At 42.4% G+C, this 109,358-nt stretch overlaps 1 protein-coding gene across 3 annotated transcripts; it reads right to left on the reverse strand.

Moving 5' to 3' along the window:
• Window positions 1-8,135: 8,135 nt before the first annotated feature.
• LOC105480211 (sodium voltage-gated channel alpha subunit 10) lies at window positions 8,136-108,340 on the reverse strand. 3 transcript variants are annotated; one of them, XM_011738778.2, is made up of 27 exons: window positions 108,071-108,340; window positions 106,479-106,606; window positions 103,424-103,504; window positions 81,780-81,908; window positions 74,139-74,230; window positions 71,796-71,987; window positions 71,287-71,353; window positions 67,615-67,756; window positions 67,271-67,468; window positions 66,375-66,545; window positions 62,808-63,101; window positions 60,665-60,776; window positions 52,794-53,032; window positions 50,025-50,198; window positions 39,452-39,811; window positions 37,519-37,965; window positions 36,057-36,194; window positions 34,308-34,431; window positions 33,107-33,261; window positions 29,841-30,014; window positions 24,838-24,960; window positions 22,953-23,237; window positions 21,637-21,690; window positions 20,292-20,429; window positions 18,074-18,178; window positions 12,659-12,929; window positions 8,136-9,393 (listed from the first exon to the last, which is right to left on the reverse strand). In XM_011738778.2, the coding sequence occupies exons 1-27, from the start codon at window positions 108,338-108,340 to the stop codon at window positions 8,180-8,182; spliced, it is 5,877 nt and encodes a 1,958-aa protein (XP_011737080.2). In that variant the 3' UTR covers window positions 8,136-8,179. The 3 variants fall into 3 exon arrangements, with proteins under 3 accessions (XP_011737080.2, XP_011737079.2, XP_011737082.2); XM_011738777.2 differs by having other exon boundaries at window positions 36,057-36,197; XM_011738780.2 differs by lacking the exon at window positions 62,808-63,101 and having other exon boundaries at window positions 36,057-36,197.
• Window positions 108,341-109,358: the final 1,018 nt, after the last annotated feature.

A 109,358-nucleotide genomic window follows, 5' to 3' on the forward strand; every position in this document is an offset into this window, starting at 1 on the left:
AACTGAATAATTCTGATGCAGAAATTGATACCTGGAAATGACTGTTACTGTTAACAGATTCTAAAATGTGTCATTGGCCAAACTGAGGTTTGAACGTAGAGCACTGAGACTTTCCTGTCCCCAGATCCAAATCTGGAAATCTCTATTATACCATTAGCTGTAGCCTGTTGTATCTGGAGACTCAGGCCACCTGCCTCTTGCAGTAGGAGTTTTAGGGCCTTGATGGAAAAATTCTAGGATCTGGAAGGGTGTGGGCTACTTTCTGTAGCCTTAGCAAAGTCATACAAATAAAGACAAACTTACTTTGCCTAAGTTGGCCCATATTAAAGCAGAAGGGGAAGCCTTTTCTCTTTATGGCAAGAACCCTAGATCTTATAGGCTTATGCATTGAAAAGTAGAGAAAACAAATTTCTGTTCCAGGCTAATAATGGTGGAGAGAAGGCAGTGGGGTTGGAAATGGTAGTGTGCCAGAGCCGGCTCATATTGGCTCAAGTTGACTCTGGACATCTCTTCCCAATTCTATCTTCAGGGTGGTCACATTAGTAGTTTCACATGGGCCATGGTGGAAGTGTTTACGCTAGACAAGGCAGAAAATGCTATGTATCAGTTTTTTTCTTCTCCTAAAGAGCTAATTTTTTAAACACTAGCACACCACTGGTTGGATACATTGAGATGGGGTAAGAATAGGAGCTGGGAGAAGCCTGACACCTCCTCCCCTCTCCTGCACTCTCTGTAAGGCAAGGGAGACTTTACCCCAATTTAAAGAGCTGTCCAGTGGGATACAGACTGGGGTAATGGGGAAGTAAACTGTGCCCCCAAACCCAAGCCTATGTTTTTTCAGCAGTATCTTTATATAGTGGCTGGCTAAAACCATGATGAAGGCTACTCAGCTGAGAGCTGGAGGGAGAGAGGGCAAGAGGTCTATTGTTAAAAGACAGTAACACACAGGTCTAAGTCTAGATTGAAGGGGCATAACCCACTAGATCTCACAAGTTGGTAAAATATAACAGAAAAAATCTCTTATATTTTGAGACTAGGGTTTTGAGTGAGTTGCATTGCCAGAGAAACTTCAGTCCAGATAAGAAATGGCCTGTGATTGCTCAAACCTGAAGGCAATTTCTAGGGCCCATTGGTGCCAACATAAAGTGCAATAAGCTGCCTATTCCCAAGAGAGAATCTCTTCCCAGTGCTCTTGTCTCATGAGGAAGTAGGACAGTGGATGAGGAATTCTTCCAGTGATCAAGACCAAGAAAACTCTCCACTCTCAGGTCAAGGAGTACATGCTTCAGGGTACACTGTGGATTGGTACTTTGGGATGTGGTTTCTCTTTTTCTAAATAGTGCTTTCTAAATGGAAGCTAACATGTTTATCCTATACTATCGATCACATGGTTAGCATTTGGGTACTGGGCCATGAGGAGCTACCTCTAAACTGATCAGGAAGAAAGCATTTCACTCATTTGACAAATATCTTTGAATTTACTTTGATACTGTTCTGGTGGCTAGGAATACATCAATGAGTAAAGTAGAGTCTTTGCCGCCACAGAGCTTACATTCTAGTGGAGAAGACAGGCCATAGCCAAGTTCATGTATGAGACAGAGGGTGTTAAGTGCTATGGATGTGGCTCGTGATTAGATAGGCTGGTGGGAGAAGAACTGAAGAAAGCGCAGGGCTGAGTGTTATGGTTATACTGACTGAGGGAAAGCAAGTTCCATGGACTTGACATTGAGGCAAGAGCATGCCTGGTGTGTTTAAGGAACAGCAAGGAGGACAGCAGGGCCGAAGCACAGGGAGTGAGTGGAGGGGAGATGAGGTCAGGGAGGAGTGAGGGCCCGATGATGTGAAACGGTTGTAATGACATCTACTCAGAGCACCCTGGAGCATGGGTGGATTTGAGCTCTGGTTGTGGTTTGAGAATTGACTGTTGAGGGTAAGAGTAGAAATTGAAATAAAACTTGTGAAAAATGATGGCTACTTGGATAAAGTTGTAAGTTAAGGTGGTAAGAAATGGTCAAATCGGCCAGGCGCGATGGCTCACGCCTGTAATCCCAGCACTTTGGGAGGCCGAGGCGCGTGGATCATGAGGTCAGGAGATCAAGACCATCCTGGCTAACATGGTGAAACCCCATCTGTACTAAAAATACAAAAAAAAAAAAAAAAAAAAATTAGCCAGGCATGGTGGCAGGCGCCTGTAGTCCCAGCTACTTGGGAAGCTGAGGCAGGAGAATGGCGTGAACCTGGGAGGTGGAGCTTACAGTGAGCTGAGATTGCGCCACTGCACTCCAGCCTGGGTGACAGAGCAAGACTCCGTCTCAAAAAAAAAGAAAGAAAAAAAGAAATGGTCAAATCCTGGACACAGAACCTGCTGGAATTTTGAAAGCAGAGTTGACAGTAGTTGCTGATATCTATTATTGAAACATGCTTGACTTGAAGCTGAATGCAATAATTGGACAAGGCTTGGGAGTGTATGGTTTTATGTGAGAAAGTTACATCATGTTAGGAAGTTATTCTTGTTATTGCATGTCTGGAAAGAAGGAAGTTTGCCGACACTGGGCAGCCATGAGGTGGAACGTCGTGAGCAGCTGTTGTTCATCATCTATTCCTTCTTATTATGGCCACAGAGCTCCTCTATATGGGAACTACTCTCCACCCAGCTTCTGATTCTGACTGAGCACATGATCCAGGAATGGCCCGCAGGCTGCATGTTCTGGACACAATGTTTGCTTAGGAAAAGGGCTGTAATACAATCAGGGCCAATGCCATGCCTTCCTGGATTTTTGCTGGAATCACTGGGTAGGAGTTGAGCTTCCCCTCTGCGATCACAGATATGCAATTTGCAGGTGATCTTGGCTACCCCATGGAAAGAGTCTGCCTGATAATGGAGCCAACACAGAAGAAACCAGAGTCAAGAGGGAGAGATGATATCCTGATGGCATTGTGTGAGCTCCTGAATCCAGCTAAGCCCAGATTCAGCTGCATCTCAGCGTTTTCTGTTTAGATGAAAATGTCTTCTTTTCTTTCTCCTTTTTCCCGGGAACTAATCTAGGTGGGATTTCTATCACTTGCAACATGGGATAATATCTGGTCAGTATACAGAGGTATAATGAGATATTTCTATATTGACTCGGAAATAGCGGCTGCCTCAAGTCTTCCAAGGGCTCCCTACCCCGCCAGCTATCCTGATCCCTTCTTTGGGACCTCTCTCTCTGGACCTCCCCACAATCCAACAATGAAAGGGTTAATAACTGACACAGCAGGGGGCCTGCTTCAACAATATGGTCAGTTCCTGCTAATTGGTTAGTGCCAGGCAGATTGTGAAAAGTTTTAATGTCATCCATAGTACCATCCGAAATAATTCAGGGGATACAAAACTTTGTGCCCGTTGTGAGCATATTCTCCTCACTCTCACACTCCTTGATATGCTTGTATTACAATAGCTTGGTTACCTTTCCTCAAACTCTTCATCCACATGCACATCTTCAGTGTCTTTTGCAGTTTTTATTCCTTTTTCCAAGAATTTTATTTTTTATTACCCACTATTGGACTCCTACGCCACCTTTTACAACTCAGCTTTGATAATTCAAGTCCAAGACTTAAAATGTCACCACTGAGAGTAGCAAATAGTAACTACTTCTGTGAAAAGGTAGGAGTATCAAAGCTGAACCATTTAAAATTTCTCTTTTCTTCTTAAAATCATGGGATAGAGCATACACAGAAAATGCATGAGACAAATACATTTAGCTTAATGCATAGACATAAAGATAATACTCGTTAAGAGATTCATGTAGGTGAGTAATTTTTTTTTTTTTTTTTTTTTGAGACAGAGTCTCTGTCACCAGGCGGGAGTGCAGTGGCGCAATCTCGGCTCACTGCAACCTCTGCCTCCTGAGGTTAAGTGATTCTCCTGCCTCAGCCTTCTGAGTAGCTGGGACTACAAGCACGTGCCACCATGCCCAGCCAATTTTTGTATTTTTTAGTAAAGACAGGATTTCACCATGTTGGTCAGGATGGTCTCAATCTTCTGACCTCATGATCCACCCGCCTCGGCCTCCCAAAGTGTTGGGATTACAGGCGTGAGCCACTGTGCCCGGCCTACATGAGTAATTAGAACATTGCCAATCTGTCACAAGCACTATCGTCCATCTACCAGTAACCTTGACTTTTGTGGTCACCAGCCCTTGCTTTTCTTTATACGTTCCTAAACGATATAGTTTAATGTTGCCTGTTTTTGGCACTCATACAATCATAGAGTAGATATAGTTTTGTGTCTGGCTTCTTTCATTTAATAAGGTTCCTTTTCAGACTTGTTTGAGGCTGTATATCATCCATTTTCATTACTACATAAAATTACATTTAAAAATACCACAATTTATTAAATTATCCTACTATTGAAGGACATTGGGTTGTTTCTAATTTGGGTCCATCACGAACAATATTGATAAGAAATCGTCTTGTAAATATCTCCTGGAATATGCATGCATGGATTTCTCTAGATTTCATACCCAAGAATGAAAAACCTGAGTCATGGGTAAATTTAAGCGGTTTTCTGACCTAGAACTAGAAATACCATTTGGCCCAGTGATCCCATTGCTGGGTATATACCCAAAGGATTATAAACCATGCTACTATAAAGACACATGCACACATATGTCTGTTACAGCACTATTCACAATAGCAAAGATTTGGAACCAACCCAAATGTCCATCAATGATAGACTAGATTAAGAAAATGGACCATGGAATGCTACGCAGCCATAAAAAAAGATGAGTTCATGTCCTTTGCAGGGACATGGATGAAGCTGGAAGCCATCATTCTAAGCAAACTATAACAAGGACAGAAAACCAAACACCGCATGTTCTCACTCACAGGTGGGAGTTGAACAACGAGAACACATGGACACACTGCAGGGAACATCACACACTGGGGCCTGCCGGGGGTGGGGAGATGGGGGAGGGATAGCATTAGGAGAAATACCTAATGTAGATGACGGGTTGATGGGTGCAGCAAACCAATATGGCACATGTGTACCTATGTAACAAACCTGCACATTGTGACATGTACCCTAGAACTTAAAGTGTAATTTTAAAAAAAGAAAAAAACAAAAGAATTGTCTTCTTAATGTATTTGTAAGCCTTCAGCCTGTCTTCAACTCCAGACTGAAGCTCTATCTTATTTTGCATCCCTAGCACTTAGAGAAGTGACTTCACTTTTGTCTTAGGCAAATGCTCCAGCACACCAGGGCTCTGCCTATACCTACTATTCTGTGTTAACTGGATGTTCTGAATTTGCCATCTGTGTCTACGTGTTATGCAGTTTAATGGTATAAAAACTTAGGGTGGTGTTTATGGTGGAGGCATATTTTTGAGAACTTGCAGGTTTCAGATATTTGTATAGCTAGCATCATTGTCCTGTCTCTTATCTCCCTTCAGCGCTAAGGTATCCTCACATATTCTGGTCCAGAGAGATTCTAGTATTATCTCTTGTGGGTGGGGTTCAGAAGGTAGCTCTGGCTCTCAGGTTGGCTCGCATAGAAATCTAGTTCCTACCTTGCAGTTGTACCACCAGGTGAACTTGGAAACTGGATCTAGCGAAATTTTCAAAAGATAATCTTGCATTTGGATACATTTCCAAAAACTCCGTGTCATGCAAGATGTATATATTGCATCCCTTTTCCAATGGTTCCCATTACAATTTGGGAAATGCATTTGTGTAGAAAAAATGAGAAATGTATTAGTTTCCCTGGGATGCTGTAACAAATTACCAGAAACTAGGTAGATCACAATAATAGAAATTTATTCTCTTACATTTCTGAGGCTAGATGTCTAAAATCAAGGAATTGGCAGGGCCGTGTTCCCTCTGAAGCCTGCAAGGGAGAACCCTTGCCTTCCGTGCCTCCTTCTAGCTTCAGCAATCCTTGCCACTCCTTGGCCTGCAGATGTATCTCTCAGATTTCTTCCTGTGTCTTCATACAGCTGTCTTTTCTCTGTGTGTGTTTTTTCTGCATCTTCCCATGGTATTCTCCTCTCTGTGTGTCTCCGTTCAAATTTCCCTCATATTTTAATGACACCAGTCATTGGATTGGGGCTCACCTTCATCTGAATTTGTTTATGTCTGCAAAGACCTTAATGTCAAATAAGGTCACAATCACAGGTACTATGGATTAGGATTTCAACATACCCTTTTAGGGAACATTATTCAACCCGAAGCATAATTCAACATAAAGTTGAATTATGTTCCTATGTTTAGGGAACATAATTCAACTCAAAGTAAGAATACTTCTGAGAATAGTATCGTCTACTTTAACAGAATCAGTCTGATGGTTGGGCACACTTAATTCTTTCACATATCATTGTAAAAATAAACCTGTGCCCAAACTCTCTGTCCACTTAGCTGTCTTATAAACACTTGGGCTAGTAAATCCACATGGGATTTAGATGTTGAAGAAGCTGCACAGTCAGTCTCTGTGCTCCCTGGTTCAGTGTTACAAGAAAAGAAGAGCTATTTGGTTGAACTCATCTTTTAGAATAAATTAGGCATTCAGAGAATAGCTGATTTGTGATGAGATGCCTTGGGCCCTCTGCTATCCCATCATCATCTTATTAACCTGCATCTGTGGATGCTGCCAACTCCCAATAAGCACCTTGAAAGCCTCTTTGACTTCTGATGGGCTAATAATGACAGAGAAGGCACAGCAAGGCCTCAGCAAATCTGTATCCTTGAGGCATGTGATATGTATCAGCCACTGTGCTTTGTAATTATGCAAATGGAAAATCTTACGAAATGATCAAATATATATCCAATGAATTGGCCTGAACTTTGTGATTGTGGCTGGGAATGGCCCAAGAGTTAATGAAGATCATGATTGTCATTACAATCCCTATGTCTTCTGTTGTCATAGGGAGTCTGCTTTGCTTCATCTCAAAATCTGCAACGCGCCTTTGGCCTAAATAAACTCCTCTGACAATTCTCACTCCATTCAGTTCATACAATTAATCTTTTGGGGGCTTAACTCCTATTTTATCTCTTGTTCTTGGAGCAGTGCCCATCATATACTAGGTAATTAATAATATTTGCAGGATGAATGAAAGAAACTACTGGCCATACCTTTTATATACTGGATCATCATTCTCATGATTATACTTTTTCTTCTGATTATACTAACTATGGAGTCCTGGCCGCCGGGTAATGTAAAAACTCTCCTCCTTAATGTCTGATTATGAGATGTGAACAGACTCTGGAATGTATTCAGAAGCTGCAGCCATTTCAGCCTCAGAGAAGAGTGTTTTTCCCATATAAATGGGGCAGGCACCATTGAGTTCTACAACATGAGACGTGAAGGCTATAGACAGCATTCATTTTCTTCCCTTCCCACCAATTTTACAAGTGAGGAAATTGAAGTTAAGAGGGGAAAGTCTTTAGCCCTGGTCAGCCAGGCAATCAGTGGAAAAGTTAGGATTCCAACTGGCATTTCCAGATCCCAGGACAGCGCTCTTTCCTGCTCCACCCAGCCTCAATCTCAAACTGAAAAATATCAAGATCCCAGAAAGTGAGGGGTAAGTGACTCATGATACATGTCAGTATCACAGAAATAAAAGAAAAATAAAATGATGCTTTAAGATATAACACTGGTGTGGACATACCTTTAAAAATAATAATTTTAATGGAGATCGCAAAGGTTTTTCAAGACATGGGCCACAGGTGTTACCCTGGGTCAGAGCAGTTGTCCAACAGCTCTCACATGCAGTCATGCAAAATCCTAAATAACATTGCCAATCTCTATGTGGTGCTTCACAGAGGACTACCTTGCACCTTAAGTAACGTTCTTGTTCTATATCTTTGGAAGTTCTGGTCCTGAGAAGTTTGTCTCAGTAAGTATAATCTGATTACAATCAAAATAAAAGGACCAGGGATATTTTCCGGAGAGTAAGAGAACCCATGATCTGATATTGAAATTCAGAAGGGAAATCACAGTGGAAGTACTCTTGGCTTCTGACTCCTTTTTGTGTATGAGGGCTTTTTCAAAGGTGGTTACCAGCTGCATTCCCTGCCCAGTTCTGACATTGTGACCAGTGGCATGCATTGCCGAGGCTGTAGCTGGGTGTGATCTGTAGCGGGAAAGAGTTGACACAGAGCAGAAGGACACATCATAACTGAACATATTCAGGCTGGAGTGTCCTCACTAGGGCCCAGGGGCAGTCACCTCTGTACTGGTGGCTTCATCTTCATTTTGTATTGAGCTAGATGTCCTCATGTTGACTCTATCACTAAGGCCTCTAGTGACACTCTCATAGGATGGTGGGAAAGATGTGGCAGATGCAGTTTCAGATTTGTCTGGCAGTACACAATTTTCATTTGCTGTGAATGCAACAAAGGCTTCATCTGGGAGTGATGCAGCCTCCTCCTCAGCTCTGGGCACATGTAGGGTGTTGGAGAGTGCCATGGAGCGGTGCAGCACATAGCTCCGATAGGCCTTTTGAATGACAGTGGCTGAAATGTCTTCTTGCTTCCATCGGAGAGTGGTTGCTATTGGTTCATAGGATGACTTTGAAAGATTAGTTGCCATAAATTTCTCCTCCATATTTGCCTTCAGAGAATCCAACTCCCCGGACTCTCCTAGGACATTCTTGGTGAAAGCAAAAAGGATGTCCAAGCAGTGGATCTTGTCTCCAGGGACCAAAGGCAGGTCCATCTGGATCAGTATATTTCGATTGGGTTTTGGGATTCTCAGGGGACCAGAGAGAGTGTCTGCAAAGTCTGAGAGAGCAGAAAAGGTAATAAACTGAGTAGCCTCTGGGTCAAACTTCTCCCAAGTCTCATAGAACATGTCAAAGTCGTCCTCACTCAGGGGCTCGGTGCTCTCCTCCGTGGCCACGTTGAAGTTCTCCAGAATCACTGCAATGTACATGTTGACCACGATGAGGAAGGAGATAATGATGTAAGTGGTGAAGAAGATGATGCCCACAGCTGGGCTCCCACAGTCCCCTCTGGTGCCATTGCTGTTGGGCAGATTGGGGTCACAGTAGGGGGGCCCCGTGTTGAGGATGGGGCTGAGGAGGCCATCCCAGCCGGCTGACGTGGTGATCTGGAAGAGGCACAGCATGCTGTTGGCGAAGGTCTGGAAGTTGAACATGTCGTCGATGCCAGCCTCCCACCTCACATGGGGAAAGCTGGACATGCCAAAGATGGAGTAGATGAACATGACAAGGAAGAGCAGTAGCCCGATGTTGAAGAGGGCAGGCAGGGACATCATGAGGGCAAAGAGTAGTGTGCGGATCCCCTTGGCCGCTCGGATCAGTCTGAGGATGCGGCCGATTCGGGCCAGGCGGATGACTCGGAAGAGCGTCGGGGAGAAGTAATTTTGAAGCGACTTAAGAATTGCAGAAAAAATCAGGCCTTTAAAAGAAGGGGGAAATTATCTAATTAGTATCTCCAGCTGTGAGACCTGACAAAGTTGGCTGTGATGGCACTCTGCTTTGCTTGGCATGGACCGCCACTTGGGCATCCATATTTGAGGACTCTGGGCCCTCGGAGCCTGGCACGGTAGGTAGCACAAAGTAGGGGCTCAGTAAACGCCCATTGCATAAGTCCTCTCTTCCTCATCAGTCTTACCCTTCATACCATGTTATCTTGCCTCCACCCAGAACATCCTCCACAGTCAAAAACTTATCTTCTGCAGCCAAGTTCAGCCGGAAGTGATTGCAGTTTATTCCACAGGCCCACAGTCTTTGGCCTGTTTTTGCCTATGACACAGACTCTGCTCCTCCCTGATACTGCAGCCTTTGGGTCATGCCCTTTCCTCCTCTCTGGTCCTGTGCTCTGTGAAGGCCATGACCCCCTGTGATTCCTCTCCCTACCTCCTACTGTGAAGATTGACTCTGTTTCTGGCACCTGGTCCCATGGCTAATTGTATGGAGTCTGGTGTTAATTACAAGGGGGCCTGAGGAGTCGGACAACTGGCTGACAGCTAAAGTAGAATGGCTTTGAATGGCCAGCTGTCTGCACAATGGCTTAATTTGTTTTTGTTTTTGTTTTTGTTTTTGGTTCCAGCTGTGTTTGAACTTTATGTTAGGGCCTGGAGATAGGTTTTTTTGGGGGGTCAGTTACTGCCCCCAACTCCAACTAAGAACAAAGTTGGAAATATAAAGAATGTATATGTGCCTCTATGTGATGTCTAATTTGAAGATGTTTGAAGCTTAGTCTTGGGGACCTGGGGAACCCTATTTGTACCAAAGGCCTCCACCAAAGATGAGGCAAGGCCTTTAGGTAAGAGAAGTTCAACATCTCACAGGAAAAATGGTGAGGGATGTAGCAGCAAGCTCTCACTCCTTGCCGGGTTCCTTGGGCCCTCTCCCCTAACCTGCCCTTTGTGGTTGTGCACATGGGTCACAATATTGTGTTGGAAAGAGGAAGAAAGTATAATGGGACTTGGGAAATAATTATAATTTTGGATTATAAAATCTTTGTGGAAGACCTTTTGTGAAATTCCAGTTTAATTAGGACATGTTCCCATAGTGTAGGGTACATTATTTGTCTATATACTCTGGTAAAATTTTCTGCCAGACAACTGGTCTACAGCATATTTTAATTTGCTCCAGAATCTTATTTTAAGGGAGAATGAGTGCTCGTACTTGTAACAGTTAGATATCCAATTGCCTCTTGCTGGTGAGAAGGAAGAAAGGGAGGTAAGGAGAGAAGGCAGAAAGATTGATATAGTGGGTTTTTCTGCTTATTTTCCAGCTCTATAAGGGATTCCTGCCCCAGCGGATGGTGCTACCCTGTAAGTCACAGGAACTGGTAGTTCAGATATCCCCATCACAGAACTAAGTACTTGGCTATGTTTTATTTCTATATTTCTGATACATAAACAAGCTCCCTTCTTTAATATAAAATCAAAATAGCCTTTGGAATCTTTCACTTTGGAAGACAAACAAAACAAAACAAAAATGAAAACAACTAACCAACCAACCAACAAAAACTCCTATTATGCTAAGTGAGATAAGCCAGACACAGAAGGACAAAAACGACATGATTGCATTTATATAAGGAATCTAAAATAGTCAAACTCATGGGAGCAGAGAATAGAATGGTGGTTTCCAGGAGCTGGGAGGAGGGGAAATTGGGGAGGTGCTTGTCAAAGTGTACAAACTTTCAGTTATGTGACATGAATAAATCCTAGAGCTCTACTTATAGCATAGTGCCTGTAGTTAGCAATACCGTGTTGTCTACTTAAAAATTTGCTGAGAGAATAAATCTTAAGTGTTCCTAGCACTCAATAAATAAATAAATAGGCAGGAGGTCATATTTGGAGGTTATGGACATGTTTCTGGCATTGATGGTGGTGATGGTTTCATGGGTGTATACTTATATCCAAACTCATAAAGTTGTGTACATTAAACATGTACAGCTTTTTACATGTGGATCATACCTCAATAAAGTATTAGAAAACAGAGCAGCAATATCAGAATAAAACAGGAACAAAAACAAACTGAAATCCCCAGAAATACATGCAACCAAAGGCTGTGTTTCAGCACCAAGGTGGGGAGGTTGATGAATGCTGCCAAGTTGTATTTAGATACTCTCAGCTCTTGGTAGTAAATCAGTGGGAAATTAAATCTACAGCTATGCCCCAACATGAAAAGTAAGCAGGTCAGGATATAACCAATCAATATACATTGATAATGCCAGGTGAAGCTGGTGAGCTGTGATTTGGCCTTTATAGGGTCAAACTTCACCTAAACCATAAGTCCAGGGACAGTCTCTTGGCTGTTGGTGACAGGCAGCAAGTTCATTAGAAGATCAGAGCCTAGTCTAAATTCAGCTTCACCCCTTGGAAACTCTGTGACCCTGCATAATATTCTTGATCTCTGAATCTCAATTTTAAATGTATAAAATGAGGATAATAACACCTGCTTAACAGGGAGGCTGCGAACATTCATGGAGCCCAGCTCAGCGTTCAGAACTTAGTAAGTATTCAATCATGGCAGTTCCATTCCCCATGTTAGCCTCTAACTCTAGTAATATTCTCTGAACACCATTGGGCCCAAAATACTGGACCTGTCATTCAACAACACCCAGACTGGGCCTTAAGGGTTTTAATTTCTTGGCATTGATATCTTGACTTTTCTATCACTGATGTTCCCTAATAGAACAGTTGTGTAGAGACTTAATTCCAGACCCTAGACTTGAGAATCTGCTTTGAACAATCTCCTCCCAGTCTTTCCTCACTTTGATGGCAACCCACCTCCTTTTCCAGAACGTATTTTAAGACTCACCTCACATTACACCACCCGCCCCCTGCTTTCAAGACCATAAAAGCAAGGTCTGCTGGAGGCTCCATCATCTTACAGTCTGAGGTTCTCAGGAGGAATGATTATTCTCTGTCAGCCCCTGAGGTTCTGGCCATGGGCTGTGCACACAGTAGGCAATTGAAAACACTTCATGTGAGCATGGAGAAGACCAATAGAACCTCTTCATTTCACTGAGACAGTAGCCCAAGGCATTTAAAACTTTCGGCTCTTGGAAAGCCACAAATACAGGGTTGTTCTAACATAAACATGTATTTCAAAAAGTTCATTGGTTATTTCCTTGGTTTTAGAAGAGTATCCCAAAGACCCCTAAGCAGAGGTGGGGCTTCCCCACCACCTGACTGCCCACTTACTCGCAATGGAGAGAACCACGACAATGAAGTCAAACACATTCCAGCCATTGGTGAAGTAGTACTGCCTCAAAGCGAACATCTTCATGACACATTCGCCCATGAAGACGGCCACAAAGAACTGGTTGATTTTGCCCAGAATTTTCGTCTTTTCTTCACTCTGGTCATCAGTCTCCACCATCATGGTGATCATGTTGAGGCAGATGAGGACCATGATGGTGATGTCAAAAGCTTGTCTGGTCACGATGTCAAAGACAAAACCCTGGAACTTGTTCTGAGAAAACAGGAGATAGTGGCATCAGAGCCTTTGGGCCAACACAAGGCATCTGTATTACCCATAGATGAGTTTTGTCTCCATCACACTCCACATCTGAACAGAAGCCAAATACTATCCTTACCTCTTCCAAAATTTCACTTTTAGTTGACTCTACCTCATTGCCCCAGTTCAAGTCCTTAATACCTCTCCTGGCCCTTTGATGTCACAGGCCCTTCCTTTGTCCTGGTCTGTGCCCTTGCCTCTATTTGCAATGCCCTCCCAGTCCCCTCTCTTGGCTGTCTAAATTCCAACAGTCTTGAGTAATTCATCTGTTTTAAGCTCTATTTACTGCATGGAGCTTCCCTTAGTCACGTGACACCACACTGCCCTGTCCCTTTGGGGCTCCCACTTTTCAGTCAGCCTTGAGTTCTAGTATTTCATATCTGCGTCTCTTCTTCTTTACTAGACAATGAGCTCTTTGAGGACAAGGGCTATACCTTCCTTAACTTTGTTTCCCTGTAGTGCCCTGTACATTGCAAGAGTTCAAGAGCTGCTTGAAATATTAGTTTGAGCTACTTTGCTGAGAGTAAAGTCAAGTGCCAAGGGGAAACTTATTCTTGGAAATGTTCCCTCTACTTCTGGTGCTATGCAAATGCCTAAGCAAATACAGGTATAGGGCATGGGGTCAAGTGTTGGTTGTTTGCATCTTGGAAGGAATATCCAGAGTGGCCTGGAAAACCAAGAGATCATTTACATCTGGTTATTTTTATGGTGTCTTTAAAAAGTTCTTAGTGTGATCCTCTCTTTTTTTAGTGCTGTGAACATCTTACTGCTCTGTGAGTCCTTGATCTCAACCCCATTCCCCACTCTTTTTGACCTCCCAAACCTTCCCCTGACCTCTATGGAGCTCACCTGCCTTGATCTGCACGTATCTCCCCCTATTCAAAGGCTGCCATTCTCCCCTACCCCATGTACCTCAGGGGTTGGGTCTGGGGTTCTCCTTGTTCACCACTGACCCTTCCATACCATTGTTCTTCCTGTGTCTTGTAAAACCCCTTCTTGCTTTGTAGCTTTGCCACCTAGCTTTGTCACCTCCTCATTATTGCCACTTACCAACCTCTTGGTCTCTCTGCCTCATTACTGATGGGTGAGGAGGCTCTTGGCCATATTTGCCCGCTCTTGGCCACATTTGCCCACTCTTGGCTATTATCCTAGGCAACATTAATATCCATGTGCATTACTGTTTGTCTCTTAGTTTATTGCACAAATATCTAATTACCTAGTTTCTCCTAACTTAAAGCAGAATCTTCCAGAAACTTACATCTCCCTCCAGCTACCATCTTAGATCTCTGCCCACCTTCAAAGCAAAATTTCTTGAAAGAGTTGTGACAATCACTGTCCCTCATTTACTCCTCAGCCCACGTCAACAGAACTTTTGCCTCTATCCTGACATTGAGATGGTTCTCACTAAGATCATGAATGACTTCCCATAATATTAGATCCAAGGACACTTGTCTGACATTGCCTAGTACACTCTCTACCTTGAAATGTTGCTTTCTTGGTTTCCACCATGGCTTACATTTCTGCTTCTTTTCTTGCCATTTGTGATGCTCTTTTATAGTCTACTTGACCCAACTTTTAGACATCAGAGCTCTTCAAGGCTCAGTCTTGAGCATCCTTTGCTCTTCACCCCATTTTTTCTCCCTTGACAATTTCTCCAGCCAGGAGTTAATATATATGTGCAAATTTGGCCAATTGTTTGCTTCTGTCACCGGACTGTAATCTCCATAAGAGTAGGAACTTTGTCTGTCTTGCTCACTGCTCTAACCCTGGTGTCTCCATAGTGCCTGGCTGCAATAGATGCTCTACAAATTGGTAAATGAGTGGAAGACAGAATGGGCAGCTCTGAGTTAACCATAGCTCAAATAAAAATTTAAAGTCACCCTTTATTTGACTAAATTCAATTCTGTACCAAGGGTACATACTGAATGTATGGGATATGTGGCCTCTGCATGAGTGGCTATGAGGGAGGAAAAGAAGAACCTGTCTGATCCCTGCCAGGGAGCCCACGGGAGCTGCACAGCAGGCAGAGGGGGAAGTGCTGTGATGAGGCTGATCCTTGCCTTCTGCTTCACGGTGGGGATGGGTTCCTTTCCTGTTGGGTTAGAGCAAAGTACCAGACCCAAGTGGCCTTGGCTCAGGGCAGAACTGCTGGCTCACATCTTTCCCGGGGTGGGAGGGGGATTGCTGAGCCACTAATCCCTTCCATTTCATCACTGAAAATGGTGAAAGAATACAGGCCCATTCATGGTCACATGACTTCTAATTAAACACAGCAGGCAACAGCATCGCTAAGTGGCTGGGTGTGAAGTTTGCCCTGGATATTGTGACTTGCTAGCTGCTCTTGGCTTAGCCCATAGTCAGGGATCATACCTTTGCAACCCTTGGTGCTCTCAGAGATGATGAAGTGGGTGATTGATGATGTGATAATCTCTAGAACCTATTATATTTCTATAAAGCGGAGTATGTGAGACTTGCTTTTATTGATTTCTGTAGCAGGGAATGTTAAAGAATAAAATTTTCCAGTCTTGTTGAATCCTTAGCTTTTGCCATGGAAGAAACAAGATTTAGAGCCTGAGCATCATCAGAGGTGAGAGGAGGTGTGTGGGGCTCCTGTGTGGTCCCAGGTAAGCTCTGTCATGAAATGGCACCGATGTACTGATGGGGAAAAAGTCCTGTGTCAGTGCTTTGCTGGTATGACCAGCTTGAGCTTTGGAGCTCCTAAGGGGAGAAGGTGGACATTCCAGGGCCAATAATCTGGCCAAAAGCAAGCTGGGCCTGGGAAGAAGGGTCTTAGTTGGGAGTGGGAATTTCCTTTTTCCTTGGATTTCTTTCTTGGTTCTAGACTTTGAAGAGGGAAGATGATCAGGCTTGTGCCACTGGGCATGTGGGTGTCAAAGATGTTGCCTGTCATATGGATGCTGATCAGGAGCTAGGATTGTCCAAGACATATGGGTCCTGGAGAGCAGCCATCTGCAGTTGGTGCTTGGACTCTGCTTCATGCTGGTTTCTCTGTTGGCATACCTGTGACTTCAAAGTTTTGTTTAAATGTTCTAACCTTGCCTCAGCTATGCTAAATTAGGGAACAAAGGAAAGAGTGTTTACCTTGCTTGGGCCAGAATATTAAGGGGAGAGCCACGTTCCTCCACTAAGGCTAGCATAAGGTTGAGAGTGAATTAGTAATCTACTCCCCTTCCATTCAAAGGATGGAGAATCTCAGGAACAGAGTTGGTTATGAGGTTTCACTTTCCCTCCACATGTGGAGAACTCCCCCATTGCCATCCTGGGAGGATCCTAGTTGCAGTTTAATTAGCAGAAATGGTGATTTTGTTGCAGGTATTCCTGGCTGACCATCAACTCCATCTCCCACTCTTATTTACTGCCTGGAATTTCAACATTAGAGTCCTGCCTTTGTAGGTAGATGCCTCTCCAGGGTCCCTTTTAAAAATATGATTTATCTTGTCCTAAGAATGTTGTCTTCCTTGAGGGGAGGAAGCTTTCTTTGGCAGCCTATGGGGTTGGGTGATGACAGGGAAGAAGCAGGGATGTCAGAGAGATTGAGTAGTATGTGGGGGAAGGTGCCAAAAACCTTTATGATTTTGCCAAGGGTTGCCCCTAGCATACACTTCCTTGGCATCTGGTTCAAATGTGGATTCAACCTTACTCCAGCCACCAGTAAAGGCCAGTGTGGACTCAGCTGCTTGCTTCTCAGCAAGTCTTAGGGTCCTCCTCCCATTACCCATGACTTGAATGTAGTTGGGACTCAGCCTTTCACCTAATTTTAATTTTGAGCCTGCTCCTCCCCATTGAACTTGTTGATGGAGGGATACTCAATGAACCTAAGGACTTTTGCTTAGGCTCACTCAGATCCAGTTGTCTTGATCATATGGGGGGTTTAGGAAGAAAGCTCTGTCCCTACAGAGGTCTGAACCTCCTATCACTCCCCATTCCCCACTGGAACACTTCTTATCAGAATCTAGACTAGTAATAAATTCATGACCACTATTTCAAAATAAAGTGTCAAAAGTCATCATTTTTTTTCTCTTGTAAATGTTTTTGACTTTGTTCTGACAAAATTTGAAGTAAATTATGCAAATCCTATACCTTGATTTTAAAAAATCTAATACCTTGGCTAACAGAATGCAAGTCTCTATAATTCATTTAGGGAAAGGCTTGTTCCTTTGTTAAAGGTCCTTTGGACTTTGCCGTTGTGTGGGGAAGGGCTAATGAAATTGTGCCATGAGCAGTACCTGTGATTTTCTTCACAAATGCTGCATCTTAGCCACAGAAAGTTTACGTAAAGGGACACGGGGCCAATTCCATTCACTGGAGTGGATGGCTTGGAAATTCTTTGAAGAGGATCAGCAAAAATTTCTGACACATCAACATCTTCACCCACAAACCTGATCATCCATTCCCAAAAAAGTGCTATCTTGGGGCCTCTCAGAAGCTTGATGTTTTCTATCTTCTGGTAGAGGGCTGAGAAGAACTTAGGTGATATCATGTGTGGTATGGGTAGTGTGTTTAATGGAGATCTTGAGATCTTTATGAAAAAAGGAGTGAAACTAGAGTCTGGCCCTTAACTCAAGTCGGATAACTTTTGGTTCCTATTGGGCCACTCGACCATGACCATGTCTGCATCTTGGATCCTGGCGGGGGAGTTGAGTTGTGGTCATTTCCTCTCTATACCTGTAGGCACGGGGTAGAATATAGGGTGATACTGGAGATCCACTGTGACCTAGACCATGATACATAACCACACAAGTTTAAATCCCTGGGTTCTAACTACCCTTACTGTCACTTAGCTTAATCTGCCTCCAATCCTATGCTTGAACTCTAAAACTGTTGGAGAAACTCAGTGCTCCCCCAAACAGATTCATTTCAAATAGCTATAAAAGGTACGTTTACTTCAGAAGACCAGAGTTGCTTCTTTTGGACTTCTCATTCCTTGGGCCTAGGAACCCTCATCACCCTCATCCCAACGTCAACCCAGATCTTCTCCTCCATAAACAGCACTCCCTCAAGCCCCTGCCTGACACAGGCATAGACTGTCATGTTGGATTCACAGACAGGCTGTGCTACAGGAAAACTCTGGGGCTTACCAGGGGCCGTGGGATGGGCTTCTGGGGCTTCTTGGAGCCCAGCTTCTTCATGGCATTGTAGTACTTCTTCTGCTCCTCTGTCATGAAGATGTCCTGGCCCCCTAAGTGCAGAGAGGGCCACACTGTTACTAAAGCAAGAGGAACTCCCGACGGATACCAAAATCAGAACAGGCAGGCGAGAAAGGATCATATCAACCTTCTTCCCTCCTCTACAAATAGACACACCAAGCTCAGCATCAAGGAGTGTCTTGCCACAACCAGTGTCAGAACAGTGGGAGTCAGTTCCATTGCCGACTCCCTGCCTGGGTCTCTAAAGCAAAGCCAGTTTCTGTTCTCGAGGGATCCAGAGATACTGCCTGGATAGAGGGTGGGGAGGGTTGGGAAACAGGACTCAATGAGACAGTACATGTTGGTTCAAATCTGAGTCTTGGATCTAGCCTGTTCATTCCAGTAAAATTCTTTGGTCTTCTAGAGTCACAGTCTCTCCCAGCGGGCAAGAGATTTCCTGAGGACCTTGAAGCAAAGACTCTGGGACAGAAGCCCTCAAATCTTTTCTGAAGAGGAGGAGATGAGGACAATTACTGCCTTATCCTTGGGTCCTTGGTCTCAGAGGGACCTGTGGTTCTCTTGAGGCCCTGCCAGTCACACTGCCCTCTGCTGTTATAGTGCCAGAAACTGTACCACCAAAGATGTCTTCCACGCTTAGAATTGGGTATTAGTTTTTCTTTAGTGGCCCTTGGATTTCCTTCATTCAAGTTCTCACCTTTAACTTCCTGACATAATTTGAAAGCCACCCATTTTAATAACATGTTTATGGAAGTCAGTCCCTGCAAATGCTGGGAAAGTGGGCTGAGATCCGTGGAATTTGAGAGGAGATCTGAGAAGATCTGTGGACACAAAGGGCTTCCTGGGAGGACCATCTTTATGGGGTAAGAGAAGGAAAGGGCAAGAGCAGTGGGTAGGTGAGCTCTGGGTGAAGTCATGCTGAGAACTCTGACCACGGATTCAGTAGATGCAGTTTCTCAGTGACCCCAGCCTGATCACTGGCTCATCTCCCTCCATTACCCAATGTCTCCCTCTGTAATCTGTCTCTTGGCCTCAGTTTTCTCATCTGTAAAATGGGAGAAACGACTGCTGAATAATCTCAAACCTCCCCAGGGTGCTGATCACACTGATCAACACTGTCTTGTCCCAGACCTATCCTACCCTCTTCTTATGCCCAGAACCCTGAGCAAGGATTTCCTGTAAGTGGGGTGCCTGCCCCACTATGTATATATTTTAAATTGTTAATAGTAAGAGCATCTGGTGCTCTTGAGGGCCTGCCAGTCACAGTGCCCTCTGCTGTTACAGTGCTGGAAACTGCACCACTAAAGATGTCTTATGCTCAGTCCTAACCTCAGTGCTCTTTGTTCAGGGTTTTGTTTACCCCTCACCACAATCCAGAGAGTAGGTATTATCAGCCCCATTGAATGAATGAAAAAAACTGAGACTCAGAGAGGTTTAAAATATTGCCAGCATGAGCCATCCACAAGTAGTTGAGTCAGGAATGCAAACCCAGGTTTGTATGTGCTCTGTGACCTATCTATGTAGCCCCTTTTCTCTCTGGATCTCAGTCATGCAAATCTAGGACAGTGCCTATCTACCTCAGGGGTATGGAGGGCATTAAATGAAAGGATAATAGGAAAGTACTTTATACCTTTATTGCCCTGATATTTTCTTATAAACATCAGAGGTTATCTGAGATTTGATTCTTATTAATCAGAGTCGGTACCCTTGGAGGCACAAGCCTTCCTCCCCATCCCAAGGAGGGTTGGGATTCTGCCAGTGCTTGGCCATGGCCTTTCCTGAGATGCCCTGACTCAGTCCTTTGTGGGGATCAGATCCCCCAACAGGTCAGCAAGTTCTGAATCCCTTTCTTTCCCTGCTTGTATTCTCCCAGGGCTCACCTGGAAGACATCTAATACATCCGGTTCCAGTTGGGAAGACCAAGGTCCCTTTGGGATGTGAACCCTGAATGAGGATGTCAGGGGGGCATTGCTGACAGAGAGAAATGCAGCTCTTCCAGCAACAGCAATCACAGGGCAAGGGTTAGCACTGATATTAAAGTGATGGGCTGTGAGTAGTGTGGCTTTTGTCAGGAGGCCAGAGCTGGCCAGGGAACAGGAAATATAAAGCTTACCACTACAGCAGAAACCAGAAACCCCTGAGCCCCACTTATCTTTTTTTTCTGTTGATTGAAGTTGTCAATTATGACCCCAACAAAGAGATTCAGTGTGAAGAAGCCTCCGAAAATGATGAAGATGACGAAGTACAAATACATGTACACGTTGTCCTCCCACTTGGGTTGCATGTTGACCTGTGACCAGACAAGGGAGAGTGGGAAGGAGGGTGGGTGTCTTAGTTCAGGTTCAGTCTGAAAGCCAAGCCTGAGACAGGGACCTGGGTACAGGTGATTTATCTGGGAGGTGATCCAAGGAAGCAGGAATGAGGGAGTGGGGGAGAATAAGTGGGAACAGGAGAAGAGCCTGTGAAGAGGATATTGTTAAGCAGGGCATCATTGTGGGCAACTGGAGCACAATCCTACTGGGGTCCTCTGAGTAACTGTGTAGAGCACATGCAGGATTGTATCACCAAGTGACAGGGAAGCTGGAGTATTTATCCTGAGACTCCCAAAACTTATTGGTAAGTGTTGCCCCTGGGAACATTAAATCCCTGGTCCTTGGGGGAGGAGTTGCTGAACAAGCTCCTAAGCCCTGAAGTCTTCAAACAGAGAATCAGAAGTGCAGCCTGCAGGTGAAATCAGAAGTGGGCCAAAGGAAAAGGTGGCAGGGAATTGACAGTACCTGCCATAGCAGGACGGGGTCATTCCCCAACAGTGTCTCCCCAGCCTGGTTTTATTTATTTATTTTTTTGAGATGGAGTCTCGCTCTCTCACCCAGGCTGGAGTGCAGTGAAGCGATCTTGGTTCACTGCAACCTCTGCCTCCTGGGTTCAAGAGATTCTCCTGCCTCAGCCTCCCAAGCAGTTGGGTGCCCAGTTAATTTCTTTCATATTTTAGTAGAGACGGGGTTTCACCGTGTTGCCCAGGCTGGTCCCCTGAGCTCAGCCAATCTGCCCACCTCGGCCTCCCAAAGTGCTAGGATTACAGGCATGCGCCATTGCGCCCAACCCAGCCTGGATTTTATGATAGTTTCTGAGATTCTACCTCATTCCTCCCAATGTCGCTTGATTATAGCCACTACCCTTGCTTTGCTCCCACCCCTGTCCAGGGAGTGGCTCACATGAACTCTCTCTTAGAGGTTATCTGATGCTTTCCTCAAAGGTGAGCAGAGGAAGACCTTGAGAAACCTCAGGAGTGTAGATGTAAAGGGGATAGGCTCAGTGGCTGAAACACCCAACAGAGAGCCAGCTGGACACTGCTCAAGGAGGGACAGTGTGAGGTTGCTTGGTGATCACCTCTTCCAGTACCAGGGTCATCTTCATTTCATTTCAAAAGCAGACTGAACTGATATGGGTAGGACTCACAGAGGGGAAGGCTGTAGGGACAGTGGGCTGAGACTCACCTCCCGGGAATCGACAGCTGCATACATAATGTCCATCCAGCCTTTAAAGGTTGCCTGGAGACAAGGAGCAGAGGCCACTCAGTGTCTGCCCATCCATTTACACTGGACCTTTCCCAAGCCATGGTGGCCCAGTGAGAGAGGGGCAGATTCCTGAGTTGGAAAGGGCTTGGGCAGAAAGAATGAAAGGAAAGGTTCCTTTGGGTTACTTGACTAATCTCATACGATGATTTAAAGTAATTCCACATGTGGCTGTTTAAGAATAGAGTAGCATTAAAGACACAGAGCCTTTCAGAATGTAGTATGGACTGAGGACTGAGTGTCTAGGTGTCTGGTTCTAGTGCCAACTGCTACAATGCTGCTCTGTGCACTTGCCTAAGGTTTCCCCTCTCAGGGCTGCCATTTTCTCAACCACTTTCCCACCATATGCACATGATGTAAGAATGGTGTATCTTTCAGATGGAGAAGTTGAGAATAGAAGACCTCCACATTCCTGCCTTCAGCTTTAGCATTCTTGAGGTTGAGAAACTGGGTGTGCCTTCCAGCATGTTCAGGGCATGCAAGACATCTTAGGTCTTACACTCCTAGGCCTGTTACAGCACTTGATGAGCTGTTTTGTTTCACTTATTAGTCTGTTTCTCTCATACAGCATCAGTGTCCAAGGCCAGTTCTGACTGTATCTCCCAGGGCTGAGTAGTACCATGCCTGGCATACCAGAGATACTCAGAGATTATTTTTTGAATAAATGCAAGAACCAATGGTGGAATGTAGACACTCAAGAGTAACTGCATGACAAATGTATGAGTAACTGTATTAACACTTGAATGAACAGAGGACTGAATAAACAGGTGGATGAAGGCAAGAAATGAACGATTGAATGGATGATGAAAGAAAGAAAGACACGGTGAATGTGTTTGATTGTCATTATCACCGACATTATCTATCATTACGATAGACCTAATTAGACATAATTTATTACCATTTAGGAAATGATGTGAAGACCAAACATATGGCTATGCCCTGTCTATTTTTTACAGGTACTGTGTTTTAAGTCACCACCTGATACAATCCCATAGCAGGCCCATCCCTTTATACTATTCTACCAGCCCACACTTGTGTAATTGCACCACTGTGAGATCACATTCACTAGGAAGGCCCTCTAGTCTCATGGTGTAGTCTGTAGGAATAGAGAATGACCTCAGTTCACCCTGAGTTCTACTCCTTGCAAAGTCCCCACATAGCATCTTCTGGGAACTCAGACTCTCCATTTTATTGAGCAGCCAAAGCAAGAGATATGGTTGATCTCATGGTTGACTCACCACCTGCAGAAGTGCAAGGTAACCCATTGCAACATTATCAAAGTTGACTTTCACATTGACCCAGAAGAAGCTGCCGGTGGAGTTTTGAATCTTGCAGTCAGACTTGTTATTCACAATCGACAAAGGTACAAGAGAAAACTCTCCATCGGTGTAGTTGATGCACCTCCAAAACTTCCCTGCGAAGAGGTTCACACCCATGATGCTGAAGATTAGCCAGAAGATGAGGCAGACGAGGAGGACGTTCATGATGGACGGGATGGCGCCCACCAGGGCATCCACCACCACCTGGTGGGAGATAGAGACGGATCTGGAACCCCCAATGCCCCACCCCCTCTGCTGGATTCTATCTCTTTCTATTCTCATTCAGGCTGCTTCATGAGCCAGTGGCCTGTGGAAGCAGCAAGAGAAGTGGGTTAATTAGTGCAATAATCCAGACTCAGAAGACTGAGAGACACTGGGCAGCTGAAGATGGATTTAGACCTTCTTCCCTTAACCTCATTCAGGGTGGGTTGCAGTGAGAAGATGGATGAGTTTACAAGCATACTCCACTCGTTTAGAAGTGTGAGAATGTGTGTATTGTACCTGCACATACAGACTTCTAGAACCTTGACTTATTCTCTTTAAATACCACACATAAAACAGAAACACAATTTAAATACAATTTAAAGTATGCTTTGGTCAAGAACTAATGAAAACCTAAATCCATAGTCACAAAATAGCTCATTTGTAAATAAGCAAACGAGGATCTATTAGATACAAAATAAAATAAATTTCAAACTATTTCAATCTTCAGGTCCTACTGTTTGTAAAGGCACAAGTTAATTTCAAAAGCCCACTTTTGTTTTTGAAGCTATGATGACTACTTCCAGCCAATGATAGTGGAGCAAAGCAAAACCTTACTTTCTGCTGGGGAGCCTTTTGTAATTATGAGGAAGAGGTGGCTGTCAATCAGCAGTCTCTAAAACAAGGCTTGGGCTGTGAGCATTCCGTCCTGATGGAGGCAATTAGGGCAAAGTGGAGGCTGACACAGGTGGATAAAGAAAGGGGTGGATGGAAGGGGAAAATCCACAGGACCTGATGATTGCATCAAGTTGGAGAGAAGAAGCATTCCAGTGGGTGGCAGCTGAGGTACTGAGCTGATGATGTCACTACGTTTAAATGGAGTATTAGAGGAAAGACTCATTTATCATGGAAAGACGGATAACTTGGGATGTTCTGGAGATGTTGGCAATAAGAGGCAGAGTTGAGTGACTGAGAGAATAGATGCTTGTGGAGCAATGATTCAGGATCATTTCACTAAGAGGAAAGGGGGTGAGGTCTGGGTCCTGGTGGCTGTGATATTTATGGGTGACAAGGGAAGAGGGGCCCACAAAAGGACTTGAAAGAGAACTAAGAGAGTTAGGACATGCAGCACCACCAAAGTCAGAGCAGGAAGTGAAGACTCAGAGCCTACCTTTGGACGTGGGGCCCCGGAGCTCAGGGTTGGTGGGATGGAGGGCATAAAGGGTTAAGGGTTACCAAAAGCTGCAGATCAGAGAAGTTTTTTGTTTGTTTGTTTGTTTGTTTGTTTTTTGAGATGGCGTCTCACTCTGTCACCTAGGCTGGAGTGCAATGGCACAATCTCAGCTCACTGCAACCTCTGCCTCCTGGGTTCAAGCGATTCTCCCGCCTCAGCCTCCTGAGTAGCTGGGATTACAGGCACACACTACCATGCCCGGCTAATTTTTGTACTTTTAGTAGAGACGGGGTTTCACCATGTTGGCCAGGGTGGTTTTGAACTCCTAACCTCAGGTGATCCGTCCGCCTCAGCCTCCCAAAGTGCTGGGATTACAGGCATGAGCCACCGCGCCTGGCCAGATGAGAGCAGTTTTGAGATCAGACTTACCCGCATGCCTTCAAATCGAGACAGAGCCCGCAGTGGCCGCAGAGCACGAAGGGTTCGTAGGGCTTTGATGGGAGCCACTTCAGAATATTCCAGAATCTTTGCTGTGAGACTTGTCAGTGAGATCTAAGTGCAGCAGAGGGCAGAAACATCACTCTAGGTTTGCAGAAGGGCAGTCCTGGTGGAAGAAGACAGGAACTCCCTGCCCAGCCTCCCATCCCTACACATCTAAGCCATCATCCTAGCTCCCACCTTATTTGGAACTCCAATGAGAGGTCTGGAAAGAGTTCTGTCTCTTCCCTTTTATTAAAAATTTTATTCACCACTCTCTTAAACAATCTGGGCAGGAAAAACTCAGTCTCTAACATCACCAACCTCTGGTATATAGGTGGCCAAGCTTCCAGTGTATTAAATCAACTCTTCCTTTTCCCTCTAGAGGCAGCAGTCAGGCCTCAACAACCTTGAAATTGATTTTCAGAGACTTGGAGACATGATGTTCCCTCCTAGGGGCTATGCTGAGAGTCTACTCTAAGGAATATAGTAGTCTCAATTATATTTGCTCAGAGAAGTGGGGTGGAAAGAATAGTGGCTTGGGTGGGGTCTAATTCCCTCTTGACCCCTGATTTTTGTGACCTTGGGTTAGTGCCCGGCTAGTCCAGGATACTTTCATCCTTTGTAAAATGAAAAAGTCAGACTAAGAGAATTCCAAAGTTCTGATAGCTCTGTAGTTCTTCAAAAAGTTTCTGGTATGGGTCCATGAGATCTAGCTTCAATAGATATCTGAGAAATAATGACTGACTTGTGAACCCCTTTTGGTCTGTCAGTTTTCTTTAAGTGGTGGTCCAAAGACTGCAAAGGACAGAAAATTACATGTAAAAAGTTCCCCTGCTAGGAACTTTGAAGGTTCCAGGGAGATGTCATAGATACGGGCTATGACCCTGTGCTGTGAGATCTTAGCTACGCCACGGATGGTGGGCTGAATTCAGACTCAGCTTATCCTGGCAGTTAGGCGGGATGCACACAGGGGCTTCAGAAAAGAAGGGCTTTATACTTGAGTGACAGGGCCCCAAGCAATGCCCATTCTTTGGATGAATGGCTTATTCTACCAGGACAAACAACTGGAATGGAAGGGACCTCCTTCCTTCATTCATGTAAGGCTCCAGACACCAGCAGGTGAAACCCAGCTGCCTGGGTGCCTGAGGGCAGGGAGGTTTGGGGCCAGTTCCATGCTGAACCCTATTCAGTCTTTTGCTCAGCCCCTTGGGAAGTCTGCCTCACATGGATAATTTGCAGCTGGGGCAGACAGGTGCTGGTGCCTCTCCAGCAAAGTCTGTCCACCCAAGCCCACCTCCATTCTCACTGCTCAACCCACTATCCTCCCAAGTGGTCTCCAGGCCCTAGTACTGCATCCATGCATCTATTCTCCATTGCAAATCTGATTATGATCATGTCTTTCTCTAACTCTCAAACTTCACTGGTACTTTATCACCCTCAGGATAAGCTCCATACTCTGTAGCCTGTGTTATATGGTCACAACCTACTTTTCCAGTCATATTTCACCCACACATTCTACTCAAATCAAATTGTTCCCTGAGCATACTTGTGTCTGTGCCTTTGTTCAGGGTCAGATTTTAGCTAAGACAGGCCTTCCCCAGTCCTCTCGCAGCTTCTTGCTCCTGCTTGTTTCTATGCCCCACATCTAATGCCACCTCCCATAGGAAGCCTTCACAACCACCCCACCCCAAGAGTGGAAGAAGGCTCATGTCTCTTTGTCTCCAAGATACCAATTGCCCCCAGCAGTGCTCAACACATTCACCCTTACAATACATTTATTTCCGTGTGTGTGTCTTGTCTGCTGAAAGACTAAAGTGTAAGATCCTGGAGATAGTGAGTACTTATTCTGTGCTTCGGTTTCTTCCAGAGCACTTCATAAGGCAATCCTGTATTCAATAGTTATAAATAGACGTTTGACAAATGGAAGAAAAATAGGAGCATTGGGATGGCTAGAAGGAAGGAAAGAAGGAAGTACCGCTGGATGAAAAGTTGAAGGGTAATTTCACAGAGGGATGAATTAAAGGATACAATGATAAATAGGATAAATTTAATGTATAACATGAATACTATAGTTAATAATAGCATATTGTTTTAAGTATTTTTCTTACTGAGTAATTATAGCTGCTCTTGTCACAGGGGGAGAAATGGGTAACTATGTGAGATGATGGATATGTTAATATGTTCCACTAGAGTAACCATTTTACTATATATATATCTTATAACATCATTTTGTATCCCTTAAATATTGATATGGTTTGGCTGTGTCCCGACCCAAATCTTATCTTGAATTCCCACGTGTTGTGGGAGGGGAGGGACTCAGTGGGAGGTAAGTGAATCATGGGAGCAGGTCTTTCCCATGCTGTTCTCATGATAGCGAGTAAGTTTCATGAGATGTGACGGTATTGTAAGGGGGAGTTTCCCTGCCCAACCTCTCTCTTTGCCTGCTGCCATCCATGTAAGACGTGACTTGCACCTCCTTGCCTTCCACCATGATTGTGAGGCTTCTCCAGCCACATGAAGCTGTAAGTCCAATTAAACCTCTTTCTTTTATAAATTGCCCAGTCTTAGATATGTCTTTATCAGCAGCATGAAAATAGACTAATACAAATACATACGGTAAAATGTATTTAAAATTTTTTAAAAGATAACAGATACAAAAAGATGGATAGGATAGTTGAATGGAAGGATGGAAGAAACAAAGAAGAAAGGAAAAATTATGAAAGCAGGGAATAGTAATGGATAGATGAGATAGGTGGATAAGAGAAGGATGGATGGTTGGGTAAAATGACTGATGCATAAATGGAAAGATGGGGATTTGGACAGAATAGATGAATGAAATAAATTAGTGAATGACTGGAAGGTTGATAGGATGGACGAATGGATGATGAATGAAAGTGAAAGGGATGAATGAACAGATAAGTGGAAGAAAGGAAGAATAGATGGATAGGTTGAAGCAAGAATGGAAAGATGGAAGAATGAGTGGATAGAAGGATGAGTGAGTAGAAGGAAGCTTGGATGGAAGATGCGTGAATGAGTGAACAGAATGTTAGATGATTGGACAGTTGTATAGAAGAATTAATCAAAAGATAGAAAGATATAAGGGTTAAGGATGATGAATAGATGGAAGGAAGTTTAGAATAAATGATTGGGCAGAAGAGAAGAGGGAAAGAAGAATGGGAATGGATGGATGGAAGGGGAGGACTGATGGAGATGTACAGCTGGAAGGAATAAAGATGGATGGATGGCTGGGCGCGGTGGCTCAAGCCTGTAATCCTAGCACTTTGGGAAGCCAAGACGGGTGGATCACGAGGTCAGGAGATCGAGACCATCCTGGCTAACACGGTGAAACCCCATCTCTACTAAAAAATACAAAAAACTAGCCGGGCGAGGTGGCGGGCACCTGTAGTCCCAGATACTCAGGAGGCTGAGGCAGGAGAATGGCGTAAACCCGGGAGGTGGAGCTTGCAGTGAGCTGAGATCCGGCCACTGCACTCCAGCCCAGGCGATAGAGCGAGACTCCATCTCAAAAAAAAAAAAAAAAAGATGGATGGATGTTTGGGAGGAAGGAAAAAGGAAGACTGAATGGTTGGATACGAAAGGAGAAATGTATGGAAGGAAGGATGGATGGTTGGAAGGAAGAATCAGTAGGAAGATGGATAAAATGAGTGCATGACCATTTAAGGTGATTAGGACTGAGACTGGTGACATCAACATAAGCAGGAGTGACTGTGCTCCTAAAGGGGTGGGACACAGGATAAATAATTTTCCTTTCATTTATGAATAATTATTTTATATGCACAGAATTATCATCCATGACTGCGATTTCAGGTCTCACAACTAATCCTTGTAGTACAGTGGCCTGAAGCTGCTAGTGCATCAGGGAAGAAGAGAACTGAATGCACAGGCCTGCTGTGGAGGACCTGCCAGCACAGGAGGCTGGACAGAATGTTCCGTGCTGGACCTCATCCAGCTTCAGGAGGCAAGCACCAAATACAGACACATTTCCTGACACCTCTGCTGGGCAGACCTTGCTGCTGGCAGCTGCTGGAGTGGGGCAGGCAGAGACCAACACAGCACATGCCTCACCCTGCTTGCAGAAACCCTCAGCTATGCGGCAGTGAACACATAACTTAGGTAACCATGCAGCAAAGCAAAGAAGGTAGGGGCCTAGACAGTGATACAGCAGTGAAGTGGTTAAGATGAGGAAGAGATGATGTTGAGGAATCACATGTGTGATGTGTGAGAAGCACACAGTCAATTCCCTAATGCACGGGCTACTGGCCACAGGTTACTATGAGTGTGAACACATGAACTCTAGCTCATTACCTCTCCAAAAGGGCCCTCTGTTCTTTTCAGTGCCACTGGGGAGGAGGCAGCAGTATAAGCTCAGTGGTTCTTAGCCATGGCTACACCTTGGAAATGCCTGGGAGCATTTATAAAATACAGATGCCTGGGCCCCACCCAAGACCAATAAGATCAGAATCTCTGGGGTAGTGGTGTTTGGTCACTGCATATTTCAGACCTCCTCAGGGATTCTAAAGAGCAGCCAGGTGTGAGGACCACAGAGCAGCAGGTGGGAAGATCCTCTGTGCTCACAGTTCATGGCTCCCCGAGGTCCAGAAGCCCCATCTGTGGATGCAGGGCCATAAGACCTCTGAAAGCTGCATATGTCATCTCACTTTGGATGTAAAAATGCAGAGGATTGCAGGGATCTTTCTGAATGGAGACCTAATAACTCACCTAACAGTCACTATTGTGTCACAGTCATGTATTGCCTGGACTTTACCACTCATGGGTGTCGGGGCTATTCTCAGACTCCTCACTAGATTGCTCAAAGCTTTTCTTTGGAGTAGCCCTTGAGGGCCAAGTCTCTGAGCTTCCTTTGCACTAGCTATAGCCAGGAGTCAGAGGGCAGGACCCCAAACCCCACGTGTTCCCACTGAACCACTCACATTCACAATGAGGAAGTCCAGCCAGCACCAGGCATTGGTGAAGTACTTTTTGAAGCCATAGGCCACCCACTTAAGCAGCATCTCGAACACAAAGATAAAGGTGAAGACCCTGTCAGTGTATTCCAGCAAAGCTTTCACCGTGGGCTTCTGGTCCAGGTAATAGTCTTCAAAGGCCTGGAAGGAAGAAAGGATGCAGAATGGCAGTCTGCCTGAACCCACAGAACTGGCACCCAGACTGATAGGGAAGGACCCAGCCAGCCCTGACCACAGTCCCTGGAAGGGGCTTTGGTAGTCAGCTTGCTGGTAGCATTTTATTTGCTGTGGGGAGGTAAAGTGGGATAGTGGAGGAGGTACTGTGAGATACAAAGCATGACTTCTTCAGGGCCAACGGGGACACACAGCCCTGCTGATACTTGCAGGGATGCTGAATGCAAGGGAGAAAGAAAACCTTCTCAAATTGGATTTTGGAAGTGAACCAAAGGGATGCTAACAGTGACTTTGTTTAAAAATAAAAGCATCAACGGATGTTCACAGGCAGTTTACAAAATGAAAGTAAGAATCGCCAACACACCTCTGAAAAAGAATGTTCTATCTCACTGGTAATCAAGGAAATTCAAATTAAAAGAAGATGCTGTTTTTCTTTTATCAGACTGGTGGAGATGGAAAAGAATGGGGGAAAGCCTAGGATGCTGTGGCTGTGGGGAGCTGCCACTCTCACAAGTGACTGGCGGGAGTGAAAACCTGACCAGCTCTGTGTGAAGCCAAATAGGCAATGTGACTCAAAGGTTTCAGGAACCCAGCAATTCCTCCTTCAAGCACTAATCCTAAGGACACTGGAGGCTGTTGGCGCCCACCCAGGTCCTCTTTAAGGGGCCAGTGCCCCATCCTTCATCTGCTGGGAATGTCGGCTGCTAATAGTTCATGGATGCAGACACCCCCTTTTCCTGATGGCTTCGCTGAGCTGGAGGGAACTGTCCACCTTGGGAAATGCTTATCCTCCCTGCTGGGGCAGCCCTCAGCCAGGGACACTGACAGGGGGGTTTACAAGGCTGTCTCCTTTGCCTCAAGGTGGGACAGCTCTGTGGTGCCCTTTGTGCTTCAGCGCTTTCCGTGGGATCAGCTGAAGCTGGATTTCAACTGAACCCGTATCTTTTCTTAGCTTCTGATTCTGTGTCTAGGACCAGGACTAAGACAGGAGATTATCCAATGTCTCTGAGGGAGTACACATAGGGAATATTCAATGTGTATTAGAAGGAAACATAGGGATTGATTGAATAAATTATAAAGGAATATGTTGTAGCCAATTAAATGAGATAATATGAGAATATTTACTGAGAAAATTTACTGAGGTTTTAGCATGCATACATGTGGTTTTATTTTTGTGATATGTGTATATTTTATGCATAAGCAAGATGAGAAGGAGGTATACCAGCATGTCTTCAAAGTGAGCTTCTCTTTGAGTGATGGGGAAATGGATGATTTTTTTTTCTTTACCTTTTTCTATAATTTCCAAGTATTTTTTTGGTACTTTACTTTGTCAGATGAAAATGCATGTTATTTTTAAAAGGTACTCAAAGTGAAAGCCTAAAGAGGGCTAAATTTGGTGCCAGCCTGTTCAGTCCTATGGGGAAGAAGATGGGAGGGAAGGGAGAGCTGCAGGGGGGCGGGCTGGGCTGGAGCAATGTTGCAGGTCTGAGCTTCCTCCTGGGAATGTGGGGGGTGGACCGAGGTGTGAGGAGAAGGGGGTTAGAGAGAGAAGGGAGGGAGCAAGGGAGAGCAGAGAAGTGAAATGAGGAGAGAAGGCCCACAAGCCAATGAGGTAGTGAGGAGAGCACCTGGCCAACAGCACATGTGGTTATTATTTTAATCCAGGAGGACTGGAAGGAAAGGAGCGTAGGTGTGGAGAAAGCACTGCCCAGCCCCCTCTTGCCCCTACAATTTGGCCTCTACACTGTGCTGAGGTCCGTGTGGACAATCACCACCCTGTGCCAGGGCACTGGGCACCTGCAGCTGCTGTCACACCCTCCCCCCTGCACCCAAGATGGCAGACCAGTCCCTGCCCCAAAACTCTCTTCTCCCTTGGCTTTGCGTCATTGCCACCCTAGTTTTCCTCCCACCTCTCAGATCCTGCCTTGTCCCACACCTGTGCTCCTCCCTAAGGCTGAGGCCATGCACCGAGCAGTTTTGTCACCCTTCCTGGGCAATCTGACATTTAGATTGAGGCCCAGATATTTAGTAGGTTGTTTTTAGAGAGTAAATGACACGAGGCGCAAGATGAGTGAAAACACACAGCCGTGAATCAGAAGAGTGGGGCTGTAGTCCTAGCCCTTCAACGAATTAGCTGCGACCCTGGACTCTATTCCCAGCCCTTCAACTCATTACCTGAAGCCCCTCATGCCTTTGGGCTTCAACTTCCTCATCTAGAAAATGCAAACAACTGAGGATGTTGTCTCTTCCTGTGTCTATGTCTACCTTGGTCTATTGGCCGAGTAGTTGAGATTGTATAAGGAGCCTAAGCCACAGTACAGAGAGAACCTTCCTTCTTTGCTCTACAAAGCCCAGTATTCAGCCAGGGCCTTAGAGATGTGTCCCAACTCTGAATCTCTATTCCCATAAGGTCTCGTTATTCAAAGCGTGGGTCACTGAGGGCAGTACAAGCATCACTTGGCAGCTTGTTGGAAATGCAAATTCTTAGGCCCTGCCACAGATCTATGGAATGAGAATCTGCATTTGAACAAGCTCCTGGGAGATTAAATTTTGAGAATTGCTATTGTAATGATTTTCTGTGAGCTTTAAAGGAGTAATTAGTAGCATTTGAAAGTGGTTTGATAAGGAAATATAGTCCTTTTTGTACTGTAGGCCTTCAGAGAAGGCCGTGGGTTGGGGAGGTCAGAGGGTGAGAAGCCAGGGGCTTTGGGATTAAGTAAGGGAAAAGCTGGGGTTTGCTGCTGACGAGTTGGGTGACCTTGGACAAGTCTTAAACCTTTTGAGTGTCAGTTTCCCCACTATGCAGTGGGATGCATACACTCACTCACTCAAATGCTTGCAGCCAGGTGTGACAGGCCATGGCATGGGCACCTTGAACACCTCCCATGCCCTGCTGCTAAGAGGGACCCTCGCTCTGGGCTGCAGCTCTCCTTCTAGTGACAGGCTGGGGACTTTCAGCTCAGTAGTCAGGAGAACCCACCGATGCAGCTCCAGGGCCTTTGGATTGTACGAGATTCCTATCTGGAGGATTTGGAGGCAGGGAGTGTGCCTCCCCTTACCAGAGATCCACTGCTGAGCAGGATCATGAAGATGATGAAGCTCTCAAACCAGCTGTGCTCCACAATACGGTAGCAAGTCTTGCGCACCTGCCAGCCCATGTCCCATGGACTCTTGGTGGTATCCACTTTGCAGCAGGGACAGTGGCGAATGCATCCTGTGGGGAGAGGTGACTGATGGTGGGTGATGGCCACTGGGCAAAGGGGATAATTTCTGCTCCTGCTGCAGAGAAAGCTTTCTGCTAGGAAACCCACTTGTCATCCCCTTGGAAAAGAATTATTTCCTGGAATATGGGAGAAGAGGGGTCCCTTCCAGGCAGTCCCACAATCCAGTCCTGCAGGTGTTCCTCTCCATCATCAGTCTTGCCCACTCTGGTATTTTTCCTAGCCATATCCTTCTTACAGATGGCACCAGTGGTCTCTGTTCTTCTGCCCACCTATACCTGGAAAACAGACAAGCTACAGGATATGAGCCTGGGGGTGCCTGAGGGGGATATGCTCCGAGCCCAAGCTGAACTGAGGGCCACAACATGGCTGGGAGGGAATTAGGTCCAGTCCAGCCCAGCCCAGCCCAGGGTCAAATAAAACTAGTAATAGAAACTCAAGTGTTTAAGACATTTTTTCTATGTATTTTTAGAAAGCATTGAGGCCACAATTCCCTTCATAGAATGGACTCTTGATTCATTCATTGCACAAATGTTTATTGAGAATGTAACGTGTCTCACTGTTCTAAACACTGAGAAGAAAGATGACTAAGACACTGGTTCTGCTTTTGAGAGCTAAACAAAAGATTGAGGGAAGCAGATACATCACGGCCCTCTTCTGGGTCCTTCATCATCCAAATCAAGAGTTTTCGGTGGTGTTTATGGTGGTGACTACCTTTCCCCCTTTCAACTCAAGAGGGCTGGTTTAGAACTGAGGGGGCGGTTTTTGAGGGTAACGAGGAAGGCCCACATCTCAACGTGGTGTCTGATAGTGCATGAGATGCAGATACCATGGCCAGGCTGCTGCCAGCTGGGGCATGTGTGTCTGATGCTGGTGCCCTCAGGCCTGGGAGTGAGGCAGCAAGTGGGCACAGCGTGTTTGTCTTCTGTGGACACCAGGCCAGGGCCCTGGACCCAGAGCTGCCCAGGTGAGTGTTTGCTCAACTGGATTGTGGCCCTAATTAACATCAGTGTGAGGGGGCCTGTGGCTGTCCCTTTACCTTCTGTGAAGCAGTCATCTGGCTCTTCTAGGTCATCCGCCAGCTCAGGGATCTTCCTCAGGATCTCCTCAGGATCTGGGCAGTCCACCGTGCTGCCCTCGGAGGAGCTTGTGTCATCCACTCCCTGCAGGGGAGAAGCCCAGGGCAGTGAACTCGTCTCTCCGCGGGGCCCGGGGAATTGAACACGGTCACTGCAGTTTCAACTGCACCCGTGTTTGGTGCCTCGCCAGCTGAGGCCTGGAACACTGCTGTTCTCCCTGGAGCCCCAGAGGCTTAGCTGTGTGAGACTGTAAACCTTTGGGCCCCTGATGGAGTGCTGGCAATGGCCCGAGACACCATAATTACACCCATAACGACTCTCAGCGTTCACTGGGCTTGAATATTTAATCATGGAGTGATGCTGCAGGGGCCTGCTGCCCTCCTGGCAGCTCCAGCCCTATAATGTCTCCAGATGAATTCAATTAGGAGTTGAAGCTGCTGTCATATTAGTAAACCTGATAGCTTGGCTAATGGACCCAAATGGTGGGGCGGGTCCCCATCTGTCCCTGTCAGGCCCCTCCTGCCTAGCCAGGGTCATGGACAAGAAAACAAAAACAAAAAACCAACACCCAGAAGTTGTGTACTGAAGACACTGAGCAGGGACAACTAGCCAGGGGTGTCCTTGGAACATTTGGGAAGAAGCATGACATCCACGTGCACAATGTGACAGCCCTCACCCAGTGGGAACCAAGCGGCTTCTGTTCACCCACAGCCCCCAAATGCCGTCTCAGCCCTCCCTCTTATCTTACCCTGCTGTGGTCAGCCTTGCCTAGGGCACACAGCCAGTAGCTGACATTCTTCAAGCTGAAGGGCTTGATAACTTTGGGGATGAATTATGTCTTCCTTATCTCTATTGAGCCCAGTGCCTGTCACATAGTCAGCACTCAGCGGCTAGGTGTCAAATTAAATTCTTGAATTGAAGGCAGTGTTATTAAAGATGCTAAACTTTCATAGACGCCTCTTTCCCTATAGCTTGTTTTCTTCAAGATTTGTGAGTGAAACCACAACATTTATTTTTACCTTGTATAAGGCAATCCTAAACCTCAGACCTTCCAGCTCAGTCTCTGCGAGGCTTTCACTTCACTACTCACCTATAGAGAGCCCCTCCCCAGCCCCAGGCTGTTTTTGTCTAAAGAAAATGACGTGGACAAAAGCAAGCGGGGGAGAATCAAGGGAAAACTTCCTCATTTGTGAGCACCTCCGACTCTTACTTGCTGGCTCTGAAAGACATTTGACTTTCTTTGTGCATTGTCTTTTGTTTCCTTTTTTCTTGGCTGCCGTTTTCTGGGTGCTTATTTTGTCTCGGGCAGGAGCTACACATTTGACAAGAGCATATCATTTAAGCCTCAAAATCATCCTACCAAGTAGGCATTACCATGCAGTTTCATAGGTGAAGAAATGGAGGCTCAGAGAGGTTTAGGAACCGATCTTAGGTCCCACAGCTTGCAGAGTCTCACTCTTTCTTTGTTTCCCTACAGCCACCCTGGAGTGAGATACCAATTGCAGCAATGGTATATGATGAAAGTTGAAATTGTGCAGATTAGCCGGAGGTTGGGAGGGACTTCAAAAATTCCCAGGATGAGAAATGAGGTTATGTGGTTGAACGCAGTCTGGAATACCTCACCCTCACCCCCACCCTCCAGCCTCTACCAGCCCACTGGTCAGTGTCTGGCTGGCTGTCCAACCTCTCCAGGAAGCTCACATACCTACCTCTGCAGGGGCCTGAGGAACAGACTCATCTTTCCACGTCTCACCCAGGTATGGAGCCAGGTCCTCAGAAGATGTTCCAGTGCCTGGGCTCCTGAGTGTCAGGTGGTCCTCACACCTCTCAACTTGCTGCAGCTGCTCCTGCTAGTGAGAGAGGGTCCCAGCTGGGTGCCTGGCCCCACCTTTAGATGACCAGTTCTAAATGTGAAGGGATCTTGCACATCACAGGCTGCCAGAGCCAAGGGTTTCATATATGCAACTCACGTACATACATATACATACATACACAGTGTGAAGTGAGCATGAAGACTATAGCTAGCTAGACCTGTGTTTTATCCTTGGGTTCCACTAATTATAAGATGTGTGACCTTAGGCAAATTGTTTAACCTCTCTAATCTTTGTTTTTCCCATCTTCAAAATTCAAAAGGCTAGATCTGCATCATTCAGCTGTTTTGGTGACTAAATATGTTAGTGCTTGTAGAACACTTTGCACGAAGTGCTTGGCTCAGTAGATGTCAGCCATGACAATTGTTATTTGTGCAGAGGTCAAAATTGTAGGGAACTTGGCCATCTGGAGCTCCCTAAGAGCCCCAAAGTAACTGAAAATGCTTCTGAGTGGCAGACAGCTGTTACGGAGTTCATGTCCTTTACTCTGGGGATGGTGATGCCCTGCCCTCTGCTGTCACCCAGACAAAGGCATGTAAAATATGGCAGCTGATAACAGCAGCTGCTGGAACACAAGTGACGACTGCAGGGAAGAAGGCTATGGGAAAGCTACAGACTCAAAGCACAATTTTTCTGGACCACTTAGTGACCTGACCAGCAGCCCTGCATGTTCCTGAGGCCCCACGGGGATCCCTGCCTTCCCACGTTGGGCAGAGGTGAATGCCCTGAGTTACTGAGAAGAGGTTAGCGAGGGTTGATATACCAGCTTAAGGTAGTAAGGAATAGTGCCAAGTATTTAAAAATACATATTATCAAATGGCTTAAATGTGCTTTAAATTTGTTGGTGCCAAAAGGAGTGTGTCATTTCCCTATTATATCACTCGTGGGGAAAAGCTGGCTAAATGAGTCACATAAGAATCAGGACTTCTGAGGATGCTGGTGAAGATTAGATGAGCCTTGCTCTTGGACAACATCCTGTTCTTAGAGAAATCTCATTAGCATCTCATGCACAGAGCCTGGGTTGGGCAGAGCGCATGGGACAACTGTGTGAAAGACAATCCCTAAGCACCTCAAGGTGGCCTGTTGCTCACCTGCTGCCCCCCACTCCCTGTTTGCCTGCCTGGGGAATTCTGACTTTTTCTTCCAGGCCCTGCTCAAACGCCACCTCCCCTGGAAAGCTTGGCATGGTTTACATTTCTTTATGTCAAGGTCTCCTCTGCATTTCCCTTTTGCCCTTTGTCACTCAAGCCCTGAGGCCCCTCCCCACTGCCTGTGGCTGTCCTATGGGGATAACTCTTACCTGTCCTTTGGGGATCACTTCTTGTTGGGCGCTCTGAGCATCTTCCTCACCATCATCCTCCAAGTCATCAAGATCGGATTCGCCCTCAGCAATGGGCACAGAGACCCACACAGTAGGATTAGCGATGAAGTCACTGTGCTCATCCCTGGGGCCTCTGGGAGCTTGGAGCCCTCCAGAGCTTCCCTCGGCAGTGTTGGCAGCAATGTGGTTCTCAGCTTTGGAGCTGGAGAGTGGGAGTTTCACCACCAGCTCCGGCTCTGCCTTGGGCCGGGGGAATGGGCAGGGCCTGCTGAAGAAGCTGCAAAGAACCTGCTTGATACGATGGCCAAAGACCTGGATCCGTGCCAGGGCCACCTGCAGGTTGTTCACCTCCCCATCATCCTCCGGAGCTGTGAGGTTGTCAGCACTGAAAGAGTTCAATAGCAGGGCGATGAACAGGTTAAGCACCTGAAGAGAGGGAGTGGAAGGGAAGACTGATCAATCTCTAAGCTGAGCCCCACATTGGCCTACTGGGTTAGCAGCTGGCTGGCAGGACAGCCATGGCCTGGGCCTCTTCCTGTCCACCTGGGATTCTGTCTCTTTTAGGGGAATAGACATTCTGAGAGCAGTTGAGGGAAGGTTTGGGGATGTCCTGGAGTGACCTGCCTTAGTGGATGAGGCGTGGAAGCATATTTTCTGCCATAAAGGAGGAGCCCCCTGCTGAGCAAAGGGACGTTTAGGGACAACAGAGAGAAGGCACTGGCCCTTCCTGCGACCACCCTCATGTGCCAAAGCCCTGGGTTCTATTCCCAACTCTGGAATCCAGGGCACATCTTGCTGCTTCCTGTTCTTCACTTGAGAGCAGGTGAAGAGTGGATGTGAAGACAAAATGATACGAGAAATGTAAAAGTGCTCAGAGGGGTAAACTTCCTGTCTGAGGGTGAGGGGCGTCTGTGGCTCTGCAGAGATGGTGGGCTCAGCCCGGAAGAACAGAGCTTCTGGGATGCAGGCAGAGGCATCTCTGGCTCAGAAGCCAGGGTGGAAAAGACTAAAGAGTCTGGATTTGTTGTTGCTTCCCTTCTCTTGGTTTAGCTTTCTTCTGCCTATAAAACTCTCATGAGGAAAGAACCCAAGTTGGTTGATGTCCAGGGCAATAAGAAAGGGGCTTCTGGAAGACTGCATCGTCCCACACAACCAGCCAGTCCCAGGAGGGCAACGAGCCCCCATGACCAGACTGGAGACAAGCTGAGGGCAGGGGGCCAGGCTGGGGCAGAGAAGGGGTACTGGTGCTCATTGGCAATTAAGTCTCCAGAGGGGCTTCCTCCAAACATGGAGTCGATTTTGTTATTATCTCCATGGCCTTGGATGTTGTCTGTGACCTGTTGTGCCTTCTCCCTGCGGCCTCTCCCCCTGCTCCTAGCTAGGACCTGTGCAGCTTGGAGAAATCAGTCAGCTCTTACTTCCCTGAATAAAAATGGTTTCTGAGCCCCCTTAGAGTGGGGAAACACATTTTTCCTTTAACAGCTAATAGCCACCATTTATTGAGTTCCTGCCTCGGCCCAGACATTGCATTAGGCAATTTGCATATGTCATCTCCTGTCATTTAATTCTCCCAGTAAACCCATGAGTAAGCACTATTTTCTTGATTTTAAGGAAATTAGAGCTTGAGAAGATTAAGTCTCTTGCCTGGGGTCACCCACCTAGTAAATGGTGGAGCTGGGATTCTACACCAGGTCTCTCTTTTTCAATCATATGTTCTCATTCCTGCAAGTCAGGCTGCCTCCCAAGGCACACTTTTTGTAATGAATCCCAGATGAATTTGAAAAGTTTGAAGACTTTTCAACCAGAGAAGTACAATCTGGGCATAAAAATGCAGATCAAAGCTTTTTCAGATAACCCAGAAGCCTCCTCCTTTCCCCAGAAGACAGTGCCCCCAGCAGGGCTCACCACTCACCACCAGGTTCCCCAGCACCATCACCGTCAAGAAAAGGATGAGGCATATGGATTTCTGGCCGACTTCCATGCAGGCCCACATGTTCTCAATCCACTCTCCACAGAGAATACGGAAGACAATGAGGAAAGAGTGGAAGAAGTCGTGCATGTGCCAGCGGGGCCAGTCTTCATGGGGCGCGGAGATATTTTTTCGGTTATTACGGTAGTTTTCCCCTAGGAGCTGCTTGCCAACCAGAGCAAAGACAAAGACAATGATGGCCAGGATGATGGTGAGGTTCCCCAGTGCCCCCACTGAGTTTCCGATGATCTTGATGAGCGTGTTTAAGGTGGGCCAGGACTTGGCCAGCTTGAAGACGCGCAGCTGCAGAGAAACAGAGACTGTCAGGTGTTGGTAGCTGTGCTCGTTACCTTTCATCTAAAGTTTTGGCTAGAAACCAAAGATCTGGGAAAAACACAAAGCCTCTCATCCCATTAAACCAGGGCATTTTCTGGAAGCTGCTTTCAGAGACCTTTCTTCCTATGCTATAAATTACTCAAAAATATGACCAGCCTTCTATGGTTCCTAAGTATCAATGTGTTTCATTGACTGTGGCTGAGTCAGGGTCTTGTACTGGGGTGGTGGCCTTGTGATCTGTACTCTGTTCTATAGCCACAGGCCTGATCCCTCCTGAATATGGGCCTCTTCTGTGGAGGTGGGGTGGGTGTGATGGGGCTCACAAATAAGTGAGAACAAGCTTATTTTGACCTGAAGAGAGACCAGCCTCCTTCGGGTAGGGGATGACCCACTGCATTCGATAGGTATTGGCAAAACATCTCTTAGGGCATTTCTCATCTTGGGGAAGTGGATAACATCTGTTGCTCCCACCAGCTTTGAAACTACAAATGTCTATGATTTCACGGACTCAGCATTCATATGTTCATTTAATTGACCAACCAACCTGCCCCCCGGAGCACCAGCCATGCAGGTGCATGGCACTGTGCTAGCCTATGAGGTATATGAAGAGAGGTGTGTGGGCCCTTGCTCTCATGGAACTAATTGTTTAGTTGCTGAGAAAAGATGAAGTCTCAAAAAGTCTTCATTGTAAACTCAAATATGCTAAGTCCCACAGACAAGACAGCAAAAGCAACAAGCATAAAAATGTGTAAATGTTTTAAAATATATTTGTGTGGTTCTCTAATTTGTTCAGAAAAAAACAACCGCGATCAACTGTCAGTCTGTCAGTCTGTCAGTCAAGGTGTGTTTATGGAGCACCTACTAGGAGCCAGCCTGTGGCTTAGGTGCTAGGATGCAATGCTGAACAGAACAGTGCAGCAACAATTTTATCACTCATATCAGTGAGTAAATCTCATAGGAGGAGGTTTCATCCTCTTACACAGTAAGTACTGTATACACCTCTTTATGTGATAGGGGAGAGGGGGTCCACATTCACCTTAGACCTAATCTGGAAATTACTCTCCTCATATGGGAAGCGGAGCTTAAAACAACAATTCTGTGGACTGGTCACAGAGGCAGCTGATGAACACAAATAAAAATTGAGCATTAGTACCTAGTATGGGCAGCAGGAAACATAGTCCATGGCCTGCCAAAGGTTGTGAGCCTAGCAGGAATTTCTCCCCGCTTTAAGACAAGATCCCAAAGAGCTTTACCCTTCATGGAAGGTTGAACCATAAACAAGCCCAGGAGAATGCAAGAAAAATTGAATGGCTGGTGCTAGGTACCAGCTACAGGAGGAAAATTGACTCTGAGCATTTGGAATAACAAAGTGGTGGTGCTCATATAGGATTTTAGCTAGAATTCACACTACCTAGGTATTTTAAGTTGAGAATTTAATTTAGAGCAATTCTACAAAGTGCTCTGCAGAATTAAATGCAAATACTCTCTGGAAGAACCTGCCTTCATCCCAGGTTTCATAGTATTCCCTCAAAAACTGTTTAAGAGTTGCAGTAAAAAAACAAACAAAAACAGAAGGAATGAGTCACCAGGAGTGAATGAGATCCAGGAGAAACCACAGATGTGGAAACAGTCATTCCATTTCTTCAGATGATATAATTATTAGTCAGAGATAATGGTATAATTAGGAATAATATGTTAAAGAAATAAAATAATAACTTGAAACAATGTGTAGAGAATAAAAAAACTATAGATAACAACTTGTGAAAAACAAATACACTCTTAGACATGAGAAGTATAATACTTAAAATTAAAAATACTATGAAGAAGGTTTGCATCAGATTTGACACAATTTGGGAGAGAATTAGTGAACTGAGGATATGTCAGAATAAATTATTCAGAATGTAACCCAGAGAGACATAAGATGAAAAATATCAAAATAGTGTAAGAGACACAGAGGATAGAACGAGATAGTTTAATATCTATCTAACCAAAGTCCAGAAGGAGAAAAAATAGAATGGAGTGGAGGCTATAATTGCCCACATAATGTCTGGGAACTTTCCAGAATTGAAGAAAATTACAAATCTAAAGATTCAAGAAGTCAATGAATCTTAAGCATTATAAATGAAAAGAAATCCACACCTAGACATATTACAGTGAAATTGCAGAACAGCGAAGACAGAGAGAAGATTTAAAAAGCATCCAGAAAGAAAGGAATAACAGTTAAATTGAAAGCTGACTGCTCATTAGCAACAATGGAGGCCAATTGTTGGAATAATATCTTCACTGAAGGAAGATAAAATAAGTATCAACTAGAATTTTACATTCATAAGAAATGTCTCTCAAAGACAGGGGCAAACTGAAGAGCAAATTTCAGATAAACAGAGAGGTTATTGCCAGAAGGCACTTACTAAAAGAAATCCGAAAGGAGGTACTTCAGGTAGATAGAAAGTGATCCCAGAAGTAACATGTAATGTGTAATACACAAGAATGCGAAACTGTACCCCAAAGGGTTAAATAAATCAATAACTAAATTTTTAGGCTTACAGGATACCAAATAAGAAACTACTCACTGAAAATCCGAAACTCAAACTGTGTTCCAAAGAGTAAGAAATCAGTAACTTACAAAAATTCTTGCGTTTTTAGGACAGCAGATAGGTAAAGAAACAACTTGCTGTGACACTGAAACTCCCTCCTCTTGTCAGATGAAGAAAAAAGTAGCTGAAATCAGTTGGAACCAGGATGGCCGACTGGAGTTTGTGCAGAATGAACTTACTGACGTCATGGACTGAATTTCCACTTCATATTGGATACTAACTCCCCCAAGATTTGCATATGCAACCCACAAGTTAGCATGAAGAGATAACTGTGCAGGCCCAGGGACTCTCCAAACCTCCCCTTTCCTTCCACCAATCACCTGCAAATCTCGGTATCCACTCACTAAATATTTTCTAATAAAAATACTGCCTTGAAGACAGCGCAGTGGGGAGACAGATCTGAGGCTTGACTTCCTGTCTTCTTGCCAGCCAGCTTGCAATATTAAGCTTTTCTTTTCTCAAAAACCTGGTGTCATAGTCTTGGCTTCCAACGTCATAGTATTGGTTTCTAGTGCATTGGGCAGCGAGCCCCCACTGGCTCTATAACAAAGGCATAAAGAGTAGGAAAGTGCTAAGTATGAGAGTGAATCTAAATAAACATTGAGTGGACACAACAGCAATGTCTTGTGAGATGTGGAAGAGACTGGTCATATGGTCTCCATTCACTTTTCTGCTCCCAGACACAACGGAAGACTGTTTTCCAGTTTTGCTTGCAAATAGTTGGGGTCACATTAGTGGGTTCTGTCTGGTGGAATGGAGATGGAGACAGAAGTAATATACATGGCTTTTAGGCATAGCCTTAAACCCCCTGCACTTTTTCTTTCCCTTTCATGTTCACCATAAAGGTCACTAATTGAAGATGGTGACATCATAATATGGGATCATCCTAGATCCTCGAGTCGCTACTTGAAGTAGAAACTCCCAGGAGAGCTTCCCAACAAGCACTGAACGTGCTGTGAGAGATACATCTCTATTATGTTAACTTACAGATTTAGAGGGTATCTCTGCAATTAGTTGTACTTATCTTGAGTAATGGAGAAATTGGTTCATTGAAAAAAGGTATTGCCTTTTCAAAAGCATCAATCTGTGGCACTGGCTTAATGATCATGTGGTGAGCAACAAGGAAGCTGATAGGAGAAGGCTTGGAAAGTCAATCCATGCTATTCAGTGACAAAATATTGCCTGCAAAAACTTTGAGGCAGATCATAAGCCTCATGAACCAGCAACCCTAGGGGAAGGGTTTATTAAACCTTAGTATTGTGGGTCAGTTGTAACTGGCTACGTTGGTCAAGACAGTACAAGAAAGAGATTAGCTCAGGAAAGATTTAGCTGGTTTATAAGAAATAAAAGGAAATATAATCCAGAAATTTAGAGCCTTGACAATTTAGGGAACTGTACTGCTTCTAGATTCCAGGCAGTGAGCAATGGGATTAAGTCTTCCAATGTTGAAGACTAGTTAAATTTTCCAATTAAATGAAACAAGTCTTAACAAAACATGGAGTAATGGTGTAGCCACCGTTTCTCATGCAAGAGAAAGGCATGGGGAAAGGAGAGCAAAGAAATGAAGAACAATTGAGAACTTTGTCAAAGAAAGCATTTTGTGTGGCAAATGAGAGGTCTGAAGCCATCTAAGTTTTTGAAGTAATGGTATTGTGAAATAAACCATAATCCCTGACTGAAAAAGCCTTTCACTATTTAAACCTTAAAACAAACCTTGGTTTTCCATTTTTCCACAAGCAGGAGGCAAACTTTGAAGGTTATACTGGCCTCCTACAGGTATGGCAATGTCACTTCTTGGAGTTCCACCTAGAGCTGTCTGGCTTGATTTAGGCTATGATATGAGTGAGAAATAAACCTTTATTGGGGTAAGTTACTCAATTTTAGGGATTGTCTGTATAATAGCTTTTTTTTCATTGATTAATAAAACTTTTTATAAACAAGATAAAATTAAAATACTTATCATTACAATAAATTGGGGAAGGGTATCTGGAATGAAAAATTGGGAGGAAGGTTACAGATTTTAGCTAACTTTTGGCTTTGATTAAATTAACTAATGGAGAGTTAATTTATGGTGTAATGTCTGCAGCCTCAACCTCCTGGGCTCAAGTCATCCTCCCACCTTATCCTACCAAATAGCTGAGACTACAGACGTGCGCTATCATGTCCAGCTACTTTTTTTACATTTCTTTTTTTTAATTTTAATTTAATTAATTAATTAATTTACTTTTGAGACCGAGTTTTGCTCTTGTCGCCCAGGCTGGAGTGCAATGGTGTGATCTCGGCTCACCGCAACCTCCACCTCCCAGGTTCAAGCAATTCTCACGCCTCAGCCTCCCAAGTAGCTGGGATCACAGGCATGCACCACCACACCCGGCTAATTTTGTATTTTTGCTAGAGATGGGACTTCTCCATGTTGGTCAGGCTGGTCTCAAACTCCCGACCTCAGGTGATCCACCTGTCTGCGCCTCCCAAACTGCTGGGATTACAGACATTAGCCAATGCACCTGGCCTTCTTTTTATTTTTTTTAATGAGACGGAGTCTCACTCTGTTGCCCAAGCTGGAGTGCAGTGGCATGATCTTGGCTAACTGCAACCTCTGCCTCTGGGATTCAAGTAATTCTCGTGCCTCACCCTCCTGAATAACTGGGATTACAGGCATGCGCCACCACACCCAGCTAATTTTTGTATTTTTAGTAGAGATGGGGTTTCCTCCTGTTGGCCAGGCTGGTCTCCAACTCCTGTCCTCAAGCAGTCCTCCCACCTCGGCCTCCCAAAATTCTGGGATTACAGGTGTGAGCCACCCCACCAACTCCCTTGGCTTTAAAAAAAAAATTGGCATAACTTTGGAACCCTGATACCAAAACCTGGCAAGGACAATGAAAGTCAGGAAAATTATAGATCAAATATTACTCATTGATATGGATAAAAAAATCTTAAGCAAATTTTTAGCAAACTAAATCTTCCAATGTATTAAAAAATGCATCATGATCAAGCTAGGTTTAAGCTGGGAATGTAAAGTTGATTTAACATTAGAAAGTCAATTAATATAATTCACCACTTTAACAGATTGAAGGAGAAAATACATGATTATCTCAATACATGTAGAATAATTGTCCGATAAAATTAAACATCCATTCATGATAAATATCCTTGATAAAAGAGAACTTTCTGAACTGATAAAGGTTTCTTATCTTTAAAAAAGCCTGCCACAACTGTTACGGGTGGTGAAATGTTGAAAGGATTCTCTTTGGGATCAGGAAGTTGACAAAGATGCCTGTTATTAACACTTGTTTTCAACAGTGTACTGGATGTCCTAACTAGCACAGTGATCTAGTAAAAAGAACCTAACGGCATAATGATTAGAAAAGAAAAAATTAAACTCATTATTTTCACATGATGTGATTGTGTTAGAAAATTTAAAACATTGTATAGATAAATCATTAGAATTAATAAGAGACGTTTCTGGATACAAAAATGTTAAATGTCAAAATGCTAGCCAAAAATGCTAGAAAAGAACATTTAAAAAGATATGCAAGATCCTATGGAGAAAATTGCAAAAACATCATGGAAACATTTTTAAACTATATTGAAAGACTGGTGTAGAGAGTATACTATCTTCATAGATCAGAAGACTGCATTTTGTAAAGATTATATGTCTTCCCATATTGACCTATCAATTATAGCAGTCCCTAATGGGAAAAACAATCACAGCTTTGTGTGTGGAGGGGTGTGCAACTTGGCAAGCTAATTCTAAAATGAATATGAAAGTGTGCAGGCCAAGATATTCTTGCAGTAAATTAGGTGGATTACTTGATTTACAGACACAGATATATTTAAAGCTGCCATAATTAAGACTGATATTGGTACCAGGATAGACCAATGGACTAATGGAGCAAATGGAGCAAGGCTTTAAATGATGGGAGGAGAAGCAATACTATTTTGGGAGAGACGGAAGACAGAATTTTTATTTCTTCCTTTCCCCCTCCTCCCTTCTCTTTTCTTTCCTTCCTTCAATCAATCAACAGATGTTTATTGAGTTCCTATGTATGTGCTGTGCCTTGTGCTAGGCCCTTGGGGTAAAATGGTAGACAAGAAACTCTGGTTTTTGCCTCATGGGATACCAGGACAATTGTAAATGCCGGGTTAATTTGATGAGGGAATCCAATTTTAGATAGTGTGGTTGGGGAGGTCCCTTCTAAGGAGGTGACAAGTGCATGGAACTCAGAGGTTGAGAATAAGTGAGCTAAGTGAAGACTAAAGGAAAGCATTCCAGGCACAGTGAAAACAACTTCGAAGGCCCAAAGCCAAGAAGATCTCTGTTATGTGTGAAGAAGAGAGAAGAGGCCTTTCTGCCTGAAGTAAAGTGGGCAAGACAGAGACTGGTGAACTGGCAGGTCCTGATTATGTAGAACTTTGTACACCATCATGAGGAGTCTGGATTTTATTCTCAGAGCAATGGGAAACCAGTGAAGTTACTTGTAACAAATGTATTACCAACATAAAATGTTGGTAATAGGGAAACTCTGTGTGTGTGTGTGTGTGTGTGTGTGTGTGTGTGTGTGTGTGTGTGGTGGGATTGATGGTATATGAAAGCTCTCTGTTCAATATGCTCCAGTTTTCTGAAAACTGAAAACTGTCCTGAAAATAAAGTCTATTAATTAAAACCATGAAGCTGACCAGCTGGCAGTGATTTTTCTCCAGCATTTCTCACAGCTCAGGTGCAGGCAAGGTGGAGAGAAATATTTGACTTAGACTCTCCAGTGAGGTTTTGCCAAACACAAAAATGCAAAGAGGCAGAGGGGAAAGGTGATTGAGTTTATTTTCAAGGGCATAATAATATTGGTGGGCCGTGAAATCTAAGGCAGGTCATGAGGGAGGTGGAATAGACCCCAAGAAAGTGTGTAGTTGGTGGGTGTGGTTAGGGAATTGTGCCTTGATCAGCATGTTAAAATCAGCGAGGTGGGGACAGGGCGGCATTCCCCTGGAGAATCCTATAGGGGCAGATTGTGAAGTAAACTTGCCTATTTTGGGTTGTTTGAGAATTTAGACTGTGGGATCACAACAAAAGTAGCACATAGACCTTAAAACACTAAGCTTCTGCTTCCCCAAATGTATAGAAACGTTCGTATTTTATTAGAAAACTCACTGTGGGCCTGCCAGGGCATGGGGGTATGATATCTTGCTCTCTTAATGATTGTGCATAGGTGCCTTATATTGACCATCAGCTTAGGGGCCTGCCTCTTGTCATCAATTTCTAGATACCGAGAGAAATCTGTCCTTCTACAAATGTGATTTAATTCTGACCTTCTAAGATTTCTGGATTGTGGATAAAGAGTCCTACAGGCCTACTCTACCCTTTTCCTCCCTGGGATGGTGACAGCACCATCAGCTTAGGCAGATGCCATCAACCAGCGTTTCATGGCACAGCTGTGTCTCAGGACATGCTTTATTTGGTCTTTAGAGTGTTTTTAAAAATTGGTTTAGTGGCCAGTATTAAAGACATTTGCACAAAAATCTGAATTTCTGACTTTTTATGGAAAATTAGTAACTCTGACAATAATGGACAGGCCATAGTCCCTCCCTCCCTCCCTCCCTCCCTTCCTTCCTTCCATCCTTCCTTCCTTCCTTCCTTCCTTCCTTCCTTCCTTCCTTCCTTCCTTCCTTCCTTCCTTCCTTCCTTCCTTCCTTCCTTCCTCTTTCCTTCCAGGCCATAGTCCCTCCCTCCCTTCCTTCCTTCCTCTCTCGATTTCTTCTTTCTTTTCTTTCTTTCCTTCTTTCTTTCTTTCTTTCTTTCTTTCTTTCTTTCTTTCTTTCTTTCTTTCTTTCTTTCTTTCTTTCTTTCTTTCTTCCTTTCTTTCTTTCTTCTTTCTTTCTCTTTTTCTTTTTCTTTCTTTTTTTCTCTCTTTTCTTTCTTTTTTTCTCTCTTTTCTTTCTTTTTTTCTCTCTTTCTTTCATCTGTCTTTCTGTCTCTTTTTCTATCTTTATTTCTCTCTCTCTCTCTGTCTCCTTTCTTTTTTGAGACAGGGTCTCCTTCTGTCACCCAGGCTGGAGTGCGGTGGCATGATCATGGCGCACGGCAGCCTCCACCTCCCTGGTCTCAGGCGATCCTCCCACCTCAGCCTTCTGAGTAGCTGGGACAACAGATGCGCACCACCATGCCTGGCTAATTTTTTCATTTTTTTGTAGAGACAGGGTTTCACCACGTTGCTCTTGAACTCCTGGGCTCAAGCGATCTGTCTGCCTTGGCCTCCCAAAGTGCTAGGATTACAGGTGTGAGCCACTGCACCCGGCCTGAGATGGTCACGTTGATTTCTATGTAAACCTCCCTCCCTGGAGTTGTGCACTGCTTTGGGTCTGCCTAGGTGAAATGAAGTCATCTTTGCCTGTCTACCTGAGGCAAATATCCAGTGCCCAAATCTCTTCCATGGCTGGCTCTATGTCACTACACATGGGCATTTGAGTTTGCCACCCCTAATCCAGGTACACCAAGTTCAGGGGCTCAACACTGTCTCACTGGCCTCCATGATAGGGTCCCAGGCAGATCTGTCCTAGTGTCTCGCTGCCTCCTGAACCATGCACCCCTTCAATCTCTGGATGCCCAACACTTGTCAGGACCTTGGGGAGATTGCTGGACACTCCCCTTTGTTTCGTCACCTCTCTCCAAGGCTAGATGCAGGGCTCTCAGTTAACACTGAGAGATTCCTGAGAGCAAGTGGCCTGCGCTAACAAGCCATGACATTTCTTCAGGCCTCTTTCCTATTCCCAAGAGTCAACGAGATGCCAAGCTTCCTCCAGATGGCCTGGAGACTTGGAAGAACCTAGTGACCTGACTCTCCTGGGAATCTGACAAGTTTGGCTGACAAACGTGGCTCTGATAAAAGTGGGTGACTTGTGGCACTTCTCCTGTAGAGGGCGTCCTGGAGCTGAGTTTGGAGAAGAGTCGTCACCGCATGTGAGTGAGGCTAATAGGAGGCAGTTTGAGGGTGCTTGACACATTGGGGCTGTGACTTCGGGCACCAGGGAATTGGAGAATGACCTCCTTGAGGCTGGAAGGAGCTGGGGCTCTGGAGTCAGACAACCTGGATTTGAGATCCAGGTCTGTGGCATATTCCCTTGCTTGGCAGATGGGAGACTTTGGGGTCATCATGGAACCATTCTTTTTCCTCCTCCACTCATGAGGATCTTAAAAACAACTATCTTTCAGGGTTGTCCTGAGCATAAAATGAGGTACGTTTTATCAAGTGTCCAGTGCTATGCCTGACACATTGGAAGTGCTCAGTAAGTATTAGCTGCTATGATTATCGCTGTTATTGTTATTTGATAAGAGACGAGGACAGTGCTTGGAAGTCCCCTCTTGGTGCAGATGAGGGAGCCAAGGCCCAGAGAGGAGAAGGTACGTCCCCACTCTGAGTCACCGAAAAGCTGGGACCACAGACCTAAGTCTCCAGTCGCCCAGGAGTCATACCCTGCTCCCTCCCACAAGGACAGGAGAGGAAGGGGGAGCTGGCTGGTGCAGTCCCCAGAGCACAGTGTCTTCCCTGAGTCTGGGTGGGGGTTCCCCCAAGCCATCAAGAGAAAAACATTACCAAGCGGAAGCTCCGCAGCACAGACAGGCTTCCCTTCTTGGCCACGCCCAGCTCTAGCAGACTCACAGTAACGATGATGCAGTCAAAGATATTCCACTTCTTCTGGAAATAATAGTATGGGTCGAAGGCAATGATTTTGAAGACCATTTCAGCAGTAAAAAATATGGTAAAGACCTAGGAGTGGAAACAAGTTTTATCACAGTGGGATCTGTGGGGTCGGAGGCAATGACAAAAATGGCAGCAAGAAAATGTCTTATTTACAAAATAGAAAATCCTCTTGTTTTGTTCAGTTGCTATGTTATCTGTGGGCTCCTGAGTATTGGCCAGGGGAACAGTCAACGGGACAGAATGGAGACATTTCTGCACCATTCTCAGGGGCTGTGCATGCTGCAGTTTTTCCATGTGAATGGTGGTGGGAGTGGAGTAAGTGGACAGTCTTTAAGATCATTATTATAATGTAATTATGTCAGTGAAGAGTCAGTCTGGTTCAGTAGTTAAAAAGTGTGGGTTGTGGGACATCACAGACCTGGATTAAAATCCCAACTCAGACATTTTCTAGCTTATGTAAGCTTGGACAAATAACACATCCTTCCTGTACCTCAATTTCCTCATCTGTATAATGGGCATAAAATGAACCAATGCATGTGCAATTCTTAGCAAAGGGCCTGGCAGATAGTAATTCATTCATAAATAATAGTGACTAGTGAGAACAATGATTCATTGTCTCTAAGATTCTTTTAGGCTCTATGTGTCTCTAATTGTCTTAAATAGGACAGAATTCTGACGCTGAGAGAGGTCAGAACCAGGCTCGGGTCACACAACAACCAGCAGGGAAGGGAGACAGAGAAGGAGGAAAGCAAAGACCAGGGTCAGGTGTTTTGCCTTCATATCTTTTCATGTGAGCCCCTCACCAGCCTGAAAAACGGACAATGCATCCTTCTTATGGAGAAGAAAACAGGAGAGTTTAAGTGACTATCTCATGCCACAAGACTGTCCCTGTGTAATTCAAAGAGCATCTATTGAGTGCCGCTTGTAGGCAAGTCAGTGTGGTATGGTGGGGGGTGGGGTTGAGGTCTTGTGTCTTCCAGAGACGTGGGTCCACCCTGGCTCCACCCTCACCAGCTATACAATCTTGGGCAAGATACTTAACCTCTCTGAGTCTTAGTGCTTCCTTTTGTCATGTGAGGGTGATGATAACCTTATAATGTTGTTGTGACACTGAGATAACATTCATAAAGCACCTGACTCATTGTAGGCACCAAACACATGACTTTCTTGCTTTTAAAAAAATGGCACTTTGCTCTGACACTGTGGAAAAGGCCTTTTCTCTCTCTTGCGTCCACTTTTCTAACTGTAGAATGAGGGTGTGGGCTCAAATGTCTATTCCATAAGGCCCTCTGTGGTCCTAGGCTGACTTCTTGGGAATAAGCATTCTCTTCTCTTTCCATTTTTCCTTTTCATGTCAACTTTAGGATGTGACCTCAGCCTAGGTGCTGCCAAAACATGAGTCATGTTGATTCCACCATGTTCCAGAACCTACTGCAGCCCCTTTCACAGCCCTGGATTATGCGGGAGGGAGTGGTTTCTAGGGACGAGTAGTTACGTTACCTCTGGGCCTTCCCCCTCCACCTAAGTCTGCAGCCTGTAAGAAGCTGGATCCCAAAGCTGGACAGTTCTGGTGAATCCAGTAGGTCACGTCCAGAGTGGTGGACCCTGCTGCGGACATGAAGGCAGGACACCGACCCTTTCTAGTTTCTGCCTATCATGTGTGCATGTGTTTGAACACACACACACTAGCAAGTCCTGTGAGGTGGCTTAATTCAGGGGTTAAGAAAAGTGTGGGCTTGGGAGCCGGTCTATCTGGGTTCAAATTCTGATGTGGCCACTAACTTAACTTTATGATCTTGGGAAGATTATTTAACCTTCTGTATCTCCATTTTCCATCTGGGAAAGGGAATAATAATAATACCTACCATATAGGGTTGTTGTGAAAATAAAATGAGATAATCCGTGAGAAGCATCTGAGTATTATTACTATTCCTGTGGGTGGGGCAAGGTTGGAGCAGTTGTTCTCCCTCTGAGTCAGATACTTGATTCAGTATATAGTGAAATCCAGTAAGGACTGTATCTTGTTAACAGTAAATAACACTAACAAATGATGGAGGAAAATTTAAAGTAGCATCATATCTAAACTAGACGCCAAAGAAAAGTTCCGACTTCCTGATGCTTTTGCTACAACAGCAACCGTGTTTCCATGTTTCCTCCCTTCCACGGTCTTCCCCTTCCCTCCCTAACTCTTTTTCTCCTTAAGTGACAGCATTGAAAATCGTGGCTACTGCTAATTGCAGTCATAAAAGTAATTACATTGGAAGGAAATGGACAAGTCCAAAGATTGTCTTTAGATAAAAAAGTGACATTTATCCTCATTTCAAGGTAGAGGCAACTGAGATTCAGAGAATTCAAGTGGTTGTCCTGTGTTTTATAAAGGGCAACTAGCTGCTTCTGGCTCCAGGCTCTCTTGGTTCACTTTCCTGTGCTTTTTCATCCCAAAGCCATTCCCACTGGCTCAGCCTGGGTCCTCCCATACTAGACCTCCTGAACCCACCCAGTGTCCACATGTCTCCTGCACTGCTGCTCTGCTTTCAGCTAATGGGCTGAACACACTAACCAATAAGGGCATGCCCCACTCCACCTGAACCGCATCCTGTCACCCCCCCCCACCCCCGCCCGGGCCATGCCAGTGAGGGCAGTACCAGCCAGAGCACTCACAATGTTGCCTATCTGAAGCATGGCTTCGAAGGTAGGGCTCATGCCATGATGCTCCATGGCCATGAAGATGGTGTTCACCACGATGCACAAGGTGATGGTGAGCTCTGCAAAGGGGTCCGTCACAAGCCCAAAGAGAATTGTCTTGAGCTTCACCCACATAGGGCAGCAATCCCAGATCAGATACTTCTGAGCCAAGCTGGTCAAGCAGGGTGGGCACTTCTGTTCAGACTCCTCGAGCTCTGCATTACAGGTGTGGTCAATGACAGCTGTCAGCCATGTGTCACCTTGGACCCCAATTCTGCGGTCATCCTCTAGGCCTTGTTGTTTCTAATAACTACCACCTCCAACAGTTTGACTTCAGTCGTCTCTCTGTCTCTGGTGTTCATTTCCTATATTTTGAACTCCTTTAGTCCTGCAACTCCAATTAATCTCTGCCCCATCCAGTCCTTCAAACCACTGACAATACACATTTTTACTGCCCATCACCTATATCATGTCCTTACTTCTCAATTTACCCAGCTTAGATTTCACATCCATCTCTCTAACTCCTCCCTTGTAGACACCCTCAATTCCTTTGCCCCTCTCCTCCTTCATTGTACTTGCCTGGCAAAACCTGAACTCTGAATAGACCTAATTTGTAGACTACTCTGTACTTGCACCCAACCAGCTGGACCTGGCTGGAAAAAAAATACATAACTATGCTTACTGGCCCTCCTAAAGATCTGTGAGCCCCAGCCTTGCCCTGCCCAGAAATCTGGCTGTGTTTCTATGTTATATTCCGCTCCTTCAGTCTTCCAGATGACTGTTTCTCACTTCCTCTTCCCCCTCTAACCTCCAGCCTTCTTTCTGCTCCTCACTCTCTGTTGATGAGCTCCCTTTTATTTCACTCAGAATGTAGAATAGCTCACAAAAGAACTTCCCCTTTTTCCTACCACTAAATCTCTGGCATATCTGCAAGTCCACCTGGTATTCTGTCTTCATGGCCCACATAATGCGTGGGTCGCTCTACCCCTCCCACTTGTGCCAGGCCCTTTCTTCTTCTACCTATTCAAGGCCTTCATCATCCACAGTCCTTTTCCTTCCAGACCATTCCCATGAGTAGGTAAACATGCTTTAATTACCTTGCAGCTTTGAAAAAGTCTCCCTGGACCCCATGCTCTCTTTCATTACTGCTTCCTTAACAGCAAAATTCCTCCTAAGAGTTTTCTACACTTAACCTTCTACACCTCCTTACCTCTTTTTTTCTCTGCAGCCCCTGGAATCCAACTTTTACTGCTTCCAAATTCAAATAATCGATTTCCAGTTCTCATCTTACTCTTACAGCATTTGACAGAATTTATATTGTTCTCTTTGAAACCAGTGTTCATTTGGCTCTGGGGACTGCACTATCTCTTGCTTTTTCTCCTATATTTCTCCACTTCTTTTCACTTTCTGTTTTTGTCTCCATCTTCCTTTCCTGCTTGTAAATGTTGGAGAACTCAAGCATTCTCACTTTAGCCTCTCTGTGTTTTTGAACCTCATAGCCCTAAAAAACCATCTCTTTGCTGATTTCCATGAAATTATGCGTCCAATTTCTGATCCCTTCCTGAACACTAGGCTCATCTCTCTACCTGCCTCCATTAAATCTCCATGTGGATCTGTAACTGTGGCCACCTTGATGGAGGGCAATTTCTTACCTTGAGGTTTATCTATAAATTCTGTGGCAAGACATGCATCTTAAACAGATATCAGCCTATGTGGGCAAAGAAAGATGATGTCCATTGTTTATAATCATAATAGAAAACAACAACTGATAAAGTATAATACATTATGAAAAAGGATGAGCAGATTTATTTGTAGTGATGTAGAAAAATATATATGTTTAATGTGTGTATGTGCATGCATGTGCTTATATATGCATAGAACATTGCTTGAAGAACATAAGATAAACTGGATTGTGGTGGGGGTGGGGGGTGCACCAGGAGTCTGGGGAGCAAGAAGGGTCTATAGTGGGAAGGAGACATAACTGTTATTGCATATACATTTGCAGTGTTTACATTTTTTTTTTTTTTACTATATGCACTTGAAAAATGAGTTTGGAGAAATAATTGTGTGCCCCTAAATTTTGATAACAGTGCTTTTTCCTGATAGATAATTTAAAAATGTGTATGTAGTCAAGATTTATCAGTAGTATTTTTATTTGTTTTCTTGCTTGTATGCCTTGCATATGAAGCTTTTCTCACTGCAAGGCTTGGAAAACACCTTCTCCATGTTTTTTTCTTTCTTTTGTAGTTTCACTTTTTCCACTTAAAACTTTGGTGCATTTGAAGTTTATTTGGGTAAAGAGTAAGATATTGATGTGGTTTTTTTTTCCTGTCTCTGGTTATTTATAATAACATTACTTATTGAATAATTTTTCACTTTCCTAAGATTTGAAATGTCATTTTTGTCATGTTATTAACATTTATGTTCATGTGTTTTCATATACACATGTCCATTTCTCTTTCACAGATCAGACTATTTATTTTCACCATCATGCTGTTTTAATCACTGACCGTGGATTTTAGAAACTACAGATGTCAAAACTGGCAAAGCATAGTTCTCTAAAGAAGCTGGCACATCCTGGGACCAAAATCAACAATCTCCGTTTGGAACAAAAGCAAGAACTTCCCTGGACCTATTTTGGCACTAAGATGAAGCATAGGAAGTAGTGATGAATGAGGACACTTTAGATGTGCCATTTTGGCAGGAAGCAGCCACCTGTGAGGCATGATGGGAAAAGAGAAGCCGCTTTGTAAACAGCCTTGACATTGCTGAACTTGATTGATTGCGGAGACAGAGAAGCTAAAAGTACCTACTTGGCGGCTTAAAACATGACCATGGCCCCCCTCAAAAGGATCTGCTATGTAAAACTGATACAGAAAGAACTTTTCTCCCTTCATCCTGTTACGCTTAAAGAGGTCCCCCTGCTCCTGTAACACCAACGTCTCCACTGTGCCTCCTCTCCTGCCACTGCAGGAGTCTGTTGAATATTCCTTCTCTTCCCTTACTCTTCAGTCTCTCCTACTGTCCCAGATCCTTCCCATTAGCATGCAAATAAACAAACAAACACTCCCCCAAACACAAAAACCAAAGAGTCTTCTTTCAATTCTACTTACTCTCTAGTGTCATCTTACTGTCTCCTCTCTCTCACAGGCAAAATTCTGGAAAAAAATTGTCTGTACACCATATCTCCATTTCTTCACCTCTCACTTGTTCTTTAAGCCCCTTCAATGTGGCCTCTGCCTACCCTTTTACTCCATTAATCCTCTTTTGCTTAAATCACCAAAGACATCCATGTGACTAAAACCCCTGCACCTTTTCATATTTCATCTTACCTGACCTTTCCACAGCATTGCCTCTGTTGGCCTTTCTACTCTTCCTGAAGAAATTTTACTCTTGGCTCTGCATTGTATTCTTCTAGGTTGTCTCTTATTTCTGTACTTTCCTTCTCAGTCTCCTTTGCTGGGTCTGTCCCTTCTGCTTAACCATTAAACACTTAGTTTGTTAGAACTGTGTCTTAGTCCTTCTTCTCTTCTTACTTCAACCCTTCTGTGTTAACTCATCCACTTGCATCTTCTTAAAATTACCACCTATATTCAAACTGCTTTCATATGTATACATATATATGAAAGGTGAAGTATGTTGGCAGAGAAACCAGTTAGGAGGAAACCAAGTACAAGATGGCAGTACTTGAACTCTGGGGTAGTGACAGTGGGGCTGATGGGAAATGGAAGGATACGAGCGCTATCTAAGGGGCATAAGATTCAGGACTTGATGATGCATATGGTTCTGGTATAAGCACCTTAAGATATGCTGATACAATAACTCATAACGGGAGCATTTTAGGGGGAGAAGGGGGCTTCACTGGGGATGAAGATGTTCCAAGGGCACCTGAAACCCAATATATCCCAGACTCAACTCATGATCTTCTCCTTTCATCTTTCCCCAGTGAAGCCCCTTCTCCCCCTAAAATGCTCCTGTTATGAGTTGTTGTGTCAGCATATCTTAAGGTGCTTATACCAGAACCATATGCATCATCAAGTCCTGAATCTTATGCCCCTTAGATAGCGCTCGTATCCTTCCATTTCCCATCAGCCCCACTGTCACTACCACAGAGTTCAAGCACTGCCATCTTGTACTTGGTTTCCTCCTAACTGGTTTCCCTGCCAACATACTTCACCTCTTAATTTCATTATCTACACGTATCCAGAGTAAATTTTATAAAATGCAAAGGTAACTTCCCTGCCTCCAGTCCTCTAATAGCACCTCACTCCTCTTAGCATGAAGTCCCATATCCTTAATGTGGTCTGGGAGGTTCTTGGGATCTGGTCCCAACTCATCCCTCTAGCCTGATTTTGAGTTCTCCCGGTTCTCTAGGTTACAGCTACACTAGGCTTTTTCATTCCTTCAAATGTTATTCTCTCTTCTGCTTTGCAGTCCTTTCAGCCTGGAATAATTCCCTGACTCCAGGCTGACCTTACCATATTTCACTCAGTATCCTGCACTTCCTCTTTAAGGCACTCACCACTCCAGTAACAACTTGTTTCATATCCTCGTACCCCCCACTAAACATGAGGGCAGAGACTCAGGTGTGCTCACTGCTGTGACCCAGCTTATTGAATTCTGGTTTGGACAACTGTGAAATCTCAGCTTGCATGCCAAGCATAGATGGTTCACATGCTTTGAGTTCAGTGAGTTGTCAAGCTCCTATTGGTTTGGGTCAAACTTTCTTAAGCACAATCCCTCTTAAAGAGGTGGCCTTTGTAAATCCTATTACGACTCTGGCAGCATGAAGCATCCTTCAAGTATCTCATGTGTGTAATGAATATAACATCCAACCAGAGAAGACGATATGCCTTATGCTCAGAAAACTTTGACTTCTTTGATTTAACCTAAGGTTTCCTCTCCCCAGATTTTCTTTAAAGAGTCATTGTTTCTCTGGCTTTCTCTCTATTCTCACGGCATCTTCCTTAAGGGGAAGTCTGCCCTACCCCAACATATTTGACTATTACTTATTTTCTTCCTTTTTATCAGTTCACACTGTTATAAATTAGCATCACTCCCCTCCCTGCCCACACCACCCAAATATCACCTTTGTGCATGCACTTGTCTTCTGGGTAATGGAGATCAGGCTGTGAGCAAAACAGGCACATCTCTGCCCTCATAGATTTTACAACCTAGTGAATAATAATAGCCAAATGTGATGAGTACTTACTACATGCCAGTCATGGTTCTAAGCATTTTGCTTGACCTGATTCATTTAATCCTCACAAAACTCTACAAGATAAGTATAGTCTCACTATTTTACAGGCTAAAAATCTGAGACACAGAAAAGTTACTGAAGCTCCAAGGTCACACTGTGTACCATAAGTGGCAGAGGTACGATGCAAACCCAGGCAGCCGGGCTCCAGAGCAGTGTTCTAACTACTACCCTTTGTTGCCTCTCATTCATTCCATGACCTTCTTTGGTCTTACCTACATTGGGATGTGTTTGGGATATGCATTTTGCTCATTCCTATCTCATTCTTGCAAAATGCATTGTACTTGCTGTTCACGTCTGCGAACTTTCTCCTCAGTTTCTTACATAGCTGATTCCTTTATTTAATTCAAATTTATGTTCTTCTTGGAGAGAACTCTCCATCTCCTTCCCTACTTTATGTTTTCTCCTACTTCTTATATCTGAATATTCATGTTCATCTTTCGTGTCCCCTTCCCTGCTAGGATGTAGATTCCATGAGCTCAAGCTTGTATCAGTTCACCGCTGAATCCCAGCACCTGGAGCAATGCCACACACAAAAGGGGCTCAACAAATGCTTGTTGATAAGAGAATAAATGAAAGAAGAGAGAAGGAGGAAGCTTAACAGTTTTTGAGAATAAATGAAAAAACAAACTGTTTGTTTGTATTCAATGTTTGCTGTTTGATGACTAATAGCAAAACAAAAACCAAAACAAACAAACAAAAACAAAGAAACCTATCTGGTTAAGTAAAAATTGTGGGAATAGCAACTTGGTCAAATTCCATGCCATGAAAAATGTTAGAAGTGCAGATTGTATTACAATGAACAGTGATATTAAATAATTATCAATGAGAAAAAATAATATAAGGGAGTCTGTACACATTGTTGTTGAGAAATGGGTGCACATTTCTCAAAGCACAAACTCAGGTATGCAAGAAATGTAACTTAGTTGAATTCAATTTATGCTTCAAGTCCTCACCATGGGAATTGTCTTTTATTAAGTCAATGTTGGGTACTGTTTCAATATCTGAGTCTGTGTCTGAGTTTTATAGGGCCCAAACCTGGTGGAGAGTTGAACAGGTCCTTTGTCATTGCAAAGCGTATTTTGCCTGAGTTGTAGTTCCCATCTGGTCCCTGGTGGGAGAATCCATGAAGATAGCTCTTCTTTTTCTAGATTCCCTCTGTGGGTCTCGCTCATCTTTTTCCACAGCCTTCATTGGGGTCTAAGTCATCACCCAGTTCCTCTCTGCCATTCTAGAGCCACAGGACCCTCTCTGAGGCTGCTTCAGGCCTTCTCTAACCTAAGGTTGACCTAAGCTAAGGTTACCTTTCCCCAGATTTTCTTGAAAACATCATTGTTTCTCCTGCCTTTCTTACTCCACTCTCACAGTATCTTCCTTGAGTGGAAGTCTATCCTACCCCAAGATCTCTGACTATTCCTTGTTTTCTTCCTTTTTATCAGTTTACATCACTATAAATTAGCATCACCACCCAGATATCACCTTTGTGCATGCACTGCTCTTCTAGGTAATGGAGATCCAGCTGTGAGCAAAACAGATACATCTCTGCATATCTGGTACATTACTGGCCAGTTCTACTCTACAATTGCCATGCATGTGAATCTCTCTCTAAGGCTTGCCACCTTTGGCTTCACCTAGAAAGTAAGGCACACATTGGCTCTGTTTTGAAATCCCTCAAACGTTTTTTCCGTTTTGGTTGCTCACCATTTCTTCCCCTCAAATTAGGATTCAGCCTAGGGCTGGGAGGAAAACACACAGGACTCCTTCTCAGTAGCACACTGGCACTCCAGCTCCCTTACAGCTCCTCCAGCCCAGGTCAGTTTAATTTGTCTAGGGGAGTAAGATAACTGGAAATGACTAAGGTTGCATTCTCCATATCATGAGGCAAAAAAAGGCTGGAATAGAACAGACCTCCTGCTCAGGCTTAGGGGGATGCAATCACCCTCTATGGCAACATGTATGGATAGGTGGCCATGACTATTGCCACTCTCTTCTTCTACTAGCCCTTGGCTTGAAACCTAGACACACGGCTGGGGAGACTGAGTGGATTCCCACTTGATTGGTAGAATTCTGAATTAACAAGGACTTAGTTAAATTGACTGATTAATGGACTTAAATTGTCTTCCAATATTCAGCATAATGGGGTCTTGAACAAGAAATTAAGTTACAACTGTGTAAGTTACAACCATGAAAGATACAATTTTGAAATCATGGAAAGGATAATTTTGCCATATTGGAAAATTAAAGATGGTTAAATTTCTTGCACACCTGAGAGCTGGCCTGAAATTCTCTGATGCCTGCCAGATCACTTTTTAAAATCTAGTTTTGTGATGCATGCAAAGCAGATACTAATTTGAACAAGAGATGAACTGGGATATTTTATTCATCAAATTATTTTTTTTTGAAAAATTATGCATATAAAAAAATCACATTGATAAAAGATGATGGGGCCTAAGACATAAGAAGGAGGAGTATTAAGAATTCCAGTACACGGAGATGGACGCTTTGACACGAGTTAGAGACATTGCTTCTGCTGCTGATATGGGAATTCATCATGGCACAGCGGACGAACAACGCAATGAGCAGCACTTACCCTCAAGGACGGAGGTTATGATACTGACAACACTCATTGCCCTTTGGGCTCGGAAAGGTTCATCTAAGTATTCTGCTGACAAGAAAGTCTTCTTTTGTCCTGTATCGAATGCCTGCTGAGACACAAACAGAGTCAGGACACTCCCTTAACCTGACATCTTCATGGCAAAGTTGGATCATTCAGCCTCCTATTGGCCAGTCTCTTATATAGTCATATGTCACTTAATGATAGAGATATGTTCCAACAAATACATCATTAGGTGATTTCATCATTCTGTGAACATCCTACATTGTATTTACACAAACAAATGCTATAGCCTTCTATACATCTAAGCTAAATAGTGTGGCCTATTTCTCCTAAGCTACAAATCTGTTCAGCATGTTATTGCTGAATACTGTAAGTATAAATAGTTAATAAACATAAAGAAAGTTTATAAAGTTTCCAACCATGAGGACTAAGCAAATGATACTAGTAGTCACTATTTATTGTTATCTGTCAGACATATATAAAAATGTTGGCACTTTATTATTTCATTTAACCCTCCAGCTATTTAGAAATCTTTTTACAAGGGGAGACGAGTAGGCTTGGATAATTTAAAGGACTTGCTAAAGGTGACTCAGGTGGTAACTGGCACAGTTGGGACTAAGATACAGGTCCATACTAAACAGAAGGGCCTAAAGAGTCAATCTTTCACTAGCCTGGTAATTTAACTAGACTGAATCAACGTCAGAATATCTAAACACATAATAATCTCAGAAACAGAGAAAAGAGGCTGAGGGCCCATCACAAGAGAGGCATAAATGCCTTCAATGAGGCATTTTCTAGAGTGCTAATGCACTTCCAGCGAGCCCTGCAGGCTACCTTTGACTTTGAGGCTCTGTTTTGGTGATTCCATTTGCCTCGGAGACGTACACTATACCTTCTCTGCGCTCTCTGTGCCTGGGGAGGGAGACCTGTACAAAATGCATTACCCTTGCCCTCTGGTTCTGGCCAGGTTTGGTTAATGGGAGGCATAGGCAAGACATTCAAGGATAGAAGGAGAGACAAGTCAGGTACTTTCCCCTGGCTGCTTCTCTTCTGTGCTATGACTGAGTAGCAGAGCTGTGATCCTCTACTAAGATCACAAGTTCTGCCACACAGTCTCTCTGACACATGAGGGCAGCTGCTGCTTTAGTCTAATTCTGGTCCTTTCCTTCATCCCTTCAGCCTAGGCATGTAACAACTTCCCCCTGTTACTAGTTTCTAGGTGCCTCGCCGTCCCTTGTTCATTCCCTAAGCCCAGCCCACACCTCTGTAAATACTTTACTAAACTCTATTAGCCCATTGGAGTGGTCCATCTGTTTCTTGCTGAGACCCTGAATCACATGGCATCAAATTAGAGACCGAGCTAAGGCAACTCTGTAAGACTTACCTGTATCAGTGGAACCATATATTGGTCTCTTTACAATTCTGTCTGCAAATTGCTCTGTATCCCTGGCTAACCAGAGAGGGCAAATGAAAAACACTAGAAACATCATTACTGAAACTGGAGGGGAGAGCTCAAATTAACTCACAGCTCCCAATCCAATGAGGAATCCCTGACTTGCCATTACACTCTGCTATTATTCTATTAAAGAGTGCTGGCCAGTTAGTCACTGTTGCCTAATTTGTTCATTTTGGCAAATTATTTCTTCGGTGAGTAAAGCAAGGAATACTGTGCTTCTATTCAGATCTGTCTTAAGAAACTCCCAGAATGTATCTGGGTTCCATTTGCCCAGCCTAGAGGAGTTTGCATAGAGCCATAAGCAGGAAGAGAAGGGTCCTTCAGTTTTTCTCATACCTGTCCAGGAAGAAAGGAGGCCTATCACTGAGGCAGTGATGTTGAGTGGGGACTGAGAAACACTGATAAGAAATATGGGGTCAAATGGAATATAATTTGCATCACTGTACAGCAGAATAAACCAGGAAACCTGTTTGACCTCAGGCCAACTCAATCTCTTTTTCTGGGTCTCATCTTCTATGTCTGTAAAAAAGGAGTAGAATGGGGAGGCATTGGACAGGATGATGGCTAAAGATCCCTTCCATTGGTGACACTCAGGCTTTTTGGCCCAAGGTTTCTAGCTGGAAGACAGCCTGGGGGAGTCTGAAGCATTCACAAACTCACCGAGACTTCGACAGCTCCAGGGGCAAGCTCACTAGTGGGTGGCAGTGGGTGTTCATCTTCTCCATGCCTGGAGTCAGGGTTGCTGGGTTGAGGAAGAGGGCTTCTAGGGAGGGGGCCTTGCTGGCCAGCACTCCCACCCAGCAGCAGGGAGCCCCGATGGCTTTCATGGTCTCCAGGAAAGACTCCATCATCTGTGACTACCTCAGGGAGTGAGATATCTCGGCCGGGGGACCGGAAATGGAACACACTGCCATGGCTAGCCCGGCGTTTTCCAGAGGTGAGGCCTAGAAAAGACTGGGCATTGCCCCAAAGGAGCAGAAGGCTGGAAACTGGTCTTCTGGAAAGTCTAGAGCCCAACACTTCCCTCTACCTACTCCCATTTCCCTGCCCCTATTTTTATGACCTTTCAGTAGCTAAGTAAAGGCACAAATCTAAGGGGTATTCTAGGTATGCATGGTGAGGGAAAAGGAAAAAAGGAGATTCTAGACAGACTCGGGGAAAGACCAGGAGAGAGGAGAGATCACAGGGTGCCGATGCTCAGCAAATAGGTTATCATGGACAGGAACATGTCAGAGGAAACCTTGTCACCTGGATAGGTCAACTGTTTGCCAACCTTTGGCCACAGGGCTAGACAAAGCTGTCTTAAGTTCCCTTTTCCACATGCAAAGTTGTGACCTAAGGAGGCTACTACACATACCAGTACTGGAACATACTTGGTAAGTGGTTGTTGAATGAACGAGTGCACTTCATTGTCTGAAAATTAGGTTGTGCAATTCATTAGATCCTGTCTGTATGAGTGTGAGAGTTTGTGTTGCACAGGAGGAGACAAGAACTGTACAGTGTAATGAGCTTCTAGGATCCCTCGAGGCTTGAACAGTCAACAATGGAGAGATTGAAGGAAGGGTTGCAGCCTAATTTCCTGGAAGAATAATGTCATTCCTCCAAATCAATAAACATTTCCCATCAACATCTTCCATTGAGGGAACTGTGTGGCTTAAAGTTGCCAGAGAAAAGAGCTAATTCATAAGCCCAGAGCCCTCAGAGAATTAGTGTGCTGGGTTAGGTAGTTCCCATGACCATAGTGAAACTTGATCATAGCAAACCATCATTTCTGTCCTCAGGTGGTCTATAGTATGTCCAAAATCTAAACATTGACCTCATACCAAACTCTGATCATACTGACTTATTCTACTCACCTTCCTTAATTCCTTTTATTTACCAAACTACTAAAGTGGAGAATCTTGCCAACTGGGGTTCTCCTTACTAATCCTCTTATCTCACAGAACCGAAGTTTCCTCTCTTGATAATTTGAAGCCCGATCCTGTTTAGCAACCATTACTAAAAGCCCAGTATTATAAAAAGTAGAGTACTCTCTGCCTGTAATACATGCCCAAGGACTATAGAACTCATATAATGCAAAAATCCTTCCCATTTTTGAAGGAAATGAGAAAAATTGACACATCCATATTAAAGAAGGGAATACTACATTATTTGCACTTGAGCACCAAGCAAACCAATGAAGAAACTGAGAAGAAAATTTTGGTTACATATTTGACAGCAGTGTCTCCTTGGCCACGAGTTATTTTAGAATTAAGCTTTTTGACAAATGGTGGGCAATGTCTTCTGAGTAAAAACATTAGAATTGCTTTAAAAGGCATCCTCTGAGGAAACCAACTGGTCTGTGATTTTCCACAAAAACCCTCCTGGGTCTCTCCTATATATTCCTGTATTTCATTTCTGTGGGTTATAAAATGGCTTTATATAAAAACTGCGTTAGGTCTATTTAGCAGATGAATGTACCTGGGAAAAGAGGGAGAAGATGCCTTCCTGGATGGGCTCCAATCAATCAGTCAGCATTAAAGCAGTACTCAAATGGTACCTCCCCATCTTTGCACATACATGTTGTTCTTTCTGCCAGGAAAATACTCCTCACATTCTCCCAAGTCTTCAATTACTGGAAGAATCCCTACATGCTATTTATTGTTGGCCCCAATTATCCCCTCCTCCAGGAGGCCTTTTCTGATACCTATCCAGCCCCATGAGAGTGGATGTTTCTTCCGTGATTGTCAAAACACCACATATGTGTCTCTAATACACTATTTAACGCATAGCTGTGTTTATATCTGCCTCCTCCACCCAAATGGAAATCCTTGGGGAGAAGAACATGTTCTAGTCATCTCTTTATACCAAGCACCTAGTACTGTTGAATGAACAAGTTGCAGCTCTTCTTTTTTCCCTTTGAAAATAAGCATCACTGGAGAGACAAGCACACATACCAATTATTGGACATCCAAGTGCTAATCTGCGTGGGGCTGACAGAATGGGGGTAATTAAAGCCCAATTCAGTGTCATTGACATTTCCATGGAAGCTGTGATTCATCCTGTTCTGTGATTGTCTGAACTGTGCCCCATGTATGCCAGGTGCTTCTCAAAAGAGGCAAAGCAAGAAAGAGGAGGGCACAGATGCAGATAGATGCTGAAGTGTGGGTGTGTCATGAGGTTGGTGTGCATGCGAGTGTGTCTGTATATGCACACATAAATCTGAGGGTTGGAGAGATGGTATTGCAAAAAAGTAAAACATCCTTTGGCTTAGCACAGGAAAAGAGATTGAGAGGGAAGTGAGAGGCATAAAACATAAAAATAGCCATGTTGATCCCCTTTTCCACACTGTTAGTGTGGAGCCACCCTCCCACACAGCCGATATTATGTGTCAGACCTACAGAAAGGGCATATTTGGGGTAAAAGGACTTTCAAGGGGCAGGAAGGTGGTGGGAGGAAGCATAGCGAGGAAAGTTGCAGTGCAAATTTTAGAGTGGGAGGCAGAAAGTTATTATGGCGGGAACAGAATTGCTACAGGGTCTGAGGTGAGGTGCTGAAGCCATTCCCAGGCTGGATTGTGTCACAGAGATGGGTGCTGGGAACTTTTCTGCTAAAAACAGGTGACAGCTTGAATTGCAGGGCCTTAGGAAGGAGGTCAGAAATTATACCCAATAATTATGTAAAATTCTGATGCATCAATTTTAAATAAACTAAGTAAAAAATAAAAACCATCTCGACACATCAGAAAAAAAAAAAAAAAAAGGTGTGTGAAGGATCTTAACACCACAGACAGGGAACCTTGGGCTGTAGAACTGCAGACCAGAGCGTCAGAAGGAAGCTGACCTTTGATGTCCACAGACACCTTAAGATTGGCATGTTCAATATGGGCTTCCCTTTCCTACAAACCTGGGTTCTTCTTCCAGTGTCCTCATCTTGGAATCACCATCCATTTCATTGCCCAATCCTGAAACCTGGGAGTCAAATTGGACTCCCCTTTCCTTTTTCTACAGTCCACAATCCCAATCTTGTGGATCCCCCTCGTCTAAAGTGTCCTTATAATTCACCCCTTTTCCCCATCTATAATTACACTTTCCTAGTTTAAGACAGCATTTTGGAGGGGTGTCTGGATCCTTCTAAGCTCTGTGCCTCCAGCTCTTTCTCTGCCACACACCTCTTCCCACTCCAACCCATTGTCCATGGCAGCTGCAATGGTGGGTAATCTTTAGAGCACAAACCTGAGCCTCTTACCATCCTGCGCTGGTTGTAAGGATCAGAACGGGGTGATTTGTTGTCTTCTGTGGAGCCCTCTGACACTCTTGACTTTATTCTGTGCCTTCTCTCGCTGGCATTTTTGGAGGTTAAAGGTGATCCGTTGTGGGAGTGGAGAGAGGTTGTGTCAATCCCCAGCGCTGCCAGCACCTGTGAAGAGAGAACAACAGGTGTAGCCAATAGTATTTGCTTGGACTTAGAATAAATGTGTTCCTCAGACATGGGGTGCCAGGTGGGTGAGATATCTGAAACAGAGAAGCTCAAGGGTTAGGACCTGGGTGGTGGTGGGATTAGGTCATGGCAGGAACAGACACCTCTGGGTCACCCCCTACTCATTCATGGGGCACTCTGTTGGTGCCCTACCCAGATCCCTTTCACCAGATCAGCACACCTATCCTGAGCTGCTTGAGTGGCAGCAGTTAATGACTCATACTTGCAGCATTCTGCAAAAAAAAAAAAAAAAAAGCTCTTTTGGCTGCCTGCTTCTAGGATAGGTATGGGGAGGGTACAGACAGCTGGCTCCCTTGCCTCAAGGTAGGGCTAACTGTGGTACAGGTCATGCCCCAGAGTTCCCCATGGCATCAAGCTGAAGCTGGTCTCTAGCTGAGAACACTCCTTGTTTAGTTCCACCCTCTGCCTCATTCTGTTTTCTTTAACTCACTTTCTCCTGAGAGCACTCCCTCAATAGGTCACTTGCACAAGAATCCTCACTTAGGTTCTTCTTTGAGAAAACCTGAGCTAATATGGTCCCTGAGGCAAGATGATTCCTCCTATAGCTCCCTAAATGGCAGCCCTAATTAAAGTGGCTACTCCAGAACTCTATCCAAGAATGGAAGTCTGCAACTTTCTTCCCAAAGCTTCCACTCCTTACAAACCTCCTGCTCCTTCCGGAGCTTTTCGAGGGTCTCCTGGAACAACTTCTCCTTTGCTTCAATTTCATCAATGGTTGCCTTGTTCTGCTCCTCATATGCCATGGTGACTACAGCCAAGATCAAGTTGACCAGGTAGAAAGATCCCAGGAAGATTACGAGCACAAAAAAGATCATATAGATTTTCCCAGAAGCCCTCAGGGTCTGCAGATTCAAGGGAAAGAAGATAAACCTGTACCCATAGCACATGGACCCCTGAATTTAAGTCAGGCTCCTCCAGGAAAAGCACAGCCATGCAGGTGACCCACCAGCCTCCAACCAAGTCTGTGTGGGAGAATGCAGCTCAGTACCTGCTGGTAGAGGCGTTCCCAGGAATCCTGTGTCATGAGGCGGAACAGTGAGAGGAAAGCCCAAGCAAAGGAATCAAAGCTGGTGTAGTTAAAATCCGGGTTGTCAGAAGTTTTAAGGCAGATATAACCATCAGGACAGTGGCTGCAGCAAGAACAAAGAAGGTCATCCCCTGCTTATTGCACACAAGGCAGCCCAGGGCTGTGAGACAACCACAGAGTTTTATGTCAGAGATCAGAGTTCAAGACCTAGTCTTCATCTTATTAGCAGGATGATTTTGGACACTTGGTCTGTTTAGGTCTTGGTTTCTGTTATCCATAAAATGGAGATGCTAATACTTTCACGTCAGAATTTCATGCACAGGGGAGTTGTCTGGGGAAGGCAGCCGACTGCCCAGACATGATACCATGAGCTCTTTGCCAGTTCACACCAGGGAAAGGAGAGTCAGTAGCAATAATGCAGACTTAAAACCTGAGCCTGTTGGCATCACCTGCAGAGTTGTCTATCAAGGGAGGTCTCACATTAGCCAAGTTCACTGATTAATTATACATAACAGTGGAAATAACACTTTCCACTTACTGAGCACTTTCTGTGTTCCTCTCTCTCCCCTTAAGTGCTTTACAAACACTATAATTTAATCACTCAATGTTCTTTCTTTACAGATAAGGAAGCTGGGGGTCAGAAAGAAATCAGTTGCCTAAAACTATGCAGGTGTCAATATATTTATTAAAAGGAGAAATATAACTGTCAAGTAGCCTAATACTTGAGTCAGCCTAGTCTCCTCCTGAAGATGGCCTGTGAAGGAAGGACAAATTGAAAATGACTGCCTGGTGAGTATTGGGGTGGGAGTGCTCAACTCCTTCCTCTCTCTCATAATAGTAGGATGAATTGATGTCAGGAAGCGTCTGTCAGCTCAGGGAGCATAAAGGGCTCTCATCTATCCTAGTGGAGATTGCCTGATCAATGAAACAGGAATGCCTCGTTTGAAGTCCCAAATTATTATTTTTTAATATTTTTTCTTTATTTTCCTTTTTTATTTACCTGCATTCCTTGTGAATACATGGAATTCTTTTACTCCCAGGATTTCTCCATGAACTCCAATCTCTGGGGCTCTCCTTATCCCAGACATCCATGTGAACAACGCATACCATGGATTAGAGCTCTGACAACTTAAATCTAATCAGTTCCAATTCTATCTCCACTTCGACTGAAGATTGCAAGTTCCCTAGCTTTGTAGACCCACATTTAAAGGCAGGCTCTCGGTTTGCTCTCCCAAGGGGCTAGGCAACCCATTACCTGTAGGTTTCTTAATTAACCCTGAGGGCAGCCTTATTTCTATGTCTTCTCTAGAAACCCACTGTAGTCACTACATATCAACAGTTCACTGCTCTTAGGATTAAATGAGATCACTGCACAGTATCTTGCACTTCTGCATAGTAAATATTGTAAATAAACTGCGAAGGAAAATTCCTATTGTTTTTAACCTTGGAAGCTGCTGAAAAGATAAACTGGAATAATATATAATATATGTGGAAGAACACTGAAAATTATCAGCTATTTTCTGGTATTCATTTTCTGCCTTGAGACCCCTGACCTTCCTCCCACAGTGCCATTGGTCAATGTGGGCCTTTCCTCAGGGCTCTGGCTTCTCTGCAGCCCCACAGAGGACCCAGGTTTAGCTTTCATGGCATGACCCTCCAGGGCTCACTCTGTCCATTATCCTGAGCTGGCCTCTCTCTGACATCCCAGCCTGGTCCACTCCCCAACTGCCTGGCTGCGACCTGCTCAGTAGCGGGCCTGGCCTCTTGGGGAGCTGAGCTGTGGAGATGTGTAGATGGACTCCACAACTTTACCACAAAAAGGACTTGAGCTGCTCTGGAGCCATTGCCTTGAGAAATGGCATTATCTAGACAGAAAAAGGATGCTGAGGGGCTTGTAGTTTACATTTAAGTCAAAGGCAAATGAAAACTGATGTCAGAACAACCGTCCCATGAGCCAAAGAACCAAATGCCAAGTGCATTTGTGAAAGAAGAGTCCAAGGAACCTGATGTTGACCAAATGCTCCTGCTTGTTTCTAGTCCTCAGCTCTAACTGAGATTGTTTTCCTAGTGAGCTGATGAAGGTGGAGCCTCATGCAGGCTCCATACAGGTCCACCTGGGCAATATGGAGCCGTCAGTCTCTCAGGGAGTGGGGGCGTTGTGAGCTCTGCTCTTCCAAGCTCTCAGCCGTGGAGGTGGGTGAGATGGCCTTTTTGATCTTTTGCCTAAACTCTTTCTGCTCATGCTTTCCTCCAGTGGCCAAAGCAGCAGGCAGAGCTGAGGGGTCCTCATCCCTTAGCTTTGTCTCACATTCTGTTCTGCGACCTGGAATGGCCTTCACTCAAACTGTCTTGTATTCACCCAGTCTGGAGACATCCTACCTGCCCTTGAAAGCTTACCTCAAATACCACCTCCAAGAAACCTTTCCGACTTTCTCTCTTGCCTCACACCGCCATCTCACTGTGTTTCCCCAGCCCTTGAAGCCTCTAGTAAAGAACTTGTTCTCCACAGAGTAGCATCTTTATGTCTATGCATGAGAAATTGCAAACTAGCAGCTTATAGGTTGGATTTGGCCGGCAGAAATATTTTGTTTGGCCCAACAACAGGTAGACATTTTTGGGAATAGGTAGCCAATATTTATAGTTGGGACATTTTATATAAAAATCTAAATTTCCTATTTCTATTTTAAAAGTTGGAAGAGCTGGAAACAGTGAACCCACATTTCCACATGGCAACCAAAACCTGGACCGAGCAGTGGGGTTGTCCCCTTTAGAGGAGGCATGAACTCTCAGCCCCTAGGTTCCCTCCTGGCCCATTCCACTCATTTGTTATTATGAATCTGGCCTCTGTAAGAATTTGAAATTGCAAAGTCTGATACATGTGTTTATTCCTCTATTTGTGAGGGTAATGTGGCTATAGAATGGAGTTAGCTGTGATGATTAAGTGTAGAGAATTTGACACAAATACGTATTGGTTCCTTCCTGGGGTAGATTGTTTATTAAAATGGCTATAATTCTTCCCCCTGTGTACCCACATCCTTTCCAATGTGACTTTTGAGCTCCTTCCATTGAGTGATGAAGTCTATTTCTCTACTTCTTGGATCTGGACTGTACTGGGACTTGCTTTGGTCAATATAATGTACAAAAGGTACACTGTGTTGGTTCTAAGCCTAGGCCTGAGGAAACTTTGCAAACTTCCACTGTTTCTCTGGGAACTCTGCCATGAGAACAGGCCCAGGCTAACCTGCTTGGAGGTGAGAGGCCACATGAGCAGAGACAGGACATCCTAGACCAGCCATCTCCAAGTTAATCTGCTGTCTGCATATGCACGAATGAGCCTAGTCAATGTCAGCCAATGCCCATCTGATCCCAGTTCATAATGCTGATGCACAGAATCAAGAATTAAATAAATTGTTGCTTTAACTCACAAAATTTTGAGGTCATTTGTTATACAGCAAAAACTAACTCATAATTCCCTCCCCATGAGCTCTGGGTTGGCAAAGAGCATGATTTATTTATTTATACATCTTTCCCAGGACCTGCAACCCCATCTGTGCCCATAATATGCCAAGGACAAGATGGAGAAAGAGAAAGAATTGTTGGGAATTGTTGCTTTGTCATAAGTTGGAAACTCACCCTGAGTCAGATCCATTGCCACACAGTAAGGGATCAGAAGTGCCTCGCTTGTTTATGTAGATATCTGCTGAAGAAAGGAAGAAAAGAAAGCCTCACAGATGGTTCTGAACCCTCCAACCCAAGCCTTGTGTGGTGAATGCAACACTCCCAAGTCTTCCAAAGTAAGCTCCTTTGGCTACAGGTACTCAGTGGGCATACTGGGCCACATAGAAGGTGTAAAGTCACATCTGAAAAGAGAAGAGCTGAGCAGTGACTTCGGCTCTCTGTCTCCCCCAGCAGAGGTAGAATGACTTGTCTCTAGATTTATGGCTCATTTCCTTGCAAGAGGGATGCTGAGCAACAGGAAATAGAATACCCAGAAGTAAAACACAACTCAAGAGAAGCATTTTGGCAGGAAAGGGGAATCAAAATATACATCTATACACACACACAGGGGCTCCATATCCCCTGTCCCTATATGGTACCAAGGTTCCAACCAGACCTTGATCCCTATGGAAAACTCCACTCACGTTTTCTGTGAGATGAGTAGTTGGTTGTCTCATTGACAGCCATATCATTCTTGACACATTTATTCTTGAGGTTGCCCTTGAAGAGTTGCAGCCCCACCAAGGCAAAAACACTTAGGCAGAAGATGGTGAGGATGGTCACATCAGCCAGTTTCTTCACTGAGTTAATCAGGGCCCCCACAATGACTTTCAGGCCTGTGGGAAGATGACAGTGGTATGACTACATGGATGAGGGAGCACACACAGAGCACACATCTTCATCTTAGCCATCCTCCCTCGTCTCTACATACAGGAGTGAAGTATATACACACTCCAGGGCAGTTCCAAGACCTTTCCCATCCGAAGCTTACATTTACCTGAGAGGCAGGCAGTTAGGCAGGGGCTATTCTCATTATAAAGATGATGCAACTGAGACCCAGGCAATAAATTTTTATCATCTTGAAGCTAATAAAATTCCTGACACTAGCAACTCAATTTAAATAATTTATGCTGAGTACCTACTTTTTCAGGCACTGTGCTAGGCATGAAGCTACTAACTTCACCCCGGTAATTTGGCATCTGTCTTTCTGCATGCATCTCTCAGTTCTGGGAGGCAACTTGAGACTCAGGACACATGAACCTCACTCTGTGTGTGTGTGTGTGTGTGTGTGTGTGTGAGAGAGAGAGAGAGAGAGAGAGAGAGAGAGAGAGAGAGAGAGAGAGACATGCCAGAGAGATAGAGTGAAACAAAAATAGACCAAGAGAAAGAAAAAGACAGAGACACAGAGAAACAGAGAGGTGAGTTTTCGCAATAGAGAGAGACTGTAAGAAACACTGAGACAGTCACTGGGGCATAAATAGAACTTGTGCCAAGCACAGCTGGCAGCAAAGAAGGATACACCTTCTTGTTTAAGGAGGGATGATTTGTTGCTCTGGTAAGTAAAATCAACTTCTTTGGGAGAGCAGCTTCACAGGTAGCAGAAAGAACTCTAACCAGGGAAGCAATTTAGGATTTATTTTTGGTTAGTCATTTTGGTCAGCAAATAATCCACTGAGCACTACATGTGTCAGTCCCTGGGCTGGGAGCTGAGTGATGGCTAAGGCAGCAGCATGTCGAGTGCTGATGTCTGATAATTGAGGGGCAAGTCCATAGCATTACTGAGCAGATGGGCACACAGGGGAGCAGCCATTAACTGAAGTTCCAGGGGTAGGAATGGGGTGGGTGGAGTGTGAGAAAGGTGGAAAAAAACAAGGGAGGAGGTAAAACCTTGGCAGAGCCCTGAGGAACGAGTGTGAGTTGAGTAAAGAGAGGAGGAAGGATATCCCGGAAGAAGGGGCAGCACAGTCGAAGGCTAGGAGGTGAGCAACGGTGTGGAGTATTTGCGGAACCATAGGTGGATTCCAGAGCATGGTGCGAGGTGAGGAGAGGTGAGAGATGAGGCAGAAGAGGGAGTATGGACAGACCAGGTCTTGCAAATAAGACTCAGGGTCTTCCCAGTTGAGAGTAAGTGAGAGAGATATGAAGGGGCAGGACCAGGCCTCTCTTCATGAAGTGTGTCCAGTGGAAGCTGGCAGAGAGTTTCCAATCTTTCCCTGCAGAGCCAGACAAGAAATGGTAGAAACGACTTCCACTCTAGAATGGGTGTTTCTGTTTACAGATGAGAGAACGAATGCTCGGGGTGAGAGGAGAGAACCCATCAGGCCACAAAGGGGAAGGGCTGAGTCCCATTTCAGAAAGTTTGCCTTGTCTCTGGCCTCCCCATCCTCACCATCAACCTCGTGGGGGATGAAGAGTAGTCGCTGGGCTACTGGTGACAGTGGAGATCTTAGAGGTCCCATACAATGAGCTTTGATGGACTACTTTTGTTTCTGAATTCTCAGTAATCAAGAATTGCCTAATTCTTTTTTCCTCTGGGTGTCTAAAGACAGGATTTTAGACCTCCGGAAATAGTGAAGATACTGGGACTGCTTTCTCCCTTCCTCCCCATTTCCAAGTTTAATCATTTAGTTTAAGGTATAAATAAAAATTCAACTGGGGGGGTCTTGCCTGAATCCCTCAACCAGAATAGAAAGTGAAGACTTGCCCCTCCTGTTATGTGTTGATTATGAGGCCATGTGGTATGTGGGAAGAGCACTGGCCTAGGAGTTGGGACAATAGGCTCTCCAGGTCACACTGTCTCTTACTAGTGATGAGGCCTTGGGTTCATATTTCCTATATTCCAGGCCTCAGTTCCTTTGTCTTGTAAATGGGGGCAATAGTCCTTGCCCTGGAACCTTACAGGGCTCTTGTGAAAATTAAAGAAGGGAGTTAGGCTGTGAAAACTAACATATGCTCTGTGAATAAATGTGCTGGTTCAAGCAACTCACCTGGGATCACAGAAACTGTTTTTAATGCTCTAAGAACTCTGAATGTCCGGAGGCCTGAGATCCCACGGAGATCTATTGCTGTGCCAACATATCTGTAGGACCAGAAGTTAGTCAGCATCTCTGCAACCAAGGGTCCTGGGGATGCATGCAGCATAAATAAGGACAACTTGGGGTATCATTAGCCTAGAGAGCATGCAGAACGGACACTTAGAATCTAGTGACACTGCCATCTATAGACTGACACTGACACTGATTTCATTATTGTAACATCTTTCAGAGTGGACCCTTTGAGAAGATGCATTGCGATCTAGGCAACACTGCATGTGGATGGATCTTCAAACACAGGGGTTTGACTAACCAGTCTCCTCAGACACTGATTTCTCAGGAGGAGACCTCCATGTCCGAGGGGTACAAGGCTAAGCCTTGTCTGATCCACTGTGACAGGCTAACTATCATCTCAGATTTGAGGTCTTTGACATCTCCTCATGGGCCGGGACTAATCTTGGAAAGCAATGCCCAAAGCGGTACTCCGTGGCAAGAAAATCCCAGGCCATACAATTCCAAATGAGGAAGCTGAACTGATATGAAGAACCATCTTCAGAGTGTGAGCGTGGATACACCCATAAGCCCCACATGGACACACATGCAAAGCTTTTTATTTTATTTTATTTTATTTCAATGGTTTTGAGGGAACAGGTGGTGTTTGGTTACGTGAATACATTCTTTATCTGTATTTCAACACTTTTGGGGGAACAGGTGGTGTTTGGTTGCACTGAAAATTCTTTAATGCTGATTTCTGAGATTTTGGTGCACCCATCACCCGAGCAGTGTATGCTGTACCCAGTGTGTAGTCTCTTATCCCTTACCTTCCTCTCACCCTTCCCCACAAGTCCCCAAAATCCATTATGTCATTGTTATGCCATTGCATCCTCATAGCTTAGCTCTTTCTTGTAAGTAAGAACATACGATGTTTGGCTTTCCATTCCTGAGTTACTTCACTTAGAATAATGGTCTCCAACTCCATCCAGTTTGCTGCCAATGCCATTCTTTCATTCCTTTTTACTACTGAGTAGTATTCCATGGTGTGCATACACAACATTTTCTTTATCCACTTGTTGGTTGATGGGCATTTAGGCTGGTTCCATATTTTTGCAGTTGCAAACTGTGCTGCTGTAAACATACATATGTTTTCATATAATGGCTTATTTTCCTCTGGGTAGATACCCAGTAGTGGGATTGCTGGATCAAATGGTAGTTCTACTTTTAGTTCTTTAAGGAATCTCCATAATGTTTTCCTTAGTGGTTGTACTAGTATACATTCCCACCAGCAGAGTGTAAAAGTGTTCCCTTTTCATTATATCCATGCCAACATCTATCATTTTTTGATTATGGCCATTCTTGAAGGAGTAAGGTTGTCTCATTGTGGTTTTAATTTGCATTTCCCTGATAATTAATGATGCTGAGCATTTTTTTCCTGTTTGTTGGCCATTTGTATATCTTCTTTTGAGAATTGTGGATTCTTGTCCTTTGCCCACTTTTGGATGGGATTTTTTTTTTTTTTCTGATTTATTTGTGTTTCTTGTAGATTCTGGATAATCGTTTTTTGTTGGATGCATAGATTGCAAAGATTTTCTCCCATCCTATGGGTTGTCTGTTTACTTGGATGGTTATTTCTCTTGCTGTGCAACAGCTTTTTAGTTTAGTTAGGTCCCATCTATTTATTTTTGTTTTTGTTGGATTTGCTTTGGGACCTTGATCATGAACTGTTTGCCTAAGCCAATGTCTAGAAGAGTTTTTCGAATGTTATCTTCTAGAAATTTTATAATTTCAGGTCTTAGATTTAAGTCTTTTATCCATCTTGAATTGATTTTTGTATAAGGTGAGAGATGAAGATTCAGTCTCTTTCTTCTACATGTGCCTTGCTAATTATCCCAGCACCATTTGTTGAATAAGGTGTCCTTTCCCCACTTTATGTTTTTGTTTGCTTTTTCAAAGATCAGTTGGCTGTAAGTATTTGGCTTTATTTCTGAGTTCTCTGTTCTATTCCATGGGTCTATGTGCCTATTTTTATACCAGTATCATGCTGTTTTGATAACTCTAGCCTTGTAGTATAGTTTGAAATCAGCTAATGTGATACCTCCAGACTTTGTTCTTCTTGCTTAGTCTTGCTTTGGCTATGTGGATTCTTTTTCGGTTCCATATGAATTTTAGGGTTGTTATTTCTATTTCTGTGAAGAATGATGATGGTACTTCAATGGGAATTGCATTGAATCTGTAGATTGCTTTTGGCAGTATGGTCATTTTCACAATATTGATTTTATCCATCCATGAGCATGGAATATGTTTCCATTTGTTTGTGTCATCTATGATTTATTTCAGCAGTGTTTTGTAGTTTTCCTTGTAGAAAGTTTTCACCTTTTTGGTTAGGTATAGTCCTAAGATTTTTTTTATTTTTTATTTTTTATTTTTGCAGCTGTTGTAAAAGGGATTGAGTTCTTGATTTGTTTCTCTGCTTGGTTGCTGGTGGTGTACAGTAGTGCTACTGATTTGTATACATTGTTTTTGTATCCCAAAAGTTTACTGAATTCATTTATTAGATCGAGGAGCTTTTCGGATGAGTCTTTAGGGTTTCCTAGGCATACGATCGTATCATTGTTGAACAGCAACAGTTTGACTTCCCCTTTACTGATTTGGATTCCCTTTATTTATTTCTCTTGTCTGATTGCTCTGGCTAGGACTTCCAGTACTATGTGGGATAGAAATGGTGAAAGTGGGCATCCTTGTCTTGTTCCCATTCTCAGGGGGAATGCTTTCAACTTTTCCCTGTTCGGAATAATGTTGGCTGTGGGTTTGTCATAGATGGCTTTTATTACCTTGAAGTATGTCCCTTCTATGCCAATTTTGTTGAGGGTTTTAATCATAATTGGATGCTGGATTTTGTCAAATGCTTTTCCTGCATCTATTGAGAAGATCATGTGATTTTTTTGTTTTAATTCTGTTTATGTGACGTATGGCATTTATTGACTTGTGTAGGTTAAATCATCCCTACCTCCTTGGTATGAAATCCCCTTGACCATGGTGTATTATCTTTTTGATAATTGGATTCAATTAGCTAGCATTTTGTTGAGGATTTCTGCATCTTTGTTCATCAAGGATACTGTCTGTAGTTCTTTTTTAAATGTCCTTTTTTGGTTTTGGTATCAGGGTGATACTGGCTTCATAGAGTGATTTAGGAGGATTCCCTCTTTCTGTATCTTTCGGAATAGTTTCAGTAAAATTGGTACCAATTTTTCTTTGAATGTCTGATAGAATTCAGCTGTGAATCCTGTCTGCTCCTGGACTTTTTTTTCTTGGCAAGTTTTGAATTACTGTTTCGATCTTGCTACTTGTTATTGGTCTGTTTAGAGTTTCTATTACTTTCTGATTTAATCTAAGAGGGTTGTATATTTCCAGGAATTTATCCATCCCCTCTAGATTTTCTAGTTTGTGCAAATAAAGGTGTTCATAGTAGCCTTGAATTTTTTTTTTTTTATTTCTGTGGTATCAGTTGTAATGTCTCCCATTTCATTTCTAATTGAGCTTATTTGGATCTTCTCTCTTCCTTTCTTGGTTAACCTTGTTAATGGTCAATCAATTTTGTATATCTTTTTAAAGAACCAGCCTTTTGTTTCACTTATATTTTGTATAATTATTATTTTTTGTTTGAATTTCATTTAGTTCTGCCCTGATCTTTGTTATTCCTTTTCTTCTGCTGGGTTTGGGTCTGTTTTGTTCTTGTTTCTCTAATTCCTTGAGGTGTGACCTTAGATTATCTATTTGTCCTCTTTCATACTTTTTGATGTAGGTATTTAATGCTATGAGCTTTCCTCTTAGCACTGCTTTTGCTGTATCCCAGAGGTTTTGATAAGTTGTGTAATTATTATCATTCAGTTCAAAAAATTTTCAAACTTCCATCTTGATTTCATTGTTGACCCAAAGATCTTTCAAGAGCAGATTGTTTAGTTTTCATGTATTTGTATAGTTTTGTGGGTTTCTTTTGGAGTTAACTCCCAGGTTTATTAGACTGTGCTCTGAGAGGATACTTGACATAATTTCTACTTTCTTAAATTTATTGAAATTTGTTTTTCTATCTCTCATGTGGTCTATCTTAGAGAATATTCCATGTGCTGATGAATAGAATGTATATTCTGCAGTTGTGGGGTAGAATGCTCTGCAAATATCTGTTAAGTCCATTTATTCTAGGTTATAGTTTAAGTTCATTGTTTCTTTGTTGACTTTCTGTCTTGATGACCTGTCTAGTGCTGTCAGTGGAGTATTGATCCACCACTATTATTGTATTGCTATCTATCTCATTTCTTAGGTCTAATAGTAATTGTTTTATAAATTTGGGAGCTCAATGTTAGGTGCATATGTATTTAGAATTATGATCTTTTTCCATTGGACCAATTATTTTATCATTATATAATGTCCCTATTTGTCTTTTTAAATGCATGGAATATCTTTCCCCCTCTCTTTACCTTAAGTTTATGTGGCTTCTTATGTGTTAGGTGAGTCTCTTGAAGACAGCAGATACTTGGTTAGTGGATTTTTATCCTTTCTGCCCTTCTGTGTCTTTTAAGTGGATCATTTAGGGCATTTACATTCAACATTAATATTGAGATGTGAGGTACTGTTCTATTCATTATGCTAGTTGTTGGCTTAATTTCTTTTTTTTATTGTGTTATTGTTTTATAGGTCCTGTGATATTTATGTTTTAAGGAGGTTCTATTTTGATGTATTTTAAGGTTTTATTTCAAGATTTAGAATTCCTTTTAGCATTTCTTGTAGTGCTGGCTTGGTAGTGGCAAATTCCCTCACCATTTGTTTGTCTGAAAAAAAAAAACTTTATCTTTTCTTCACTTATGAAGCTTAGTTTAGCTGGATACAATATTCTTGGCTGGCACTTATTTTATTTCAGGAGGCTAAAAATGGGACCCTAATCTCTTCTGGCTTTCAATGTTTCTGTTGAGAAATCTGCTGATAATCTAATGGGTTTTCCTTTATAGGTTATCTGAGGCTTTTGTGTCACAGCTCTTAAGATTCTTTGTCTTGACTTTAGATAACCTGATGTTTATTTGCCTAGGCGATGATCTTTTTTGAGATGCATTTCCGAGGTATTCTTTGACTTTCTTGTATTTGGATGTCTATATTTCTAACAAGGCCAAAGAAGTTTTCCTCAATTATTCCCTCAAATAAGTTTTCCAAACTTTTAGATTTCCTTCTTCCTTGGAAACACCCATTATTGTTAGGTTTGGTTGTTTCACATAATCCCAAATTTCTTGGCTGCTTTGTCACTTTTTTTTAATTCTTTTTTTTGTGTGTCTCAGTTTGGGTCAATTTAAAAGCTTTGTCTTTGAGCTCTGAAGTTCTTTCTTCTACTTGTTCTCGTCTATTGTTGAAACTTTCCACTGCATTTTGTATTTCTCTGTGTCTTCCATTTCCAGAAATTGTGATTATTTATTCTTTATATCTATTTCTCTGGAGGATTTTCCATCCATATCCTGTTGTTTTAAAATTTTCTTTAAGTTAGTTTTTATTTTTATCTGGTATCTCCTTGAATCACTTAATATTCTTTTTTTTTGAGACGAAGATGGAGTTTCGCTCTTGTTGCCCAGGCTGGAGTGCAATGACACAATCTCGGCTCACAGCAACCTTTGCCTCCCAGGTTCAAGTGATTCTCCTGCCTCAGTCTCCTGAGTAGCTGGGATTACAGGCATGCACCACCACACCCAGCTAATTTTGTATTTTTTAGTAGAGACTGGGTTTTTCCATGTTGGCTCCAGGCTGGTCTCGAACTCCTGACCTCAGGTGATCTGCCCACCTCGGCCTCCCAAAGTGCTGGGATTACAAGCGTGAGCCACTGTGCCCAGCCCTGAATTCTTTATCTGGCAATTCAGATATTTCTTATTGGTTTGGATCCATTGTTGGGGAGCTACTTTGATCTTTTGAGGGGTGTTATTAAACCCTTTCTTGTCATAATTGCTTTTCTGGTTCCTTCTCATTTGAGTAGACTATTTCAGTGAAAAGATCTGGAACTGAAGGGCTGTTGTTCAGATTCTTTTGTTTCATGGGTGATCTCTTGATGTGGTGCTCTCCCCATTCCCCTGGGGATGGGGCTTCCTGAGAGCTGGACTGCAGTGATCGTTATTGCTCTTCTGGGCCTAGCCACACAGTGGGGCTGCGAGGCTCTGGGGTGGTGCTGGGAAATGTCTGCAAAGAGTCCTGTGATGTGATTGATCTTGAAATCTCCCAGTCATGGATATCAGCATCTGTTCTGGTGAAGGTGGCAGAGGAATGAAGTAGAGTCTGTGAGAGTCCTTGGTTGTAGATAGGTTTAATGTGCTGGCTTTCTTGAATGCTAGCTATGTTAGCTGTGAAGTTGTCACATGGACAGACTCAGGACATCTGGTTAGCCAGGATGTTGCAGGCAGTGCAATTGGCTATTGTTTTCTTCTTCCTGGGATCAAAGTTATGCTGTCATGAGTTGCTTTAATGGCCTGAGTCGGTTGGCCTCCAGTCGGTAGGTGATGCTTTCAATAGAGCACTAGCACATTAGTAGAAGGGGGATCTGAGCTCGCCCTAAGTTGGCCAGGGTAAATGTTTTAGTTTCTCAGGTGATGAGCACGGCCATAAAGCTTCCAAGAGTTTCTGTGTTTTGTGTTCAGCTACCAGGGCAGGTAGGGAAATACCATCAGGTGGGGGCAGGGGTAGGGGAGTCTGGACTCAGACTCTTCTTGGGTGGGGGTTGCTGTGGCCACTGTGGGGGAAGGGGGCTGGTTCTCAAGCCAATGGGGTTGTGCTCCAGAGGGAATTTTGGCTGCCTCTGCTGTGCCACAGAGTTCTCCAGGGAAGTGGGGGATAGCTGGTAGTGAGAGGCCTCGCCTAGCTGTCATGTAGTTGGTGAGGCTGGTCTTGCTCCTGCAGCGCCCCACACAGACCTTGCCCCAGGCTGTGAGCTTCCCCACTGAGAAAGAAAGCATGACTTTTGTACCTCATCCCTCCCTGTCTGCTTGCAGTTCCCATTTGCCCCCTGGATTCTGCTCAAGAAAATTTGTAACCAGTTGAAATTATTGCTAATTTTAGTTGAAGTTTCTTTCACCCTGTGACCCCCTCCCTGATTCCACTGGCTGCCTTCCCCAAGGGCCCCTGTGAGATATAGTCAGGGATGGATTCCCTGGTCTCAAGCTGGAGACTGGGAGTGCCTACAAGGCACTTCCCTCTGCTGCTTCTACTTTTATATTTTGTGGGCTCCCTAAATTTATTTACGTTCCAGATAAGGGTAAATTCTTCTCCTGTCATCTGGATTTTCAGATTCCCCAGTCGGGATGTGTGTTTGGAGGCAGGTTTCCCCCCCTCACACTTTGGGAGCTCACAGTTTTTCACCTGTCTTGCAGAATTTGCAGCAGCGTGCCACTTATTTAAAAGGATCTGTGAATTCTTTCAGTTCTCCTGGTATATTCCTGCAGTGGTTCTTGGAGCAAACGTTCATGGGTAAGTATCCACACACTGTCCAAGTGGGACCTGCATGTTAGCCCTGTCTCCTACCCACCATTTTGTTCCCTCTTCTCTCACACATGCAGATCTGCATAGAGAATTACTCACGCCAGGGTAATGACGCTAAAATCCAGCCAGTTCCAAGGATCTCTCAGGTACGTGAACTCATTTAGACAAAATCCTCTTGCCAGTATCTTTATCAAGGCTTCAAAGGTATAAATGACGGTGAAGACATACCTGGGAAGGAGGGTAGAAAAGGAGCATCAACTGTGCCATGGAGAGTACTCAGGGGGTTCCTTCTCCTTCCAGGAGGGAGGGATGAGCTTCTGTGATTGCTCCAAGAAAAAACATGCAAAGAATATCACCAAGGTGATGAGGGGGAAGAAGGTAAGGCAAGGAAACAAGACACAGACTGAGGAAAAAAGAAGGGCCACACAAATAGATGGAGTGGGGAGGGATGTATGTGACTGGGACAGCCAGCAGCTTCTGCTGTTCTGGGGTTAGGCAGAGGGCAGTAGTGGGTGAAGAGCAAGGATACTCCTGTTCTATGTCTGCCAGGGCCTCTCTACCCTGCAGGAAGCTGGGGGCTCATCTAAAAACTCCCAGTTTTTAGGGACTGGAGGGCAGACTGATGAGAGGTAACTGACAGAGCAGACCTAAGAAAGCTGAAAACTGGCTGAAGCAGGGAATACCTAGAAGCAAGCCAAACTGTACCGCAGAGCCCCAGAACTGCTTGGAATGTAGAGATGCTAAGTATCTCTGAAAGCAAGGTTTAGGGGAGGGTGATAAGTAGGGCTGAAAGAACTGTTTGAAAGTTTTTACAAGAACCAGTTGGGTTTTCTAGATGCTGCTTTATACCATCCATTCAGTGAGAAACTGCTTCTGCTCCAGCAACAGATTAGATGCTCATTTTCTTAAGAGTCGAAGAAAAGGGAAAGAGTTGCATACTGAAAAATGCACATAAAGAAAAGTTTACACACTGAAAGGCAAACAACTCCCCTCCCTATTCACTTCTGTCCCTCATTAAGTTTCCAGAAGATAGTCAGGTTTAGAGCCCATGAAGATGCTACACTTTTAACATGAGCAGCCAGCCAGGGAGCAACAGGAATTTGAAGGATGCTTCTAACACCAGAAACCAAAGCAACCAAACAACTGAAAAAACAAAACAAAACAAAACAAAACAAAAAAAAAAAAGAAGAAAGAAAGAAAGAAAAGAAAAAGAGACAATACAGAGGGCAGAAGAAAAGTTAGAGAAATAGAACTGTATTGGCCAGGCACAGTGGCTCACACCTGTAATCCCAGCACTTTGGGAGGCCTAGGCTGGCGGATCACAAGGTCAGGAGATCGAGACCATCCTGGCTAACACGGTGAAACCCCATCTCTACTAAAAATACAAAAAAATTAGCCAGGCAGAGTGGCGGGCCCCTGTAGTCCCAGCTACTCGGGAGGCTGAGGCAGGAGAATGGCGCGAACCCGGGAGGCAGAGCTTGCAGTGAGCAGAGATGTCGCGCCACTGAGCTCCAGCCTGGGTGACAGAGCGAGACTCCGTCTCCAAACAAACCAACCAACAAACAAACAAAGGTACTTATATTTTTAGAGAGTTAAGAGGTAAGAAGAGGTTCCACATATAGAACAAGAACAGAAGGCCGTAAAAAGTACCTTCAAAGAAAAAATGGAATAGGAGGGCTTGTAAATAAAGTTTTGGAAATCTCAGAGAAAGTGGAACAAAAAAGCAAAAATGGATAAGAACGATAAAAAGTTTGAAAATTAGAGAATCAGACTAGGAGGTGTATTGTTTGACTAATAGGAGGGCTAGAAAGAAATTAGAAGACAATGAGCAAGGCCTTCAAAATTAAGAGGAAAATAACTTCTAATACAGAAGTCTTTCCCTAGCCAAACTGTCAAAGAAGGTAGAATATATGAAGTCTTGGGAAATTTACTTCTTAGTTACCCTTATAATAAAGTTACTAGAAACTGGGCATAGTGCTGTGTACCTGTAGTCCTAAATACTTGGGAGGTTGAGGCAGGAGGATCACTTGAACTCAGGAGTTTGAGGCCAACAGCCTGGGCAACATAGAGAGACGTCTTAAAAAAAAAAAGTTACTAGAGGATATTCTCCATCCAAACAAGAAGCATATATGCGATCCAGGGAAGAGGCAAAAGGAATCCAAAAAAAGGATGAAGAAGAAAAAATATCTAGAAAACAGCTGTGCATCAGGCCTAGAAAACATCTAGGTCAGAATGAGGCAGAAGATGAAGTACTCCAGCAGTGATTTCCATAGGAAAAAAATGATACACATGCACCTAATGTGTGTAAATAAATTGAAGCAACAATTAAACATCTGGAGAAGAGTTTGGGAACAAATTAGGGATAAATAGAAAACTGAGCAAACAAAGAAACAAATCCTTATTAACTTCAGGGAAAGTAAAAACATTGTGCAAAAAGGAAATATAGTCAAAGTACACTGCCTGACACAGCTGTAAACAGTGTTTACTTAGCAATGTAATGTAATTATATATGTAGTCAGACAATGGATATATTATCTGATGATCTAAGTGAAGATTATAATATGACTGTAACAGAAAGACGAGGGTGAGAGGAAATGAGTTTGTGTATGTGGCCTTAAGTTTGTTCTCGTAATAGGAAGCCAATAAATAACATCAGAAATTGAAAAATTAAAAATTAGTAGTATGAGTATCTTATTGGAGATAGGGAGGTATCAGAAGACACAGGTAAAAAAAGTTAAAAATGGTGGCCTCTGGAAAGAAGAGATGAGAAAAATGAAATTACTGCTTTTTTTGGTCAGAATCTTTATAAAACTCTGTGACCTTTTAAATCATGAACATATATGTCTTAAATAAAAGTAAAAGTCAAATTAAAAAGTGAATAATTTTTTTTCACATCTGTGAGAGGAGAAATCATGTTTGAAATCATGAAGAAATCTATATCTGGCTGCATAGCTGCTTGAGCTGTCAGCTTCCATATCTTGTTGGTTTCCCCCACACACTCTTTATGTTTTCTAAATTAGAAAATCTTAACTCAGAATTATAGGTTGTTGCGAAGCTTTGACGGATATTTCTGGTTTGTCAAATCAAACACAGACCCAGAAATTATGGAGAGAGTGCTCTCTAAAGACTATTTTCAGTGTTTCACCAGAAGGCAAGTGCCCCAGCTCAACAGCAGCTAATGGAGTTGCATCCTCTCTTTGGTGGTATTTGGCTCTGCAAGTTATTTCTTGATGTTCGGTTACAGCATTTGGATGTAATTTTTAATAAGCCCAGTGTGTTATTTCCTAAGTGCTTTTTCTGGTGAATGAAGAAAATCATTGGGTATTGGGAAAAAGTCAAGCTTTCAGCCATTGAGGCACTTGCACCACTGATGTCTGATTGTTACGAATCCCGATATTCAGGCTCTGAAAGCAAAGATTCATAATATTCAAATTCTGAATGGATCACTGAGATACCTAACTTGTATTCATAAAAATCGTAATTAAAAAATTTCATGCCTTATTTTTAAAACTCTGTGTAAGCCTTTCCTATTTGCCAGCCAAAGCAATTCAATGTGGGAGAGCAGCCTCTCTTACTCACTTTTCATTTCAGCCCAGTAGGTCAAAGAGATGTACACTAAGTGACCACAATCAGTTTGTATTCACAATTTCCACTGTGTACCTCAACAGCAAATCAGAATCTGGAGGCATATTACAGACCCCCAGCTGCGTTCTGTGAATAAGGTATGAGCTAGCATTGGAATTTGGAAGCAGCATCTTCTATCTAGATAGTGATACCTTTCCTTGCTGACTTTGCGGCTGGATTTCTTCAATGGCAATTTAATACCTTTCCTCTTTAAAAAAAAAGTTTTGGTAAACTATGTATAATATACATAACATAACATTTACCACTTTCACCATTTTTAAGTACACAATTTAGTGGCATTGAGTACATTCAGTGTTGTGGAACCGTCACCGCTATCTGTTTCCAAACTTTTTTATAATCCCAAACAGAAATGTACCCATTAAACAATAACTCCCCATTCCTCCTGTCTGGCAACTTTCACTCTACTCTCTGTCTCCATGAATTTGCCTATTCTAGGTACCTACTAAAGGTGGAATCATGCAACATTTGTTCTTTTGCGTTTGAGTTATTTTACTTAGCACAATGCTTCATCAATGTTGTGGCATGTATCAGAATCTCATTCATTTTTAAAACTGAATGATATTCCATGGTTTACATATATACTACATTTTTTATCCATTCATCTGTTGATGGACATATTTGGCTATTGTGAATAATGCTGCTACAAACATTAGTGCATAAGCCAACATACCTTTTAAAGTCTGTTTCATAGGTTCAAACTAATTTTTAATTATACCAGAAAGCTCTCCTTTTAAAATTAGCTTCATGATAAATAGAACAAAAAGTCACTGAGTCTTTCCCATATATATAGTGAACATATGCTGACAACTTATTTATTCATAGTTTTGTTCAACTATAAAACAAAATGTCTGCTCTTATACATAACAGTCATTGCCTTTAAATGCCAGTCACATTATAACGAATGCAATACTTCTGATTAAGGAATTATACCAATTGTTTTTCTTGTTTCTTTTCCAACTGCAATATTTGTAATTGATTTGGAAACTGGTTTCGTATCTTACCAGCAAGAGTGCAATTGTGCTTGTTTTTGATATGAGGATGAATGATGACTCTATAGTTTTGTTGTCTTCTCAACCTTTAACATAAAATTTTCACAGTTTTATACTGGAAAGCCTTATTTTGTACTTGTAGTAGAGACAATCAATTGGTTTAAAAGTGGGGTTGATAAGCTTTATTGGAAAATAATATGGAAGTTTTGATAGCTTTATATCATTACTTGACAAAAATGTTAGCAGATAATAAACTGGGTGCTAGGACAAAAGGATCATTGGTCCAATAAAATTCAATTATCATTATTCATTGTCATGACTCCCATTTTCTTATATATTTTTGTCTGTTTTGGGGAGATTATCCACATCCATTGTCCAGTTGTCTCATGACAAACATATTCATGCTTTATATTTTTACAATGGAGGCCATTCATTACTTATATTGTGACCTTATTTCACATTGTAGGATTTGTATTTCTATTTTTATCATTATTGTTAGGCTTCAGAAAACCACTTTCGAAGTGATGGCTCCTTTTTTTTGAATTGTGATGTTATGCAATGCGACAGTAACAATGGCAAATGCAAGTCTGACTAGTGTAAACAACCGTCAGGTGACAATAAAATACATTAGTCAAGATAAACTGCCTATAATTAACTCCATGTTAACCATTATGAATGAAATCAGTTTTTGAAGCACATGCACTGTTTTTGAAAACACAAAAAGTTAGAAATTCTGTGAATATCATAATTAATCTTACATGTTAGATTTTAAAATTATATGTGCATAGAGATCCTTAGATCACTTGTTGAGAAACATTGTAGGAGATGGAGAGAGATGAATTGCCCTGCTAAACAAAGTAAGAATAAGTTGGAGTTCCCAGGGACAATTCAGGAGGGAGCTGGAACATCCCAAAGGGACAGTTTATGAAAGAAGATTACAGGCCAGCCTCATTTAGCAAAATAGATAAAATGAAATGCGGCAAATTGAATCCAGCAAAATGATCAGCTGGAACCATTAAAAATAGACTAGCAAATCTGTTAGTTTACAGATTTACTATATTAACAGATGAAAGACTATATGATAACCTCAATAAACATAAAAATACTGATAGAAGCCAACACCCATTAATGATGAAAATCTCAACAAACAAGAAATGGAAAAATTTGATATAAAGAGTAATTATGAGACTCTCAGAAACACCATAATAGTGAAACATTAGAAGCACACACTTTAAAATCTGGAGCAAAATAAATATGCTCACTGTCATAGCTTTGAATCAGAATCATGTTGCAGGTCCTGGCCAATTCAGTAAGACAGGAAAAATAAACAAATGGTATAAGAATCATAAAGGAAGAAACAAGTTTGTCATTATTTGCAGATAATATAACTGTCTAAATAGAAAGTCCAAGGGAATCTAGAGAAAAATTTAACTTTAAGGAGCTCAGCAGGGTTGCTGGATGCAAAATCAAAATATAAAAATTAATAATATTAAGATAGTTTAGCAATAATAAATATTCAACAGGGCAACCAAAATTGCAATGTACCTAGGAAAAAGACATTATAAAATGTTGTAGAAAAATATTAAAGAAGACCTGTATAAATTAAGAGATCTGCCATACTGATGTGTGGGAAGGCTTCGTATTGTAAATGTGGTGACTCCTCTTGTGGTGATAAATAAATTCAGCGCATTACCAAACAAAGTTTCCACAGACTTGTAAGAAAAGAGCTGGAAAATATAACCCTTAAACTGATATGGAAAAGTAAAGAAACAAGAAGAACCAAAATAATTTTCAAGAAGACAAATAAGGAGGGGCATGTGAATCAACCAGGTTAAGTCTTACTATAGAGCGTTTTAATCCATGTGGTGTTGACTCAGGATGTGACAATGAGATTACTGGGAGAAACAGATTCCGTCGACATGGGAATCTGGTGCATGGCAGAAGCAGTGGTAGAAACCACTTGGGAAATGATGTATTGAAAATAATGTTGGAATAATCCATATGGAAAAGTATTGGAAGCCTATCTCATACCACACACATACAAAAATAAATTCTAGGAGATCGAAATACCTAAATGTAGAAAGGAAAACTGACTTTGAGGAGAAAACACAGAGTGATACCTTTATGGAATACTATATGGCAATAAAAAATGAATGAATTAGGTCTTCATGTATCCATTTGGGCAAATCTCAAAAACATAATTTTAAAACATCAGATAAAGCACACATACAATATGATAACAGTTGCATAAATTTCAAAAGATACAAATCAATACTTTATGCATGCAGTGTTAAACACCCACTTCCCTGTCTGCAGTAGATGCAGCTTCATTTCACATGTTCTTTTCCAGGTGAGAAAACATTTATCTTCCCTACAACCAAATTGCTATAATTTGTCAAAGTTTTCCAGAATTTTGATATGGTTAGTGATGAGTGTCCTAGGGTCATCAAAGAGCCCCTTCAATGACTCTCTTAAACCAGGGCATGGGGAGAGTAGGAAAGTTCTGGTCTTGCCCTTCTTAACAATTTTTGACCCTCTGCTCTCTTCACCTTCTTGTGCCCAATCTGAGGAATAACCTTTAGTTTCCTCCTAGGCAAAAAAGGGGATTAGAAAATGGAACATATATCTTTATCTTTCCACAAGCAGACAGATAGGCAGGCATACAGAAAGGCATAGACCTACCATTATCAGCAGGTAATTATGCAAAGCTAATGCTTCAGCAAGGAATAATAGAAGAGAGGGAAGACAAGGAAAAAGATTCTGTTAAGAACATGGCAATAAGATTGGTTTCTGATTCCTTACTGGCTACAATTTAATGCTTTTTCACAAATATCCAGCATGATCTTCAGAACCCCCAGTCTATCCCAAGGACATTTATTCTCTTCCTCTGGGCTCTCAGCAACATAGGAAACAACTAATGGCTATTATCAATTTGCATTTCAAAAAGAAAATCTAGTCTGATTATTTCCACGAGGCCAAGGATGCTGAACATCATCCAATACGTGTCACACAAATCCCTAGGCTGGAGACCATATAGGTAGATTTGTATATGTTATATTTTTCATAGTGTGCGTATAAAGGGAATTATGTCAATAATTCAGTTAATACAAAATCTCTTAAAGAATGGATTTGATAATTAGTGGGAATGGAAAGGATCCAACTTTGGAAGACAATTTGGCAACATCTCAAAAATTAAAATGTACACCCTTTTGACCTGGCAATTCTACTTCTAGAAATTCATCCCTTAATTTTACTTATATTATGTGTACGAAGATACATGTGTAAGAATATTCACCAAAAAATTAATATGTGGTGGCAAAATATGAGGATTATGTTAATTATGATAAGCATGAATGTCTATCAATAGTAAAACAGTTAAATAAACTTTGCTTCATCCATGCAAATGAAATCTGTTCAGTTAATTTCTACAAAACAGCTGCTGCTGGGATTTTTTTGGGGATGTCATTGAATTTATAGACTAATTTGGGCAGCACTCACACTTTAACAATTGTGAATCTTCTAATCCAGTCACGTGAGACATCCTTTAATTCATTTAGGTACTTTAAAATTTCTCTCAATAATACTTTTTTTTTTTTAGTATAAAGGTCTTGTGCATATTTTTAAAACAGCATTTGGATTTATTAGATCTGCTGTTTTTCTATTTTCTAATTTATTGCTTTTTATAATTATTAACTTCTTTCTTTCATTTGTTATCCTTTTTCTAGTTTTATGTTAGGTCTTTAAATAATTTCTTTTCAGCTTTTACTGATATAAATATTCTATGCTTTAGTGCTGTGAATTATTCCCTGAATATGTATGTCTTTAACTGCACTCTCTAGGTTTTTATTAAACTGTTTTTTAATCTTTTCTTCCCTAGAAATTATATAATTTTAGTTTGTAGTTTGTCTTTTGTCCAAGAGTTCTTTAAGAGAGATTTTTTAAAAATTATCAAGTGGAAAGTCCTCTCATTTTATTAAGTTTGGTTATTATTTTTTAACTTTATTGCAATGTGGTCAGAGAATGTTTTCTATATTATTTCCACTTTCTGGAGCTTATTGAGGTTTTTGTCATGGCTTAATATTTGGTTTGATTTGTTTGTGTTTTTGAAAAGGATGTGCATTTTCTATTGGTAGGGAAGGTAGTTTGCTATATATTAATCAGATACATTATATTAATTATATTACTAGGTCATCTATAACTTTACATACTTTTGAATACATTTTTTTTAACGTCAATGCAGGCTTTATTTTTTTTATTTTTTTTTAATTTATTTATTATTATTATACTTTAAGTTGTAGGGTACATGTGCATAACGTGCAGGTTTGTTACATATGTATACTTGTGCCATGTTGCTGTGCTGCACCCATCAACTCGTCATTTACATCAGGTATAACTCCCAATGCAATCCCTCCCCCCTCCCCCCTCCCCATGATAGGCCCCGGTGTGTGATGTTCCCCTTCCTGAGTCCGAGTGATCTCATTGTTCAGTTCCCACCTATGAGTGAGAACATGCGGTGTTTGGTTTTCTGTTCTTGTGATAGTTTGCTAAGAATGATGGATTCCAGCTGCATCCAAGTCCCTACAAAGGACTCAAACTCATCCTTTTTTATGGCTGCATAGTATTCCATGGTGTATATGTGCCACATTTTCTTAATCCAATCTGTCACTGATGGACATTTGGGTTGATTCCAAGTCTTTGCTATTGTGAATAGTGCTGCAATAAACATACGTGTGCATGTGTCTTTATAGCAGCATAATTTATAATCCTTTGGGTATATACCCAGTAATGGGATGGCTGGGTCATATGGTACATCTAGTTCTAGATCCTTGAGGAATCGCCATACTGTTTTCCATAAAGGTTGAACTAGTTTACAATCCCACCAACAGTGTAAAAGTGTTCCTATTTCTCCACATCCTCTCCAGCACCTGTTGTTTCTTGACTTTTTAATGATTGCCATTCTAACTGGTGTGAGATGGTATCTCATTGTGGTTTTGATTTGCATTTCTCTGATGGCCAGTGATTACAAGCATTTTTTCATGTGTCTGTTGGCTGTATGAATGTCTTCTTTTGAGAAATGTCTGTTCATATCCTTTGCCCACTTTTTGATGGGGTTGTTTGTTTTTTTCTTGTAAATTTGTTTGAGTTCTGGCCGGGCGCGGTGGCTCAAGCCTGTAATCCCAGCACTTTGGGAGGCCGAGACGGGTGGATCACACGGTCAGGAGATCAAGACCATCCTGGCTAACCCGGTGAAACCCCGTCTCTACTAAAAAATACAAAAAACTAGCCGGGCGAGGTGGCGGGCGCCTGTAGTCCCAGCTACTCGGGAGGCTGAGGCAGGAGAATGGCGTGAACCTGGGAGGCGGAGCTTGCAGTGAGCTGAGATCCGGCCACTGCACTCCAGCCTGGGTGACAGAGCGAGACCCCATCTCAAAAAAAAAAAAAAAAATTTGTTTGAGTTCTTTGTAGGTTCTGGATATTAGCCCTTTGTCAGATGAGTAGATTGCAAAAATTTTCTCCCATTCTGTAGGTTGCCTGTTCACTCTGATGGTAGTTTCTTTTGCTGTGCAGAAGCTCTTTAGTTTAATGAGATCCCATTTGTCAATTTTGGCTTTTGCTGCCGTTGCTTTTGGTGTTTTAGACATGAAGTCTTTGCCCATGCCTATGTCCTGAATGGTACTACCTAGGTTTTCCTCTAGGATTTTTATGGTATTAGGTCTAACATTTAAGTCTCTAATCCATCTTGAATTAATTTTCGTATAAGGAGTAAGGAAAAGATCCAGTTTCAGCTTTCTACTTATGGCTAGCCAATTTTCCCAGCACCATTTATTAAATAGGGAATCCTTTCCCCATTTCTGTTTCTCTCAGGTTTGTCAAAGATCAAATGGCTGTAGATGTGTGGTATTATTTCTGAGGACTCTGTTCTGTTCCATTGGTCTATATCTCTGCTTTGGTACCAGTACCATGCTGTTTTGGTTACTGTAGCCTTGTAGTATAGTTTGAAGTCAGGTAGCGTGATGCCTCCAGCTTTGTTCTTTTGACTTAGGATTGTCTTGGAGATGCGGGCTCTTTTTTGGTTCCATATGAACTTTAAAGCAGTTTTTTCCAATTCTGTGAAGAAACTCATTGGTAGCTTGATGGGGATGGCATTGAATCTATAAATTACCTTGGGCAGTATGGCCATTTTCACAATATTGATTCTTCCTATCCATGAGCATGGTATGTTCTTCCATTTGTTTGTGTCCTCTTTGATTTCACTGAGCAGTGGTTTGTAGTTCTCCTTGAAGAGGTCCTTTACATCCCTTGTAAGTTGGATTCCTAGGTATTTGATTCTCTTTGAAGCAATTGTGAATGGAAGTTCATTCCTGATTTGGCTCTCTGTTTGTCTGTTACTGGTGTATAAGAATGCTTGTGATTTTTGCACATTAATTTTGTATCCTGAGACTTTGCTGAAGTTGCTTATCAGCTTAAGGAGATTTTGGGCTGCGACAATGGGGTTTTCTAAATATACAATCATGTCATCTGCAAACAGGGACAATTTGACTTCTTCTTTTCCTAACTGAATACCCTTGATTTCTTTCTCTTGCCTGATTGCCCTAGCCAGAACTTCCAACACTATGTTGAATAGGAGTGGTGAGAGAGGGCATCCTTGTCTTGTGCCAGTTTTCAAAGGGAATTTTTCCAGTTTTTGCCCATTCAGTGTGATATTGGCTGTGGGTTTGTCATAAATAGCTCTTATTATTTTGAGGTACGTTCCATCAATACCGAATTTATTGAGCGTTTTTAGCATGAAGGGCTGTTGAATTTTGTCAAAAGCCTTTTCTGCATCAATTGAGATAATCATGTGGTTCTTGTCTTTGGTTCTGTTTATATGCTGGATTATGTTTACTTTTGAATACATTTGATCTGTTATTGGCTAAAATTATTTGAAAATTTCTATTCCTACAATGTTTTTATTTATCTTCCTACTCTAATAATTTCTGATTTATAAATATTGTTGCCATCTTATTTGTTGCAAAGATATAGATTACTATTATGTCTTTAATATTAATATGTCTGTGCAATTTTTGTCCTATTTCATGCTTTTTGACCTAAATTCCACTTGCTATAATATTAAGATCATGGATACTGCTTTCTTTGTTTGCCTTTGCTTATCTCTTTCGAATTCTATAATTTTAGCCTTTCTGTGTCACCATGAGGAGTATCTCTTTTATTCAACATGGAGTTGGGTATTGCTTTGTAATGTAATAGGCATTTTTAAAAATAGGTGAGTCAAATCCATTTATATTTATTGACATGACAGATTTGCTTAGTCTTAGCTTGTTTATATTATTCTATATGATGTATTTAGTTTTTAAAATATTAGGTTGGTACAAAAGTAATTGTGGTTTTTGCATTGTTGAAATTTTCCATTTGATATTGGAATACATTCTTAAATAAATGTGGCTATGTTATACATCATTTTAATGTTCATTTCTCATTTTATGTTTTTTTGCTAATGACTACTTGCTGTTTATTTTATATTTATTTTAGACTATGGAAATTATGTTACAGAAAAAGCAAATTCTAGCAATTTTCTTATTTGAGTTCAAAATGGGTTGTAAAGCAGCAGAGACAACTCAACATCAGCAATGCATTTGGCCCAGGAACTGCTAACAAAGGTACAGTGCAGTGGTGGTTCAAGAAGTTTTGCAAAGGAGAGAGCCTTGAAGATGAGGAGAGTAGTGGCTGGCCATTGGAAGTTGACAATGTCCAGTTGAGAGCAATCATCAAAGCTGATCCTCTTACAACTACACAAGAAGTTGCCGAAGAAAGCAACATGACCGTTCTACGGTCATTCGTCATTTGAAGCAAATTGGAAAGGTGAAAAAGCTCCATAAGTGGGTGCCTCATAAGCTAAGGAAAAATGCTTAAAAAATCATCATTTTGAAGTGTTGTCTTCTCTTATTCTATGCAACAAAAATGAACTATTTCTTAACCAGATTGTGATGTGTGATGAAAAGTGAATTTTACATGACAACCAGCAATGACCAGCTTGCTGGATGGATTGAGAAGAAGCTCCAAAGCACTTCCCAAAACCCAACTTGCACCAAAAAAAGTCATAGTCACTGCTTGGTGGTCTGCTGCCGGTCTGATCCACTACAGCTTTCTGAATCCCAGCAAAGCCATTACATCTGAGAAGTATGCTCAGCAAATCGATGAGATGCACAGAAAACTGCAAGGCCCGAAGCCAGCACTGGTCAATAGAAAGGGCCTGTTCACTCTGATGGTAGTTTCTTTTGCTGTGCAGAAGCTCTTTAGTTTAATTAGATCCCATTTGTCAATTTTGGCTTTTGTTGCCATTGCTTTTGGTGTTTTAGACATGAAGTCCTTGCCCATGCCTATGTCCTGAATGGTACTACCTAGGTTTTCCTCTAGGATTTTTATGGTATTAGGTCTAACATTTAAGTCTCTAATCCATCTTGAATTAATTTTTGTATAAGGAGTAAGGAAAGGATCCAGTTTCAGCTTTCTACTTATGGCTGGCCAATTTTCCCAGCACCATTTATTAAATAGGGAATCCTTTCCCCATTCCCTACAGAATGGGAGAAAATTTTTGCAATCTAGTCATCTGACAAAGGGCTAATATCAAGAACCTACAAAGAACTCAAACAAATTTACAAGAAAAAAACAAACAACCCCATCAAAAAGTGGGCAAGGGATATGAACAGACATTTCTCAAAAGAAGACACATGAAAAAATGCTTGTAATCACTGGCCATCAGAGAAATGCAAATCAAAACACAATGAGATACCATCTCACACCAGTTAGAGTGGCAATCATTAAAATGTCAGGAAACAACAGGTGCTGGAGAGGATGTGGAGAAATAGGAACACTTTTACACTGTTGGTGGGATTGTAAACTAGTTCAACCATTATGGAAAACAGCATAGCGATTCCTCAAGGATCTAGAACTAGAAGTACCATATGACCCAGCCATCCCGTTACTGGGTATATACCCAAAGGATTATAAATCATGCTGCTATAAAGACACACACACACGTATGTTTATTGCGGCACTATTCACAATAGCAAAGACTTGGAATCAACCCAAATGTCCATCAGTGACAGACTGGATTAAGAAAACGTGGCACATATACACCATGGAATACTATGCAGCCATAAAAAAGGATGAGTTTGTGGCCTTTGTAGGGACATGGATGCAACTGGAAACCATCATTCTCGGCAAACTATTGCAAGAACAGAAAACCAAACACCGCATGTTCTCACTCATAGGTGGGAACTGAACAATGAGATCACTGGGACTTGGGAAGGGGAACATCACACACCGGGGCCTATTATGGGGGGGGGAAGGGGGGAGGGGGGAAGGATGGCATTGGGAGTTATACTGGATGTAAAGGACGAGTTGATGGGTGCTGACGAGTTGATGGGTGCAGCACACCAACATGGCACAAGTATACATATGTAACAAACCTGCACGTTATGCACATGTACCCTAGAACTTAAAGTATAAAAAAAAAAAAAGAAAGAAAGGGCCCAATTCTTCTCCACAACAACCGACTGCATGTCACACAATCAACACTTACTTCAAAAGTTGAGCAAATTGGGCTATGAAGTTTTGCCTCATCTGCCATATTCACTTTACCTCTCACCAACCAACTACCACTTGTTCAAGCATCTCGACAATTTTTTGCAGGTGAAACACTTCCACAACCAGCAGGATGCAGAAAATGCTTTCCAAGAGTTTGTTGAATCCCGAAGCATGGACTTTTATGCTACAGGAATAAACAAACTCATTTCTTATTGGCAAAAATGTGTTGATTGTAATGGTTCCTACTTTGATTAATAAATATTTGTTTGAGCCTAGTTATAATGATTTAATATTCACGGTCTGAAACCCCAATCACTTTTGCACCTTTTCATTATTTGGCGTATCTTGTTTGCTTTTTATTTTTTGATGTACAATTCTTCCAGTATTTAGAGTTTGTCATATTATTTGTTACAAATATATAGATTACTAAAGAGTTTGTATCTTTATCCTAGTGGTTATCTTTGTAAGTAAAAACTTATTATAAATTTTTAATTATAATTAAAACCATGTAATACATTGTCCTTAGTGTGCTAGTTCTTGAAACAAAATCTCTTATTTCAGTTTGGTGATTCTCTTTCCTTTCCTCTCTGTTTTATCCATCATCTGACTGTATTCAATAATATCTTTTTTTGTGCTTACCTTTGTACTGTCAAATATAATTATTTTGTCCATTTCTTGATCTGTCAACTTTAAATAATACTCTTTAACTTTTTGTTATTATAGAAACAGCAATAAGTAAACATACTCTGCTCCCAGGTTCTTTCCTCTTTCTGCTTCCATTTCTTGCTGTTTGTATCATGTCAACACTTGCAGGGCCTCTGGGGCTTGTAGGGGGTAAAATGCCTTTATTCTCATTTTTATCCCCCTCTGGAGGCACCGTGGTTTAACTAGCCCTGATCTGCTAAGTGATTTAGCACTTCTCCGCCCACTTCTGGTCTTCCAGTTGTTTTGACATCATTTGTTCTCTGTGTTTTCCATTCTCTTTCTCTTTGTTCTATGTATATTTATACTGTTCTTTTCCCCATGCTGTCATTCTATTGGCATTTTGAGAGGGTGGGGTAAAACATATGCATTCTATCTTCCATATTTAACCAGAATCTCCGGATAACTCCCAAATAACTCATTTTGAAAAAAGTGTTTTGCATTAAAAGTTCGGAAGAAGCATAGACATTTTACGTGCTATATAATCTCAACTATATTAAATATAATTTTATGATTTTGTGATTTCTCTACCTAGTTACCATCTTCTGATTTATATTTTCAGTGTTCAGCATTAATGCAATGGTCATTTATTTTAAAAATTATTAAGTTTTTATTATGATATGTAACATGTATAATAAAAATGTACATAAAACATAAATTAATTGTTTTAAAACAAATGCTTATGTATTAATCAGCCCTTGATGCCGTAACAAACTATCATAGATGGGTGGCTTATGCAACAGAAATTTATTTTCTCAAAAATCTGGAGGTTAAAGCCTGAGATTGGGATGTCAGCATAGTTGGGTCTGGGAAAGACTCTCTTTCTAGCTTATAGATGACTGCTTTGTCCTTGTGTTCTCACACGAAGGGGAGAAGACTCTGTCTCTTTCTCTTATAAGGACACCCGTTCTACCACTTAAGGGCTCTACTCTTGTGACTTCATTTAACCTCAGTCACCTCCTTAAAGGCCCAATCTCCAACACAGCAACATAGGGGGTTAGTTTCAACATTTGAATTTTGAGGGGACACAATTCACTCCATAGTAGCTTGTGTGACAACTACCCATGCCATAAAATGGAATATGACCAACACTTTACCAGCCCCTTTCCAATTACGTCCTCCTTCTTCTGCCCTGGAGGCTACCATTCTCCTAATTTTTGGTACTTTTTCTTGCCTTACTTTATTGATGTTTTTTACTTCATAAGTATGCATTCCTAAACAAAATAGTTTAGTTTTGCCTGATTTCAAATTTTATATAAATGAATCATGTTTATATAATCCTTTGCATTTGGCCTTTTTTGTTCAATATTACATTCTTAAGACTCATCCTTATTGTTGTGCAGGACTAAAGTTCATTCATTTTTGTTGCTGTACATTTTCTCATTTTAGAATGTAACAGAAATAGTTAACGTACTCAAAGTTTATGGACATTTGAGTGGTTTCTGGTTTGGAGTTTTTATGGGCAAATGTTCATAAACTTTCTTGTAACTGTATTCTGGTGGCCACAATTACATATTTCTGTTAAACACAGGTATGTTAAGAGTGTAATAAAGGAATACGGTATATGTGTGCTTTCACCTTTAACAGATAATGCCCAATGCTTTCCAAAGAGGTTGTCCAAATTTACACTCCCACTAGCAGTGTGTGAGTTTCTGTTGCTCCATGTCATTCCCAATACTTGGTATTGTGACACTTTAAAAAATTTCCCTTCTATGATGAACATGTAATAATATTTCAGTATGATTTTAATTTGCATCTCTTTGATTTAAAAAAAGGTTAAGAATACTTTCATATGTTTATGGCCATTTGGATTTCCACTTTTGTAAAGTGCCTATTCAAATTTTGTGCTATTTTACAAGTGGTTGTTCTGACATTTTTCTAATTGATTTGTAGGGTTCATTACTCTGAATATAAGCACTTGCTTTTTCACGCTCTTAAAGTTGTCTTCTGATGAACATTCTTAATTGTAGTATACTAAAATGTATCAGTTTTTCCCTCTATAGTTAGTGCTTCTTGTGTCATATGTAATAAAGTTTTCCTTAATCTGAGGTCATAAAGATATTCCTCTTTGTTTTTTCCTTTCAAAAATCTTATCCACTATGATCAAGTTGGCTTCATACCTGGGATCAAAGCTGGTTCAACATATGCAAGTCAATAAGTGTAATCCATCACAAAAACAAAACCCACATGATTATCTCAATAGATGCAGAAAAGGCCTTTGACAAAATTCAACACCCCTTCATACTAAAAACTCTCAATAAACTGGGTATGATGGAATATATCTCAAAATAATAAGAGCTATTTATGACAAACACCTAGCCAATATCATACTGAATGGGCAAAAACTGGAAGCATTTCCTTTGAAAACCAGCACAAGACAAGGATGCCCTGTCTCACCACTCCTATTCAACATAGTATTGGAAGTTCTGGCCAGGGCAATCAGGCAAGAGAAAGAAAAAAGGAATATTCAAATAGGAAAAGAGGAAGTCAAATTGTCTCTGTTCGCAGATAACATTATTGTATATTTAGAAAACCCCATCATCTCAGCCCAAAATCTCCTTAAGCTGATAAGCAACTTCAGCAAAGTCTCAGGATACAAAATCAGTGTGCAAAAATCACAAGCATTCCTATATAACAGTAACAGACAAACAGCCAAATCATGAGTGAACTCCCATTCACAGTTGCTACAAAGAGAATAAAATACCTAGGAATACAACTTACAAGGAATGTGAAGGACTTCTTCAAGGAGAACTAAAAACAACTGCTCAAGGAAATAAGAGAGGACACAAATAAATGGAAAAATATTCCATGCTCATGGATAGGAAGAATCAATATCATGAAAATGATCATACTGCCCAAAGTAATTTATAGATTCAATGCTATCCCCATCAAGCTGCCACTGATTTTCTTCATAGGATTAGAAAAATCTACTTTAAATTTCATATGGAACCAAAAAAGAGCCCACATAGCCAAGACAATCCTAAGCAAAAAGAACAAAGTTGGAGGCATCATGCTGCCTGACTTCAAATTGTACTACAAAGCTACAGTAATCAAAATAGCATGGTACTGGTACCAAAACAGATATATAGACCAATGGAACAGAACATAGGCCTCAGAAGTAACACCACCCACTACAACCATCTGATCTTTGACAAACCTGATGAAAACAAGCAATGGGGAAAGGATTCGTTATTTAATAAATGGTGTGGGGAAAAATGGCTAGCCTTATGCAGAAAACTGGACCCCTTCCTTACACCTCGTATAAAAGTTAACTCAAGGTAGATTAAATACTTAAACATAAGACCTAAAACCATAAAAACCCTAGAAGAAAACCTAGGCAATACCATTCAGGACATAGGCATGGGCAAAGGCTTCCTGACTAATACATCAAAAGCAATGGCAACAAAAGCCAAAATGGACAAATGGAATCGAATTAAACTAAAGAGCTTCTGCACAGCAAAAGAAGCTATCATCAAAGTGAACAGGCAACCTACAGAATGGAAGACAATTTTTGCAATCTACTCATCTGACAAAGGGCTAATATCCAGAATCTACAAAGAACTTAAACAAATTTTCAAGAGAAAAACCAAACAACCCCACCAAAAGTGGGCAAAGGATATGAACAGACACTTCTCAAAAGAAGACTTTTATGGAGACAACAAGCATATGATAAAAAGCTCATCATCACTGGTCATTAGAGAAATGCAAATCAAAACCACAATGAGATGGCATCTCATACCAGTTAGAATGGCAATCATTAAAAAGTCAGATGCTGGAGAGGATGTGGAGAAATAGGAATGCTTTTACACTGTTGGTGGGAGTGAAATTAGTTCAACCATTGTGGAAGACAGTGTGGTGATTCCTCAAGGATCTAGAACCACAAATACCATTTGACCCAGCAATCCCATTACTGGGTATATACCCAAAGGATTACAAATTATTCTACTATAAAGACACATGCACACATATGTTTATTGGGGCACTGTTCACAATAGCAAAGACTTGGAACCAACCAAATGTCCATCAGTGATAGACTGGATAAAGAAAATGTGGCACATCCCTAGAACTTAAAGTATAATAATAATAATAATAATAATAAAGAAAATGTGGCACATATACACCATAGAATACTATGCAGCCATAAAAAAGGATGAGTTCATGTCCTTTGCAGGGACATGGATGAAGCTGGAAACCATCATTCTCAGCAAACTAACACGAGAACAGAAAACCAAACACTGCATTTTCTCACTCGTAAGTGGGAGTTGAACAATGAGAACACATGGACACAGGGAGGGGAGCATCACACACCAGGGCCTGTTGAGGGATGGGGGGCTAGGGGAGAGAGAGCATTAGGAGAAATACCTAATGCAGATGATGGGTTGATGGGTGCAGCAAACCACCATGGCATGTGTATATCTATGTAACAAACCTGCACTTTCTGCACATGTACTCCAGAACTTCAAGTATAATAAAAAAAAGAGCTTTATGTATTTATATTTCACAAAGAAAGTGAGATGTTGATCTACCTAGAATTGATTATTGTGTGTGGCGCAAAGTTGCATGTTTAATGTAGTTTTTCCAGTGGGATTCCTAATTCTTCAGCATCACTTTTTGAAGACCGCCTTTTCCCTACTGTTCTGGGGTGCCACCTTTTCACACATTAGATGTTTATATATGTGTTGGTCTGTTTATGGACTGTCTATTCTGTTACATTGTTCTGACCAATCTTACACCAATGGCACACTGTTTCAATTAGAGCTTTATAGTAAATCTTGACATCCAGTAGAATGAGTTCTCCCACTTTGTATTTCTTCCTCAAAAGTTTCTTGGCTATAATTTGCTCTTTAAAATTTCATGTAAACTTTTGAGGAAGAAAATTTAAAGTTTAAAGTTTGTCAAGTAATACCAAAAGAAGCCTGTTGAAATATTGATTTGAGGATCATATTAAATTTATTAGTAATTTTGGGGAGTCTACAATATTGAGACTTTGAATCTGAGAACATGTCTCCCCACTGATTTGGTTTTCTTTAAAAATTTTGCACAACACTTATTATAATTTTCCTTATAGACATCTTACTCATACTTTGATAATCTTATTCCTAGATACTTGACATTTTAAAATGCCAGTGTAAATGAAATGGTACTATTTTCTATTTGTTGCTAGTGTATATATACAATTGATTTATGTATGTTAATTTGTACCCAGCTACCTTACTAAACTCTTTTATTAATTCTTGTATGTTATGTTGGATATTTTATGTATACAATCTTATTATCTGTAAATTACATCTTTGGTACTTTTCTTCTTCTTGCACTTTTTTTCCTTTTCTTTACTATGCTGGCTGAGACTTCTGTTACAAAGTGGAAATGAGAAGAACAGACATCTTTGGTTTTTTTTTTCTTTTGATCTCAAAGGGAAAGCGTTCCACGTTCACAATTAAGTATGATGCTTGATACTTTAAAACAATGAATATCCTTTCTCAGGGTGATGCAATTCCCTTTTTAAAAATTATTATACTTTAAGTTCTGGGGTACATGTGCAGAATGTGTAGGTTTGTTACATAGGTATACACGTGCCATGGTGGTTTGCTGCACCCATCAACCTGTCATCTACACTAGGTATTTCTCCTAATGCTATCCCTCCCCTAGCCCCCCTACCCCTCAATAGGCCCCGGTGTGTGATGTTCTCCTCCCTGTGCTCATGTGTTCTCATTGTTCAACTCCCACTTACGAGTGAGAAAATGCAGTGTTTGGTTTTCTGTTCTTGTGTTAGTTTGCTGAGAATGATGGTTTCCAGCTTCATCCATGTCCCTGCAAAGGACGTGAACTCATCCTTTTTTATGGCTGCATAGTATTCCATGTCGTATATGTGCCACATTTATTCCTTTCTATTCCAACTTTCCTAAGAATTTAAAATTATAAATGGAAATTAAATTTTATCAAATGACTTTTAGCATCAATTAAGAAGACTATGTGATTGTTTTCCTTTAATCTATTAATAAAAATATAACATATTTTCTGTTGTGGCATGCATTACTGTTATGGTTAGCAAAAAAAAAAAAAAAAAAAAAAAAGAAAAGAAAAGAAAGCTCTGCAAAGCACCTGTTATTATACCCAAAGGTATGTTAGGTTCAAGCTGGAGTGAGAGTATCCCTCCCAGATGTGTGGATATGGAGTGGTTTTGGAAAGTTTCCACATTCAGAAACTACAGAGGTTTCATCCACTAACCTAGGGAAATAGAATAACCTCAGGAATACTAAGATTCCTTTGAGCCATATGAAGCTTGATAACTTAAACAGCTTCATTTATGAATTATTTTCTAAATATACTCCAGAGCCATTTGTTCTTAGTTCTGTCTCAGCTTTGCTCCTGTCTCTCTTTCACAGTAGGCCTTCTCAAAAGCATACCTTCTCTAAGGCATAAATTTATGTGTGCATCTAACAAGTGAGTGTGTGTGTGCGTGTGTGTGTGTGTCGGGGGCGAGGGGACTCATCTTACCAGGCCACCTTAGACTAATGAAATTAGAAATTAGACTTTCTGGGGCTGGGACTCAGGCATTTAAAAAATCTCCCCAAAAATTGCAATATGCAGCCAAAGTTGAGAACCACTAATCTGTTTCTCCTTGAAACTGAAAATCGTGTATGTTTATGAAACAAAGCTCATAGAAGGAGACCTAGTTATTACAAAGACAAATAGACAATAAGATTCAGCACTACCCACATGAGTCATGGCAAGATAAATAAAAGACAAAGACTGCCAAGTGAAGGAAGAAAAGAAAGCAAAAAGAGAAGGTACAATAATGATAGCAAATCTACTCACTCAATTTTCTCTGGAAGGTCAGTTCGGGTCATGCACACACAATTAACCAAAATAGTGACCGTAATAAATAAACTGAACCACCTGAAAAGCCTGTGTTAAGGAAAATCTGAGATCACCAAGTCTCTGTGATGTCATCTAGGATCACCTTGATGCTGAATAATTACATTTATAAATCTTAGCTAGTATTAGCTTTATGATCTTGTCACATAATGACCACTAACATTTACTGAGTGTGCCTAAGCTAGGCTGAGTACTTTGCCCATGTTACTTCTAATACAGCTAATCTACAGGTGGGTATTATTATCTCCATTTTGAAGCTGAGAAGCAGGCTGACAGAAAATAAAAGTTAAATAACTTTTCTCAGGTCATGCAGCTAGTCAACCATGCTGCAGAGATGTGAGCTCTATCTGTCTGATAAACTCTGAGCAAGATAGAAGGAAACAGACTCCCTTTTTCAAAATGTCCTTCTGCCCCGAAGTCTTCATTTCACTACACAAAATGTTCTGAAATTTCATCTGGCAAATGTTTTTTTTATTCTAAAAGACAAAGAGAAGTTAGAAACTTGGAGATAAGTGAAGAGGTACAAACTTTCATGGGAATTAGTTTCATCAGATTGTTTGCATAACCTAGTTGAGATCAGTTCCACCAAGGAAATGGTCTTCCAGATAGGAACGGTGGAGGCAGGCACAGGGAAGTGAAATACTGGCTCCGGAAGAAAACCCCAAGTAGAATTAGGCTGGAGTGGAGAACTCTGAATAGCCAGAGTGGAAAATATTGACAGCTGACTATGGGCAAAGGGATCACCAGAAAGGGAGGGAGACATTGAAAGGAAGGTGGGTAAATGGGGTAAATAGAAGGGAAGAAACGTTAGTGGGGAGAATTTAAAGGTAAATTGTTCCCACTTGGACATTTTTCTTAGGAATAGCTGGGCTCCTAACAGTACTTCCTAAGGAAAAACAAAGCTTGAAGATAAGCTTGACCTACAGAGAGAGTACAACACTCATTTTTCAATTTGAGCGCAAGTATTTAAATGTATTTTCGTTTTCTGTAAATGCCTTGATGTGTCCGGTTTTAGTTACTTAGGAACACATCTATTTTGAAAAGAAAAATTCTGTTAATTAAACCACATTTTCCTGCTGACTTACAATTAAATTAGGAAGTATGCTCGCAGGGGGGAAATGTTAATCCATGGATTAAACTAAAATCATGTCTCCAATTCTACAAACCTTTAAAAGTAATATATCTTATGTATAATATTAATTATGAAAACATTCATAGCAAATGTGATTAGAATTATATTTTTGGTGAAATATTAATAATAGGGCCCTGAGAATTCTAGTATCTTTTGGGGCTGGAGTTACCAAATTTATGAGATTTAAATGCAGACTTTTGTGAGGAAGAGACCCCCTCAACAGCTTTTCTGTTCAGCTGTGACTCTACCAAGCAATTATTTTACTCATCAAATCTCAAGATGAAGAGAATATTCACTGGTCACTTGGTTCTTTTAAGGGGATTTTATTTCTAATTAGCTGTTTTTTACTTATCCAGATGTAATTCAACCAGAATCCATATAGAGGAGTTTGTACGTTTGTGATTTCTCTTTATTTGTAATTTCCATGTAATTGTATATATTTTGAAAAAGCAATAACTACCCAAGCAGAGATGACACATTGAGAGAATAATTATCCTGATTACTTTCCATTAACTGCCTACTTCCTCACTGCAGATACTGCTCTATGCAGGATGCAGGCTGGACTTCTTAACTAGGTACGTAGTCTTGGATAATTTACTTAATGCCTCTGTGTGTCAGTTTCATTATCTGTAGAATGGGGATGGTAATCTCTACTTTGAACTGATGATGGTGTTGACACTTAGGAAGTATTTAGCAAGTGGGAGACTGCTATTGTCATTAAATATCCTTCTGTAGAATCTGAAAATTCAAGATTCAGCTCAGAAAACGTAATTCTTGCTGGCTAGCCATAAAGACAAAAATGTAAAAAGAGAAAACGTAATGCAACTTCATCAACCGTGCAGCTTCATGTTGAGTGTGCAGCTAGATGACTGTGCCAAGGTTACTAGCTCAATGAGAACTGTCCAGAAATCCAACAATCTGCCTCAGAGTTAGGGAGCAGGGTAGAGCTCTTTTTTACTGATGCCTTCTAAGAAAAGGCTGGTTACCATTTGTCAGGCAACTGAGGCAGGTGTATTCTTGCACATCAATCTCCTGCAAGCCAGGGCTAAATTTGTCATAAGGAACTTCCAGTCCTTCCAATGATCAAGGATCTTAGGTCATTAGGATCTTTCCATTAGGACTACCCAGGAAGATCTTAGGAAAACAAACCAAAGTTTCTTTTCTCTACTAGTTTGGCTTGCCTTGCAAAATCCCCTGAAGGCAGCTTCTGACACTACCTAAAACAATTCATATAGTAGACATTTGACCAATGTGTCTCTAATCATTACAGTCTTGTACGGCATGAAGCGCGGATTATTGACATTTTAAATCTGCTAGGAGTTTTTGAGTAACTTGTGATGTTAACAGTGCCCCATGACCAACGAAGTCTCATTGAGACTGTGTGTGCGCTTCCCATCATGGTCTGCTTTCCTTGCCCTCTAGGAGGTGCTGCCCTTTTGCCATGGTTATGGCACAGAGTAACAACCCACACCTATCCCATCTGCCCAAAGAAGGTTTGGGCCCTCTTACTGCCTGTTGTGTTGTGGGGAGAACGGACCACACACTGTGGTGAGAATGTGTCTCGGGACATCAGCAAACCTCCCCTCATAAAGAGGGCTTTTTTCAAATTGTGCATCCACAGGTGTGTCTAGATTAGTCTCAGGTGGATCCAAACCACCTGTGTGTTGCATGAACACTTCCTCTGTGTCTTGGGACTGCTTTGGGGTGTGGGACATATTAAAGGCACAGGCCATTTTTTCAATCTAATAACCTCATTGTCCTTTTGGGATTCAATTGGATAAGGGCTCTGTTGTTAACCTCTAAAGAAGGTACTGGACACGGTGGGCAAAGTCTGATTCTAACACGTGGAAGAGGCAATTGTGCAAAGGATATGAGTGGACAGACACTTTGATGGCCGTTCTTCTGATCAGGTTGAAAGGACTGAATAGCCACAGGGCTCGAGTGGCACTAAACCGGGAAATGGTCCTCCCTTTGTTCAGCACCATAAATGTCTAAAACAAAACAAAACAGAAAGTGGACCTCCAATGAGAAACAAGACTCCTTATACAACCATATTTTTAAACATGAGTGGCATTATCTCAGGCTCATGAGCAAGAAGGGCTCTCGGAACCACAGGTCAATGACAGCCAAATGGAGGTACAGAGAGGTAGAGAGGATCAAGGACTAAAAGCCATATCCTCACGCTCTCAGCAAGATCCTGGTCTCTGGGACTGACAGTGCACCAAGATGAGCCCACTGAGGGTGCTTCATGGACAGACAGCCGATCCTCAGGCTGGTAAGATGTATTATGCCCAGGGGAGGATTCTGGCAGCAGGATGGTGAAGTTCTGGTTGCATTTAATTTCTCTTCTGACTAGAGAACCATCCTTGTTTTGTAATGTTTCTTCTGTCTCCACCTCCTATGTCTTTGCCTCTTAAACCCTCTCCTGTCTTCTCCCTCTGAGCATTTAGGAGTATATGAACTCTTGGCATGGGAGAGGAGGAAGAAAGATATTCAGTGCCTTTTTATTTACTCTGCTAGCCATATTTGAGATGGCTGGTTCCTGTTCTCCTAAATCCCAAACATGCATTCACCATTTTTCGGTTCTATAGAACATCTCAAATACAACATAGGTGAGATAATCGCCATGAAGAAGCTCTTGTTTAGTGATTCTCAAACTTTTTGATTTCAGGGATTATTACTCTCAAACCTTATTGAGGACCCCAAATAATTTTGTTTATGTTAATACCTTTTTGTTTATGCCATATATAGGTATATCATATTAGAAATTAATATATATGTATATATGCTTATACACACATACATACATATCATATGTGTGTATATATACCTCATATTAGAAATTTAAAACTCAGGAAATTTTAAAACACGGGAATATACAAGCACACAATCCAGTAGCTGTTAGAGTGATGACATCATCCCCCATCAATAGCCTCTATTCACCAATGTATGATGATAAGAGAATGTGTGTGAAAAAGACAAATTATATCCAAGTATTGTTATAAAATAGTTTTGATTTTATAAACCCACTAAAAGAGTTTTGGGTACACCAGGGGTTCCAAGATCATAGTTGAGGACCACTGGCTTAAATCATCCTGCTTCTGTCCTCATCCCCATACTCCTCCCCCAACCTCAAGATGTGTGCTCTCCACCTGCAAAGAAAGCCAACTCATCTGGAGGCCCCAGGCCAGAGCTCATCCAAAGGAACAGCCAACTTTCTCTGAAAGCTCTGCAGCAGTTATCTGCTTTTGAAGATCTAGGTTTAGTTAGTTTCTATCATAAATGTCATAAAAATTCAAAGAGATCATCAAAGAAGTTAGATATGGTTTTTTTGTTGTTAACGGAATCTTTAGTAGACTACATCACCCAGGGTTCAGGAGGACTTCCTGGACTGGGTGGGACCACGACTTCCTCTCCAAGAGCTGAGAGCAGACATTCCTACTGGTAGCTCTTACCCGGTGTGTGCTGTAGAAGGTGTCTAGATCTTCCAGGGGCTCCCCGATCAGTTCTGCTGGGAGCTCACCATAGAACTTGGGCAGCTGGTTGCAGGCTTTCAAGTCTAGCTGTGGCCGAGTCTTCTCTTCTTGGTCCTTCTGCTCCCTGTGCTTCTCTCTGGCTTTCTTTGCTGCCTGCTTGGCAGCAATTTGCTTCTCTATCTCCACCAGTGACTCCGGAGTAAAGCGACGAAAGTTGTTAGTTCCGAGGGATCCAATGGGGAATTCCATCTTCTCATTCTTCTTCAGGAAGTATTTATACTCTTATAAGAGTGGACATAACCACAGAGAGGTGACAGCTTGCCCACTGGTCCTGTCCCTCTCATCTGTCCCATTTTGATTGTCAGAACAGCCCACCTCCCACCCTCATATCTGGCTTTTCCCTGAACTCACGCTTGGCTCCTCCCAGGAACCCATTCCCCTGCAATGCTCTCAGGGGAGGCTGTTTATTCCACCCTCCTCCAGGTGGCTATGTCTTTGCCCCCCATGTGCTTCTGTGTTATTGCTTCTTCATCACTTTGTACCATCCTACCACTACCACCAGATTTAGCCATGCTGCCCTCTCTCCTCATTTCCAGGACCACTGAGCTCCAGGCACTCTCCCATATTCATCAAAGACTTTGGTTCATAGTCTATTTTATCTTAAGTCTCATGCTACTTTCTTATCACAACTTTTATTTATCGACATTGTCAACATTTCTCCCCCTGTTTGAATTCCATTTGGACCTCCAAGTTACTGGAGAGCTCCAGATTGTTGGAGAATTTCACTGGAACCTCCAATTTCATTGGGACCTCCAGGTTCAGTCTATGGCTGAACACTTCTGTCCATATCAGACCTGTGGTCCACAATTTTAGCCACTCCTCACCCTTATCCTAAATCCCAAGCCTAAGTCAATCTAGAACCGTTCCCCTGAACTGCTGAGGGGTGATGGGAAAACTCAGTATTGCCTGGGAATCATATGGTATCCCTAGTCAGAAGTTTCTTCTAGTCTGAGGTTTCAAATACACTCTTTTTCTCACTATTCCCTGTCTTCTTTTGCAGTGAGCCAATGACCACATTTCCTAGTTCATGGAGAAAAACAGAACTCTGTCAACTTCATGCCATCAAACCTCCAACTCACCTGCGTCTGCAGCCTTTTTTCCTCTGTCCCTTCTGTTACAACATGAGAGGTATCATCCCACATTCTAAGGACCACTCCTTTCTCTCTGCTTAGGGTCTTATCTCATAGCTACCTCATTTTTCTCTCTC

This window comes from Macaca nemestrina, chromosome 2 (assembly GCF_043159975.1).
Source record: "Macaca nemestrina isolate mMacNem1 chromosome 2, mMacNem.hap1, whole genome shotgun sequence".
Taxonomy (NCBI): Eukaryota; Metazoa; Chordata; class Mammalia; order Primates; family Cercopithecidae; genus Macaca; species Macaca nemestrina.

Excerpts from the sequence above, each read along its gene's own strand:
- LOC105480211 (XM_011738777.2), bottom strand. The coding sequence starts at position 108,340 with ATGGAATTCCCCATTGGATCCCTCGGAACTAACAACTTTCGTCGCTTT. Across the intron at positions 106,607-108,070 it reads CCTTCTACAGCACACACCGG|ACATTTATGGTGCTGAACAA; the intron begins GTAAGAGCTACC and ends GTTTTGTTTTAG. Across the intron at positions 36,198-37,518 it reads AAGTGATCCCCAAAGGACAG|CAGGAGCAGCTGCAGCAAGT; the intron begins GTAAGAGTTATC and ends CTCTCTCACTAG.